Source organism: Lampetra planeri, chromosome 47 (genome assembly GCF_965212315.1).
Source record: "Lampetra planeri chromosome 47, kcLamPlan1.2.h2, whole genome shotgun sequence".
Classification (NCBI taxonomy): Eukaryota; Metazoa; Chordata; class Hyperoartia; order Petromyzontiformes; family Petromyzontidae; genus Lampetra; species Lampetra planeri.
The window spans coordinates 4,039,543-4,183,721 of record NC_136153.1 but is presented as its reverse complement, the minus strand read 5'-3'; the positions used below and the strand labels follow the sequence as shown (position 1 = coordinate 4,183,721).

The 144,179-nt window shown below is 51.2% G+C and overlaps 1 protein-coding gene across 1 annotated transcript; it reads right to left on the bottom strand.

The window, feature by feature from the left end:
- Positions 1 to 85,103: 85,103 nt before the first annotated feature.
- LOC144733520 (terminal nucleotidyltransferase 5C-like) lies at positions 85,104 to 131,277 on the bottom strand. Its single transcript, XM_078615453.1, has 5 exons — positions 130,387 to 131,277; positions 108,732 to 108,871; positions 98,051 to 98,242; positions 96,829 to 97,222; positions 85,104 to 91,511 (listed from the first exon to the last, which is right to left on the bottom strand). Exons 2-5 carry the CDS (start codon positions 108,858 to 108,860, stop codon positions 90,976 to 90,978), a joined length of 1,251 nt encoding a protein of 416 aa, XP_078471579.1. The 5' UTR covers positions 108,861 to 108,871; positions 130,387 to 131,277; the 3' UTR covers positions 85,104 to 90,975.
- Positions 131,278 to 144,179: the final 12,902 nt, after the last annotated feature.

Below are 144,179 nucleotides of genomic sequence, written 5' to 3'. Positions count from 1 at the left end.
GCACCTTCACATATCCCTCAAGCCCCTTTCCCGAAGGTTTCCTTGACCTTTCGCTTTCCCTACAGCCAATCGCCTTCCCACTTTTCCTAACGGATTCCAACCGTCCTCCCCGTCAATCATCCTCCGTGTCCCGCTCTTTCCAATTTGTTGTTGTATGTCTCGCTCCAATCCCCTTCAATACCCCTTCTTCAAACCAATCACCTTTTGGGCCCCGTTAAGTACCAATCAGAGGGCTTGTTTTGGTTCCTGACTGCCCCGTGTCCATAACGTCGGGCGAGTATTTTCGGTTGCGATCGAATCACTGCACTCGTAACAGAGGTACCTCGTGCTCACGGGGCAGGCGTCGGTGGTGGTGGTGATGAGGTTGCCACCCGTCCCTGATTCCGCACAGGAATCGCGTCTGGGCCATGTGGCTCTGCGGTGGAGCGAAATTACTCGCGATCCTTGAGGTTGCGAGATCAAATCGACTCGTTCAACCCGTCATCGATAACTCCCGAGATCCACGCCTTTGTGGGGTAATCAAAATTATAGCGCTTCGCGCGGAGACTCGCTACCCCATTCCCGCCATCGGATTGTGGAATATTCCAGCGCTGGCTCAGAGATATGAACGGGAGCCCCATCTCAATCACTCATTTTGTCCTCGGAGGAAGCATCGTAGCCGCGAGAAATGAAGCTCGATGGTCGAGACTGGAGACGGAATGGCAGCCAAAGGTGGGGGAACGCACCTGTGAGGACGGTCTCCATGGAGGTGGAGAGACGGGATTAGCTCGCGCGCTCACGAGGCAAATTTTAAGTTTTTTCAAGTTTCATTTATTAGGTGTAGCCCTGTGAGCCATTCGGCTCTTGAATCGGGTGCAACCGCAACAAACAAAAAACAAAAACATGAACAAGAAAACATCTTAAAGTGACTATGTGCAAACAGAAAATCCAAGAAAAGACTGCAAAATATTGCAGAAAAAGCACCGTACACCAACACTGCGTGCAAAAATACGAGTGGGATGCAAGTCAAACAACAACAACCACAAGCCAACTTAGATTAAGGCCATCAGTCTAACTCTGTACTACAACAAACAAACATGGCCAAACCGAAAAACTTTTCAAAAATCACCAAAATAAAGCCATAAAAGCAATGAATCAGTGATCAAAGGATATCGGCAAACCACAATACCTTGGTGGTCTCATCAAGGAGCTTAACCCACCATCACACGAACTCGGTTCATCCGCGCTGCAGAAGTGGATGTCGGCTCGCCGTCGCACAAAGACGGCGGTCGACGCATCGCGGCGCTTTCAGATGCGCTTCTGTGGCCGTCTGGAACGCTCTTCCTTCCGATGTTCAGAAGCCACTGGAGCTTTGCACTTTTAAATCAACATCTTGGTTGAAATCTCATTTTTTTAGAACTGCTTCTTTGTGTGTTCGTTTGTTGTCCTTCCCCCCACACACCTCCGATTAGCGGGGTTGGCTATGTATGATGCGAACGAAGTTCAACAGACATACATGTACATTATGGCTTTGCCGTGTGGGGAGGCCAAGAAATATTATGAATATTTACAAAACAACTCAATTACAAATGCGTGTATACATGAATACGAAGATGTTTATTTTCTGCTTTCAAGTAACAAATTTTATTCCGAATGGAGCCACAATCGGAGATGCCTCCCACCGTTTGGCATTTGAGCAAGATATATTGCCTGGATACTACCACAGCGGTGCAATGACCAGCACCAAGACATGCAATTACCCGGCCAAAGCAACAGTTAAAATAATCATATGCATGTACGTCCGTTGAACTTCTTTCGCACCGTACGTAGCCATCCGTGCTTATCGGAGGCGCGGGTGCAGGTTTCCTAAAACCCTCCCACCCCCCCCCCACCACCTTTGTCCACCCGGCAGCATGATTGGGTACAACACAGCGAACCAATCAGCAGGACCGCGTTCGGTGGTGTAAAGTGTGGGTGCTTCAGCCTCTTTCAAAGACGGCTGGCCGGCATGGAAGAGTAGGCCAAAGCACCCTCTCTCTGGCTTTTCTCCAGTGGAGGCCTCTTCCGCCAGCAGCGGCGCGAACGAGAAATTGCAGGGGCTGCACCTTAACCCCCTATTTTTTATCCCCGTCGTAAATTTTTGTGAACATTGGCCATGACGCCCAAATTGCTTCGGGCTTGTGCGGTACAAAAGGGAGGTTGGGGGGGGGCATTTACACACCGCGGGTGACGCACGCGAACGCGGCGCTCAACGACGTGTCACGGAGTGTGTGGCCTCGCGCGCCGCAGATGAATTTGTCGAGCAAAATGCCAGCGTCGGTGCAATTCGCGAGCTCGAGCGAGGGACATTAAATATATTTTGTTACGTCGCAATCATCATGATAATAGCAATGTTACGTGGACTGTGAATTACTTATGACAGGAATTTGGGCAACTTTCCAGAAATGTCAATCTAATTGTGAACATGAATGAAAAAGTATAACTATATTTGAAATAAATGATTTTCTATTTCGAATGAACCTTTTCTCTCATTTCCATCAAACTCCCTCCTGCATAATCTGCAGTTAATCCTGGAATATATTTACATATTTGTTTTAATGCATGCCTCCCCGTACGTAATAATACAACTTACAGTGAAAATAGTTTTTGCAGGAAAGCGTCACTGAGTCTCTAGGCTTCTTTGAGAGGATGGTGTTCTCTGCTGCTACTGCTGCTACATTTGGGATGTCTGAATTTGGCTCCTTGTTGGAGGAAACCGGAGAACCCGGGAGACATCCCAGCACCGTGCTGCTCTACAGGAGAGGGGAGACACTCACGAAACCAAAGAACCCGGGAGACAACCCAGCACCGTGCTGCTCTACAGGAGAGGGAGACACTCACGAAACCAAAGAACCCGGGAGACAACCCAGCACCGAGCCGCTCTACACGAGAGGGAGACACTCACGAAACCAAAGAACCCGGGAGACAACCCAGCACCTTGTCGCTCTACACGAGAGGGAGACGCTCACGAAGTCAGAAAACCCGGGAGACAACCCAGCACCGACCCGCTCTACACGAGAGGGAGACGCTCACGAAGTCAGAAAACCCGGGAGACAACCCAGCACCGAGCCGCTCTACACGAGAGGGAGACGCTCACGAAGTCAGAAAACCCGGGAGACAACCCAGCACCGTGTTGCTCGACACGAGAAGGAGAAATAAATAATAATAAATAATAATAATAATAAAAATAAAAAATAGAAATATTATTATTTTCATTATTAATATTATTTTTATTATTATTTATTTTTCCCTACGTGACTTTACCGAAAATAACCTAAGAGTAGGAATCCTTGCAGTCACGAAAGCTACAAATCTAGAAGGAGAGGGAGACACTCACGAAGCCAGAGAACCTGGGAGACAACCCAGCACCACGCTGTTGCATACGAGGGGCAGGGAAGGGGGGTCGAGGGGGCACTCAGCACTGTCACCTCCAGTTTGGAACGAATGATGGTGATCGTTCCGATCAAAAACTGAGTCCAATTCCAATGAGATGAAACGCGTTGCTGTACTACTGCATTGGCAGTGGTGGCGCACATATAATACATGTAGAAAAACAACTCAACACGTTCCGTCAATAATTATTCTCAATGAGGAATACGCCAACATATAATAGGTTACGTTTCGGTGGCAATGTCGCTTCTTCATAGCATAGTTCACCGATTCTCTCTCGCCAATTCTCTCCCCTCCCCTTGCCCCTCCACTCCTCCCGGTCCCTCCCCTGCCCTTTTGTAATCCCAAGGTCAACTCTCTATCGCTGTAAACTCATTTCTCAATACCCCGTAGCACACCCCGACCAAACTACATAATACTATTATATCACCGTTCATCTTCTTGGCTCTTTCGGTAAAGTCACGTAGAAGGGAAATGATAAAATAATAAAAACAAAACATAATTTAAAAAATACAATTCTCACGACGTTTCGGCCACAACACAAGCAGCCGTCCTCAGGTAAAGACAGATATATCTGAAAGACAGCGCTCCAATGAACACTGTTAAGCTTGGCAGCGTATTTGAAGCTTGGTGAGATGAGAAGAGTGCCTTAAAATACGCTACCAAGCTTAGCAGTGTTCAATTGGAGCGATGTCTTTCAGACAGCTCTGTCTTCACCTGAGGACGGCTGCTTGTGTTGTGGCCGAAACGTCGTGAGAATTTTATTTTATTATGTTTTTTTTTTATTTTATTATTTCCCTTCTACGTGACTTTACCGAAAGAACCAAGAAGATGAATCCCTGCAGTCACGAAAGCTTTACATCGAAATCTATCACCGTCGTTTTCATATCTGAAGTGCCTTCAGCGAAGGCGCTGTGTAAATGTAAAATTAAATTCTATTAGACTAGAGAGGATTATAGAGATTAAGTCACAGTTAGAGACTGCACAAATACACCTATGGGCCCTGGTAGAAATGTAATTTGAAGCATGTTCCAGATGAACGGTTTTAAATTGGCAAACGAACAATTACCCCTTAGTAGATACCGAGTAACAGACAACACTTTCAAAATCAATCCATGCGTATTGTTTTTGGAGTTTTGCAATGTGTGTGCGTGTTACTTCCACTCGCGGAAAACACTGGTGACGATTATCTAAACTGGTTATGGGCCTCTCCTGGGTCGACTCAGCCTGAAATGAGTACATGGTGCGGTGTGGAGTAAACATCGCGAATGGGGAGACAAAGGCGGCCGGGTGTGGTGCTGGCCACCCACCCCCTCGTGTGCTGTTCCGGCCTTCATAGATGCTCGCTAACAGCACTTGCCCCGGCAGTCTGTCCCAGGTTATATAGGGGGTCTTTGTCATTGTTACTCAACATATATTCATGCGTAACTGTTTGTAATGCGGGCGAAAGCGACCTTCCGGATGTGACGTCACGAGGAGGCGGAGCCAGGTGACGTGGTGAAAGGTAGGGGGTCCTTAAGCGGGTAAACCGGAAGGAGAAGGCAGTCGGGGTGTGAATGGAAAGGTGTGGGGCCACGCGGGCGTACGAGCCGAGGGGGCACCGTCAGAAGCGGGAGCCAACCCTGGGAACAGTAGGGAGCTACTGGGAGGTGTAAGCTGCAGATAGAGATAGGAGTAAGGCTGTGTGTGAGGAGCAGCGGGGTGGCTGCCAGGAGTCGCAGGGGCGACGAGAAGGCGAGACAGCACGAGGCCGTCAGAGCTGCAGCAGGAACAGCCAAGGGAGCTGTGTGAGAGTACAGCAGCGGAGCTGCTGTGGGGCTGCAAGAGCGACAAGAACAGCAGCGGGGCTGCTGATGTGGACTGGAGTGACATCGGAACCAGCACAGAGAGAATAAGAGAGACAGCCGTGTGGGGACGCAGTACGGACCGAATAAAGGACACTGAGCCAGATATCGTGGTCAAGTCTTTTATTACACTGGGGTCAGAAGTGAAACGGCATGTCTAAGCAAGTAAGGAAGAAAATTCCCCCGGCGCCAGCATCGGCTTCTTCGTCCGACGACGACGAATTCCCTCCGACCACGGATTTTGCTGGGGTGGTGGAGGAGAGCCCTGCTGAGGCGAGCACGGGGACGGGCGTGGAAGATGTCGGCGCGATGGCGGGTCCGTCAACAACATCGGACGCTGAGCAAAGATGGCAACAGGTGGCAGAACAACTGGAGACACTCAAGGACGTCCTGGCGCATCTGTGTCACCTCGTTACGCCAAGGACGACGATGGAACGAGAAGGTGCTCCACGGGCCGCCACGTTGCCTGCCCTGCCGCCGCCATTGGCCACGCGGCAAGAAGACACCATCTTGCGCGCTCCGCGGCGCCAAACCGCCATCTTGGCCACGCCGCGGGCCGACGCCATTTTGAATTTACCTCCACAACAACCATCATTGGAAGACGGCGTGAAGAGGAGTCGGAGTCGCCACCTTACTACAGTTAAGGAATTCTCTATCGGGGGCGATTGGAGCGCTTTCGCCTGCCGATTTTTGGCGGCGGTTCGTTCAGCAAGATGGACCGATGCGGAGGCCTTGGAAGTGTTGCCGACTCTACTGGACGACGAATCTGTGCGATTTTTCCGTTCCATAACGGCCGATAAGAAGAAGACGTTATGTGGAGTTTTTGAGGAAATGGCCGACGCCTATGAGCCACCTGACGACGCGCATCGGCGATTCGCTCAACGACAACGAGCACCCGAAGAATCGCCCGTGGCGTTCAGGGGTGCGGTGTTGGAGCTGGCCATGGCGGAGTATCCTGACACGCCACAGGATCTGCTCGAGCCCCTCATATTGGGAAAAATGCTGGAGCTGTCTCGGGATCTGGGGATCCCCATGCCTGTGTGTGGGCATGAGAAGCTCACGTCCCGGGCGGCAGCAAAGTGTCTGGACGCGCAGTTTAATCTCCGTCGCTGGAAGCAAGTGGCGGCATGGACGGGTGGGCCCGTCAAGGAAGGAGGCGCGATGGGGTGGGACCCCACAAAGGCGATCTATGTGCCGGATGAGCGGGGTCCACAGGAGCTGACGGCTGCCTCCTCTCCATGGCCGGGACGCGGAAGGCCGGGGCCGCGCGCTACGCCATCGGGACGGGGCCGCCGGGACGCAGGACCTGCGCTTCGGCGCAACGAGGCCGATTGCTTCCGCTGCGGCCGTAGGGGCCATTACGCCAGAGATTGCTGGGCCCGCTTCCCGGGTCCGCCGCAGCAGGAGCCCACAACACCGGACAAGCCGACCAAGGAACCTCCGAAACAGGCATGTCGGCACGCACCAGACACTCGGCAAGGCTTTACACCTCACCCACCACCTGTGTTGCGCGATCCTATTGTTGTTGTTAAAGAAAGGCCATCGACGGGGCCTTGTCATTCAGTTACGCAGTGGCGCAAATTGGCACGGAGAGTTGTCACGGCCGCTACGGGTTCGTCCACTGTACCGGGGTCCATACAAGGTGTGGACGTGCGCATTTTGGTCGACTCGGGAGCGTCTGCGACTATTATATCGGATGTCATTTTCCATCTGTTGGGCATTCCGCCGGGGGCTGTGCGTCCGGTTTATGGGTCTTGCGTCGCTGCAAACGGGGGTAGTATGGGGATTGTGGGCCAGGTGGATGCTAAGATATCTATAGGGGATGTGTCGGCTTCGGGCGTTGTGTTAATATCGAGATCTTTGGCGGTTCCTTGCTTACTAGGCACGGATTTTTTGGCTAAGATGCCCATTTTGATTAAAATCAATGAGAATTGTATTGAATTGCCGGGGGGCCGTCGAATCTCGTTTCTGCCGTCGCCCTGGGGGCGACCTGCTTCGGCCGTACAGGTGCAGGCGCTGTCCGTCGCATCTGTGGACATCCCACCTGGTTCACAGATGCTCATACCCTTGCGGTATCGGAAGCCCCTGCCCAATCGGCTAGGAGCATTAGGGGTCTTGTTGTCACCATCCGCCACGATAACAACGGGATTGGCGTTAGTTGGGGCACAGACCATCGTCCGGCCGGATCAATTACCGGTTTTACAGGTGCTTAATGCGGGGGTGGAAAACATCCGTGTTCCGGCCGGTACGGTTGTGGCACATGCCACTACGACGTTTGCGACGCACGATTGTCCGCATCGCCGAGGAGTGGTCGCTGGTGTTTCCGAGCCAAGGAGTTCGGACAATCGTTGGATCGCTACCTTATGTGACGAAAATTCTTCCCTGTCCGTGGGGCAACGTGATGCGCTGCGTAAATTGTTGCTGACGTATTCGGATGTATTCAGCTCCGACGATTTGGATTTGGGACGCACATCGTTGCTTTCCCATCACATTGAGACGGGCGACGCTGCCCCTATTCGGTTAAATTCGCATCGGATGAGTCCAGCGGAGCGAGAACACGTTCGGGGGGCGGTGGAAGACATGTTGGCTGCGGACATTATATCGCCATCTAACAGCCCATGGGGCGCTCCTGTGGTCTTGGTTAAGAAAAAGGATGGCAACTTGAGATTTTGTGTCGATTTCCGGAAATTGAATAAGATATCGGTGGCAGATGCGTACCCCCTGCCGCGTATGGACGACTCCCTTGACGCATTGTCGGGGGCTAAGTTCTTTTCCACACTGGACCTCTCTTCGGGATTTTGGCAGCTTCCCCTTGACGAGTCCTCACGGGAGAAAACCGCATTCCGTACGCCGCAGGGGTTATTTCAATTCAACTGCCTCCCGATGGGATTGAATGCGGCCCCTGCTACGTTTCAAAGATTGATGGAGCTCGTTTTGACGGGGTTGCAGTGGGAGACGTGTCTTATATATTTGGACGATATTATTGTGTTCAGCCGCACATTTGAGGAACATTTAACGCGGCTGGAGACAGTGTTCACGAGGATGCGCTCTGCCAATTTGAAATTCAAACCAAAGAAATGCCACCTACTGCAACGGTCCGTCCGTTATTTGGGGCACATTGTGAGTGCCGAGGGGGTGTCCACGGATCCGGAAAAGACGGCGTGTGTCCGGGATTGGCCGACTCCGGCCTCTGTGGGGGATGTTCGACGGTTTTTGGGATTTGCCTCGTATTACCGAAGATTTGTGCCGGGGTTTGCGACGATTGCGAGGCCCTTGCATCTCCTTACGGGTAAAGGACGGAAATTTGTTTGGGGAGAGCCGGAAGAGGCGGCCTTTCGGAGTCTGCGCGATCTATTGGCTACGGCCCCGACATTGGATTATCCCGATTTTGATCGCCCTTTCATTCTAGATACGGACGCGAGTGACACAGGTATTGGGGCGGTATTATCACAGTCTAAAGGGGGCGTAGAGCGCGTCGTGGCGTATGGTAGCCGAGTCTTGTCGCCTGCAGAAACACGCTACTGTGTCACTCGTAGAGAACTTTTGGCGGTTGTTTTTTTCCTACGGCAATTTCGACCGTACCTTTACGGTCGTTCTTTTATTGTGCGTACGGATCATGCGGCCTTGCAATATGCACTTAAAATGGACCAGCCATCGGGACAGTGGGCACGTTGGTTGGACACGCTGCAGGAGTTTTCCTTCCAAATTCAACATCGGAAGGGAGTGCGCCATGCGAACGCTGACGCACTTTCCAGATTACCAGGGCGCGCCCCTTGTAAATGTGCGTCGGGGACGCATAGGTGTTCGCCGATTCTCAACCCCTCTCAGCCGCTCACGTTGGCCGTCGGGATGTCGGATACTCCGATGGAACCGGGACCGACTGATGGGGTTTTGAATCTGCCGCGGTCTGTCTGGATTCGGGAACAGATGATGGACGAGTCGTTGTTGTCCATGCGGAAGCGGTCTATGAGGGACAAGGGGAGTCCGAGTTCGGCTGTGGGGCCGCGAACCGCTCTCCGAGATGGTCTGCTTATGTGGCAAGAAAGGTTCCAGGAAAGCTGGCGTGTGGTGGTACCAACGTCCTTGCGATTTGAGTTGATTAGAACTCTCCATTGTGACACACTATTGCATTTAGGGGTGCAGAAGACCTTGTTGACGTTACAACGTCATTATTTTTGGCACGGCATGGCGACAGATGTCGTAGGGCACGTGCGCGCGTGCCCTGAATGCGCCCGGCGTAAGCCGCCTAAACATCCTTACGTGCCGCCTCTCCAGTCGATTCAGGTGTCTCGAGTCAATGAATTGGTGGCACTGGACATATTGGGACCCTTCCCACCATCGGCGAGGGGAAATAAATATTTGCTGGTAGGGGTCGAGTATCTCTCCCGTTGGCCGATGGCCTGGCCGTTGCCCGATCAGTCGGCCGCGGCCATCACCGACGCCTTTTTGTTTGGGTACATTATGGACAAGGGGGCGCCGGAGAGACTCCTCACGGACCAGGGCCGAAATTTCTCTTCTAAATTGTTGGCTGAAGTGTGCGCAGGCCTTGGGACTAAGAAGATACGGACATCTCCATACCATCCGCAGACGGATGGTATGGTTGAGCGGCTGAACAGGACATTGTCTGCCATGCTTTGCCATACTGTGAGTGAGCAGCAATCGGATTGGGATCTGCACATCCCCGGAGTGCTTTCGGCGTACAGGATGACGCCCCATGCGGCTACAGGGTATTCGCCGTTTTACCTTATGTATGGTCGGGAAAACGTGCCTCCGGTGGATGTGCAATTGGGTACTGGGGTGAAGGGACCTCGTAAACCACTCCCTGAATACATTCAGGACACGGTTCGCCGGGTTACGGAGGCGCGGGAAAACGCCCGCGTGGCTACGGCCAAAGCCCAGGCCCGGAACGAGCGGTATGCTCGGCGGTCTGAGGGGGAGTGCCCCTGGAAGGTGGGAGACCTGGCCTGGCTCCATTGCCCGCAGGTGCGGCCGGGGACCTCTCCTAAATTGCACAAACCTTGGCATGGTCCTGTGCGCCTCATTGAGGTTCCCAATCCACAGTCGGCGCGTGTTCAGTTTGGTTCTCGCCGTTGGTTTGTTCATACGTCGCGGTTGAAACCATATGTTGCTCCCCTACGTGATGCGTCATCTCCCAATGTTGCCTTGCCGGGGTCTGTTGCTGCTGACTCTGACTCTTCCCCGCCTGCGTCCATTGATCTTGCTAGAGCGCCTGTCGTACCTGTTCCAGACAGGCCGACCGTGACACCGCGGGGGAGGAGTGGGCCTGCTCGGAGGGCGCCTGCCAAGGCTGCGGGACCTTCAAGCCCGGCGACCCTTCCGACCCCGCTGCAGGCGCATTCGCCGAATATGACCAAGACTGATTCGTCAGGGACACGAGATGTCGGTGGACTTCCAATCGCAGCAGGGGAATTACCCCCTGTCATTTCTCGTGTTCCATCGCGTCCCCGTTCTACAAGTGGGCCGCCGACCGTCCGGGACGGGCCGGCGACCCGCACTCGTTCCAAATCGCTTACGTTTCGTTGATTGTATGTTGTTATTGTTCTTGTTCTTGCCGTCGTATTTATCGCATGCTTTCGTACGTTCGTCGATGTTACTTGTGTGTTGTTCTTGTTGTTATATTGCATGCTTAGTGTCCTTTAAGGGGGAAGGTCGGTTCACCGCATTACGCTTTGGTGTTGTTCAGCCGAGGTCGGCTGGGTTTTTTTTCTATGGGGGAGGGTGGTGTAATGCGGGCGAAAGCGACCTTCCGGATGTGACGTCACGAGGAGGCGGAGCCAGGTGACGTGGGTGAAAGGTAGGGGGTCCTTAAGCGGGTAAACCGGAAGGAGAAGGCAGTCGGGGTGTGAATGGAAAGGTGTGGGGCCACGCGGGCGTACGAGCCGAGGGGGCACCGTCAGAAGCGGGAGCCAACCCTGGGAACAGTAGGGAGCTACTGGGAGGTGTAAGCTGCAGATAGAGATAGGAGTAAGGCTGTGTGTGAGGAGCAGCGGGGTGGCTGCCAGGAGTCGCAGGGGCGACGAGAAGGCGAGACAGCACGAGGCCGTCAGAGCTGCAGCAGGAACAGCCAAGGGAGCTGTGTGAGAGTACAGCAGCGGAGCTGCTGTGGGGCTGCAAGAGCGACAAGAACAGCAGCGGGGCTGCTGATGTGGACTGGAGTGACATCGGAACCAGCACAGAGAGAATAAGAGAGACAGCCGTGTGGGGACGCAGTACGGACCGAATAAAGGACACTGAGCCAGATATCGTGGTCAAGTCTTTTATTACATGTTTATATGCCAATTCATGATAATTCATCCTGGAAATATTCTTAAAATAACACCGTGGTGTATAGTTACGAATCATTATGACACACGCTCAAGTAAAGGAAACACATTTTTTTTATTTTACCAGGTAAGGCCCACTGAGCTCCACAGCTCTTTTTTTTTTATCAGATGTGACCTGGCCACAAATGATAACTCAACAAAGTGGCTTATCGTGCAGAAATGTTTAGCGGCCACGTACTCTAAACGCGTGTTGTTGATTCGAAAAGTGGATGGGGAAAAAAAGAAAACGGAGGACCCGGAGAAAAATCGACGTGACTACGGGGAGAGCGAGAGAGAGAGAGAACATGCAAACTCTAAACACACAGCAGGTCGTCACGCTCGGGGACAATTACAGAAACGTCTCATTCGGCCTCGAGTCGGAGACAAGCTGTCCTAACCGCAGTGCCTGATTATCCTCGTAGCAAAAGTAGCTACATATGTGTAGCTACTACATATGTAGCTACACACGTGTAGTAGCTACAAATGCTACGGGCCCCGCACTTTCAAGGGCCCCCGCGCTAAATGCTTTCAAGCTATCAATTCCGGTTCAGTGATTCTGCACTTGCTCTATTACTATAGTACTATACCGCCTTCAACTTTTATGAACAACTGGGAAGAACGTAATCAACCAGGTAGGGTGCTGACTGTTATGTTAGCCGACTCTTTGTGTTGTATTGCATTATATTTCTAAGTTTGCGAGGTTTGTTTTCTCTTTCATTTGTACCTGATGATGATTGCCTGTGTTGCAATCGAAACGTCGTATGCTATTATTTTATTGATTTTTCTTTCTTTCTCCGTGACTTTACCGAAAGAACCAAAGAGTAATTCCTGCAGTCACGAAAGCTCCAAATCAAGTTTTGGTGTTTAAGGTTAGCGAGTTTTCGTATTATCTGTCTGTATAGCAAATGAAAAAATACAATTACTTTACTATGCAAGTTAAAAATGTGTGTTTTAACATGTATGTTTTTTTTTTATTGTGGGCCCCTTAATAGCATATGCTACAGGCCCCGCACTAACTTAATCCGGCACTGCCTAACCCATACGCCATTGTACAACATTGTGGAGGTTAATCGAACACGGTCAACGCTTCTCCCATTTTTCGATTTAAAGCTTTCGTGACTGCAGGGATTCATCTTATTGGTTCTGTCGGTAAAGTCACGTAGAAGGGAAATAATAAAATAATAAAAATAAAACATAATAATATATTTTTATTTTAAAACATAATAATATATATAATTATTTTATTATGTTTTATTATTTAATTTTTTCCCTTCTACGTGACTTTACCGAAAGAACCAAGAAGAGGCTTCTCCCATTGTTGGGGACGTCCTTATTTTTCCAGATTTTCGTTTGGACGATTCCCAAACCGCCTGAGAAGCATAAACAACCGTGGGACCCTGGGGGGTAAAGCGTCAAGGCTTGTTCAGCTGAAACCTATCAGCGGCGGTCAATGGTGCTTCCAACAAAGGGGAAGCCGTGGCAGTTCGTAAATGCTCTTGGGCCGTTGCCCCTGGCAACCAGGTGTCCGCCTGGAATCTCTTCTTGACAAAGGGGGAGCGCAGGGAGCAGGCGAACACATGCTAATGAGTGCTGAGTGCAACGCAAACCGCGCGAGCCCCTCTCTGCGTGCTGTGGGGGAGCGGCGGTGGAGCGGTTAGCGCCACGCTGCGCTCCGAACCCGGCGCCCCGAGTTCGATTAACGCTCACGGGCAACGCTGGTGATGATTATTTGAACTGGTCCTGGGCCTCCCCTAGGTCGACTCGGCCTCGAATGAGTACCTGGTGCGGTGTGTAGGCATCGCCACTGGGGGAGACATAGGCGGCCGGGCGTGGTGATGGTCACCCACCCCCCTCGTGTGCCGTACCGGCCTTCACAGGTGCTACCCGCTCACAGCACTTGCTACAACAGTCTGTCCAGGCTACACGGGGGGTCTTTGTCTTTGCTGTGGGAGCAGCGACGCTACTGCGCCACGAACTTCGCTCTCGCCGGTTCGATTCCCGCTCGCGAACCGATAACGACCCCCGTCCAGGGCCCCCTCCGACTTAAGTGAGCACCTGCTGCGGTGTCGTAAACATTGCCGGCACTTGGGGAGACAAAGGCGGTCGTGCGTGGTGTTAGCCACATCACCCCCACCTGTGCCATTCTGGTCTTAATAGGTGCTCGCTAACAGCGCTTGCTCCAACAGTCCGTTAAGGCTATACGGGGGATCTTTGTCCGTGTCAGTCGTGCGGAGGAGTGTTCACGAACAATCTGACAACGAGCTCGCGGTTAACATCAGTGGCAAGGTAACATCTGAACCGGCCCTCTGCCTCCCTTTGATGCACTGAGCGTTAAAGAATTCCATGGATCGGTGTGAGAAATGATGAGCGGTGAAGAGACAAAGTTGGCCTGGGATGTCTTTCTCTTGGTGTGTGTCTGTCTGACTGTCAAGTGCGCTGCATGCTTGGCTGACCGTGTCTGTTGCTGTTCTAGATTTGAAGCTTTCGTGACTGCAAGGCTTCATATTCTTAAGTTTTTTCGGTAAAGTCACGAAGAGAAGAATATAAATCTGTTGCTGTTGTTGTGCATCTCAGAATTCACATTCACAGCCTCGCTCGAATTTTCCAATTTTTTAAATTTCTCACTTAAACACGGAACAAAAAAATGCATAGATCTGTACCCACGTCATTTCAGTTTCATATTCCATTCATTTGGTATTGCCCTGTGAGCCATTCGGCTTTTGAAATCGGGTGCGACCGCAACAACCAAAAAACAAAAACATGAACAAGAAAACATCTTAAAGTGACTATGCGCAAACATAAAAATCCAGGACTGCCCGTAAATCAGTCAGGGTGATTGATGATCCATCGACTCATTGATTAATTCCAATCACTCGCTCAACGGCAATCAGTCGCTTCCTTACCACTCTTATTTCGCTACTACCGTGGTTACAGTTCCCGTGAACGTTACTCATCGATTCCGCCACCCGTGTTGAGGACTCGAGTCCACCAGTCACTGGCTGTCTCGTCCCATCAACCATCCATGCTGTTCAACCACCACCACCACACTGCAGGTCACAGGAACACACTCACCCACAAACTGTGCTTTTGTGTCCAGGACTTTATGTGAACGAAAGACGCACATGCCCACCACGTTTTCTCACTGAAAATAGGCACATTTCAAAATATCACTGTCCTGGTCACAAAGGCAACGTTTGTGGGGAATAATAGCAATTTTCTGTACTTTTGAGGCATAAGCAATTAGGGAATAACACTTACTACCCAGGAACAATTTTTGTTGTTGTTACATAGTGTTATGCATGCGCATTATGCGAGCCGGTTGACCTTGTACTTCCTGCCCATTGTGCGGACTAAAATAGCCGTTCCAACGGTAATCCCTGTTGAAGTATGATGGCCTGTGCTTCATCTTCTTGGTTCTTTCGGTAAAGTCACGTAGAAGGGAAATAATAAAATAATAAAAATAAAACATAATAAAATACAATTCTCACGACGTTTCGGCCACAACGCAAGCAGCCGTCGCTGTCTTTCCGACAGACCTGTTCTTCACCTGAGAACGGCTGCTTGCGTTGTGGCCGAAACGTCGTGAGAATTGTATTCTATTATGTTGAATTTAGATTATTTTATTATTTCCCTTCTACATGACTTTACCGAAAGAACCAAGAAGATGAATCCCTGCAGTCACGAAAGCTTTAAATCGAAATTTGGCCTGTGCTTCGTTTTCATAGTTTAGTTTGATGCAGAACAACAACTGTCGTGGGAATATCTCCGTGTCACGAGTGCGCGCGCGTAACACCGGGACGAGACGAACGTTGACCGAGCGACTTTAAAATCCATCGCGCGCGTCTCTCGCGATTTTGCTCCGTGAGATGACTACGAACACCAGCCACGTGGCACCGAATGCAACCCGCGTCACTCGGGACCTCTCCATTGTTGGCGAGATTTTGAAAAAAAATAAGTGAGAACCCCCACCCAACCCCACCACACACACACCGCCCAAATCGTTCTGTAATCGCAGCGTCGTTTTATTTTGCCACTCCGGGCAGCTGGAAAAACACGTTCACGACACCTGAGCTTCTGCGACATTGTCTCGCGCGGAGGGCGGATGGGGTGGTGGTGGTGGTTGGGGGTGGTGGTGGTGGTTGGGGGTGGTGGTGGTGGTGGTTGGGGGTGGTGGTGGTGGTTGGGGGTGGTGGTGGTGGTTGGGGGTGGTGGAGTGGACATTATAGTTAAACGTGCTCGAGTAGGGCTCGTGCGAGCGTTGAGTCTCGCCGAGGCTTTCGCCACGCAACGTTACTGTGGAGGGCATCTTCGGGAGTTTGAATTGGCGGCGTTGTTTGTAAAAACAAAAAAAATCCCTTAACATTTTAAGGGCCGCAATGCGCTATGGTGAATAGTCGAGAGCACATGTTATTCTTCTGCACCTGGGGTGCACGCATCCCCTGGGGCTGCGAGATGCCCTTCATGGAGGTAGCTGGACATGGTCAGCTTTGTTTTAGGGGGGTTGATTTGGGGGTGGTGGATGGGGGGGGGGGCTGGGGGGGGTGGCTGGGGGGGTGGATGGTGGCGGTGGATGGGGGGGGTGGCTGGTGGGGTGGATGGTGAGGTGGCTGGGGGGGGTGGATGGGGGGGGGTGGATGGGGGGGGTGGCTGAGGGGGGTGGATGGGTGGGGGGGGCTGGGGGGGTGGGTGGCTGGGGGGGGTGGATGGGGGGTGGATGGGGGGGGTGGATGGGGGGGGGTGGATGGGGGGGGTGGCTGGTGGGGTGGATGGGGGGTGGATGGGGGGGGTGGATGGGGGGGGGGGTGGATGGGGGGGGGTGGATGGGTGGGGGGGCTGGGGGGGTGGGTGGCTGGGGGGGGTGGATGGGGGGGGGTGGATGGGGGGGGTGGATGGGGGGGGGTGGCTGGGGGGGGTGGATGGGGGGGGTGGATGGGGGGGGTGGATGGGGGGGGTGGCTGGGGGGGGGGGGTGGATGGGTGGGGGGGGCTGGGGGGGTGGGTGGATGGGGGGGGGTGGATGGGGGGGGTGGCTGGGGGGGGGTGGATGGGTGGGGGGGGCTCGGGGGGTGGGTGGATGGGGGGGGGTGGATGGGGGGGGTGGCTGGGGGGGGGTGGATGGGTGGGGGGGGCTGGGGGGGTGGGTGGATGGGGGGGGTGGATGGGGGGGGTGGCTGGGGGGGGTGGATGGGTGGGGGGGGCTCGGGGGGTGGGTGGATGGGGGGGGGTGGATGGGGGGGGTGGCTGGGGGGGGGGTGGATGGGTGGGGGGGGCTGGGGGGGTGGGTGGATGGGGGGGGGTGGATGGGGGGGGTGGCTGGGGGGGGGCGGATGGGTGGGGGGAATGGGGGGGGGGGCTGGACCGGTGCGCAAGGTAAGCAGCGCGGGGTCACTTCAGGTCACCGCCGAGTGACGCGGGCACCTCGCTCGTTCTCAACAACAGCAGCAGCAACAGCAGCCGCATTGTTTCCCACGATTATTACTGCCTCGTCGTGTGTCACCCTCTCTTCGTCTCAACTTCGTCATTATAATAATAATGATCGTCAGCCATGCTCTCTCCACTGCAGGGCGACGGACTGCCCGACAGAGTCGCCATCGTTCACGATCACGCCACGCGAACAACCCACGTGGTCGACTGCACAACGTGATGAATTAAACGCTCCATCTCTGCCTTGGCTGTCACTCCACCGTTCGTTTGTTCCACCGTGTTAGTTTCATTAGCTAAAGCTATATTGCAATGTACTTTGCATATCATACTTGTTGAATGTATATATCAATGTCACCACCCCCCCCCCCCCCCCATACATTTATTCGGAGGTTTTCTTTTCGTTTAATGTCACAAGATGAAGCAATGTACTCCACTTGGATGCGATCACACTGAGGCCACCTCGTTCACACTGAGGCCACCTCGTCCACACAAGTTCTAAAGCGCAAATACTCAACGTAATGCACTGCACTGTCTGTGCTGATGAGGCACTGAATGTTGAAATCGGTCCACAGTTGTTTCCAGTACTAAATCAATGCTGATGAAAGAGAAGAATAATACACTCCCAGGGGTCCACGCGGATGACAAACTGTATGAAAGTATTTAAAATAAAATATGTAAAGTGCCAGATGGGAAGGAGGCATGTTGTTGATTTATTTTGTTCATTATATTCAACACACAGACGCCCAGTTTATGGTATAATTTAACCATAGCTCACAAGATGCACAGATGTAAGTGCAATGAGTTCACGCCACCCGGGAGTAATACTCTCAACGCTGGTTGAGAAAATGCTGAATAAAATAAAATAAATATAAGCAAATGACCAGCTTTAAAACTGACGTACGTCAGAATGGTTTCTTTTTTTTTGGCATATAAACACCGGAGCGTTTCTCCACTGCCGAAAGGAAAAGCCACACACACAAAAAAAACACCCAAAACCAAAGCTCAACGCGTGGTTATTAACTTAATTTTAATTAACTTAAGAACCGTTCAGGGGTGCTCGGGTCATCATAGATGTCACACGAACGGGGGGCATTGTGGGAAGACGTGAAAATTATTATGAGAATTGTAAGAATTCACTACCCCCAAGATTGTTTCTGGTTTTGTTCGCTTATTACATTAGTTTCACTGATATTTAAAAATATATAAATATATATGGGTTATGTTTTTTTTCTTCACGTTTAAAGCATCAAGCTCACGTGCGTAGACTCACGAGGGTTTACGGGAATTGGGGGTAACGAGATAGCCGGCGATTAACGTGTCCGCAGGGAGGGGGGGGGTAGATATTGTTTTCACCCTACGACTGCACAGCCGTCTTCGTTACAAAGTTTTTTTTCGTACAAATAGCTCAACGCTGAGTCGGAGACAATTAATTTGCAACTTAATTTATTTCCTACATTTTCCCAGGGGACAATCTTTGCCGAGTATAAAGACTCGTGTTGGTTTTTTTCTCTCTCTCTGGAGAGTCCCAGCAATGTTTTGTGAAAGTGAGCGTCTTTTTTTCGCGTTGTTTGGAGGAAACCCGCAGTGGCTTGAGAAAATGTCCACACGGACGGGTTCACGATCCCGTCTGCTGCGTTCTGCCGTCTCACTGGGAACGGCACACAAGCCTGGACATTTCAAAAACATCTCTGCTTGATCCAGCCAACTAGTTTCGCCCCCTTTTAGGTACAAACAAAAAAACTCTGGATATATCACAGGAAGACGAAGAATACCTCGGAATACCAGAAGGCAGGAGAACTACATGTAAGAGCATCAACTTGAGTGGTGTAAATCTTCACTTAAAGCCTTCGTGACTGCATGAATTAATACTCTTTGCGTCTTTCGGTAAAGTCATGTAGATAGAAAAATAAAATAAAAAAGCACGACGTTTCGATCGCAACACAAGCAATCGTCCTCAGGTGAAAAAATTCACCTGTTTTTTTTACCTGAGGACGACTGTTTTAGTTGCGATGGAAACGTCGTGATTTTTTAAATTATTTTTCTATCGACGTAACTTTACCGAAAGACCCAAAGAGCTGAGTGGTGTAATGTTGTTATTATTATGCAACTGATTTAAAAAAAAACGGGACCGGACTGAGATATTTCTCGCAGGAGCCACTGCCCCGTCAAAGACAAGAGGGCGATCCTGGGAAAACCCGGACAGGTGGCAACCCCAGCGCCCACCCTTCAGAATCAGAATATGTATTGATACTGGAGGAATCCGATAAGCTATGAAGCTCTTTTTCAACAGATGTCCAGTAGGGGCAGGGTCAGAGGCGGGCAACCACCACAGACGGCTTTTGACACGGAGCCTATGGTTAATTTACACGTTCAGGTATAGAACTGCATCTTCAATATGTGTTGGAATACTTTACTGGGAGGGGTTGGGGGAGGACTGAAGTTGTGTGAATTATAGTAAATCTCGTGGCCACATCTTGTCACGAAAGGTTTCTGCATCATCATCATCATAATGTGCAATTTTATTGCGGGATTGTGCGCTGAGGTCTGGGACTATTCTTGCCGTTGTTTTTCTGCCTTGCCAAAGCGTGTGAATTGGTGTACTTATGCAATTTGATCTAATATACTTGAGCTATTTCACGTATTCATTTTTAGTGATTTGCGTTCCTTACCTACACTTTGCACTCCGATGATTTTGTGTTATACATTTACGCATTGTTTGTTGTTATACGTTTCTGACCCCGTGCCCCTGCTGGACATCTGTGAAAAAGAGCTTCTTAGCTCATCGGATTTTTCCAGGATAAATAAAGATTATGATTCTGATCAATCGAAGGGGTTTACCCTGATTAAAAAAACAACATCAAACGCAATGACTTAAGACAAAAAAATTATATTATAATAATAAAAACGTACGGCCCTTTGTCTATCGACTGGTGGATGGTCTCTCCTCCCCTTCACCGTGACTGCCATGGAGGATGCTGGGTCATATTTCACCACGCAAGGGGCAGTGCGAGGCTGGTGAAGAGGGAGCGGCACCACCTACCGCTGACGGCCACCAGGAATTGAACTCAGGTGGATGGGAAGTTAACTCGGGTCGCTGGGTTCATCGCCCAAGTGCGCTCACCACCGCGGTGCCGCATGCAAATTCTCCACTCGAAAATAAATGATGCAGCCGCCGTCTCGTGACGCGTGCGTGTTGTATGTTCTATGCATGTTCCATGTCTGTTACTTCTTTTGTACTACAGATAGCCAACCACGGGGGGGGGGGAAGAACGGCAAACTTAACACAAAAAAAGTTCTAACGAAATTCGTTTTCAACCTGGACGATGATTTTAAAGTGCAAATGGCTCCCGGCAGAGGTCGCAACTGGGTACCCGATACCCGTACCCTACCCGATACCCGGCTACCCGTACCCGGCCGGGTACGGTTACGGGTAGCCGTTTGCGACCCTGGTGCGGCCGGGTACGAGTACGGGTAGGCCGTGAGTCACTGGTGAGTAACCGTGTGTCACTCATTTCGGGTAGGGTAAGGGTACGGGTAGGGAACGTGTACCCGTACCCGGCCGGGTACGGGTATGGGTACCCATTTGCGACCCTGGTGCGGCCGGGTACGGGTACGGGTAAGGAATCAAAACCCGTTTGCGACCTCTGGCTCCCGGTGGCTTCCTTACATCGGAAGGAAGAGCGTTCCAGACGGCCGCAGGAGCTCATCCGAACGCGAGCGAGCGCACGACAGCGAGCCCAAAAGCCGTCGCTGCGAAGACGACCGGAGTCGACGAGGTGATGGTTCACGAGGCTCCTTGATGGATCACGAGAGAGTTCCAGCGCGCTGCCGTGCGATGTCGTCACCCCCTTAGCGGTTTAATTATGACGTCACTGCGTGCGGTGACATCGGTAGATTGCTTGTGACGCTACTCACTAAAATGTGTGAGTGTGTGTTGTGTGTGTGTGTGGGGGGGGGGGGAGTGTTAGTACCTGGTGCGGTGTGTAAACATTGCCACTAGGGAGACAAAGGCGGTCGGGCGTGGTGCTGGCCACCCACCCCCTCGTGTACCGTTCGCTAACAGCACTTGCCCCTACAGTCTGTTAAGGCTATACGGGGGATCTTTGTCTTTGTTATTCACAAAGTTTCGCGTCGTGCAATCTTGCACACAGCCAAGGTGCACGGGCGTGCGGGGAGAAAGAAAACCAGTAATGTTAGGAGGGCTAAAATAAACAACGAATTTTCATCGACGACATAAGAAGCGTGAGAGCGCAAGGTCGCCACGAGCCGAGCGCTGACTACAAGGCGCACGGCTTAGCCCGGGCCGCGTCAGTCGTGATTTTGTTTCTCTCTCTCTCAAAAGAAAGGGAGAAAATCAAACGACAAAGCTGCTGAATGGAGCCGGTGAGAAATCACCCCCGCCCCCCTTCCCCCCCCCCAGTGAGGAGTTCGCGTCTGACTCCAATTCCAAATGGCTCACATGTCGGAACCTAAACAGACTAAAGAGAGTGCATCTCGGGCAGATGCAATTCTCTCGGGAAATCATGGAGGGGAGGGGAGGGGAGGCGGGGAGTGAGCTTCTACACAAGCGAACAATGTGCTTGTATAACCCATGGATCATATTCTGAGATACCCTGCAGCACCACACACGCTGCACCTCAAGACTTGGCAATGCCAACGCCAGAAACGGTTGCCTGTGCAGAATATTGGGGGGGGAAGGAGCCGAATAGGCTGGACAGGAGACACGACTAAGAAGAAGATGCTGCTAATCCTGCATAATGCACGGGCATAATATGGCTTTGAAAACCCCCCGCCCACCTCCTACGCATTTCACAAGTAGTACTAATCACATACCTGCATTTCCCATAAATATGCAAAATTCCTCTTGATATGCAAATTCTTTTGTCAAGGCGCCCTTCCCCCCTTCCAACCCAGCTTAAATAGACGCTCCAAGCGTGGTGGTGTTTCATTCAGACGCTGTCTCCCCAACAGACCTGGTCCTCACCTGAGGACGGCTGCTTGCGTTGTGGCCGAAACGTCGTGAGAATAATTTTATTATGTTATATTTTTATTATTTTATTATTTCCCTTCTACGTGACTTTACCGAAAGAAGCAAGAAGATGAATCCCTGCAGTCACGAAAGCTTTAAATCGAAATTTAGGAAGTTCATAATAAAGGCTTTTGTGTTAGATCGCGTAAGTAAGAAATGTCTCACAACCCTCCACCACCTGACACGGCCAATAAGTAAAAAATGTGTCACGTTGACAAAACGCCAATAAGTTACTTCTTCAGCCCACCGATGTTTGTAGAGTGAATCCACAACATTTAGAATTTGAGTACCGTGACGTTTCGCTGGTAATTACATCCAGCATCTTCGGGCGATTTGCAGGAATATTGTTTTAATCACCGGCGAAATGATTCCAAGAACACAGGATGAGATGTTACTATCCTTTGTGCAAGCACTTCCAAGAGTTCATGAACAGTGAGCCTGGTGAAATTTGGGGAGCGCATCGTCAGTAGTGAACCTTTGGTTCCTAGGGTGTTTCGGCCTCGAATCGTAAATGTTGCGGGTTTATCTTCATCTTGGTTCTTTTGTAAAGTCACGTAGAAGGGAAATAATAATTTTAAAAAATGGTGCGGGTTTACTCTCCAGCACACCGGTGTGCTGAAGCAGTAACTTATTTAGCACGTCTGTGGGATGGTGGTGGGTTCACGACACATTTATATTGACGTGATCTAATCCAAAAGAACCCTCTCTATCATGGATAATATTGGTCGCGAAAGCCTACTGCTACTACGTGTTAAACTAAAGGAGGTTTGTTATGATTGCTTCACCGACCAGGGGTGGGGAACCTTTTTTCCGCCAAGGGCCATTTGGATATTTATAGCATCCTTCGCGGGCCATACAAAATTATCAATTTAGAAATTTGCCAGTGATATTTGGTCAAACATTTAATTAACTCACCCATAATGTGATGGCTGGAACTGCTTCTCTTTGGTGAGGCGTGTGCTATTAGCTGGTATTGATGATGTTGCTACTCGCAACTGCTTTTCCAGGTTTTCTCCGAGATTTGTTGAATTTCGAGTCCCGCCTGCGTTTGCCTTGGCAGGGCCAGACCAAATGATTTTGCGGGCCTCATACGGCCCGCGGGCCGGACATTCCTGTTCCTTTGCATTTTGCTTTTGTTATTTTTGGTGACTTTGTTGCGGGTTTGTAGTGGCTGAGCCCCCCGTTAGCCACGAGCCACCCGCCTCTTGTTACCAAATATCACTGTGTGCTATAAACACAAATAGTTCTGCAACGGATTCGCCGCTTTGCATGTACGGCCACTTTGCCTATACAACCAAATCACCCGTTCGTGCGCCCAAATACGTCAGTTGCATCTCATGCTCAGCAAGGTTGAGATTGGTTGGTGCTTGGATGGGAGACCGTCTGGGGATGCAAGGTGTAGCGAGATAGGAGAGGCTATGAGATGGGAGAGAGATGTATTCAGAAGGGATTATTGAATGTTGCCTTAATCTTGTATTTACCACAAAAAAAGAAGAGTTTGCTTTTAAGAGTTGACAAACCCATCAGCCTCCACTCGGTAAACGTGTTGGTTGATCGTGTTCTCAGGGCCATCGCCCAGAATATTATTCTCAAAGATCAACGTTTCACTCCACGTGCGTTGACGATTACATGAACCGGTACTGGGCCTACCCTAGGTCGTCTCAGTCTCAAACGAGTACCTGGTTCGGTGTGTAAACATCGCCACTGGGGAGACAAAGGCGTGGTGCTGGCCACCTCACCCCTTCGTGTGCCGTGTTGGGCCTTCATTAGGCGTTACTCGCTAACATCACTTGCCCCAACAGTCTGTGAGTGAAGGCTACACGGGGGGTCGTTGTTGTCTCTGTCTCTGTCCTCGGAGTCTGCGAGTGAAACGAAGCACGTGTGGCTGCACTGGCGACGCGTCTGGGAGGGTTCGCCGAAAGCTTTTACGAAGCTTCGGGTGTCGGTGTTTCTAAACGTGAGATCCAGTGGCGTAGTAACTACATTCTATCAGCTCAGGGGTGCGGCAATAGACCAGGTGGGGCCCCCAGCATTTGATTTGTCTCGCACGGTCGCACATAGAGGCTGTGATACTGCATATCGTGGCCCCTCTCGCCCTAATCACGTCGTCGTTACGTTCACGGTCTCGAACATTTAACGCTGTCGGGGCGCTTCGTCGTCGCAAAATAAGTTGTTGTTGTTCTTTTACACTTTAGGAAACATGTCTCACGGTGGTTTGCCAAGGGGGCCCCAACTCGTAGCTTTGGCTACTGGGGGCAGAGGGGGGGGAGGTTTTCCACCACGTGAGTTACGCTGCTTGTGAGACCTGTAGAAAAAAATCCACGCGACCACGGGGAGAGAGACCACACAAACTCCCCGGCAACTCCGATCAGCACGGTTGGCTACGTACGGTACAAAAGAACTGCATCATACATGCACACTCTAAACGCGTGACGTTGATTCTAAATTGTGGAGGGAAAAACCGGAGGACCCGGAGAAAAATACACACGACCACGGGGAGAGAGACACGCAAACTCCAAATATACAACAGGCGTCAGGGTCGCGGTCGAACCCACGACCTCCTGTATACCAGGCGAGGTAGTTAACATCTCCTAGCCACCATGGCGCCCATTGAGTGCTACCCACATGTGCCCATCGTGTGTCCATTGTCTGATTCCGTTTAATCTCGACAAATCCACGCGACCATCACGGAGAGCGAAAGAAAGAGAGAAGAAATAGAGAACATTCAAACTCCAAAATACGACCTGTTATTTTCGCTTCACCCGTCGTGCCTCCCGCATGCAAAATCGCGCAGCCAAAGAGCAGCCAGAAAGACAGCGACATTTACATCGCCTGGGGCTCGATGGGTGCATTTGCGTGTCCTCGTTCAAGGAAAAGCCACTCTCAAAGCGGGTTTCCAACACAACCCTTGCGCGAGATGGGGGTGCTTCATCTCTCATCTCACAGTTCTCGGCCAGTGATGGAAATTCCACGTTCCCATGTGTTCGCCCTGGCGGAATGACGCGCCGAGTCGTAATGGAAATCCTCGCCCAGCGATCGGATCGAATCGCTTGCAGATTTTATTTTTATTTCACATTCATTTAACCAGGTAAAAAAATAAACGTTGAGATAAAAATCCTCTTTTGCGCGGGGGACCTAGCAAGAATTCAGCACGAAGAAGTCACCACACACACATACACAACAACCGCCATTCGCCACTAAGTGGCGGTGGCGTCACCACGACGCTTGTGCCAGGCTATGTGCACCTTGAGGCCACGTGAAGTGTCGAACGCCCGCTGCCAGGAGGTCACGGGGCAGACCCAGGTGCCACGGGTCGACTGACTGAGATGACTGGCTGATGCACCACCTGTACCCCCAACTACACAAAGATAAAGACAAAGATTCCCCGTATAGCCTTAACATACTGTAGGGGCAAGTGCTGTTAGCGAGCACCTATGAAGGCCGGAACGGTACACGAGGGGGTGGGTGGCCAGCACCACGCCCGACGCCAGGTTCATAGCGCAGCACGCTAACCGCTACACCACCGCTCCCCACACATACACACACACACAAAAAAAACAATTACAAAGGTCAATGACATTTTCTTCCGTGAGAGCTTTGAAATCAGACAGTGATGCCCTCATCTCCAGTTTTAAATCGTTCGTTATTCATTCCAGGACGAAGGAGCGTGATAGGGACATGTTTGTTGCCCAATGTTAGTCCTTGCCCTAGGAACTGTTAAAGAGAGCACCGGCTGAGAACGAAGGCTGTAGGCTCGTCATGTTTCTGGTCGCTGTGAACAAAGATATACAAGTACTGCCTTATACACAAATATGTACCGGTGTTTCAGCCTTCTGGTGTGAAGGGAAGACCAATTCACCATGTTATATCATTCGCAATGGTTGAGTGAGTAACCTGTTAAACAGATTAAATTGCGGAGTGCGACTGACTTCGACTCTGCCCCGCTGTGCAAACTTTTTGCCATCAAACAAACCACGAGCGACATGGCCTCGCTGTGTTTGACAAAACCTTGACCAGGTCAGCGAACACCACCATGGGATGGACCCATGGGTCCACACACACACATTGGACCAAAATCCCCCCTATAGCCTTAGCAGGTTGAAGAAGCAAGTGTTCTTAGCGAGCACCTATGAAGGCCGGCACGGCACACGAGGGGGTGGGTGGCCAGCACCACGCCCGGCCGCCTTTGTCTCCCCAGTGGCGATGTTTACTACACACCGCACCAGGTACTCATTTAAGACTTTGTGGACATAATCAAGGCCCAGGACCGGATATTTGAGACGTCTGCTGGTGCCGGTGTTGGCCGTGATCAGGAATCGAACGCGGGTCGCCGGGTTCGTAGCGCAGCGTAGCGCTAACCGTTGTACCACGGCTCCCCTACTAACACACGCACGTGGACTCTACTAAACACAACGCAGAGCAACCAGTTGCCTGACAAAGCACCCCTCCACCACTCCCCGTTTTATCTCTATGATGTCATAGAGCGATAGCCTCGGGGGGTCACTCGTCTCCGGGAAACCACTGTTGAGCAACGCTCAATTTGTTTTTGTTTTTAGACGGATGCCCACTCACACAGACAGCGAAACGAAGACAAATATCCCCTGGATTGCCACGTGCAAACCGTCGGGGCAAGCCCTCGTTAGCAAGCAACCTTTACGGTGCTGACAGTGCTTTAAGGCCGAGTCGACCTAGGGGGGGGGGGAGAGAGCGACAATGTGTCCCGGTTGCCACGTGCTACTGATGTGAGCCGTGGCCAGGACTCGAACCGAGGTGGCTGCGTCGGTGTGGCGGTGCCAACCCCAACGCAACGACAAACACCATTACCAGCGAACAGCGGCACTTGTGCACAAGCTAGGCGCATATACACAAAGGCAAAGATCCCCCCTGTAGCCTTTAACATATTGTTGGGGCAAGTGCTGTTAGCGAGCACCTATGATGGCCGGAACGGTACACGAGGGGATGGGTGGCCAGCAACCACACCCGCCCGCCTTTGTCTCCCCAGTGGCGATGTTTAGACATTGCACAAGGTACTCATTTAAGGCTGAGTTGACCTAGGGGAGGCCAAGGCCCGGTAAGATAATCATCACTGATGTTGGCCGTGAGCCGGAATCGCCGGGTTCATAGCGGAGCAAGCTAACCGCTACATTACACACACATACACACAAAAACACACACACACATCCATACACACACATATAAATGTATACACACACACATACACGTTGCATACTGCACACCGATGTTTGGGAGCAACTGTAGTATAGTTTGATGATAGATGTTTCAGGAGGGCTATTAAACTGGCATCTCGGACGAATATGATTCAGTCCGTGGGGCTACGTGATGGACGGCAGCGTTTTATTTTTTGACTTTCAAGTTTATTTCGATGAACCAGGTGAGGCAGCAGAATAGACCAGGGCGAGTCTTCCTTGCAGGCGTGATCTGGGTCGCCAAACTGACAAGTCACGGGACTGAGTTATATGTACGTATGAAGGTATGCGGAAGGTAAGTGAGCAAAAACAAAAACATTATACTGGTAGGAACCTCCTGGTTACACCAGCCCACAGGGGATTATTGTGTCCGTCCGTCCGTCGTGCAGGGAGGGGCTGGGTCGGGAGGGAGGGGCTGGGTTGGTAGGGGAGGGTGGGGAGGGGCTGGGTGGGGAGGGTGGGGCTGGGTGGGGAGGGAGGGGCTGGATGAGGAGGGGAGGGTGGGGAGGGGCTAGGTGGGGAGGGTGGGGCTGGGTGGGGAGGGAGGGGCTGGATGAGGAGGGGAGGGTGGGGAGGGGCTAGGTGGGGAGGGTTGGCCTGGGTGGGGGGTGGGATGAATGGGGCTGGGTGGGGAGGGGCTGGTCACCCCGTGGTGCTCTTATAAAACTCAACGTTTAACCTACTCACGCCGGCTTGTGCCCGCCCTCACAGTCGGGCATATTTGCGGCATACACCACGCCGCCGTTGACCCTGGCCATTGACCGAGCAACCCAACGTTCCTACCAGCTCCCTCCGCAGGAATGTGTTTCTACGATTATTCTGTGCTCCTACATTGAATCTGCCTGCCTTCACCAACCCGCACTGCTCCAATCACCCCCATGCCCCCGGTACGCGTGCGGGGAGGCCCTCATCCATCAGTGAATTAACACATGGGCTGTGATATTTGCACGAAAATTTGCATTGCGGAGACAGCAATTCCCCCGTGTTGCCTTTAACGGGCCGTTGGAGCGAGTGCTGTTGACCAGGACGTTTGAATGGCGGTGACATCACCACCGCGCATGTGGCAGGCTAGGTGCATACCTCGAAGCCGTCACGGGAAGTGAGGAAGGCTCGCTGCTGGCAGGAGGAGGAGGAGGCCACGGGACAGACCCAGGGGTCATGGGGTCGACTGAGTGAGATGGCCCGCAGATGCGCGACGTGGAAATACACACGCGGACATATTTCGAGTGATTCGTGATTGATTAACGGGTCTGGCCAAATGTATGTCGTAAGACCCTCCACCACCCAACATGGGCAAAACGAATTCCGATTTGCACGCGGTGTGCGAGCGTTTAACGCATCAATTGTTGTTGTTGTTGTAGTTGTTTCAGCTCACTCACCGCAGAGTTAAACAACAATTCAAGCGACGAGAGAATAATGGCGAACAAATTAACTCGGCCCAACCCGAACTTAATCGCTAATGTCAATTTTTGTCATTGCGTAGAAAAACTACGCGTTAACACATGTCCAGCTACATACTTAAGGCAACTATCAAAGATCAAGGTCCCCCGTATAGTCTATACCACGCTGATGGAGCAAGTGCTGTTCGTGTGCGCCATGGGGTGGTTGGCCACCACCACGCACGGCCGCGTTTGTCTCCACAGCGCTGGTGATTACACACCGCAACGCCAGATGCTCAATCGATGGCGAGGTATCGGTGCTGATATCGATCACCGAAATCGTCCGCGAGCGCTGGAATCAAACTCGGTCTGCGCAGGTTTGTGGCGCAAAAGGAGTTCACCATGCCTACAGACAGCCACTCTGTGATCTCGACAAGTGATAATAATATTTATAATAATTATTATACAAAGACAAAGATACCCCCGTATAGCTTCAACAGACTGTTAGGGCAATTGCTATTACACACACTGCTCTCACCCCCCCCCTCCTTGCCCCGAATCCACACGCATGCGCACGCGTGGACGTGATCCTCTGTGTGCGGTGTGTAGTCTAGAGTTCACAGACAGCCGTGAGTAATGTTTGCACCCCTCCGCTCGCCCCCTTTGCTCCGGTGTACCCTGGTCAAAGTGTGGTGCTCCCATCCCTTTGAAATATTCCCTTCCGCCTCCTTTCCGATAAACTCAACATGAAAGCTCCCCGCGCTGTTTGCTTGCAACCCAGGGTCTCTTGCAGCATCAAAAACTATCACCCGCGGGCGGCGAGCCGAGACACGACAGCGGCATGGAGATTGTGAATGCGGGCATGCATCGCGCGGAGCTTTCAGATGCGCTTCTGCGGCCGTCTGGAACGCTCTTCCTTCCGATATTCGGAAGCCGCTGGAGGCTATGCACTTTTAAATACAATCTAGATTTCGATTTAAAGCTTTCGTGACTGCAGGGATTCATCTTCTTGGTTCTTTCGGTAAAGTCACGTAGAAGAGAAGTAATAAAATAATTTTATTATGTTTTATTTTTATTATTTTATTACTTCCCTTCTACGTGACTTTACCGAAAGAACCAAGAAGATGAATCCCTGCAGTCACGAAAGCTTTAAATCGAAGAATTGTTTTATTATGTTTTTTTATTTTATTACTTCCCTTCTACGTGACTTTACCGAAAGAACCAAGAAGATAATCTAGATTGACGAACTAATTTTCTTTAAAACTGCTTTTTGTTATTAGTTTGGTGTGCTTCCCGCGCACCTCCGGTTAGCGCAGCGGGATGCGTAAATTGATTTACCGTGGTGATGGTTAACATTGATCACAATCATCACCACCATCATAATCATTCAAATTAAATGCACTGCTGAGCGAAGGTCTTGCAAAGATGTTGCAATCCCTCTTGCTCTCACAATGCAACAATCCATCTTTCTACATCTCTCTCGATCCCTTCTATATCCAAATACTCAATCCGCATACAGATGGTATACAAATGTAAATCAACCCACTTGCTGTACTGCCATCATGCTCTTGGCCATAAGCCAGGATGATGGCGACGAGTAGGGAGGAGGGAGGGGAGTTGCACGACATTTGCGTGATCCACCAACCCTCATTGCCTCCCCGGTGCCGGAGGATTGCAGCCGTGCAGCAAAGCCACCGACCAATCCTGCTGTTTGTCAACGTGCAGGGGGGAGACCGCTCGTCAATCCTGACAGCTCCCGGCAGATCGTGGACCAATCGTGCGACGCCCAGTGCTTCGGCAACAACCTCCGCGTGTTTGAGGTTCCAATTGCAGATTCTTAGGTTTTTTCGGTAAAGTCGCGTAGGTGAAAAATAAAAATTAATAAAAGTAAAATAAAAATAAAATAAAAATCACGACGTTTCGGAGGCAACGCAAGCTTCCGTCTTCAGGTTCCAATTGAAGTTTCGGCTCGCCGTGTTGCGATGCCTCACGGCTCGCTGTGAGCCGTTCAATTCACGAAAGGCGCGTTCGCGCAGAGCTCCCGATTTACAATCCATCGCGTCAATTTCGACAACTCATTTCGTGATGTTCAGCTCGGTGCGATGCACAATTAGCTTCAAGCGAATTCATATCCTGTCTAAGACATCTTCACGATTGATGGTGGAAAATCATGTTTAGATTATTTGGTACTTTCTGTAAAATCAGGTAGTATTAGTAGTAGTAGGTTTTTACCCTTTAAACTGGTACAAAAACTGACACCTTTATACAAGGCATCATGTTTGCAATAATCACAACACAAGCAGTCAAAATGCAAACAAAAAGAAACAACTCTGATAATGATAATGATATGCACTGTCCTTGAAGTTGATTGGTCCACACCCGAGACAGCTTTTCTTAGAGCCTAGTCTCCATTGGTGTTGGACCAGATGACGCCTACTACTATATTTTGCCACTGGTAAAGGAGGTCTCATAGAGTATTAGTAGTAGTCTCTATCTACGTGACTTTACCGAAAGAATCAAAGAATACGAATTGCTGCGGTCACGAATGTTTCAAGTCAAAATTTAACAGCATGTTGATTCAGTAAATATTTACATCGCTTTTTCAATCCATTGCCGCATGAAGGCATCCCGATGCGGTGTCACTCGTGATGGTTGTTTGCCCATACCTCACTCCACTAACAGCCACAGATGTTAGGCCTGGCCTGGAATTGAACTCGGGTAACCGGGTTAGACAGTGCAGTGCGATAACCTCTGTCACAGCTGGCCTAGCTCATAGGGTTATCTAACACCCTGCTAGGCCAGCACACGCGGGGACGCTGGGAGGATGGAGGGTGAGGGTGGTGGTCTCCAAACCGACCCACAATCGGAATAAGCCGCCGTTTTGTGGAGAAATGAAGCAGCCTCTAGTGGCTGCAGGGGTCACACAGAACGCTCTTCCCCAGATCATTCGGGAGGTTTCACTGGGTCGAGTTATTTTAGGCCCCGTCTTAAAACGTGTTTGTTACCACTTGGATATTTACTTGTGTTTTTTTTACTTTTAGCAGGTAAGGCCCACTGAACTCTTTGCTAGAAGCAGCCTCGCCACAAATGTATCTATGTCGAAATTATTTCCCAGCGTATGTAGCCAAGCGTGCTCATCGGAGGTGTGGGAGAAGGACAACAAACGAATGATATCTCAACGAAGTGGCTTATCACGTGAACATTTATAGCAGCCAAATAGTCTTAAAGCGTGTCTTTAAATGTGGTATTGGGGGTGGAGGACCCGGAGAAAAACCCACGCGACTACGGAGAGAGAGAGAGAACATGCAAACACTAAAAATACAGCAGCAGGGCGTCAGGGTCGTGATCGTATCCCACGACCTCCTGAATACCAGGCGAGGTAGTTAACATCTCGTAACCGTGACGCCCATCGCGTGCGAGCCGTCTGTGTAGTTCGTATTTCTATGACGCTGTGTTTATCTTCTGCGGTAGTATTCATTTTCATCTGTTAAAGGGTTGTATTCAGTGCTGTTCATTCAGGGTCTTGTTATTTCGTGTAAACCGGCTGCGAGGCCTTGTGTGAATGGCGCTGCATGAAATCTGGTTTGAATTAATTACATACACGATATGCAAATTGACAAAATTTTATTAGTTACGCAATGCATGCATTTTTGTAAGCATATGAAGCAATCTTAATATTTGAATAGATATAAACACATTCCTGCGGAGGGAGCTGTTAGGAACGTTGGGTTGCTCGGTCAATGGTCAGGGTCAACGGCGGCGTGGTGTATTCCGCAAATATGCCCGACTGTGCGGGCGGGCACAAGCCGGCGTGAGTAGGTTAAACGTTGAGTTTTATAAGGGCACCACGGGGTGACCAGCTCCTCCCCACCCAGCCCCACCCCTCCCACCCCCCCACCCAGCCCCACCCTCCCCACCCAGCCCCTCACCACCCTCCCCACCCAGCCCCTCCCTCCCCACCCAGCCCCTCCCCACCCTCCCCTCCCCACCCAGCCCCTCCCTCCCCACCCAGCCCCTCCCTGCACGACGGACGGAATAATCCCCTGTGGGGTGATGTAGCAAGGAGGTTCCTACCAGTACCATTCCACCTCTATCAACGATCACAGGAATCAGTACGTAGTAGACACAGGTATTAGGTGACCTATGACAGTGCTTGAGATACCTGGGTGTAAAGGGAGCTATATATCAAAAACAAATCATTGTTATTTATTATCGCAGGACAGGGAGAGACAGCGATGGCTTGAGGAGGCCTTGATCCAGCAATGGATTATCCATTCCCAAAGACAACAGCAATAACAATAATGATGACGAAGACGAGGATGACAGCAACAACGATAAATAACGCAGATGACAAGTAACAAAACACAGAGCCAAGAGATCGAGCGCATCACATACAGGCGCGGCTAAAACCGAACATCCCGAATTAGCCGGGACAGTCCCTGGTCTTTTTTGGTGTGTGTCCCCCCCTAACCCTACCCTCTCTGCCAAGATTTTTGGTGAAAATCGGTACCTTGTCCCGGTATAAAAAAAAAATATACAACAAATGTCTAGCCGAATGCACGAGTCGTGATACGGTGGACAGAGGGACAGGCGGGTTTAGTGAAGATGATTTGTTTCCCAAAATTGAGTTTTTTTTTTATTTTGGGTAAGAACACGTGAATATAAATGCGTCGTTAAATCCGCCACCACCCGACACAGACAATCAGTAAGATGTGTCACGTAAATAAATAAATTCGTTACTAGTTCAGCACACCGGTGTGTTGGAAGGTAAATCCACAATTGTAAATGTTGAGGGTTCACTGTCCAACACACCCGTTAGTACTGAACTAGGGACGAATTGGCGTGTTTTGTTTCGGTGACAATCCTAAACTAATTGGGTGTGTCGGGTGGTGGCGGGTTTAACGATACATGTACGCGCTATAACCCCCAAAAAACCACCAATATGTATACAATTGCATGCGAAAGCCTACCACCACTACTACTACTCCGTGTTAAACCATTTGTTTTCGAGTTGCATTTATTTACACGCCACGGCGGCGGCAGCGGAGGCACGCAAGACGCGTCGCGAAATTTTGCGTGGGGAACGCAAGCGGCGAAAGAGTGCGCGACGTTGTCAATCGCGTGCGGACGGGTGCGGAGGTGACATCACGGTTGGGTCGGGGTCACGCACGGAGAGCGTTGCGCTCGGAAGACGCGAACCACACACAAAGATAAAGGTCCCCCGTATAGCCTTAACAGACTGTAGGGGCAAGTGCTGTTAGCGAGCGCCTATAAAGGCCGGCACAGCACACGAGGGGGTGGGTGGCCAACACCACGCTCGGCCGCCTTTGTCTCCCTAGTGGTGATGTTTACACACCGCACCAGGTACTCATGTGAGGTTGAGTCGACCTAGGGGAGGCCCAGGACCGGTTCAGATAATCGTCACTGGTGTTTGCCGTGAGCGGGAATCGAACTCGAGTCGGCAGGTTCGTAGTGCAGCGCGCTAACCGCTACACTACCGCTCCCCACTCACGCACGCATGCACACACACACGCGCACACGTACGCACACACACACGCACACGCGCGCACACGTACACACACACGCACACGCACGCACACAACATCAACAAGAGAGAAGATCTTGATTTGAAGCTTTCGTGACTGCAGGAATCCATACTTTTTGGTTCTATCGGTAAAGTCACGTGGGTAGAAAAATATTATTTTTTGTTTTATTTTATTTTTCTACCTACGTGACATTACCGAAATGACCAAAAAGTAAAATAGAGAAGGAAAAGATGCACGCACGCGGTACGCTGGCTTCTACAAAGCCACCTGCTCGGTCACATTGGAGGGAGATGCCACGGGCAAATTGTGACCGTCACAACCTAGGCCCGCGCGTAAGTGGTTCACATCAGATGAGCGATGGTTCACGACCTTTAAACTATAATATAGGTTGTTGGTTTTTTTTGGGTTGGGTTAGATCGCGTAAATATAAATGTGTCGTTAACCCCGCCACCACCCGACACGGTGGGTCTAACGACACATGCATGTTGACGCGGGTACTTTATCCGCAAAGATCAGCACAAGCGAAATCTATCATTCTAGGCTCCGTCCGGCCAACACGTTGAAGTATGGTTAAAACGACGACCCCCGCGGCTTGCACACCGTGGAGAGCTTCTCATCCATGGCTGTTGTGCCTAATTACAATATGAACGATGAAAAATAATATTCGTATTATAATAATTCTATAATGTCTCGTCCATCGATGGTCTCGAAGCGCCGTGCCAGAACACAGCAGCAGCAATCACGCGGTCTGAAGGAAATAACTCGTGTAGCCCACAGCCACGTGTACACACGTCGGCAATGAACGCAGCACGCACACAGACACACGCACGGTTGATGGATTAGCTATACGACAGGAGATCTATTGTCTTCTTGGTTCTTTCGGTAAAGTCACGTAGAAGGGAAGTAATAAAATAATACAAATAAAACATAATAAAATAATTCTCACGACGTTACGGCTACAACGCAAGCAGCCGTCCTCAGGTGAAGAATGAGACACTGCCAAGCTTGGAGCTTATATATATGCAGTGTCTCATTCTTCACCTGAAGACGGCTGCTTGCGTTGTAGCCGAAACGTCGTGAGAATTATTTTATTATGTTTTATTTGTATTATTTTATTACTTCCCTTCTACGTGACTTTACCGAAAGAACCAAGAAGATGAATCCCTGCAGTCACGAAAGCTTTAAGTTGAAAAGAGATCTATTGATCAGGATTAGCCTGTGTATGCATGCTGAACTTCTGTCGCACTGTGCGTAGCCAACCAGAGGCTCATCGGAGGTGCGGGCGAAGAGTTTACATCATCATCGAATCCCCGAGAAATTCAAACACCACACATGTAACACTCCACAGCCTTCCCGACAAAGCGGCGTAAACGATGATAATAATAATAATATAACAATGTGTCCGCCAGGGTGTTAACTGGTCCACAGCCTTTTAAGGATCACATCACACCTGTGGTTATCTCCCTTCACTGGCTTCCTGTCCGTACCCGTATTGATTTAAAGATTCTCTTGCTGGTATTCAAGGCTTCAAATGGGCTTGCTGCTCCCTACATTCATGACTTCCTTCAGCCACGAATATTCCACCGAGCTTATGAAGAGCCTCAGCTTATGCATTGCTCGCTGTCCCCATGGTCTCCAGGCTTCACACTCGGGGGTGATCGTTGCCTTTGCAATTGTGGCACCTAAAGCCCGCAACTCGTTGCCCCCTTCGAGGTCAGGGAACTTTCCGAGACACAAATCTCGACGAAAAACGCATCTACATCATTAGACCTCCTTTGCCAGTACCAAAATATAATAATAGGGTTTTCCCCCTTTTTCTGGCAACAAAACTGAAACTTTTTTACGAGGATTCATGTCTGCATTAACCACAATACTTGCAGTCAAAATGCAAACAAAAAACATACTTTGATAATATATGCATTGTCCTTGAAACTGATTGGTCCACACCAAGGGACGGCTTTCTTTTGAGCCTCGACCCAATTGGTGTTCGACCAGAGGACGCCAAAAGGCGTACAGCTCAAGAAAAACGCATCTGTTTAAGAGAGCTTTTCTCCCTCTTTAGTTATTTTCAAACCGCCTTTCTCACTGCTTCTCCCCCCATGGTTAAACGTTAAACTATTGCCGCCGTTCCATGCACAGCACCCCGAGAACGATTCTTCCAGGGCGCTTTCTACATTCACATTGTCATTAGAACTCCTTGCCGTCGAGAGCAGTCCATGATTTACGTGTCCCGGGGGTGGATCAGCATCCCCTGTGGACAAATGCTCCCCCTCTCTTGGTCTTGAATAGAGCGGGGGGAGGGGGGGGTAAATGTGATGTTGTCACTTGTGAGCCTATCAGGTGCGGGGGGCGGGGCAGTGGTAATGTAATCATATCAGTTACAATGGACACAAATTCTTAGTTGGGTTATTCACAGTTAAATCTTCACTGAAAGCTTTCGTGACTGCAGGAATTCATATCGTTTGGGTCTTTCGGTAAAGTCACGTAGATATGTTCAAATTAATTAAAAATAAAATAAACAAAAACCACGACGTTTCGATCACAACGCAAGCTATCGTCATCAGGGGGAAAAGATATGGAGAGCAAGGCACTCGCAAGAGGCTCAGGTCCCCAAAAGGATCAAGTGGACACCTGATTAATAAATACAATGTAGGGGGACAGACCAAAATATCTGCTCGAACTCAGATCCTTGTGAGAATTAAAAGAGTCCGTCATTCTCACGACACTCTGAATGTTTTTGTCATTACGTTTAGTCTATGAGGATCCTTATTTTCATCATTGTTTCTTGCAGCTGAGATAGAGTCAACGTAGTTTGTTCAGCAAATATTGTTCGTGGTCACGTGACACCACCCAAAATGAACTTCTAGTTTAGGGTCCCCATTGGCCTTGCACCGACCACTGCCCTGAGGTAACAGAGGCCAGCCCGAGGCCCCGCGAGGCATCTGCGGCAAATTTACATTTCCTTGCGTCGATAAAATATCTCACCTGAAACAATTCCCAGGAGGTGGAGACATTTTATTTGCCAGGGCGTCGAGAGGTGTCACGTGTCAGCATCCATAGCCAATCGCTCCTCCGTATTCCTTGAGCCCAGCAGTGCACGAGAGGGAATGGTCATGATCTTCTTGGTTCTTTCGGTAAAGTCACGTAGAAGGGAAATAATAAAATAATAAAAATTAAACATAATAAAATAATATTATATAATATTTTTATTATTTTATTATTTCCCTTCTACGTGACTTTACCGAAAGAACCAATAAAGATGAATCCCTGCAGTCACGAAAGCTTTAAATCGAAATTTAATGGTCATGATGTTGTCGATAATATTGGTCGCGAAGGCCTACGTGTTAAACGGAGAGAGGATGACGTTCGCAAGTTTCCCTCTCTGGTTTTGTGAAGGGGAAAACTTCGCAATGGACACGAACAAAAAAAGTGCTGGAGCAACGGAGGCGCTCCAGAGATAATTTACTGCCCTTGGAATCGAAAGACCGAATTTTATATAAAAAAAAAGGGAAATAATTACTGCGTAAAAAGTACCGCAGCTGCCATGGACTCCGACCGAGTCAGGCATCATCCAACGCCATAAAAAAAACCGTTAATAACTCGGATTGGCGAAGGAGTCATAAAAAATCTCCCTGAGCGGTCTTAATAAAGTTTAATTCACCGAGCAGGCAGCCAAGAGAAATATAAAACAGGCATTGAGTCCAAGACGTCCCGGATGCCCGTGGCAGACGGAGAGCCACGGCCGATGATGTACTCGCCGTTGCAACGCAACGCACCGCTGGAATCATCGAAGAGGCGGTGACATTTCGCGCAGGCCGATTGACGTGCTGGGCCTTTAGCCCTCTGCTAAAGCTAATAAACAGAAGATAATGAGGAGGGAGGGGGTGCAGTAGGGGGGGGAGAAATCGTTTGGTGGACAGGATCTAAAACTAAAATGAAGTCAGATGAAATGTCGGTCCTTTTGTAGGCATTGACATTTTGGCACGGGTGTGCAAGACGGGTGATACGAGGAATCTCGTGACAACGCAGGTGGAGCATAAGTCGAGGTCTGGCATGGCGAGCGTTGTAGATATCACTGGGCACGGATGGAGATGGGGAGATCGCCACGTCAGGCATTGGCGTGGCCTCCACGAATTCCGGGGAACAGTGGCAAGACCAAAGGCCAGACAGCGGGTAAAGTCACGTAGAAAGAGAAAATGATCGATTTAAATAAATCACGACGTTTCGGGCCTCACCTCGACGCGGATAACTCAAACCTCCCGTAAATCACGTGACACGCGTGGACACCCCTCCGCGTCACCCTGCCCCGCCCCTCTGTGATGCTCCTTCTGTCTGTCTCTCTCTTACCTCCCCGCTTAACGTCATCATCATCATGAAAAGACAAAGATCCCCCTTATAGCCTTAACAGATTGTCGGAGCAAGTGCTCGTAGAAAACACCTATGAAGGCCGGAACGGCACACGAGGGGATGAGTGGCCAGCAGCACTCCCGGCCGCCTTTGTCTCCCTAGTGGCGATGTTTACTACACACCGCACCAGGTACTCATTTAAGGCTGTGTGGACATAGTCGAGTTTCGACATCCGCTGTTGCCGGTGTTGACCGTGAACGAACGACAACCACATTGACCCTTTGGCTGAAAGACAATGAAATGTGAAATTTAATTCAATGAAATCTAAAATGCAATGCTATGATATTTGAAATGCAATGCCATTAAATCGGAAATGCAATGCGATCTGAAATTCAATGCAGTGACATGTGAAATGCAATGCGAGACGTACACGGTTGGGCTGGGCTGCTCGGTATTGTGCTCAGTTCCTCTGCGATTGTTGTCCGGCTGCTTTAGCAACAATTTGTCGAGCGAGCGATTGAGCGAGCGTGCGAGCATTGCACAAGACTGGCGCTCAGGTGTGCGTGCCTCCTGCGTTGTGCGGTGTGTAACCTGGCCCCTTGGAACTTTTGTCAATTTGATTCTCTCTCCTCCAAAACACCCCCCCCCCCTTACTAATTATCTTACCCTTAACTCTCACCCAGCAGCGGTGGGTTCACGAGGAGGCCGTACATCTGAACGTACGTGCAACGTTCAGATTACACCAAGACGCCAAAGGTTCTCAATCGATGATGCACGCGTTGGCAAACGGTGCCGTGCCAGCCTGATGATGAATAGGTGCTCGCTAATGGCACCCAATTCAGTTCGTGTGCGAGGATGATGAGCATTGCAGGATCGTGATGATGAGAGGTGGCTGTGGATTTGGGATGCCTTCATCCAACAGTGGATTTACCGTGGCTGATGATGATGATGAACAGCGCTGGCCCCAATAGTCTACGGAAAGTCTATAGATGTTTTTACCCGAGGGATCTTTGCCTTTACATGTGTGTATTTATAGATAGATTGTTGCTATTGCTCTCTCAAGCATACCAGACAATTATGTACGAGAGATGACTCACTGGACGATGCTGCATCACCGCACATGTTCAGTAAATACGGTACATGCACACTCACCCGCCCCCCACTCGCACACACACCCTATCAATTTGCATTTCTATTCATAGGCAAGACACAGATTCTCCCGGACATCCTTTACTCGACATGGTAGTGCACTGCGCTACGAATCCGATGACCCCATTTCGATGCCTGCTCACGGACAATATTGGTGGCGAATATCTGAATCGGTCCTGGGCCTCCACCCTTCTCGGTTGACTCAGCCGTAATGAGTACCTAGAACTGTGTGTCGCAAACATAAAGCACTGACGAGAGCAAAGGGCCTGGTGTTGAATAACCACCAGCTCTATGTGTGCCGTGCAGGCCTTCATAGGTGCAACTCGCGGGCAACACGTGCATTTCTTTCTTCTTGGTTCTTTCGGTAAAGTCACGTAGAAGGGAAATAATAAAATAATACCAATAAAACATAATAAAATAATTCTCACCACGTTTCGGCCACAACGCAAGCAGCCGTCCTCAGGTGAAGAATAGGTCTGTCAGAAAGACAGCGTCTGCGTTGTGGCCGAAACGTCGTGAGAATTATTTTATTATGTTTTATTTTTATTATTTATTACTTCCCTTCTACGTCACTTTACCGAAAGAACCAAGAAGATGAATCGCTGCAGTCACGAAAGCTTTACATCGAAATTTAACATGTGCATTGCCAAACAGCGCGCAAATTAGAAGGATTTGTGTGTATTTATTCTGATCGTTTACCCAGGAAAGCCTCACTGAGTCTCAGTTTTTTTTCAGGAGGGTCATGCTCCCGTTTTCGCAGTAGGGGAGTGCTTGATGTTGCTGTGTGCAATCTCAATTGAGTAATTCGCAGGCCATTTTTCAGCGTTGGGGGATCTTTGGCCAGCACCGGTCCCATTGTGTGAGTGTGTGTGGTTTTTGTAGCTGAATGTGTTCCAAACCTCGTTAGGATCTCAGAATTGAACAGAATATTTGGTGATGCTGCGGTTTGGCATTGGAACACACGCACAATACCCAGCAGGTAAACTAAACTTTTGGTACTATGAGACCTCCCCTTTACCAGTGGCAAAATATAGTAATAGGTTTTTACCCTTTCAACTGGTACAAAAACTGAAAACTTTTATATAAGGCATCATGTTTGCAATAACCACAACATAAGCAGTCAAAATGCAAACAAAAATAAAATGCTTACCCCGAGCTCTCAATACTCTGATAGTGCGCTGTCTTTGAGTTGTACGCCTTTTGGCGTCATCTGGTCCAACACCAATGGAGACTAGGCTCTAAGAAAAGCCGTCTCGGGTGTGGACCAATCAACTTCAAGGACAGTGCATATCATTATCATCATCAGAGTTGTTTCTTTATGTTTGCATTTTGACTGCTTGTGTTGTGGTTATTGCAAACATGATGCCTTATATAAAGGTGTCAGTTTTTGTACCAGTCGAAAGGGTAAAAACCTATTACTAAACTTTTGGTTTTAACCGGCTAAGGCCCATTGAGCTAGATAGCTCTATTTCAGAAGCGACCTGGTCACAATTGGATAGCTCATAATCACGCGGAAATTTATAGCAGCCGAATACTTTTAACGCGGTGAAGTTCATTGTGAGGGGCGGGGGCGGGGAAGTGAGAGGGGGGGCGTGAGGGGGAGGGTTACGAAAAAAACTTTCCATTATTTGAACTGCCACACCTGGAGATTAAATCGAAATGGCAATCTCTGGATTTCCAGTCTGAAACCTTTACGCAACGGCAACGTCCAAGCTGCGGTTGTTACCTTTGTTATTGTTGTAAATAATCATTCGGTTGTTATGCTTCGAGGGCTTCGTGATTTACCCAGGAAAATAGATGGGTTGTTGAATAATTCATTTCGTGACACATGCGCAGTGCAATCAGTAAACCCGAGCAGAAGGCCAGACGCAGTGCTCAGGGCAATGCATCTAATTTAATATCAAGCCCACCTCCAGTCCATATCTCCACTTAAACACGTAATGTTTTCGTCGATTCTCCATTTGGCCCATTTAAAATGATATGTTAACACGCCGCATTTATTTCGTCAAACAAACTCTGCGCTGGCTTTGACCTTTGTGATCTCATCAGCAGTCGGAGTCGTGAAGCAAATACTGCCCATTTGGCAGATGTAATTGGTGAGTGCACTACCTCTCCTCTCGATGATGGGATCATGTCAGCACGTGCACAAAAACAAATAGGGTCCGCAATTGTGGAGCATTGTCTGCAATCAAATCAATTAAACCACCTCTGTTGTGTCGTCGTCGTCATCAACATCATCAGCCATGATGATCGTTGACCTAAGCCCGCACCTCCGATTAGCACGGTTGAGCACGTATGGTGCGAAAGAAGTTCAACATTCATACGTGTTCAATCAAACTGCTGGATGAAGGCCCCTCCAAGACGTGTCCACCTATCACAGTTGTGCGATGCCACAATCTAGCCAGGAGCTGCACACATGCCTATTTCATTACCTCCACATACAAAAAAACATATATTGTATTTTTATTCTACCGGTTTGGCGGCCTGCAAAAATGCCAACTTGCCCAATAATAACAGGCGCAAGCCGTGCTCCACAACACTATATAATTAGCTTTTATACCAGAAATATAATGGCTGAGTTATACCCATGGCAAAATAAATAAATAAAATTCCCTTTGTCGTAAACATTTCAGAAAAGTTCTTGCACTGTTTTCGAGTGTTTAATAATACGACTTTGGTGCCATCCAGTTCTGTCTTACTTTTATATTTATTTTCCTCCTTCACCCACACACACACTACCATTATATATCTGGTATGTGTTTTTGTTATCGCATTATATAAATATTTAATGCATTTATTTTTTTTGCCGGGTGATAAAAGGGCGACCCGAGAGAATCAACAAAGTCTCGTAATTTACAAAGCAAATACCGCATAATTCAACTTCACATCAACGCTGCTCTCATCAAATCTGCCGCTGGGAATTAAATATTTTAGTTGTTATATATTTTTTTTCATGTGTATTATATCTTCTTGGGTCTTTCGTTAAAGGCACGTAGATAGGTTCAAATAAAATTATCAGAAATAACAGAACCTATCTACAGTACGTGACTTTACCGAAAGACCCAACAATATGAATCCCTGCAGTCACGAAAGCTTTAAGTCAAGATGTACATTATATGTACAGTGCTGTGCTGTAGAGGCGATCACGTGGATTTCGCATTAACCGTACCACGCACATTTGTTCGGTTTCAGCACGTAACTTGCAATGAACAAATCCAAGAATATCAGTACACAACTGATTTTTTGTTAGATTATCAATCTGCCCTCAAGGAAACATCCACGGCAACATCTCAGGTGCGCGGTTAATTGGCACATCGGACAAGCCGCACACGCGGATAATTGAGATTCGACCGTATTTATTTATATTATTATCGCGGGAGGCAGCAGCAGCAGCAGAAGCATCGTGTTGTCTGAAACTGTCAGGCACGTGCTTCCACCTCAAGCCACTGGTGAGTTTCACCACTCCCCCCTCTCTCACTCTCCCTCGCCTGCCTCAGCCTTTGTTTTATTTACGAGATTTATTTGCACGGGGAACAGGAGAGGCTCTTGCCCGTCCACACATCTGCCTGGCGAGTGAAACAAACAGCCCTTGGCCGTCTACGACGCGCCAGGGTCACAACGTGGTCTCGAATTAAGACGAAGACCACGGGTCAGGCACACGCCGTGGCACACGCCGTGGCACACGCCGTGGCACACGCCGTGGCACACGCCGTGGCACACGCCGTGGCACACGCCGTGGCACACGCCATGGCACACGCCATGGCACACGCCACACCGTGACAACCCAGAATCCTGGGGGGCGATTGGGGTGTTGGTGGTGTTGGTGTTGCAGGAGCGAGGGATGAGTGGAGTTTAAATTTCCATTTAAAACTTTCGTGCCTGCAGTGATTAATCTTCTTGGTTCTTTCGGTAAAGTCACGTAGAAGGGAAACAATAAAATAATAAAAATAAAACATAATAAAATACAATTCTCACGACGTTTCGGCCACAACGCAAGCAGCCGTCCTCAGGTGAAGAACAGGTCAGACGCTGTCTTTCGAACAGACCTGGTCTTCACCTGAGGACGGCTGCTTGCGTTGTGGCCGAAACGTCGTGAGAATTGTATTTTATTATGTTTTATTATTTCCCTTCTACGTGACTTTACCGACAGAACCAAGAAGAAGGATGAGTGGAGGTTAGGGTGGGCGTTAATTGTCGAGGGGGTACTAAGTCGGACCACACACGGTGCTGTAAAGGCACCGATTGTAAACATCTGACGTTTTTTTCTCAGGAAAAATTGAGTCAGAATTCATTTCGTTTTTAGTCACTCTTTCTTAGTCTGATTGATTTTAGTCAAACGCGCTTCGTAATTAGACATTGGGTGTAAGGGACCACCCACGCCCACACACATTATCAGCTCAGTCTTACAACATTACTGCATTATCCCAGTGTGAGTCTTCATTCAGGCTAGTTAATTGCATCTCGTCATAATCAGCGATGCTTTGATCTTCCCTTTGATCGCTCGCTGAACCGAGGAGACAGAGAGAGAGAGAGAGAAAGAAAACACCCACACACCCTTCCTTGCTGAGTAGATACACGTCGAGAAAGTCGTGCACGGAATCAACAGTTGATTGGAACTTTCCTGCTCGCAGGCCCCGGCAGAACCCCCGCTAAAGCGGGCTTTCGTTTGTCCTCGCTTATTTAAATACATCGTTTTGTTTTTTGTTTTATTTTTTGCTTTTGCGGACGTTGGGTTTTTAAGGCGGTTTTGACGGTCCGTATCGGTAAGGGGCCGTCCATAAATGACGTCACGCGATTTAGGACGATTTTTGACCCCTCCCCCCTCGTCACACGGCGTCACAAAAAGTTAGACCCCCACCTCAAATATGATGTCACAAAGCTCTGCCCCCCCAAAAAAAAGAAAACATGCTTCAAATCGCTTTAAACTATTGTCATTGCAGTGCGTATTTAATGCGGCTGCTGCACTCTGATGTAGGAGAAAACATTTATTAAAACGTCTATTTAATTAAGTAGAACGTGTTGTCTATATTTATTTAAAGTTGCGCATTTTTATGTGACGTCACATTTCTCAACCCCCCCCCCCCCTCGTCACACATCGTCACAAATGTCTGACCCCCCCCCCCCCCACCGCCTAGGTGCGTGACGTCATTTATGGACAGCCCCTAATTGTCGATCGGGTGGTGCAACGAAATGCCCCAAAAAGCGGCACCCTCCACGTTGACATAAAAAAATATCAACGCTCGCCTTTCCTCGTATTTTTTTCCACCGAATATTTTCCACGGGTCTCTGGTAGATTTTGAGCGCAGGTCGGGGGGGCAGGGGCACGTGACTGGTAGCAGCTGCAGCGGCCCCGTAGCGAGGTGGGTATACTTGATGTGGTGTTGCCGGGAAAAGATAATTGTCCAGGTCACAAAACAAAACTCTGAACAGACACCGGCTGAAATGAATCCGTGCCTCAAATAATGCGTGCCCACAAACGCACGTTTGAGTTTGAATGTTTATTTTAAAGTGTACTCTTGTGTGTGTATATATATTTAAATGGCTATGCTGCCTGGTTAAGAAATATGGGCACGTCCAAAGAGAATAAAAATAAAACTGGTGCATGCTGGGAACTCCTCTGCAGGACGCTTATGATAACAAGCCTTGAGACTCAGTGAGGGCATCAGTAACAGCTAGGCATGGCATGTATGCATCAATTATTTAGCTAAAATGTATTCTGCAACTTAATATATGCAGAGAGCATACCCGCAACATTAATTGCAAACATTACGTGCAAATCATCCAATCAACTTTAATGTAGGCTAAACGGGACAAACGAGATGGGGAAAAAATCGGGACAAAAAATTCATATTTTCGTGACTGTAATCAAAAACCCCAGATCTGTTGACTCAACAACGGGCGGCTGATTTAATTATGAATAACAATTAAATAATCATACTAATACATTCCTTCCATTCTCAATCCACAAATGGTTGAAGTCCTCATCACACCACGTCGATCATGGGGATTTATTCTGCCATACTTCACCACTTTGGTCAGTCTGGCTTGGTGACGAAGGCAGGTTTTACATCCTTAGACCTCCTTTACCAGTACCAAAATATAATAATAATAGGGTTTTCCCCCTTTTTTCTGGCCACAAAACTGAAACCTCTGTACAAGGATTCATATCTGCATTAACCACAATACTTGCAGTCAAAATGCTAACAAAAAACACACTATGATAATATATAATAAATTGTCCTTCAAACTGATTGGTCTACACCAAGGGGCGGCTTTCTTTGAGCCTCGACCCAATTGCAGACATGTAGCCTTGAAAAAAGGTTTAAGTTTTGTTGCCAGAAAAAAGGGGAAAAACCCCTATTATTATAAGGCAGGTTTTGCTATAGCCTGCCACTGATGTGAACGGTGGCTGGGATCGAACTCGGCTCCACGGGTTGGTCGCTTGGCAGTCACCCCTAATGACCAGTCAACCTTCACGCTCCGACAATCTCTCTCAGACGCTACGTCGCAATCCGAGTCAAATTAATAGCTTCTAAATTTACGATAAAAACCTCAACGTTGAAACGTGACTCTTTAAAAAAACAAAATCAGTAAAAAATTGAAATAAATCTACATTTTCTTGCGGGTGAGTTCCGTCTATTTTGTATTATTATTAATATTAATTCCAGGCGTCTAGATTATTACAGCGACCAAATGTTTTACTTTTATTTTCCATGCCTGCAGCGGGGATAACTACACCCCGCAAGGACATGGAGTTGGGTTTTTTTCACTCCCGAACGTAAAAAAAGAGAGAGAAAGAAAAAAAAATACGACTCCAAAGAAATGAGAAAAAGAAGATGATGATGATGACTGAGAATAAGAAGAATGTACAGGAAGCCGTAGATCATGAAGCGGTGGAAAATGCTCAGTTAGTGTATGAGGTGTTTGATGAGACAGGCCAATGCCGGTTGCCATTTGCAGTAAACCTGCCGTCATTTCAGGCAGGTGAAATAAGGCAACGCGAACTTTATTATTATTATTTTGGTGATTTTTTTGGGGGGGGGAGGGGCGGACGGGGGTTTATTATTTAAGAAGTTAAGAGTTGAGCAGGAAACCGGAGTACCTGGGGAAAACCTACCGAGCGTATTAACTCCAGTAGGCCTGCATGGATGGATTCAACAATGAATTGCTGTGCTGGAAGGCCATATATGCCACGTATGGATAACTTTACTCCAAAGTGACTTCAAGATTATAATAAGCAATTCATTATCTGAGTGATAGGAGGTAATACGCATCGATATTGTTTAGACTCCATACCAGGGATGTTCACCCCCTCAACTCCAACTCCTCACCACCTCAACTCCCACTCCTCACCCCTCAACTCCCACTCCTCACCACCTCAACTCCCACTCCTCACCCCTCAACTCCCACTCCTCACCACCTCAACTCCCACTCCTCACCACCTCAACTCCCACTCCTCACCCCTCAACTCCCACTCCTCACCACCTCAACTCCCACTCCTCACCCCTCAACTCCCACTCCTCACCACCTCAACTCCCACTCCTCACCCCTCAACTCCCACTCCTCACCACCTCAACTCCCACTCCTCACCCCTCAACTCCCACTCCTCACCCCTCAACTCCCACTCCTCACCCCCTCAACTCCCTCTCCTCACCACCTCAACTCCCACTCCTCACCCCTCAACTCCCACTCCTCACCACCTCAACTCCCACTCCTCACCCCTCAACTCCCACTCCTCACCACCTCAACTCCCACTCCTCACCCCCTCAACTCCCTCTCCTCACCACCTCAACTCCCACTCCTCACCCCTCAACTCCCACTCCTCACCACTCAACTCCCACTCCTCACCCCCTCAACTCCCACTCCTCACCACCTCAACTCCCTCCCCTCACCACTCAACTCCCACTCCTCACCCCTCAACTCCCACTCCTCACCACCTCAACTCCCACTCCTCACCCCCTCAACTCCCACTCCTCACCACCTCAACTCCCACTCCTCACCACCTCAACTCCCACTCCTCACCCCTCAACTCCCACTCCTCACCACCTCAACTCCCACTCCTCACAACCTCAACTCCCACTCCTCACCACCTCAACTCCCACTCCTCACCACCTCAACTCCCACTCCTCACCACCTCAACTCCCACTCCTCACCCCTCAACTCCCACTCCTCACCACCTCAACTCCCACTCCTCACCACCTCAACTCCCACTCCTCACAACCTCAACTCCCACTCCTCACCCCCTCAACTCCCACTCCTCACCACCTCAACTCCCACTCCTCACCACCTCAACTCCCACTCCTCACCCCTCAACTCCCACTCCTCACCACCTCAACTCCCACTCCTCACCACCTCAACTCCCACTCCTCACCCCTCAACTCCCACTCCTCACCACCTCAACTCCCACTCCTCACCACCTCAACTCCCACTCCTCACCACCTCAACTCCCACTCCTCACCACCTCAACTCCCACTCCTCACCCCTCAACTCCCACTCCTCACCCCTCAACTCCCACTCCTCACCACCTCAACTCCCACTCCTCACCACCTCAACTCCCACTCCTCACCACCTCAACTCCCACTCCTCACCACCTCAACTCCCACTCCTCACCCCTCAACTCCCACTACTCACCACCTCAACTCCCACTCCTCACCACCTCAACTCCCACTCCTCACCACCTCAACTCCCACTCCTCACCACCTCAACTCCCACTCCTCACTCCTCAACTCCCACTCCTCACCCCTCAACTCCCACTCCTCACCACCTCAACACCCAATCTTCTCTCCCCTCTACCTTTATGTCGTTTATTTCACTCATATATGTAAAACGATCTTACTAAATGTATACGCCATGTCATTTGGACGTCATATACATTCAGATTGGCGTGTGCAGGAGGTCGTGGGTCCGATCCCAACCCTAACACGTGTATATTTGGAGTTGTCATGCTCTCTCCGTGGCTACGTGCATTTGCTGTATTTTGGGAGTTTGTCGGGTCCCCCCGGGTTATCCCTCCACATTTATAATCACCGTGCGCTTAGAGTATCTGGCTGCTATACGTTTCCACTTGAAACCGCAAAGTCGCTTCTGAAAAATATCTACATAGCTCAGTGGGCTAAATTTATTTTAATCTAAAGAATTGTTTCGTTTTTTTGTCTTGATTACGTCCACGAATAGACTGGACGTGAAATCCTCACAAATCGCTTTGTCCTCTGTGCCACCCCGACCCTTTAACCCCTCCTTGCCCTCTCCCCTCCGATACTCCGGCTGGAAAACCCATTCCAGTCTGGAACGTCAGTACGGGAGCTGTGTTTGTTTTCCCAGATTATTTTGACAGAGGTAGCTGAGGGTTGGGACGGTCCGGATATATTTAACTTCATCTCCTGGCTTCCGTCAAGCATCGTAGAAGTGCTGAAAGAAAACCGGAGGCTCTCTTCTTACTCATCACTATCGCCATCGGCCAGGATCGATCCGCTGCTGGATGAGGGCCTCCCCAAGCCGCTCGCGACCCTGCGATGCGACGGTTAACCCAGAACTAATCCCATCACTCCATCTCTTCAGTCGGCGTCCTATAATGTAATGCTGTTATGCTATGGGGTGGGGAATTATTCAAACACGGAGTCCCAAGAGTGATTTTCAGGAGGGTACTGCATAGGTATGTTTGTCCGATTCACGTTTGTTTAATGAGTTAATCAATTGCTGTACTCGAAAACCACATCGCATATAATACAAAAAAAGTTAATGCGAACTTTCATTAATACAAATAATAAACGATTCGTCACATTAGTGATGGAAATAAATCACTGTCGAGACATTTATAAATATACATACATCACGCACTCAAACTTTCCATCAGACAGAGTGCTTTGCAGGTGGAAGAGATTTGCTGGAGTTTTCCCCACGTGGCATAGCGGTGGAGCGAGCGGCTCGCAAATGGAAAGTCGCGAGTTCACATCCTGGTTGGGTGGGTGGGGAGGGGGGGGGGGAGTTGACTCGGCCCATCATCCCTCCGGGGTCGATAAAATAGGTATCACTTTATTGGGAGGATCAACGGTGGATGTCCTGGACAGAGCTAATTTGAGCGAATGTGTTCCTCTGAAGAAAGGTCCGTTACCATAAACATCGCAGATTAAATAAATAAATAACCACGTCCCTTTAAAGTCATACGGTGGTATAGACGAATGTGTTGAGTCTATTTGTACTGTATGTTACAAACAACTTGCACGATGGACTCGAGGGGCAATGCACATCGCCCATGGATGGGAAGCCGGCATGGGCCCCGGTATGAGCTCCACATTGGACCCAGAATTAGCCCTGGGATGCGTCCCCGGGATCGGCCCTGGGATGGGCCCTGGGATGGGCCCTGGGATGGGCCCTGAGATCGGCCCTGGGATGGGCCCTGAGATGGACCCTGGGATGGGCCCTGAGATGGACCCTGGGATGGGCTCTGGGTTGGGCCCTGAGATGGACCCTGGGATGGGCTCTGGGTTGGGCCCTGAGATGGACCCTGGGATGGGCACTGGGATGGGCCCTGGGATGGGCCCTGAGATGGACCCTGGGATGGGCCCTGGGATGGGCCCAGGGATGGGCCCTGGGATGGGCCCTGGGATGGGCCCTGGGATGGGCCCTGGGATGAGTCACCAGAATGGGCCCTGAGATTGGCCCCGGGATGGGCCCTGGGATGGGCCCTGGGATGGGCACTGGGATGGGCCCTGGGATGAGTCACCAGAATGGGCCCAGGAATGGGCCCCAGAATGTGCCCCTGGCTAGCATGCGAAACGCATTTACGCGGCACAAACGGCACGCGTCTGCAAAAGCGCTTGGCAGAAAATGAAGCAGCCTTACCGCCCACTGTGGCACGCAGAGAAAAACACACAAGTCAGAAAATTTAATCCCCGAGAGTTTGAGGTGGAGGCAGGGAGCGAAAAAAGGACGTTTTGTCAACAGTGCAAGGGCTTGATTCATTAGGTTTCATTATGAATGGCCTTAAAGACATTTTAATACACCTAACAAGCCACCCGTGTCCTTCTCTCACCACCTGTCAATCAGCGTACCTGCATACCTTCTTAAGTAGCCGTGCAATTACCCGCGCGCCCCGATCCTCGTGAACCCCACTGCCTTGTGGCAGACAACACACGGGGGTGGGAGGGGCGGGGCTGAAGAACGGTGGTGCAGGGGTTAGCGCGCTGCTGCACGATAAACCGACCCACCTGGCAAGTTCGATGAACGGGCAGGGCTCACATCAGTAGCGAGTGATTTCTGAACAAGATCCTGCGTGTATGTGAGCGACCTGGGGAGGTAATATATAAATACTGTATACTCAGACCGACGCGCATAGTCTATGCGTTTAGTCCGCTGGAATGTATCGACCTGGGGTCGGCATCCAAAATAATAACAAGAGGAGAATTTTTTTTCAAATTCGGTAGAAAAAAAAGACTCAATATTTCAAGAGACGCACTGGCACGTGGTAAATACGAGACCGTGGGGGTCCTTCATAAATATCGTCTCGAAAGCAGTCGTCAAAGAGCCGCATGCGGCTCCAGAGCCACAGATTTGCGACCCGTGGGTTAAACCATCAAGTCACGGCAGCATAAAGGTTCTTGTAGACCAGAGGGACTTTTGTTTCAGTGATAACTTTCTCGAGTTGCTACTGCTGCTGCCCCGCGTCGCTACCACTGGCCGCTGTCACTCCACTTGTTTCACGCGGTACTTCCTCCAGCCGCTGGACAGATGCCGTTCCTGCTGATACCGTTCATTACACTGGTCAAAAAAAAAAATTCTGCCCTGGACTTTTGCAGCTGTTTTAGACTAATTTCAGGGTGCTGATTCCAAATATGATCTCAGATTTGCTCTATCACAGCTCATTTTTATGCTATCGGCATACCCCATTTTCAATGATTTTACCCGAAATTAACTCTGTAACTTATGATTGCAAGTTGTTGCGAGTCAGTGACTGCTTTAGTGTCAAAATATGGTGCTGTATATTTAGGATAGTGTGTTTATAATATCATTGTATGTAGATATCCACATTTATTTAATATTTTTCTTCTGCAGTTTTTATTGAAAATGCAATATTTGATATCTCAAAAATCTGATGTGATAGACAAAAACTGATTCCAGATTTGGAATCAGCACCCCACAATCACCTTAAAACCAGTGTTATTTAGTCCGTGCCCTCGTTCGATGGGAGCGCGCTCCGTGCCGCAAATAGGCACATTTCATTTGAAATGATTGAGGAGAAAAAAAAGTAAGCCTAAAAATATTAAAAGCGAAAAAATATATATACATTTTGTTACTATGATCATAATTTCGGATGATGCAGCTTTAAAGGAATGCCGTTCATTTTCATCGATAAAAAAAAATTATTAGGCCCTTTGGAATTATCCAATACGGCCCTGCAACATGTTCATCGCCAGGCCGCATTGCTTCGGTGGTACGCAATGGGTTTGTGTGACCCCTGCAGCCACTAGAGATGCTACCATCCACCACGACATAAAACTAAATAATCTATTTTTGAATCGTGACAATGAATTAACTCATCATTACATGCCTATCCGATTACAGTATACACAAGTTTTGTACTATATATATTCTTAGGTTTTTTCGGTAAAGTCACGTAGGTAAAACATCAAAATTACTATATGTAGGGAGTGGAGCAATCGAGCAGTGGTTAGCGCACTGTGCTATGATGGGGTGTCACAGTGACGAGATGTTAACGACCTCGCAGGGTATACGGAAAGTCGTGGGTTCGATCCTGACCCTGACGCCTGCTGTATATGCGTAGTTTATCGGGTCCCCCGGGTTTTCCCTCCACATTTAGAATCAACGCGCATTTACAGTATTTGGAGGCTTCCCACGTGATGAGCCAATACGTTTCGCTATCATTTGTGTGTCAGGTCGCTTCTGAAAAAGAGCTATAGAGCTAACTGGGCCTTACCTGGTAAGCAGTTCTCCTGCTGTGTTTGTCTCACCTGATGACGGTTGCTTGTGTCGCGATCGAAACGTCGTGATCTATTAATTTTCTACCTACGTGACTTTACCGAAAGAACCAAAGAGTATGGATTTTTTCTTCTAGTTTACGATCCCAGTGGCCCAAGTTCGATTCACGACCACGGCTTACATCAGCGGCGAGTGATATCGGACAGATCACACGTGCGTAAATGTGAGTGACCTGGAGATAAGAAGGCTTTCAACATGTACATCAAACGGCCCTGAGAGGCTTCTAAAAGCCCCGAGGCAGCATATGTGTTTCCTCTCCATCGCACACCGTGCACATGCTACTTTGTACTTTTTTATGTCTACCAGGTAAGGCTCGCTGAGCTGGAGAGCTCATTTTCAGCTCAGCGAAGTGACTTACCACCACGCGCGAATTTATAGCAAAAGCCAAAATACTGTGAACGCACGTTGCTTCCAAATCTGGAGGGAAAACCCGGACAACGCGGAGAAAAATCCACGCGACCACAGGGAGTGGGACATGCAAACTCCAAATATAAAACGGAACTATTAACATTTTTATTTTATTTTACCAGATAAGGCCAACTTAGCGATTTAGCTCTTTTTCAGAAGCGAGCTGGCCACAACTGATAGCCAAATTAAGTGGCTTACCATGTGGAAATGTATAGCAGCCAAATAATCTAAATATATACAACATATAGCAGGCGTTAGGGTCGGGATCGAACCCCCGACCTCCTGTATACGAGGAGACAAAGTAGTTAACATCTCGCCTCATTATCTCAAGCCATTGGCCGGCACTTGATAGCAGCAATACCTGGGGCGGTAGGCGGCTTACTCGGCCTCATATTTACTCGCGGCAATGGCAACATCAATCACGGGAGATGGGGGGGGGTGCAGGGTTCTAATAAGAAAGTATGCGAGATAATTGCATTCGAGAACACCGAGAATAATATTTCGATTTAAAGCTTTCGTGACTGCAGGGATTCATCTTCTTGGTTCTTTCGGTAAAGTCACATAGAAGGGAAATAATAAAATAATAAAAATAATAAATAATAAAATAATTCTCACGACGCTGTCTTTCCGACAGACCTGTTCTTCACCTGAGGACGGCTGCTTGCGTTGTGGCCGAAACGTCGTGAGAATTATTTTATTATGTTTTATTTTTATTATTTTATTATTTCCCTTCTACGTGACTTTACCGAAAGAACCAAGAAAACGAGAATAATACTTCAGTCCATTCGGTGTTGGCGCGCAAGGCTATCGCGGAGGCGCTCGCTGCGTTGCCCGATCCTCAAGTTGGTGGGGGCGGCGGGGGGGGGGGGAGAAGAATTTCAGCGTAAATATTAAAATGTTGGCGCCATGGCGCCGGCACACAATGGCCGACTGTCGTCGAATGACGTCACGCGGATCTTTAACCTCAAACTGTGACGCGGAGGTTAATGTCATCCCCATCGCCTGGTACGCAGAAGGCTTCGTGGGTTCGATTCCGGACCCTGGCGATGCCTCAATAATTGATTCCTAACAGCTCAATATACAGGGTGGTTAAAGAAATGTTTACATTGATATGGGACTATAATTTTTAATGGAAAAAAAACGGATAACAAATGTAATGTTAATAGCTTAATTGTCAACACATGCCTGAGAATCTTCTCCAGGTGGTCTCCAGAGGCCGGAGACACATTTCTCGTGGTGTTGTTGCAACTTATCAGAAGTGTTAACATGTTTTTGAAGCACCCTGTATATAAAGGACCGCAGAGTTTGGGCAATTGTTGGACGCGCCGACTCTCGTCGAGATTTGACGACTGACCACTTCGCGGTGGCAGCGCGGTGACGAGGAGATATTATCTCCATCGCCTAGTTACACAGGAGGTCGTCGGTTCGATCCTGGACCCTGGCGGTGACATCTTGTTGTTGTATGTTTGGAGTCGGTGTGTTCTCTCTCTTTCCGTGGTGGTCGCGTGGATTGCTCTCCGGGTTCCTCCTCCCGTCCTCCTCCACATTTAGACGCAACTCGCGCTCAGATGATTTGGCTGCTGCTCTAAATTCCCACGTGTGATGATGACGACGACGACAACGATGATTACCCACTGCAATGGTGAGCTATCACGTGTGAATAGGTCGCCTCTGCAAAGAACGAAAGTAACCAAATATCTCGAGTGGGCTCCACCTTTGGCGAAAAAAATTGTTGAGTTGTGCACGATTAAAATCGCGAACCTACTTCGGGAGCGAGGCACACGTGACCGACCCACGTCACAGCTGGGGCTGCGTGACGTATGTGACGTCACGTCCACGTGCTTGCCATAGGCGGAGTTCGAATTCTCTATTTTTGGGGGGCGGAGGGGGCACGCAGGGGTTCTCTTTATCCTTGCATTAAGAATCGCGGGCGCGTATAATTAATAATTCATTACATTTTCATTGTAAACTCCTGAAAATAAACTCATAAATGTGCCCAGTTTGGGGGAGCCTTGCCCCTCCCTCCCACCCCCAAAGCTTGCCCATGACAGTACATGCGTTCGTTGGCAGCGGTTGCGCAATCACTCAAAAGAAATACAAATACACAAACTCAACACACCCCCTCAACAACCCTGGCGTCAACGGAATGAAGCTAAATAGTCGGTGACGTTTAAGGAAATGGCCCTTCTTCGTGAAGAAGGTGGAAAAAAGAAAACGAGCCTTTGTTAATGTTGTTTGGCTCTCTTTGGCAGCTTGATTGACGAACGTGCTGAGCTTTTGCCAAGTCAAGTGACGAGTGGCCAGCCCCTTTCCACTGCCACTCAATACGCTTTCAGCAGCGATCCGTCATCCTTTCACGAGTATCTTGAGGAAAGAGACTCAAACAAGTGCAGGCTAACCTGAAGCCACCCTTGTTGCGTGCCGGCTCGCTGTGTCACGAGACGCAACGCCCCGTCGGATAACAACGCCGTTAATTAGCTTGGAAATGCCATTTCACTCAACCAAAAGCCCCCTTCATATCCGCATCTCCAGTTTCTTCCTCCTCCCACTCCCAGCCCCGCCCACTCCCCCCCCCTTCCTCTATCTCTCCTCCCTGGCTCCTCCCCCGTCTCTTACCTATATAGCCTCTTGCAGAGGTGTGGACTCGAGTCATGCGACTTGGACTCGAGTCAGACTCGAGTCATGATTTTGATGACTTCAGACTCGACTTGGACTTGCCTCATCTTTGACTCGACTTGACTCGGGACTCGAGAGCAAAGACTTGAGACTTACTTGTGACTTGCATAACAATGACTTTGTCCCACCTCTGGCCTCTTGTTACAGCAGCTCTTTTACCCACTTCAGCAATTTGTTTCTTGCTGTGGTTGTCCCACCTGATGACGGACGCTTGTGTTGCGCCCGAAACGTCGTGATTTATAAAAAATATTTATATTATTATTTATATAATTTTGTTAATTACTTATTTTATTTATCTTTTACCTACGTGACTCCACCGAAAAAAACCTGAAAGTATGAATCCTTGCAGTCACGAAAGCTTCAGATCTAGAATCGTAGTGAATCTCCGGTGACAGCTAGCGACACGTGAGCTTCTCCATGACCAACTGCTCCCCCACCCAATGCCAAATTGCACTCGCTACCAGGACTCCTGCCCTGCGCGTGCCGGTAAATGGGACAAAGTCTCCCCGATACTCTCATCCCTGCATTGGCCCCCGATCTAATCCCAGATCAATGTCCAGATTACCCTCGATGTCTTCAAGATCCTCCATGGACTCGCCCCGTTCGATTTCTCATCTCACTCCACTCCCCTCCACGCACTCCCCTACCTCTCCCCTCTCATCTCACTCTACTCCTTTCCACCCACTCCCCTACCTCTCCTCTCTCATCTCACTCTACTCCCCTCCACGCACTCTCCTACCTCTCCCCTCTCATCTCACTCTACTCCCCTCCACGCACTCCCCTACCTCTCCCCTCGCATCTCACTCTACTCCTCTCCACGCACTCTCCGCTCCATTAACCAAGGCTCTCTGTAGAACGACCCAGTCAACCGTCGCTCGGTGGGAGGTCGCCCGTTCTCCTCTGCTGACCCAAAGTCTGAAACTCTATCCAGCCATCTGTGCTGTCGACTCACCGTTCGGGGCCAGACTGGACATCTTCATATCTCTCCTCTGCCCTTGACTCACTACCTCTCTGTAATATAACTGTGCCCACTGCGTGCGCATGTTCTTGTCCAGCCTCCTCCAACTTTCCCAGTTTATTTCGGGGCGGCTGTGTGGGGGGCGGGGGGGTTGTGGGGGTTATGGGGGGCTCAACCACCTGGAGACCCCCCCCCCGCACCCCTGATTCAACGTGGCCGATTCAATCACAACCTGTTCCACAATGCCTGGCGGGTGAGTCAACACGTGACATCCTCGACACCGAGATAGCCGTTCCGTTCCGTGACAGTGCTTGGGGTCATTGCCCAGAGGTTTCTCGACAAAGGCAAAACCGCGTGAAACGTCAGAGCTGCTCTACAACAACAACAACAGTAACAAAAACTAATCACCGTGGAGGAAATGCGAAGGTCGCGTGAAAGCGATGCATCCTTGAGCCATTTGGGTCCCTAAGCTTTTGCTTATGTTTTTTTTTCAGAGCCCCTGCCAACGCTGCTGATGAATGCAATTGTAAATGCTGGCGCCTGGTCGTTTAATTTGGCTGGAGGAGGCCAAGTCGAGGAAGGTCAGAACTGTGCTTGGAAAGCGAAAATGCTGATTCGCTTCCACCTTACCACGATTGAATTTCACGGAATTTTAAATCGATGAATCGACCAGTGATTGCGTGGCTTTCCTGGAGCATCACGGGACGGATAAATTGACGGATGATATTCATGGCAAGCAATCCGCAAGAGAGCAGGGCGTGGTGGCTATGCGTGCCTGCGACCGTCCAGCCGCATTGGAGGTAAGGGTTGGTGGATCACGTCGAGATGTGTGTATAATTGACTCTTCAAAAACAATTGAGTACATTTGGTATTCGCGCCATCCTCATAGCGCAAGGCTATCGCGAAGTAAGGCGCTGCTGCGTTGCACAGACACAGGCTGCCGTAGCCTCACGGTGGAGGGCGATCTCGCTGCGTCTTATCCCAATCTTTAATTGGTGGTGGCATTTTTTTTCCCATTTTTAATTCATGCAATTGAAGTCGACCGCAAGGGCAGGCGCGTGCGCATATTTGAACACAATGTTATATTCGCAGCAATGACCAGAGTGGTCTGCCAGATTCGAACCGGGAACCCCGACACGTGAGAAACACTCTCGCAGCCCCCTTCCCTCTCTATCTCTCCCCCGTTACTCCTCCCCCCTGTCTTACATATATAGCCTCTTGTCACGGCAGCCCTCTCGCCCACTTAAGCAATTGTTTCTTGCTGTGGTTGTCGCACCTGATGACGGACGCTTGTGTTGTGCCCGAAACGTCGTGGTTTATTTTTATTTTATACCTACGTGACTTTTCCTAAAGAACCGATGAGTACGTGAGAAAGTAGCTAACGCCATAGCGCCGAGCCACGTCACCGCCCCTTGCCATAGGGATGTGTGAAAACGAACCAAACCCTATGAGCTGCGAGGTGGGCATGAGATTGCAGTACAGCAAAGAGGTTAGTTCGTGAACCGGGCACTTTTTTTCCTTGAGTGGATATCCGCTTGTGTTTTTTTTCCTTTCCTCCGGGTTTCATCCTCTACATATATATGAAGGTGGTATCAGCAAACTGATGGTGTTCATACGTGGAGTGAAGCCGGTGAACCCGGAGAAGAAGAAGAAAACCCCACGCTTGCGTGGGGAACAACACAGCCCAATAAATATGGAATAGATGGAGATTGGGTATAGCACCGCCAACCCTCGCTGCTGCCTCCGGGCGCACAACCAGAACAAAAACACCACCAGTCTGGTGGCATCCCAGCAGCAAACCCTCCCGACGCGCACAGCGCCGCATCTGCATTGCGTGTTGCCGTAATGAATTGCATCGATTTGACCGCACGACTCAATTCATCACCGGCTCACGCCACCCGCAGTTGGGTCCCACCGAGAGCGCGTGCTCTCTCTGTGTCTCTCTCTCAATGCCTGGCTGGTCTCGGAGTCAGCGCACGTGGTCCGCCCCCCCCCCCCCCCTGGGAGTGACGACGCCTCTGATTGAAGCCTCGAGTCACATCGGGGCGGGGCGGGGGAGCTAAAGGCGCAGCCCTGCAAGTTGCTTGCTCACGCCGCCGATCGGGCGAGCATCTCGCCACCATGAGGGTGAGCGCCAGACGGAGGCTACCTTCCAGGAGGTCTTTTTGGCACGACGCTTCCGTGGCTTGGCCTCAACTCTCGCAGGCGACGGGGTCGTACCCGCGCCTTAGGGGCCGTCCATAAATGACGTCACGCCATTTTGGACGATTTTGACCCCCCCCCCCCCATCGTCACACGGCGTCACAAAAAGTCAGACCCCCCCCCTCAAATATGACGTCACAAAGCTCTGCTCCCCCTCCCCCCCCCAAAAAAAAACATGCTTCAAATCGCTTTAAACTATTGTCATTGTAGTGCGTAATTGATGTGCCGCTGCACTCTTATGTTGTAGGAGAAAACATGTATTTAAAAGTCTATTTGAATAAGTAGAACGTGTTGTCTATATTTATTTCAAGTTGCGCATTTTGATGTGGCGTCACATTTCTCAACCCCCCCCCACCCCTCGTCACACATCGTCACAAATGTCTGACCCCCCCCCCCCCTAGGTGCGTGACGTCATTTATAGACGGCCCCTTACAACACCGCACGTAACTCACCCGCCGAACAAAATAGCCGCGCCGCGCTCGTTCGCACCGCGGGATGAGTGGGTGGGTGCCGGTGGGTGGGTGGGTGGGTGCCGGTGGGTGGATGGGTAGGTGCCGGTGGGTGCCGGTGGGTGCACGGCGGGTGGGTGGGTGGGTGCCGGTGGGTGGGTGGGTAGGTGTCGGTGGGTGGGTGGGTAGGTGCCGGTGGGTGCCGGTGGGTGCACGGCGGGTGGGTGGGTGGGTGGGTGCCGGTGGGTGGGTGGGTAGGTGTCGGTGGGTGGGTGGGTAGGTGCCGGTGGGTGCCGGTGGGTGCCGGTGGGTGGGTGGGTGGGTGCCGGTGGGTGGGTGGGTGGGTGCCGGTGGGTGGGTGGGTGCCGGTGGGTGGGTGGGTGGGTGCCGGTGGGTGGGTGGGTGGGTGCCGGTGGGTGGGTGGGTAGGTGTCGGTGGGTGGGTGGGTAGGTGCCGGTGGGTGCCGGTGGGTGCACGGCGGGTGGGTGGGTGGGTGCCGGTGGGTGGGTGGGTAGGTGTCGGTGGGTGGGTGGGTAGGTGCCGGTGGGTGCCGGTGGGTGCCGGTGGGTGGGTGGGTGGGTGCCGGTGGGTGGGTGGGTGGGTGCCGGTGGGTGGGTGGGTGCCGGTGGGTGGGTGGGTGGGTGCCGGTGGGTGCCGGTGGGTGCCGGCGGGTGGGAGATCGTCAGCAAATTGCCCTTCCTTGCAAACGTCGCGCAGGGAGATGGATTCGAACCGTCGAACCTCGTGGAGGATCGCACGTCCAGCGGCGCTGGCCATTAGCGCCGCGAAGATTGGACATCGCTCGTAATTTAAAAAAAGAAGAGCGAGATAGATAGATAGAGGAGAAATAAGAGAGAGGAGGAGGGGGCATTGGGCTGAGATTGAACGTTGAACAACGGCGCATTTGCACGCTCCGTCATTTGATGGCGGCGGGCGGGGAGGGGGCTTTGAGCGACAGATTGAAGTTGAGGCTGAGGTTCAGAGGGCCTTGATTGGTCCGGGGAAGCGTGCATCAGTGGTGACACGTTTCAGGGACCACGACTGACGTGGTCTAAATGGGAAAAGCTTTGTCTGTGTGTGTTGGGGTGTGCGGGGGGATTTGGGGAGCAGCGCTGCAGCTGCGCTACGAACCCGGGTCACCAGAGTTCGATTCTCGCTCACGGCCAATAACAGTGACGTTCAAACGAACCGGTCCTGGGCCTCCCCTAGGCCAACTTAGCCTCAAATGAGTACCTGGTGCGGTAGGGCGTCACGGTCGTGAGAAGATCGCCGCGGTGATGAGATGTTAACGACCTCGCCTGGTCTACCGGAGGTTGTGGGTTCGATCCCGACGCTGACGCCTGCTGTATATTTGAAGATTACATGATTTCCTTTCTCCCCATGGTCAAGTAAATTTTTCTCCGGGTCCTCCGGATTTTCCCTCCACATTTCAAAAGCATGCGCTTCAAGCGTTTGGCTGATATCATCTGTGGCCAGGTCGCTTCTGAAAAAGAGCTATATAGCTCAATGGGTCTTACCTGGTGAAATAAAAAAAATAGTTTATAATTTAGAATGCAAAAACATCGCAACTTGGGAGGCAAAGGCGGTCGGGCGTGGTCTTGGCCACCCACCCCCTCGTGTACCGCGGCGGGTTTCGCAGTCGCTCGCTAACAACACTTGCCCCAACAGTCCACTCAGGCTATACGGGGGAGCTTTGTCTTGCGTCTCTGCGTGTACCACCCTTGTTGATTTATTTTTTTTAAAATTCAAGACGCCCAAAAGAAATGGCAAGTGGATTGCAGAGCAGCGAGAGGTGTGTGCGGTGTTTGCACGATATCGGCGTACGGCTCGGGCTGAGGACGCCCAGGCTGATGAGACTGGGAATTAAGAGTGAATTAGCGATTCTAGATTTGAAGCTTCCGTGACTGCAAGGATTCATACTCTTAGGTTTTTTCGGTAAAGTCACGTAGGTAAAAATTAAAATTAATAAAAGTAAAATAAAAATCACGACGTTTCGGAGGCAACACAAGCTTCCGTCTTCAGGTGGAACCGTCACAGCACGATTGCTGTATAAATTTTTACCTACGTGACTTTACCGAAAAAACCTAAGAGTATGAATAAGCGATGCCTGAACGATTGCTCGTCGCAGGCAAGGCATCTGGGAATCGCTGTCCACCATTGGACTCTCTCTAGCCCAGCGCGTGGAGGGGGGGGGAGGAAGGGGCAACGCAGTTGCACCGCCTGCACGCACATGCTGTAATATTATTGTTTGTATTACTAATTGGTGGAGCGGTGGCGCAGTGGTTTGCGCATTGAATTTCGGAAACCTGCGTTTAATTCCCAGCCAGGGACAGTGACGGATTTAAAGTGGGAGGAGCATGGAGGTACGGTACAACAATGACTTCCCCTGCCCTCTGCAGGCTACCAAGTAGCACAGCCCCGCAGAGGCCTCTAACAACCTGGCGTGTATGGTGGTGACCCATCCACGCACTACTCTCCAGGCAAAAAACCTGCTTAGCTTTCGAAATCTGAAAACGGTCATAGGTGGGGTTGGTCGTGCAGATTGTCATTTTGTTTTTCATGTCATGGTTTAGTGCAGTGGTTCTTAACCTTTACTGCAGCCTGCATCCCTTTCGCTTCTCAATCGCAAAAAAAATTACATGCATATGTTTAACGCAATTTGTGTTTCGATGATTTACCTGCTAAAAAAATATGCCATGTCTCGCACCCCAAAAAGGGCATCGTCCAACTACTGGACGCACCAAAAAAAACATCGCGGTTAAAATATGTTCCGCGGCTCAAAAGTTCAAGTTTGATTGACACGTGAACAACGGACCATTACAGGGCATGTCAGAAGTAGTTATATGATGTCATCGTTCTGGGCCCATTCTCTGCTGACACATGGTGATGCACTGCTGACTGCGGAGATTCCAATGGGCCGTCAAAGGCGCGCGGCGGCGGCGGACGTAGCGGGCGGCATTTGGCAGAGGGCGCGCACAAATGTCTCGGGGTGAGAGCCGTCTCAGACATAGTTCTGCCACGTCTACTTCCGCGGGCCATTTCCACCGACCGCGCGCGAGAGAGATCCGAATGGACACCAACCCCACACCACCCCCCCCAAACCCACCCCACTCATCCCCACCTCGCGCGCGCCGGGGATAAAATTGAAATGGAAATGTATCCAGCAAACGCTCTTACACGTGACTTCCACGCAGCTAGAGCACCGGATGCACAAGCGCAATGAATGCGTAAAGGATCAACGATATGCGCGTGCGTGCGTGTGCGTGCGCGTGTGTGTGTGTGTCAATGTTCTGCGAGTGGACGTCAGCCCGCCTCCTCGCAGCGGCTTTTCATGCTCGCAACATCGGCGGCTTTTTGGCTCAGCCGTCGAACCAAGACGGCGGGCACAGCGTCGCGCGCTTTCAGATGCGTTGCTTCTGCAGCCGCCTGGAACGCTATTCCATACGATCAAAGGAAGCCACTGGGAGCTGTGCACATTTAAGTCATCGAGATTAAAAACTAATTTCTTTTTAGAACTGCTTTTTGGGTATAGTTTGTTGTCCTTCCCTTGCGCCTCCGATTAGCAGGGTCGGCTACGTACGGCGCGAAAGAAGTTCAACATTCATACAAAGCCGCAGAGTCATGTGACAGCCTCCTTCTCCTCTAGCACGTGCAGGGCAACCAGTCGATGCCCTTAACCTTCCACAATGCGACTTAACCCCGATGAAGCATGGAGAACTGAATGGAGTTCAAATAACTCACGGACAAACATCTTGTGAAAGACGCAAAGCAGAAGATCCCCTTAGGTTTTGATCTTCTACGAAGCTCGTGACCCACCCTAAACCGCATCCGCTGCCAAAACCATGGCAGCAGTAGATGTATTTTACTTTTATTAATTTTAATTTTAATTTTTTACCTACGTGACTTTACCGGAAAAAACCTAAGAATATGAATAAGATGTAAAACTCTCCAGTAGCAGTGTGCCGTGATTGTGGTCATCCAGAAGAGAGACCGTAGTGCAACGCGTAACGACCCAAATGCCTCCAGATCCACAAACTACGAAGGAGGAGACATCGCAGCAACACACGATCCGCTTGCTGCTCCTGCTGCTGCTGACGCGGTTGCCTGGGCTTTGACCACCACGAGTGTGACATTGCAGTCGGTGCTCTGCATCTACATCAGCCATATGAAGAAGTACGACGAGACATACGTGTTGTTGTCTGACACACGTGTTTTCGCTCGGTTTTTTGCAGCGCTACTCTGCCCATTGCATCGTCGTCTCTTTCTTTCTCTCTCTCTCTCGATGATTCTGCTGCGTACTTTGAAATCTCGACCCGGGGGTATTTTCCGGCCGAGCGATGACGGCGTTGTGGACATAATGCATCTGTGTGTCGCAAGCGTTGCCAGTACAGTGCAGCTATTTGCGTAACAAACGAAAAAGGTTCTTACGTAATTTCCAGCTTGACCAGCTGAATGTAAAATTCTAGTCGTGGCTCTCCATCTACATCAGCAGCCATACGGGAGGAGGAGGGGAAGTGAGGAGGGGGCGGAGGGGGGAGGGGGAGGGAGGGAGGAGGTCGAGGGAGGAGGGGAGAGGAGGGGGTGGGAGGGAGGAGGTGGAGGAGGGGGAGGGAGGAGGAGGGAGGAGGCGGGAGGGAGGAGGGGAGAGGAGGGGGGAGGGGAGAGGAGGGGGGAGGGGGTAGGAGGGAGGAGGAGGGAGGAGGCGGGAGGGAGGAGGGGGAAGAGGGGGGAGGAGGGGAAGGGGGGAGGGAGGAGGGGAGAGGAGGGGGGAGGGACATAAGAGGAGGGAGGAGGGGGAAGGAGGGGGTGGGAGGAGGGGGGAGGGGGTAGGAGGGGGGAGGGAGGAGAAGGGGGAGGAGGAGGAGGGAGGAGGAGGGAGGCAACCCAGTCTGCCCCTGCCCGCCCTGACGCAAATCCACAGCCGTGGACGGGGTGCGCCACGCGGCCCTTCCCGCTCGACCCATTCACGACCGCGCGATATATTTTGCTGTCTTCTCTTGGATTTTCTGTTTGCACGTAGTCACTTGAAGATGTTTTCTTGTTCATGTTTTTGTTTTCTGTTCGTTGCGGTTACGGTAAAACAAAGGGAGGCACCCGCTAATAAATGAAACTTGAAAGTGGCTTCAAACGCGGCCCGTGAACGCGCGGGGAAGGGGCCCGAACGCGGTGTCCGCCCGGTGACCCAGCCTCGACTCACTCATCGCGGACGCATTAAATGGACTCCAGGAACAACACATGCGGATTAATTCGGGGGGGGGGTGGGGAGGTTGGAGGTGGGGGGGAGACATTTAGTGGCTGCAGCGAGGGGCTGCCGATATGATTATTTATTTGCGAGGGCGACTCCCGACGAATATTACTGCTTCGTAATTGTTGAAACGCGATATTCGAGCCAGAGGCAAGTTGGTGATCGAGTTGTAGATTCGCGTTGCGCATTGCTGCTGGTTAGTGTCGAATCCAGGCAGGTTCCTTCAATTCTGAGCAAACCCATCGCAGCAGGAAAATGCAAAGCATACTAGAAACAGATTACCGAAATATAACGTCATGTGACAACTACGTTTTCAACAGTTTGGTATTCTAAACAATGTATACTCTTTGGTTTTTCGGTAAAGTCACGTAGGTAAAAATAAATAAATAATAAAAGAATAATAACATAAATAGAAATTGCCTTTTTTATTTCTTTTTCCCTACGTGACTTTACCGAAAAAACATAAGAGTATGAATCCTTGCAGTCACGAAAGCTTCAAATCTAGAATGAGCAGCACACATTCGCGTGTTGGCACGGTCAACTTCGTGCCGACCCTTAAAGTGCAGTTTTCGTTGCTCTAACTTTACGATGTGTACTCTACGCGAACTTTTTTTTTGGTTTAAACCACGGAACTGAAATAACCGCGGTGAATATTTATCAAAGCAGCGTTTGGCGTCGGGCACGGGTTACGGTAAAACAAAGGGAGACAGCAGCGATCACTCGTCAAACGCGCCCGATGCGTTCCTGAGAAGTGCCACGTAAAACCGAAAAAACGCGTTGTGCGAAAAACAAATTCCACTGCGTAAAGTTTGGCGCCAATACGAGGTACTGCTAGACGCGGCGACGTACGCCGCCGCCGCCGCGTTGCCGTATCGCTCCGCTAAGCCGCGCAGCGCAAGAAAGTAGTTCGTCGTCGACAGCTCAGAAACCGCGCTGTAACGGCGCGCGTCCCGCGTTGTGCGAAAAGTGTCAGAAAAGTGAACACGCGCTAAGCGAGGACTGACCGTAGACAAAAAGGTCCCCTGAAAACCAGAACAGCCCCAGGCGCCCGTCAATCCTCACCCGGGCTGACCTCACGAAACCTGACGAGGGGCGGACTCATTCCCACGTGGACGGTCACGTGGTGCTCCGTCTTCAGTTTGACAACAAAACAATACTTATTTGAAATGAAGTCGCACCTTCATATTAGCACGGTTGGCTACGTACGGTGCGAAAGAAGTTCAACGTAAATCTTATCCGTCTATCACGGCACTCGTTTTCGAGTGTTGCTTTTGTTTAAAGGTGTTGTTAATTAGAACAAAAATACAAGATAAACCCCTGGACGTGATAATGGCAAACCGGACGATCCCGGAGCAAAATCCATGCGACCACGGGGAGAGAGAGAGAGAGACGCAAACTCCAAATGTACAGGTGTCAGGTTCAGGATCGAACCCACGGACTTCCAGTATACCAGACGATGCAGTCAACATATCGCCGTCGATACGAGGCCGTAGCCTTGGAGTCAACATTGGGGGGGACCAAATCTTACAGGGGGTCTAGGGGTCCCCCCCCCCAGAAAAAAAAAATCGAAATTTGAAATCTAATTTCCTAAAATATTAACTAAATCACTAACACATGGGATGGACTTTTTTATGTATTTATTACAAGAATGTCTAATAGTGTATATTGTATTACATTGCTCTGGTTTTTTTTTTACCTTTTCTTGTTTCATTGTATGTAATGGCAGAGATTAGGGATTAATAAACTACAACCATAACCACAATCATATAAACAGAAATCTATTTTATAGCAATATATTGGGAGGGACATTTTGAGCATATTTGAATATTGGGGGGGGTGTGTGTCCCCCCCAATATTCAAATAATCTATATTATAATTACGGCCTTGCATCCATCACACATCAACCACGCGTCACTGGAGAATAACAACGACTCGATCGTGTAGCACGTGGTTCTGTACGTTCGCGCGTTCGCATCTGCTATGCATGTGTGTGCAGTGGATGCGGTTTAGGGGCCACTGGGAGCTACGCTGACGATGAACCCCCAGGAGGTCTTCTACGTATTAATTCTAGATTTGAAGCTTTCGTGACTGCAAGGATTCATACTCTTAGGTTTTTTTCCGGTAAAGTCACGTAGGTAAAAACATTTAATTAATAACAGTAAAATTAAAATAAAATAAAAATCACGACGTTTCGGAGGCAACACAAGCTTCCGTCTTCAGGTGGAACCGTCACAGCACGATAGCTGTATCAAGTGTGACGGTTCCACCTGAAGACGGAAGCTTGTGTTGCCTCCGAAACGTCGTGATTTTTATTTTATTTTACTTTTATTAATTTTAATTTTTTACCTACGTGACTTCACCGAAATAAAACCCTAAGAATATAGGGTCTTCTGCGGTTGGCTCTTTCGCAAGGCGGTGTTCGCCCGTGGGCTCTTTTGACCTCCACGGGGCTCTCCAAGCATCATCGGGGCTGCATTTGAATCGGGGAAGGCTAAGGGCCGTAGACCGGTTAGCCACTGCGCGTGCTGGAGGAGGAGGAGGAGTCTGTGGACGTGACTCTGCGGCTGTGTGTGTCTGTGTTGGCTGTGTGTGCGTGTGTGTTGGCTAAACTCGCACGCGCACGGAGCCGAATCGGAGGTGGCAGACTCCGATGAGACGATCTCGAGACCGAGACCTGCGCGGTGTGACTGCAGCGCTGGCAAAACAAAACGAAATGTTGCCGACTAATTGGGATAACCTCCCCCATCAACCCCCGACTGCCACCCTCCCCCCACCCTCCCCCCACCCTCCTCCGACCCTTCCCCCAACCTTCCCCCAACCTTCCCCCACCCTCCCCCAACCCTTTCTCCACCCTCCCCCCACCCCACCCTCCCCCCATCCCCACCCTTCCCCCACTCCCACCCCCACCCTCCCCCCAACCTCCCCCCACCCTCCCCCACCCCACCCTTCCCCCACCCTCCCCCCACCCTCCTCCGACCCTTCCCCCAACCTTCCCCCACCCCACCCTCCCCCCATCCCCACCCTTCCCCCACTCCCACCCTCACCCCAACCTCCCCCCACCCTCCCCCACCCCACCCTTCCCCCACCCTCCCCCCACCCCCACCTTCCCCCCACCCTCACCCTCCCCCCACCCTCCCCCACTTCTCCCCCCTCGAGTGTCGCCCGGCCGGCCGGCCGGGGGGGGGGTCTCGTTATCCTCGAAGCGCGCGCGGAATTCGGTTTGTTTACAAATTTTTGTTTCTGTTTTAAAAGCACGACGACGCTTTGGTGAAACAAAAACAAGAGAGGGAATTGAAAATTGTAAATATGCAAAGCCGAGCTGTTGTCTCCGCAACCAGACCGGTGATCACGACTCGCAGCGCGATTGATTTAAATTCACGCTCGGTTGCCACCCTTCCCCAGTAAAAACAGGAGGATGATCTGGAACAGAAGGTGTATGTGTGTGACGTACGTTGAACTTCTTTCGCGCCGTACGTCGCCAAAGCCGTGATCATTCGGAGGCGCTACGAGGAAGGGGGGGGGCAGCCCGAATCGAGGGCTGGCGCAAGGCCCGCGAGAGGTGGAGGGATGTCACTCGGACCCATCATCACTTCGAGGAGGCGGCGATACGGGGACTGAGAAGATCATCTGGATCCACTCCCCATCCAACTTCTCACTACTCAGTATCTCGATCTCTGGCCCGTGTGCCTTTGTGTGCAGTTAAACTGTAAACTATTTACCAGGCAATGCCGACTTAGCAATGTAGCTATTTTTAAGAAGCGACCTGGGCCACAAAATGATCGCTCAACGAAGTGGCTTATCATGATCATCATCATCATCACGTGAAAATGTATAGCAGCCGAATACTCTTAAACGCGTGACGTTGATTCTAAATGTGGAGGGAGAGAACCGGAGGACCTGGAGAAAAATCCACGCGACCACGGTGAGAGAGAGAGACACACAAACTCTAAATATACAGCAGCAGGCGTCAGGGTCGGGATCGAACCCACGACCTCCTGTATACCAGGCGAGGTAGTTAACATCTCCTAGCCACCGTGGCGCTCCACTGCCTGGACACTCAGTAGCTGCTCCGCTGAATCCGCTGTTGGATGAAGGCATCTCGATGACGTTGACGGTCGTGGGGAGATGTTTTACAATGCCAATGTGCGTGCGAGTGGGTGCGCAGTGTGTTGGCAGGTCGTGTAGAGGTTATTGCGCTGGGCAACGAATTTGGAAATTCGATTTCCACTCGCGGCCAACACCAGTGATTATCTGAACCGCACCTGGGCCTTTCCTATGTTGACTCAGCCTCAAACGAGTACCTGGTGTGGTGTATAAACATCGCCACTCGGGAGACAAAGGCGGCCGGGCGGGTTACTGGCAACCCACCCCCTCGTGTGCCGTGCCGGCCTTCATAGGTGCTCGCTAACCGCACTTGCCCCAACAGTCTGTTCAGGCTATACAAGGGATCTTTGTCTTTGTGCATGTCCATATCCACCCCTCGTGTGCCGTGCCGGCCTTCATAGGTGCTCGCTAACAGCGCTTGCCCCAACAGTCTGTTCAGGCTACACGGGGGATCTTGGTCTTTGTTGTTTTGCCTGCCTGTGTGTGCGTTAAGGTATTGTCGAATTCGGACGTTTCAGAAGCGCCTTGCTCATCATATTGGCTCGGCATTTGAAACGCGCTAAGTAAACGCATTGAGAAGAACTGCCGATACCTGAATAATTTACGGCTGGTAAAAGATTTTGCTCCGTCGGAACGCACTTGGCATCACCCCTCGTCGCGTTTCTGTTGGCATTTACCTTTGTACCAACGTTGAACAACAACCGAGCCGTGCCTTGGAAAATCAAAATAAAAAGTTCAGCAAAAAATATTTTGGGGGCGGATCGATGATTGGATGCGTTGAGTGCACTCGTCGGTAATAACCGAGAGCATTGATCAATGGCATAGGCACGGCGAGGGACGCGAGGCAGAGTGTGGACGTGGTGAACGAATGCATTCAAGTGACGTAATCCTCGTTGAGTCCACTCGGTCGACCAGACTGGCAGCTGTCCAACTCACACCCCAACTATTGTTCACTACCACCACCACCACCAACAACAACGACAACAATGACAACGCCGCCGCATTGCCTGCGGGTCACAACTAGACAGCCACTTACTCACTCACCCACTCAGGCACCCATTCAAAAGACAAAGGTCACCCGTGTAGCCTTAACAGACCGTCGGGGCAAGTGCTGTGAGCGAGCACCTATGAAGGCCGGAACGGTACACGAGTGGGGTGGGTGGCCAGCACCAAGCCCGACCGCCTTTGTCTCCCCAGTGACGATGTTTACACACCGCACCAGGTACTCATTTGAGGCTGAGCCGACCTAGGAGAGGCCCAGTACCGGTTCATATAATCGTCACTGGTGTTGTCCGTGAGCGCGAACCCACACGTCCATCCGCGTACTCAACTGTGCAGTGCTCCTGCTTTCTCCTTAAGGCGACTTGGCCAGCGGGGAAGAATAGAAGAACCGACAGACACAACATACCACGTCAAGAGTGAGGAGAGGCCCTTCCGCCAGCAGCGGCGTGAGAAAGCAATTGCAGGCCTGCGCCTTTATGTATTCGTGTTTATTCACTGAACACAGAGTAACAGGATGGAATGGAGCCCAGCAACAAAAGCCGTCTCTATCGTCACGGCGACTCGGGGCGATCGCCCGGGGCCCCGCACTTTGAGGACAGTGCCAGCGCTTTGACGTCACGGCGTCGGATGTAATCGTTTCGGTTTAGTTCGAAGCAGAGGTCGCAAACGGGGTTTGATTCCTTACCCGTACCCGGCCGCACCAGGGTCGCAAACGGGTACCCGTACCCGGCCGTACCCGTACCCGGCCGGCCGGGTATGGGTAGGGTACGGGATCGGGTACCTGATTGCGACCTCTGGGATGAAGCCGTGTTGCAGGCGCGGGTGGGTTGATTCTAGGAACTTGAATTGTGAGAAGAGACAAGACGTTGGGAAATGAGTGACAAACGGTGACTCACCAGTGACTCACGGCCTACCCGTACCCGGCCGCACCAGGGTCGCAAACGGCTACCCGTACCCGGCCGGGTACGGGTAGCCGGGTATCGGGTAGGGTACGGGTATCGGGTACCCGGTTGCGACCTCTGGTTCGAAGACCCACGCGGTGGGGTTCGCCCCAGGCCCAGCAGCAGCCCCCTCCCCCCACCTACTCCGCCACCCATGGGACCGCCCGGCTAGGAATCCAATTGATTTGTACTTTTTTGAAAATTTCCTTGCACCGCTCAACACCGCTGAGACACATTTGGTTTCACTCCTGCGTCGATGATCACTTCAATATAAAACCGGATCCGACGAAAATCAATTCTTTAAACTCACTCCAGCTGGCAGCAGAGCGGGGGGGGGGTTATCTCGCAATGCCAGCCCAAGACCGCAAAGACGGAGGCAGAGTCGCGTAAGACCTGCGGCGATTTCAATCTTTGGCGATCATCAGCGCATTCGTTAGGGTTTTTCTTCCTATTGCCACAATTGCAGTCGCCTACGAAGGCGGCTTACTCTGGAGGGGCTAACTTCGGTCATCGCCAGAGCGAACGCCTCTTGCCTACTCGCTCATCCCGCAGATCGAAATTCGTAGGGAGCCAATTATCGCCTCTCTTTAGCCCTGCATAACACACCCTGCGAAAAAAAAACCCAACCTCGTGTGGCCCCAAAAGTTTGTTAGGACTACACGGGGGATCTTTATCTTTGTGTGGGCGGGTGGGAGGGCGAGCGGTGGCGCAGTGGTTAGCGCGCTGCGTTACCAACCCCGGGAAGAGCCGAGCTCGAATCCCGCTCGCTGACAAAGGCCAGTGAAGGGAGATTATCTGAACCGGTACTGGGCCTCCCTGAGGTCGACTCAGCCTCGAATGAGTACCTGATGCGGTGTAGAAATATCGCCACTGGGAAGACAAAGGCGGCCGGGCGTGCTGTTTTCCTCCTACCTGCTCGTGTGCTGTGACGGCCTTCATAGCTGCTACTCACGAACACAACTTCGCACAACAGCCTCAAAATGCTATTCTGGGCATCTTTGCCATGTGCTAGCAACCCAGCAACCTGACCTCGATTCAAGGTCATGGGAACTTCTCCCATCGGTGGTGTTTGTCTTGCACCGGTCCTGGGCCTTCCCTAAGTTGACTCAGCCTCAAAATAGCATGTGGGGGGGTGGGGGGGGGAGGCATAGTTGATGACCACATCACGCTCTCGTGCACCTTGCTGACTCTCAGTGCTTGCCCCAATAGTCTGTTAGAGACTACACGGGTGATCTCTCTCTCTCGCTCCCTCTTTCGCGTTGTCCTTGTAATGCGGATGACATGGGGGGTGCCTCACGCACATGCCCCCCCCCCCACCACGTGACTCTGGGGGAGGCACAGAGGGCCCTTGTTTTGTCGCGAGTGAAATCCCATTTTAATTGAACGCCGGGCCCCGTCTGCCTCTTCCGAGGACGGCTCTTGCGACGTGTTCACGTGCTCGGTGGGAGGTTATCCCGTGAGCTGAAGAATCCGTTCGGAAAGCTCCTCGCAAAAAGCAGTGAACGACCCGCAGAAAGCAAATGGTATTAAATAACTACTTCTGAGATCTCTTCAAGTGACCACTCATCCAACGCACTTTCCCACACGCTTTGCTAGAAGCTATGGGTGGCTATATGAGTCTATGGGTGTCCATGTGAGTCTATGGGTGTTTATATGAGTCTATGTGGGTCTATGGGTGTCTATGTGAGTCTTTGGGTGTCTATGTGAGTCTATGTGAGTCTATGGGTGTCCATGTGAGTCTATGGATGTTTATATGAGTCTATGTGAGTTTATGGGTGTCTATGTGAGTCTATGGGTGTCTATGTGAGTCTATGTGAGTCTATGAGTGTCTATGTGAGTCTATGGGTGTCTATGTGAGTCTATGGGTGTCTATGTGAGTCTATGTGAGTCTTTGGGTGTCTATGTGAGTCTACGTGAGTTTCTGGGTGTCTACGTGAGTTTCTGGGTGTCTACGTGAGTCCATGAGTCTCTAGGCGAGTCTATGGATCTCCTGCATGTGGGCCTATACCTCAGACGATGGCCCACGTGGTAACGCCACTCACTGCCCACTGTGACCATTCGCTGGCAGCGCTCCTCACGTTCACCATGAGGCTCCTCCTGAAGCTGTCCAGCGGCTCACTCGCCAACCTCGGCATGAAGACATCGCCCATAGCCCCCCCCCCATCCCTCCACCAAGCCCCCCCCCCCCCTCGAAGGGAACGAGAGGAGGGTGCGGTGGAAGGAGATGACAGAGGCGAGATGACGGAGTGGTCGAGTGGACGCGATGTGGCTCTCAGGGAGAGCCAACAGGGCTCTCTCTCTCAATCTGTCCTTCTCTCTCTCCCTGTTAAGGGCGTCCCGCGGATACTTAAGGACACTCATCAAGAATAATTTGCGCTCGAGACCTGAGCTTTTGAACATGCTGTGTGTCATCTCCAGCGAAACGTCGGACATCTATAAACACAAACTTATATTCTTGGTTCTTTCGGTAAAGTCACGTGACATTACCGAAAGAACCAATAATATGAATCCCTGCAGTCACGAAAGCTTTAAATCGAAATTTAACACACAAACTTGTCAAACTATTTTTCTCGCTTCTCAGCGTTCCTCCTCATAAACCAAACCAGTCGGCACATTTTTTCCCTCAACGTAATAGAATGATTTTCATTGACTCTGTCAGGTGGTGGAGGGTTACAGTCGTAAAACAATGTGATAGTACACCTACAGGACGATTTAACGATTCATGAATAATAATATTGGTCGTGGAAAGCCACCTGTGTAAATTAATCACAATTTCAATCATCGACTCCTGAGCCTCCTTTGTCGTGTTCTGTCATCTCAATAAGTGGGGATGGGAGCGAAGGTGCGGCAAGGGGGGGCGGCGGGGGGGGGGGATTGCGTAACGTCGGTCAGTGTTCACGAACCCATCCGTGTGAACCTTTGAGTGCGTTATCCCCTTTCATCGGCGAGGGGGGGGGACGTTGGTGGAAGCCCCTGCGAGATGACCCCGCTGTGATTTTGCACGCGAGGGAAGTGACTGGCCCACGGGGCACAACGCACGGCGGTGACCTTTTGCATGTCGCTTACTCGAACATTCCCCTTTTGTTGTTTGCGGAGGGCGCGGTTGCTGGCTGCGTGAGAGGAAGATGTGTTTTTATGACGAGCAAACGACCTTGCGTAAAAACAAAACCACACACACACAAGGCGCACCGCCGTCCTTCGTATCGGGGACCAAAACCCACGCGGTGGAGCCACGCGGCCCATCGACGAGGCCCCATCTTCTTGGTTCTTTCGGTAAAGTCACGTAGAAGGGAAGTAATAAAATATTAAAAATAAAACATAATAAACTATTTTTATATTATTTTATATTATTTTATTATGTTTTGTTTTTATTATTTTATTATGTTTTACTTTTATTCTTTTATTTATTCCCTTCTACGTGACTTTACCGAAAGAACCAAGAAGATGAATCCCTGCAGTCACGAAAGCTTTAATTCGAAATTTAGAGGCCCCATCTCTTCACAGCCGCGGATTTTCCACGGCCGTTACCAAACGGAGTCGCGTGCCGCCGTGCCGGTTGCCGTTCTTGGCACGGGCCACGAGGCCGCTCGCACCACGTGGTGCTCGCTGCTCCTCGGCTCTGCGATGACCTTCGCCACCCCCTCTCCACGTGAACCCCGGGGTCACGAACCCGAAATCAAATCCGAAAAATGACGCGCGGTGGGTGCCGGAAATTCCCCATCGCAACACAATCACCTCCATCTCCGTGCCACTGATTCTTCTTCACCTGCTTCTCGCTACGGACGATGTTGATGAAGAGCAACAGCTGTGAGTTTTGACATTGAGGTGGTTGAGTCGGATTACTGCGTCAGAAGTAGCGGAGTGTATCGCGGGTGATGGTTGCCTCGTTTTGTATTTGTGTCTCACAGCTAGAAGGGTTCCCAGGTTCGATTCCCGATCCGTGGCGCCTTTTCTGTGGGGAGTTTGTATGTTTGTCCCCGTGTCCTGCGTGAGTTTACTCTTGAGTTTTTTCTGGTTTTGAAAAAAAAACTAAAGTGTGACTCGTCAGAATCAGAGTCTTCATTTCGCCTGGGAGGAATTCGATGAGCTAGGATGCTCTTTTTCACAAATGTCGTCCACGATGGTGTTGGGCAAAGATCCCAACGCAGAACAATCACCTGCAAACGGCAGCGGTAGCAACATCATCGTTAAACCCTACTTCGAAAACTTGGCAGGACCCTCCTGAAAAGAAGTCTTGAGATTCACTGAAGCTTTCCCAGGTAAAATAAACTTCGTAATAATAATATTCAAAATCGTGCAGTTCCTGAACCATCGCGCCAGCGATCCGCCCAGGTGCTACTCAAATTTCAAATCGCACAGCAACTACGCAAATTCAGACGCGCACAATTCGCGCACGGTCACGCGCTCTGACATTAAAGTTCAAAGTCAGAATCGGAAAGGCGGTACACACATGGCGAGCCAGGGTTTCAACATTGTACCCCGTAAGTTGGGCTCAGTAATTGCACAGGTCTTCGCGAAAGGTCGCGCCGTGATGGAAAATGTGACGGCCACATCGCAGCATCGCAGGGAGGGGGGGTTGCTGTCGGATGTCAGCCCCGGGGGGTGAGTCGACACGATCCGCCTGAGTGCGAACGAGCGAGGCGTGCGAGCGGCTCTTGGCAAAGCAAGGAACGCCGCAGAGGCGAGATGTCAACTCCCTCGCTCGGTACACAGGAGATCGTGGGTTCGATCCCGATCCCGATCCCGACCTTGACACCGGCTGTATATTTGGAGTTTGCGTGTCTCTCTCCACGTGGTCGCGTGCATTATTTTTTGGTTCCTCCGGGCCCTCCGACTTTTCACTCCGTAATCGACACGCGGTTAGAGTATTTGGCTGCTGTCAATTGACACGTGATAAACCACTTCGTTGAGCTATCATTTGTGGCCAGGTCGCATCTCAAACATAACTATATAGCGCAGTGGGCCTTACCTGGTAAAATAAAAAAAATAGTTTAGGTGAAAGAAGGTCACTTACATCGCACGCTTTCAGATGCACTTCTGCGACCGTCTGGAACGCTCTTCCTTCCGATATTAGGAAGCCACTGGAGTCGTGCACTTTTAAATACAGATTGAAAACTAATTTCTTAAGAACTGCCTTTTGTGTTTAGTGTGTTGTCCTTCCCCCGCACCTCTGATTAGCACCGTTGGCTGTGTACTGTGCGAAAGAAGTTCAACATACGTACATCACTTAGGCTGCATTTTAGTGTATTGACTGCCAAGACAACCCCCACCACCACACCTCCTGCCACCCTCCAAGCACCTCTTAATACCGAAATCTAAATAAGTACAATCTAAGTGTTTCATCGTGGACCCCACCTGGAGTTTTTGGGCCGCGATTTAATGCAACCCGAACCGTGGGTGCTGTCACCCGCACGGACTGACAGCAGCCACGCGTTGCTGTCCATGTCAGGCAATCGCCCCGAGCCAAAGGTCTTCCTGCATGAGTCACGAGCCGCACGAGGCTTTGAGTTACATTTCTTCTTACAGCCAGGGCCGCTCTGTTCGCGCGCGTGCGTGTGTGCGCGTACGTGTGTCTAGGGGAGCGGTAGTGTAGTGGTTAGCGCGCTGCACTACGAACCTGGCGACCCGGGTTCGATTCCCGCTCACGGCAAACACCAGTTACGATTACCTGAACCGGTCCTGGGCCTCCCCTAGGTCGACTCAGCCTCAAATGAGTACCTGGTGCGGTGTGTAAACATCGCCGCTAGGGAGACAAAGGCGGTCGGGCATGGTGTTGGCCACCCACCCCCTTGTGTACCGTTCCAGCCTTCATAGGTGCTCGCTAACAGCACTTGCCCCAACAGCCTATTGAAGGCTATATGGGGGATCTTTGCCTTTGTCTCCCGCACCATCCGCTAATGTATTTCCATTCATCCCGCGGAACGACGCCAGCTTCGTGAAATGTGGTGGGGTTGAGAAATGTCGAACGTCGTGAAGTTTACTCCACTTCACGTGGCTTTATATTTCCTTTTGTACGCGAGTAGTGGCCAACCCACAGGCATTTACGGGGTGCTGAGAATTAAAACGCAGGAATTTTTTTTTTTTAAATGTCTCTTCCCTACCCGATCGAAAAAATTCCCGACTGCCCCCCCCCCCTATTCCCCCCTTTTCGCCCCGTCGCGAGACTTTGGATCGAGTAGAAATAAATTCCGGGATGGTGGATTTAGGGGGAGGGGGGTGTGGGTTGTATATTTATGTTTTTGTGTTTAGTTTGTTGTCCTTCCCCCGGCACCACCGATTAGCACGGTTGGCTATGTACTGTGCGAGCTTAGTGGGACTTACCCGGTCATATAAAAACTCATATTCTTAGGTTTTTTCGGTAAAGTCACGTAGGTAAAAAACTGTAATTCATAAAAGTAAAATAAAAATAAAATAAAAATCACGACCTTTCGGAGGCAACACAAGCTTCCGTCTTCAGGTGGAAGCGTCACAGCACGATTGCTGTATCAAGTGGTCCCGATTTAGCAGTCGTGCTGTGACGGTTCCACCTGAATACGGAAGCTTGTGTTGCCTCCGAAACGTCGTGATTTTTATTTTATTTTTATTTTACTTTTATTAATTTTAATTTTTTACCTACGTGACTTTACCGAAAAAAACCTAAAAATATGAATCCTTGCAGTCACGAAAGCTTCAAATCTAGAATATAAAAACTCGTTTAGTTTCAGTTCCCCACACGAACACCGCCGATGGGGCTCTCCTGCTCGCTCGCTCTGCTCCGTCTGGAGCCGTTCGCCCCCTCGGCGCACGCCAGCGACACAAAGTGCCCTGGCGTGGTAGGCCCAAGAGCAACCCCATGTTCGTGGCGCTCTGCTGAAGCCAACTTAGCAAACGCATCGCCTCCCCCCACCCCTACGGCCCACCCCCCACGCTCCTCCCTGCTCCCTCCAGATTCATGACAACACTTTGGGATGATGTACCGACCATCAGCTCGAATTCAGATGCCGATGAATAAAATATAAATTTCGCTCGTCCATCTCGCTACTCATTCTTATAACTCCCAACTGTGACCGGTCTGCAGATGTCTTCTCTCGTCTCATTCGCTCTCCGTCTCTTACCGACATCTCTCTCACTCCCTCTCTCACTTCACGGCATCTCCGTCTCATCTGCAATTGTTCCCGGCCATTTCACGACAGCTTTGTCTCCCTTCTATGCCAGCATCTCTCTCGGTGCACTCCATGGCTGCCTCTTGTCGAAATCTCTCCCGTCATCTCACTCGGAGTTTTATCAATTGAAGAGGATGTGGGGCCGTCCATAAATGACGTCACGCGATTTTGGACGATTTTTGACCCCCCCCCCCCCCGTCGTCACACGGCGTCACAAAAAGTCAGACCCCCCTCAAATATGACGTCACAAAGCTCTGCCCCTCCCCCACCCCCCAAAAAAATAAAACATGCTTCAAATCGCTTTAAACTATTGTCATTGTAGTGTGTATTTAATGTGGCGCTGCACTCTGATGTTGTAGGAGAAAACGTTTATTAAAAAGTATATTTAATTAAGTAGAACGTGTTGTCTATATTTATTTAAAGTTGCGCGTTTTGATGGGTGTTTGGGCTGGGACGACCGTCACAAATGTCTGACCCCCCCCTCCCTAGGTGCGTGACGTCATTTATGGACGGCCCCAATGGGGGGGGGTGGGGGGGGTACATTGAGAATCAGGGCCTCCGCACTGTGCACTGGCACCACCAAATAGGCCACGGATTCATTGCGCAATCGCGCGTCCGCGACTTGAATAAAATAACCGAGGTGGTAAACGGTGCGGGTCGTCTGGCACGGCCCATGGTGAAACAGCCAAGAGGAGTAATTGAGAGTACAAAGAGGGGTGATGCTCCCCCCCCCCACTCCCCTACATATAACAGCGTCAGGGTCCCCAATAAAACGTAATCTGGCCTTACACACTGTGCAACACACAACGACCCAAAAACAGTAAATTCTGGAACGCGGACGATTATGTGTAGCAACTGCCAAAACAGTTTAAAAAGCGTTTAAAGTATTTTTTTTTAAGAAATATGCTCGCGGAGCGCACAAGCCCGGCTCTGTGTCGCGTCGCCCAGGTCCCAACAATCACGAGGAGGTGTTTGGGCAGGGACGACCGCACTCAGTTTCTTGGGCAGCACCCGACCCCATCCGAGTTAAATCAACAAGGGTGCGGGAATAGTAAACGCCTGTGAGACCCGCTCTGAGAGCAGCTCTGGGACGCCCTGAATTGTTTTTGTTAAAACAAAATTATGAATGTATTCTTGTTGTTGTTGCACTGGTTTACCCAGCAAGGCCTCGCTCAGTCTCAATGCAATTTTTTCGCGAGTGTCCTGCTAGGTATATTTTTTTTGTTGCAGTCGGCAGCGATGTTGCAGTAGATGTGTGTAATCCGAATTGAGTAATTTGCAGGTATTTAAAAAAATGCGTTGTTTGGCCAAAACCAGTTACATTGCTGAGTTACATTTCTGATTAGAACGATTAATATCAGTGGCGAGTGATGCTTGAACCTAGCACGTGCCCCCCTCCTACTCCGACTCGCCCCTCCCCACCTTCCCCCTTTTCACCACCAGCGTAGTGAAATATGGTCAAGCAACACCCATGACTAACACTGCGTGGGGAGCCCTTCGTCCAGCAGTGCGTATACATTTTTTTACACTTAGAACATGGGAATATGGATTTTTCCACCATTAGTTCAGGACGGTAGACAGACACCAGATGAGTACCACCCCATGCTCATTTTGAGCAGGAAACCACTTTGACTTTAGATAAAGAGACAGCAGACCACTGGTTTTTATTGTCATTAAGGCAAACTCCTCGGTTCTATGAGGATGAGGATTATATTTTCATTATTTTATCTGATTTCGTACTTTTGAGTCGGTGGCTCCAGATGCAATGATTCGCAGGCTTACGTTCAGAAAGGCACACTAACAAATACAGTCCCAAAATCTATTTACAAAAAAAATCTGGTCTTGTATTCCAACTCGGCGCCTTTCAGTAGCTCGAAATTCAAAGCGCCTGTGGTCGAGGTGCAAATTTAATGTAAAAAAATCGTCGCAACATTTTTTATAAAATTTTTTTTTTTAATTAATGGCTTCCAAAATCCTAAAAGCTGATGTCGTATTTGGATTCAGCACCATGGAAAGCTTCCAGATACCAACTTTAATAGCCCTGGGGTCAAAATCGAATTAACACTTAAATATTTTGGCCCCGGTTACAGTTCAAGCATAGACTCGCGGTGCATCGGTGGCAGAGTGGTTAGGGGCCGTCCATAAATGACGTCACGCGATTTTGGACGATTTTTGACCCCCCCCCTCGTCACACGGCGTCACAAAAAGTCAGACCCCCCCTCAAATATTACGTCACAAAGCTCTGCCCCCCCCCCAAACAAAAATAAAACATGTTTCAAATCCCTTTAAACTATTGTCATTGTAGTGCGTATTTAATATGGCGCTGCACTCTAATGTTGTAGGAGAAAACATTTATTAAAAAGTCTATTTAATTAAGTAGAACGTGTTGTCTATATCTATTTAAAATTGCGCATTTTGATGTGACGTCATATTTATCACCCCCCCCCCCCTCATCACACATCGTCACAAATGTCTGACCTCCCCCCCCCTAGGTGCGTGACGTCATTTATGAACGGCCCCTTAAACGGCGTTGCGCTATGAACCCAACGACACCCGAGTTTGATTCTCGGCGCTGGCGAACGTGAGTGCTGAGCGGTGATATTTGCACCAGGCCTACCCTTCCCAGCACCCCGCACACTTCGCCAAACCACGCAGACCAATGTGGGGAAGTATGGTCAAACAACCCTCATGGCCAAATGGTATGGAGAGGCCTTTGGATGTCAGTGGACTGACAATGAACTGTATTTGTTTCACATTTTTAAGCAGAGACTTCACTTTGTGTCAAATGTCATCTTGTTGCTACAGATGTCCGGTGGATCGCGACTCACGATCGAGCGCCAGCCACCAAAGGAGGGGATCCTGCCCAGACGGTTCATCCACCAATGGAAACGGAGCTACGAAATCAACTCGTGAGTAAGAGCCCCGCGGATGGATCGACGCCTCGCGAGGACCGTGAGAGGGTGGTGGCAGCGGCGGTGGCTTTTTGACGACGCTCTCATCCAGCAGTGGATAGCTCCTCCTGGCTAGTGCTGATTATGATGACGACGATGACGACGGAGTCAGGCGGGCGGGCGAGCGGGCAGGGCGCGTTCGTGAATTAATTCTGCACATTCCAGTGAAGAGAGCCGCGAAGGCCGCCCCGGATGAATGACCCCACGATCGCCGTTAACGGGCACGGGCATCGCTCGCCTCGCGCGATTTTTACAGCTTCGGAGCAAGTTGGGTCGACCCCAAGGCGCGCGCGGCTACAGCGGGGGCGTTTATCGGCAGAGTTTGACGTGCAGCATGGTGAGTCCGATCGCCTGCTTTATCTCTCTCTCTCTCTCCACGACGACTTCGACACAGCAGCTGTGTGCACGGCATCACCGGAGCGCCACCCACGCCAATGCTCAGGCCATCGTGTGGCATTCTAGATTTGAAGCTTTCGTGACTGCAAGGATTCATACTCTTAGGTTTTTTCGGTAAAGTCACGTAGGTAAGAATACATAGTAGTGTGGCAATAATGGCATCGTGTGGCAATAATGAACTCATTCTTCCCTGCTCAACGTCCCACCGCGTCACCCACCGAAGGGTTAATGCCTGGGGTAGTGATAAGGTCATTGCGTGCTTCGCTTGGCATTCATCAGCAAATGGGGATCACAGTGCCGCTATTCGTGGAACGCGCAGACACCACTCACCCACGCACAAAGACAAAGATCCCCCAGTGTAGCCTTAACAGACTTTTGGGGGCAAGTGCTGTTGGCGAGTAGCACCTATGAAGGCCGGCACGGCACACGAGGTGGGGGGAGGGGGGGGGGCAGCACCGCGCACGTGCTGGCGCGTGGCCACACAAACCGCGCTGCCTCCATTCTGACGCTCACGGTCAAATTATTCCACTGCTCTCCTTACCCGGGGTTAACGAGCGCACAGTGGTAGACCCAGGGCTCCATTTACGACGGAATATTTTGGGGAGGGGGCGGGGGGGGGAGAGGCGCTTACCTTCTTAAAATACCTCTAATATTAACATCTTCCGGATTGCTGCCAATAGTCACTGGGAGATCGATGCCACTCTCGGTGGACATTCCCGGCCCATCCGGGACGGTTGGTAACCCTACTACGTGACGCGAACCGGAGCTAAGAGCGCACAGGTTGCACTCGACAGCAAAACGAAACAGGAAAGTTACAGAAGGGCCCGCTGGAGGCTCTCACGCGTATCTCGTTCCATTTGCTCACGCCGAACTGTCGTTGGATGCTCATTAAAGTCGCCGATCTAGTCTCCAACGTGTGCGGACCTGCTCGCTCAGACTGTTTGAATTTGCTCGAGGTGTGTGGGAGGTCCAATGGCCCCACGCCGACGGAGCAACGGACCGCGCGGCTTTGTGGAGGAGGCGTTCTTGTGGCACCCTCCACTCAACATTGAGAAAGCTGCGTAGAAGATTATTCAGCGAATTTTTGCCGCTAGAAATGTGCACACGATGAGCTGCCATTTGCGGCGAGGTCGCTTCTGAAAAAAGAGCTATATAGCTCAGTGAGCCTAACATGGTAAAATAAAAAAATAGTTTAGTTTTATTTGTATATATATATTTTCAAGTGATTTGATTACATTTCCTATATCTTCTTGGTTCTTTCGGTAAAGTCACGTAGAAGGGAAATAACAAAAACATAAAAAATAAAACATAATAAAATACAATTCTCACGACGTTTCGGCCATTTTTATTATTTTATTATTTCCCTTCTACGTGACTTTACCGAAAGAATCAAGAAGATGAATCCCTGCGTCACGAAAGCTTTAAATCGAAACACCACGGCACTCACGGACTAACGCGCGCGGCGGGCCGCACACGCGATGAATGTCCGTGTTGACTCTCACTCATTGTGGGGAAATGGTCGCGACTGCTACAATTACGCCGACGCAGCGGCACCACCGCCAGTTGCCAGCCGCCTTACCAGCCGACGGACGCTGCTACCACGGGTTGGTTGGCACGCGAGGAGCGGTGGATGTGCAGTGGTGATGGGCGGTAGGGGGGGTGGGTGGCCGAAGCCGCGATTATTTATGGAGCGATCCCACGCCCGCCGCCCTCCCCATTAAATTCCCCAAATCACCCAATGAGATGACAACGTTGATAAAGAGATGCGCGGCTTACCGCCTGCCGAGATTCAACATCGAAGCGGCGGTATCTGGCATCGCCCGCTCGTCCCGGTTTTTGTTGCCGACCGACGAGAAACACCGCCCTGGATGTGCACGTGCGTGCATTGGGAACAACCCTGTGGATACCCATTGTAATCGATGCCCATTGTCATTTATATGCCATACATTAAACCCGCACCCACCACTCCCCTTCGCACGTGTCGGGCTCACAAGTGACGCCATCACATCGATCCCTCTATTAAAGGGAACGAAACGGGAGGATTTCTCCACTAATCTTGGCTGTCCGCCTGATGGTGCCGGTTGTAATCACTGGCGAAACGTCGTACTCCGATTGTACATGTTGTGGATTTGCTCTCCCAACGCACAACCGGTGTTGCTGAACTAGCAACGAATTGGCACGTCCTGTTGACGTAACACACCTTACTAATTGGCTGTGTCGGGTACTGGCGGGTTTAACGGCACATTTCCATTTAATCGATCTTACCCAACAACAACAACATACACTATATGATGCTCTTTGGTTCTTTCGGTAAAGTCACGTAGGTATAAAATAAAATAAATTAAATCACTACGTTTCGATTGCAACACAAGCAATCATCATCAGGTGGGAAAACCACAGCAAAAAAGTTTTTTTTTTCCCCACCTTATGATGATTGCTTGTGTTGCAATCGAAACGTCGTGATTTAATTTATTTTATACCCACGTGACTTCACCGAAAGAACCAAGGAGTATGGATCCCTGCAGTCACGAAAACTTCAAATCCAACTCTACGATGAACAAGCCGGATGACCGGCGACTGCACACGAAGCGTCATTACGGCCCCAGCTGTCGAGTCCCACCGGAGCCACGCGCCGCTCGCTCGCTCATTCTGCCTCTGGTCCCTTCTTCTCCAGCAACCTCGAAATCGCGGCTCTGGGCTGTGGCATTCGTTTGGACGCTCTTCGTGTGCGCAGCTGCAGAACGGCACGGCCGAGTCGCAATGTGGTTTTCATTTTATCTGTCCGCCCAGAGATTTCTGCCGTAGAAGGGAATCATACTGGAATTGGAAAAAGTGGAGGCAGACATACGCAACAAAGACAAATATCCCCCGTGTAGCCTTTACAGACTTTAGGGGTTAAGTGCTGTTAGCGAGCACGGTACACGAGGGGGTGGGTGGCCTTTATCTCCCCAATGGCGATGTTTACACACCGCACCGGGTACTCATTTAAGGCTGAGTCGACCTAGGGGAGGCCCAGGACCGGTTCAGATAATAATCGTCACTGGTGTTGGCCGTGAGCGGGAATCAAACCCGTGTCTCGGGGTTCATATCGCAGCAGGCTAACCGCTACACTACCGCTTCCCACATGTATACACACACACGCACACATACAAAAAAGCCTCGAGAAAATCCTGGCACAACTTCGAAGATTTATAAACAGAACAATATTATTTCATCGTCATTAATAGCTTCGTGCTTGTTTACCCAGGAAAGCCTCGCCGAGTCTCAAGACCGGTTTTCGGGAGGTACCTACACAGTTATTTTGCTTTCAGGCCGGTGGGGGTGATGTTGATGTTGTGTGTAATGTTCATCGATTCATTTGCATTGGGCTGCTTGGCCAACACCGGTTCCATCGTGTGGTTTAGATTTTTGTTTCGTTAACCGTGGCAGGGAAAACCCGCACAAGTCATGCAAGAACAGGAGAACACACGTGCAACTTCTTTCGTACCGTACGTAGTAGCCACGGCATCCTTCAATCGCGTCTCCGGAGAGATTGACACCCTCCAGACGGATTCACCACCACATCGGGGCTCTTGAAATAGAGGGGTGTTTTTTGTAAAATATATTTTTTATTTTGACTTAAAACTTTCGTGACTGCAGGGATTCTTTCGGTAAAGTCACGTAGATAGAAAAAATAACGATAAAATTATTTTTAAAAAATATCCTGGAGTTTTGATCACAACACAAGCGGTCGTCATCAGACCGCCTGTGTTGCGATCGAAACGTCGTGATATTTTGATTGACTTTATTTTTATTATTTTATCGTTATTTTTTCGATCTACGTGGCTTTACCGAAAAGAACCATAGAATATTTTTTTATTACAGAATTCAAAATAAACGTGGGTTCTTCTCGCTTTTTGGGGGGGTTGCAGAGCCCTGTGCTCGAGTTAACGCGCGTTTTTTAAAATATACCAATAACAATAAAAGAGACAGGCAATGTTAAAGTGGACCCAAAAGAGGAGTTTAATGAAATGGTCATGTGATCAGGCACTTACAGTATATGTATACAACAAAATTAGACACACATAGGCCCCCGCCCCCAGCCCCCAAACGGCACCCCCCCTCCCAACCCCCCAGACAAAACCCATGCGGGAAACGACACCACCCCCCCCCCTCTCGCGCCGTTTCTTTGGTCCTTAGAATCTTACATTCAGACAACAACATCAATAAACAAAAATAGAGTCACCCCACAAAAAAACAAAAACGTTGAAAGTGTTGTACACTCACACGGACCTGCACAACGTACAAGAGTGGACGTCTCTGTTGACCAATCATGGTGGCGGCTATTCACGGTTTTCAGTGGGGGGCAGACTGGTGGGGGGGGGGGGGGGGGCAGGCTGGTGGGGAGGTGAGGGGCAGGCTGGGAGGGGGGGCCCTGACAGACCGAACCACAGACGGTGGTCACCGCACCGCGCGACGCTTTCAGACGCGCTTCTGCGGCCGTCTGGAACGCTCTTCCCTTCCCGATATTAGGAAGCCACTGGAGCTATACAATGCAATCTTAACTCACCATCTAGATTGCAAATTAAAGAAATGAGTTTTTTCGTGTGTTCACTTTGTTGTCCGTAACCCCCGCACATCCGATTAGCGCGGTACATGTTTTCTTCCACCGGTCTTCAGGAGGAGGAGTGTACGGAGAGGAGGGTGAGGAACGGTGGTGGTGGTGATAATAAATGCTTGGAAGCAAAGCCAGTGCATTGAACTGAGGCAGCGTGGGTTCACGACGTTAACATGTCCTGGTGGCAAATGGAGCGGTTGGGGGGGGGGCAGCCACGCACAAACTCTTGCGGGGAGTGCCTGATCTTTAAAAAAGGGACACTTTTTGTTGTTTTTGCCAGTATCAAAAGTATGAAAAGAAAAAAATAACAAGCGAAGGTTTTTTTTTTACACCCCTTTTTGGCAATAAAAACACGCGTTGAGATGTCGATGCCTTGCAAAGGGGTGGTTTGAACATCTTAACAGCCGTTTAATTGCCAGAAAAGGGTTAAAAAAAAAAAACTCTTCCGATTTTTGTTTTCATACTTTGGAACAGATCCTTCTTCACGTCCTCAACAACTTTTGGATCAACGGGGGGGGGGGGGGGGGGTGAGAACAATGAAACCCGCTACATGTTTCACTAAATGTCTCCGAGGCAAAGTCTTGATATAACAAAATATATTTCTTTTTTTTGTGTGTCTTTACGATCGAACTCGACATCATCCCTCGCCGCGTGTGAACCGGTTTGGGGACGAGGGGCGCTGAGGAGGGGGAGGGCTGGGGGAGGAAGCGGACAGAGCGAGCGGCACGAGGAACGCACCCCGCACAAAAGACAAAGTTCCCCCCCCGTATAGCCTTAACAGACTGTAGGGGCAAGTGCTGTTAGCGAGCACCTATAAAGGGCCGCACGGCACACGAGGCGGTGGATGGCCAACACCACGCGCGGCCGCCTTTGTCTCCCCAGTGGCGATGTTTACGAATCGCACCAGGCACTCATTTGAGGCGCAGTCGACCTAGGGGAGGCCCACGACCGGTTCAGATAATCGTCACCGGTGTTCGCCGTGAGCGGGAATCGAACTCGGGTTGCCAGGTTCGAAGCGCAGCGCGCTAACCGCTACACCACCGCACGCACACGCACAGTGACACACACACAGTAACACACACACACGCAGTCACAGACACAGTCATGTTCATCATCACTTCGCATGCACTGAGAATCGCCGAAAGACTGAGATAAGAAGTGCGGGGGGGGGGGGTGTTGGGGTGTGTGTGGGGGGGGTGTGTGGGGGGGGGGTGTGTGGGGGTGTGTGGGGGGTGTGTGGGTTGCCCCGACGCGATCAGAGCGAGTGTGAAAGCGCGCGCAATCCTTCGCTAGTGGGGACACTTTTTGCTACAAATCGCCGTTTGAAAATAAACGCACGCGCGTGCGGGGGGGGGGGGAGGTGGGGGGTGAGGTCGACCATCGGACGTCACCCATTCCACCCCACCCCCTCACACGCCCTCCCCGCCCCCACCATCGTGAATCATCGCAATCGATGGAAACCTTCGTCATTCGCTATCGCGAGGCGCGCGAGCGAATCGATGGTCCCGTAATATTTTCTTCTCTGCAATCCGTCAACTCAAAAACGAACGCGCTTCGTAGACATTTTTTCCCGGTTTATATATTTATATATATATTTTCCTGTTTGTTTCCCCTCTCTCTCTTCAGTGTCTGGAATATATTCTACCATATATAGCTTATTTGTCGGACCATCGGCAGCACGAATATTATTTTCTGCCCTTCCTCTATAATTTTTTTTCCCCCGTATATATTTTTAAAAAAAGAAAACCCCCACCTTAGGCTAAGTTTAAAATAAAATCTAAAACAACATCAACATCATCATAAACATAATGCCCAAAAGTATTGTAGCACCTCAAGTGCTGCGCATGGCAAGTTTACGAGCCGCACACCACCAGTACCCGCCACCACCAGCGCCACCACCAGCAGTCAGAAACCGCGATTCGATCGTTCGTCGCCATTCGCTCAAGTCCTGAACATCGTGAGTTTTTTAGTGGGCCCCAAGTGGCTGGGCAGGGGGTCACGCAAAGCCCAATTTCGTAGTGGCGACGAGTTTGGGGCGGCGGCTACATCAGGTTCCCACGCACGCACGAATTTGCGAACTCAAAAAAACGTTACGAAAAAACGCGACCAAATCGGTGCATCGTTACATCCCCGACGTTTGACCCCGCGATGGTTTTATTTTATTTTTTTTGACAGCGTTGACAGAACCATCCAGCAGCGGTGCACTACAGCCATCGTCTCTTCCCAAGATGCACTGCGCTCCCGTCAACAATTTCCCAAAGTCCAATTTTTCGTCCCTACTCACAATAAATCATGGGCATCACCACCACCACCATCATTATCGTCGTCATGGTCATCTCTTCGGACCTGTCTTACTCCCGATTGATAGAACCTGGAGGCGATTTGTTTTGTAAACATATATTTATACTGTATCTATGTAGGGCTTTTCTCTTGTCTTAACGCTAAATTGCACGGTAAATATCACTCGCAAAAAAAAGTATAATGGATTGCAATTGATCTTTCCCTCTCAAACATGGAAGGATCTGAACACTTCTGGGGGTGAGCGCGTGAGGGAGTAAGACTTTGTAACTGGATCATTTTGAGGGATTCTGCGATTTTTCCTGCGGTGGAACTCTAGGCGAGGTTTGGCAACGGTTGTCCACTCATTTGACCCAACCACGCGGGGGATTGGAAATACCCGATACAATTCCATGGCCAACTTTGCTGTTCCTTAAAAATTGCCACCTTCATTTTAGGTCTCATTCTCTGCCACACATCTTGATCCCTCTCCCCTCCCCCACCCCCACTGGAACATCAGAGCCAAGCCAGCACGAATGGTTATTGGCCAAGCCGAGCCCGGAAACCAAACTGCGACACGTGCATGCACCGTCGTGATATTTGAATTGGACTCGGGACGCAGGGTCTGGAGCCTCTCCCGAGTGGCGTAAGCCTGGCCCCAGCACGGCTCCGAAATGTGCCAATGGGGGGGGGAAGAGGGCATGGATAAATCCAAACTCGGCCTTCCCCCTCACCCTCCAGTTACAGCTTCGATTCTCTCAGCTACTCAAAAACCAACGGCGTACCGTACACGTTCAACGCAAGCACTTGTGTAAATTACCTAACACAATTACGCAAAAAACAACAACAACAAGCGACAATAACAAATGAAAGGGAAGGTGTGGGGGGGGGGAAACACTATGTTGGGATTCGACCTCCCAACTCAAAAAACAAGTGCAACCTAAAGATTCAAAGAGTTTCAAAATTGCACAGATGAGAGAGTCAATTTGTATGCATCCCTTTAACGGCACTCAAACCGCAGCTACGGGCGGTAGCGGCGTCGGCGCTGCCGGTAGCGCTGGCGAGACGATGGCACCGCTGCAAACGGACGCACCGACACACACGGTCCTGCCCCACCTGCCCCACCGAAGGCGTTGCAAGGAAACGTTGCGGTCGAACGCAACTGGACTTTGCAGAGGACGCCCGTGCCAGGAAAAACGCGACAAAAAGCAGGCTGGAAAACGCGCAGAAATGACGACATCATTCGGTGTCACGGGCCAGAGTAGAAATTTGTACTGGCTAAGGTGGCAGCACTCTAGTTAAGTCCATGGACTTATTCATGTAGGCTAACGAGAGTTAGATGAACTCGATAACCCACTCGCACGCTTGAAATTAAATGGCGAGCGCGTAATTGGCCGTGTAAAGAAAGTGGAACCGCTAAAGTGACACCACCTCAGCTGCTACCGACAAAAGTGAAACTTCTGGTCCGGGCTCTCGGACTAACCCACGCACACGGGTGCTCGCAAACAGCGGGAAGGCACGGACTCTTATCCCACATGTCCCTGCGTGCCCAGCGACCGAACGCACCGCGCGGCGACGCAGAGAGTTGATAAATGCGTCCGTTCCGTCACCGGGCTTGGCATCAGACGAGGCCGAGAAAGCGTCGTACGTGCCGCGGTTGGGTCGGCGGTGGTCACAGGCCAAGCATGGAGGGACACGGGGAAGGGGGTGGGTGGGAGGCGTCCCGTTGTGTGCAGTTGGGGGAGGAATTATTTCGGTTTGCCCCGCGGCGTGAAGGTTGACCATCGCGCGACGTGGGGGGGGGGGGGGTGTTAAAAAAAAATCAGTGGCATCCCCGGGGCGTTCGCTCGTTCTTGCTTTCCCCATTTCACCCCACGCGCGCATGCCCCCACGTAACTCTGGAAGCGTCGGGTGTCCACGTTGGGCTCGTGACGACCTCGTGTTTTAAATGCGGACCCGGCCCCCCACCCCCAAAAAATATAGCGCTTTGTAAATCGGTAATATTTTTTTTGTGGTTAATCAGCTAGACGACGCGTTAGCAGTCAACCTGCGACAGGCAGTCGCGCTCGCCACGCACGGCTGCCTCGCCAATATTTTCCTTTTCAGTCTTTTTCTCTTGGGGTTTTTTTATTTTTTTTTAGCGTTTATTAAAATTTTTATGAAATTTTTTTCCCCCGTTCACAACGCGTGTCCCGGTTTTTTTTGTTGTTGTATTTTTCTTCTTCTTCCTCTTCTTTGCGCGTATAATTTCTTCCCGTCGGGAGAGTTCCCCCGAAGAGAGGTCGCAAAACATCTTGCGTGTAAGTCTCGAGTTCCGTTTTTTTTGTGTGTTTTAGTTTAGTGTGTTTTTTACTTCCACCAGCGCTAAACGGTTAACGTCCGCAACTTGCCCGCGGAAGTTTTTCTGGCACAAGCGTCGCGAGCCTTGGATTACATATGTACACACGTGGAAAGCAGCGCGGCGGGCAAAACCACCCAGTATCTTCTCTTGCTCAACCTCCTCTTCGTCACTCTTCACTCATTTGCGTGTGGTCGTGTGCGTGTGTGTGTGGGCGTGCAAGTCTCGATGCATGCAGTTCTGCAATCTCGGTTCAATGAAGGGGAATGCTGCCAAACGCGCACAGTTCTTAATGCCGCTGCCGCCACTGCTGCTGCTGCTTTGCCCGTCTTACCGAGAGACGTAAAATGGAAGAGAGAAACCAACAGCAACGGCGCGGAGAGACTATGGAGTGGCAGTGGAGGAGGGGGGTTGGGGGGGGGTAGAATCAGGAAATCGGGGGGGGGGGGGAGCGAGGTAGGCAAGGGGAAGGAAAATCGAAAATAAAATAAAAGACCGCATGGTATCACGGCATTGGTCCGGGGGGAGGAAGGGGGGGGGGGGGTAATTGTTGCGGTCCGTCATCAATCAGCGAGGTTGGCGGGGCAGACGGGCGGGCAGGTGGGCGGGCATCACGGTAGGGGGCATCACCGGCTGCGTTAGCTGCAGGGCAGCCACGTCTGCTGGTGGTGGTGGTGCTGGTGCTGCTGGTGCTGGTGGTGCTGCTGCTGGTGGTGGTGGTGCTGGTGGTGGTGGTACGACGGCACGTAGGCGAGCGCGTGCTGCGGCGGCGGCGGCAGGTAGTAGCCGCTGAAGTTAAAGTCGCTGGCGTAGGGCGCCGGCTGGTAGTAGCAGGTGACGTTGGCCGTGTTGGGGATGACGTTCTGCTCGGCGAGGACGCGGAAGGCCATCGACGTGATGAGGCCCAGGGTGAGCCGGCGCTCGTGCCCCATCAGGCAGACGGTGCTCTCGTTCACCACGCCCCACAGCGTGAGCAGGTAGTCGTACTTGCTGCCCTCCTCGCCCAGGAAGTGGTTCTGCAGGTACGACTCGAGCTTGCGCTCCTGCTCCGAGATGTCGGGGAAGTCGATGAAAAAGCGCGAGCACATGTACCTCTCCAGGGTCTTGATCTCCTGCTCGCACGCCGGCTGGAAGTCTCGCACCAGCAGGTTGCAGTACTTGAGGAGGCCGCCGCCTGAACGGGGTGGGGGGGGGGAGCGGAGGGGACAAAGGGCGACGAGTGGGTTTTGTGAGCGGCGGTAGAAAGAAAGAAAAAGGTCGCGATGTAGGACTCCAGGACTAGAGTTTGGAGGAAAATTGTCGGTGCTTCTTGGTTCTGGCTGCCTTAACACCCACCGCCCAACCCCACCCCCCACGCCCAACCCCACCCCCCACGCCAGGAATCCGTAAGCGTTACGAATTCCGGGCGTGCGCGAATGATGATGCCGTATTAACAAAACAAAAAAAGCGTACTTACATAACTGTGATATAAATATTCAAACTGCTCTACGCAATCAACGCGAACGACGTTCGTGCGTGTTTTGTGTTGCGTGCAAAGTGCTTGCCAGAGTAAGCAGGTCGCAACAGCAGCGCCGCCGACTACGCGCAAATAGTTCTTGTTAAAATAAGGCTTGAGTGAACGGTTAAACAACGGACGCCAATGGTCTCATCGCCGACGTAACCGGGCCGATAATTAAAAGCGAGTTTCAAATTAGGGTCGTCAGGGTCACCCGGAGATCACCGTTTGACGACGGGGGGCAAAATATTTTAATTGTTCGTAACTTAACTTCGTCATCAATCCCCAACTTATTCACGGAGCAACTGCGCGACCCTTTCGCGTTCGAGAACGGTCCTCCCCCCCACAGAAGCGGATATGGCAGAACTACCGCTCGGCGAACCCTTCGAGCAACCTCCGGTCCACGCGTACGAGGGAAAAAGAAAAAAACCGATATTTCATTATTTTTATTCATATCTTTTTTTAGAACAAGTGGTTTTTTTTTTCCGCCGATACTCAAAATGCACGTTCCCCCCCTTGCGCTCGCTCGGCCCGCTCGGCACAACCAGCCGCACACGTGCGCGCTCGCTCAGCCCCAACAAAAACATCTCGACCAATTCATCTCCTTCAGACGTTGCCAATAAGAAAATAGCCGGCCTCTCCGCTTCCTGCCGAGCGGCGTCCAGACAGACTCGGTGCTGCGAGCGCGTTTCTGCGACACCCGTGGGGAGGGAAAAGGGGGGTGGGGGGGGGGAAGAGAACATCCACGGTCGTGCAAGGGTCGCGATCCGGATAGTTCCCCCCTCCTCCCGACGCCGGTGTTGTCAAGAATCCCCACCCCGAAGCGGAGTGCCCGACCCGAATCCGCGTCCAGATTTCTAAAACGACCGTTTGGCATCGGACAAACGCCGTCGCTTTGACAAGCGGCCCAAACAGCTAAACGATTCATAAGGCAAAGGAGTGGGGGAGACCTTGAAAACTCCTTAGCCTCGATAAGATAATAACGTTGGGCGGACACAAGCCACCTTGTGAGAACGCGAGCGCTAATGTCGGGCCCAGATGTCTGTCGGCGTCTTCGCCCGCTCCCCTCCCTCACTCCCAACTTGGCGACGACCGCCTTCCCCCCCTACCCCTAACGCCCCCCTCACCCCCCTACCCCTGCCCCGACCCGCCACACATAATTCCGTGGACCCACAGCCGGGACGTTGGGAAGAAGGACGCTTCAGAAATGCCAGAGTTGGTTGGTTCAAGCAACAACCGACTCTGCTGCTGGCGAGACTACAAATGTATCAAACGGCTCCACGGTTTGCTTGCTGATAAGACGCACTGCCAATCAATACTAGTTGGGGGTTAGAGTCAATTGCTTACCCCTATTCAGAAAATTGGGGGTGGCAGGGTGGGGGGTGATAGCTGCAACCTAGCCCCCCACCCACAATGTTCCACCAGTCCACGTTATGTTTACAAGCATGTGCAGCGAAACGTTGGACTTCGAAAACGCATCGTGACCGCAACGGAACAGCGCGACCGTGAAAACCGACGCAGCAGCGACAGACGGATGGGTAAGTCAGCTGCCCACGTGGACTTTTCTGAAATCGAAAATAATTTATTTCCATACGAAATTTCCCAAATACAGGACCCCCACTATTCCAGTGGAACGAACCCAACTTTGAGGCCACAGTCCCCGCAGGCGCTGCTTGCTGGCTCCCCGCTCCCCGCTCCCCGCTCCCCCCACCATGATGAGCGATGTGGATACTCTCAACGTCGCATCCATCAGACGACCACTCGGAGTGAACCGGGGGGAGAGGGGGGGGCTCAGCGCCCGTTCACGCGCTGGTCCTTGGCACCGCACTAACCGCACGGCTCTCCGTTTGCAGTCCGAGCTGCTGGGGCTTTAATATCAGGCGGCCCGTCGGAAGCAGATAGGCGATGTCACGAGGAACGATGTGATCGTCATCATCATCGTCGGGATTCTCATCATCGTCATCATCATCTAACGCCGCAGTCAACACCTGGGCTGCGTTTTTGATTATTACGACATAAAAGTTGATACACCTTGGGACAGCGCAATCCGACCCAAGCGTACTTTGAAACTCGTTAAAAATGTACTACGGTCGATTCCCTCTCGCCGTGGGGGGTTTGAACGCAGGAGCGGAAAGGGGCCGTTCCAGGACTGGCACGGCCCGACTTCCGACGGCCGTGGAAAACGCCGCACACGGTGGGGGCTGCTTGAACTTAGCGCCAATACTGCCGAATCAGAATTTGTATTTGTACTGCAGGAATCCCATGAGCTACAAAGCACTCTTTCCCACAGACGACCAGATCGCGGCAGTGGTGGCGGTGGGGGTTGGAGGGCAGACAGCAGCTCGCCGCTAACAACAATAAAAGATAAGCAACAACAACGAAGGGAGCGAACCGCGCTCCTCTCTTCGCCAGACGTCGTCCGAGGTCAAAATTAGAATCGGAATATTAATTTAGACCGGAGGTATCCGATGAGCTGCATGGCAGGTCACGTCGTGGGCACTGCATCGCCCTCTCAAGTGTCCCCCCCCCCCACCCGGCGGGACAAAGAACACGGGCGGCCTGCGTTGGCCGGAGGAGTGAGGCGCGGACGTCGGCATTCGAAGGGCGGGCAGATTCCCGAAGCGCGGCTTATTTCCCCGACGCCTCGTAGTAACGTCGGCAAGTCTGTTACCGTTAACGCCGAATTTACCCAGCAGGGCCTCGCGGAGCCGCGAGATTTGTTATTCAGGAGGGCCAACTCAATTTGCGCTCCGAACCCGGCACGCCACCCGAGATCGATTCCCGCTCACGGCCGACACCAGTGACGATTAACCGAAGCCGTCCCAGGCCTCCGGCTAGTCAACTCTGCCTCAACAGAGTAACCTCATGCGGTTTGTAAACATCGCGAATGGGGAGACAAAAGGCGGTCGGGCGTGGGTGTCGTTAACCCTCCTCCGACCGACACAGCCGATTAATAAAGTTGAACAAACGTGCCAATCGACTACTGCTTCAGCTGCGCACCAATTTTCGTATGATGTTGAACTTCTGTCGCGCGCGAGAAAGACCTACAAAAAAAATCGCCATCGGACATACAAAAACATCTAACAGCGAATCACCACGACCATCATAACTCAAGACGGTAACGTAGGCGGCACAAACGTGTGCATGTACAGCAAAACCTCGTTATTTCGGTAATTTGATCATTCGTAATTGGGGATAATTCGGCACGGCTGCATTTTCGGCATATACTGTCTATTATTGGTGACAAGCCGAATTTTCCCCGAGCTAACTGTCCAATTTCGGCATACACGCGGAGTAACGCCATGCACCACGGCCAAAACGACGACTCAGTCCAGTGGCAGCGCGCGTGGCGAGCGTTAGTGCAGACCCTGTTGCTATGGACTTTACTTTGCTTATGCACTCTGTGCAAGCCAATCCTCTAAGCCGACATCAAGAATAAATGGAAAGGGTCTGAAGTATAAATCCCTTAGTCTGCGAGACAAATCCAAAGTTTTGGATATAATTGATGCAGGGTGTGTGAAGAGTTTGGAAAACAAATTTGGATTTTTATTTTTTATTAGGGCAGGAGGCACTGGGGGGTACGATTGTAAATAGTTCGGAATATTGGATAATTCGGCAAGGCCATGTGTGTCGAATAAACATGGGTTTATTGTAAATATAAAAATCACGGTGAAAATTCCAACGTGAATTCGTACCGAGTCAACTACGCCCCCCCCCCCAGCACACTCATCCCTCACTAGGCCTAGGACTCGGGCCAACCCGCTCACTCCGATGGGTGGCGTCACTCAGAATCAGACTATTTATTTATTCTGAAGGAATCCGGTTAGCTGCAAAGCTCTCTTTCACAGATGTCCAGTCGGTGCCACGGTGGCGAGATGTTAATTCCCTCGCCTGGTATACAGGAGGTTCAAGGTTCGATCCAAAATATGACTTGTACATTTTTTTCCGGGCCCTCCACATTTAGAATCAATTGGTGTTTTATAGAATTTGGCTTCTATACGTTTCCACATGATAAGCTATCCTTTGTGACCAGGTGGCATCTGAAAAAGAGCTATACAGCTCAGTGGGCCCGATAACCTGGTAAAATAAAAAACAGTTTAAATAGTTGTTCTGGCTGGAAATCTGTGAACCTACAGCCGCCGTTAGCCCCGTTGACTGGACCTTCTGTCCAGCCAAGGTTCACAGATGTCCAGTCAATGATGGGCGGCGGTCGCACGCGCCCCTCAATGTTCCCCGCGGGGCTAACCGCTTCGTTCGTCCAGTTAGAAACCAAAGCGCCGCCGTTGACTCCAACGCGTCGCCGCGTGGACGATGCGTGGACGAACGCGCGCACGTGGGCCAGCGTGACGCAGAGAGCTCGGAGGAAACTAATGGCGTTGTGACGCCTAGGGGGGGAAGGGAACTCCCTCCTCCCCTCGCCCACCAACCCCGTGCGGTTTTCGCTGGCGGTCGGACAAACTCGACGCGGTTTGGTTGGAGCAGGAGCAGGAGCAGCGTTATTAATGACGAGGTCGCGGCCTACATTCTTTATCGCTAGGCTCGGCGCCAGGCAGTTTTCGCGGGCAGGCTTAAAGCGTTTTGGATCGCACGGTGCTCATGCGTGAACGCACGCAGGCACGCGGGCACAGATGTACGCGCGCACAAACAGGAACCCACTCACCCCGCTGTATACACTTCGCAAGCGCGTTCGGGGCAAGTGCCATTAGCAAACAAATATGAAGGCCGGGATGGCACACGGGGTTGGTGGTGCTGCCAAAATGATACCCGGCCGCCTTTGTCTCCCCAGTGGCGATATTCACACACCGCACCAGGTACTCATTTGAGGCCGAGACGACCTAGGGGAGGCCCAGGCCCAGTTCAGATAATCGTCACTGGCGTCAGCCGCGAGCAGAGATTTCCGGGTTCGTAGCGCGACGCGCCAACCGCTACACTACCACAACCCACGCGCGCGCGCGCACACACGCAGACACGAGCGCACGCAGACACGAGCGCGCACCTCGGATCTCCTCGGGGTTGCGCGTGGCGATGAGCCTGCCGCGCAGGTGCTCCAGCGCCTCGCCGAAGTCGCCGTACATGCTCTCGCCGAGCACGCTCGGGTGGAAGCGCTCCGACATGGCGTGCTCGGAGCATTCGTAGAAGAGCAGCAGCGAGTCGAGGACGATCTGGAACGAGTCGACGCTGAACTCGAACTGCCGCCGCAGCGAGTCGACGAACTTGAGCTCCACGTTCTTGCCGCTGTTGTTGGAGAGCGAGATGAGGCTCCAGCGGTCCGTGTCGTTGCACACCTTCACCATCTTCTGGACGTACGCCTCTTTCAGCGTCTGCGGCCCGATCTTCTCCTTGCTCACGCCCTCGGGCAGGAAGTCCAACAGGCAGTCCAGGACCACTTCCTGTGCGCGGCGGAGGCGGCGACGGTAGGCGTGGGGGGGGTAGGCGTTTTGGTGGGGGTGGGGGGTCGGGTTGGTTGCGGTGGTTGATGATGGTGATGAAGGTGGCGGTGGTGGTAGTGATGTTAATAGAGGTGGTGATAATTGACGGCGAATGTTAGAATAATGGTGGTGGACAGGGTTGGCAGGTGGTGGCGATGGTGGTGGTATTGTTAGTGGAGGTGGTGGTTGTGATGATGAAGGTGGTGGTGGTGGTAGTGTATGTGGTGGGGGTAGGGGAGGGTACAGTGGTAGCGTTAGTCTGGCACTCTCTCATCAAAACACGGCAGAGGCAACGGCACTGGAGTGTAACGACGCATAGCGGTCCCATAATGACTGCTGGATTAAATAGACTTGCAACAACGAAAATGTGTTTTTAATTAATCCATTAATTACAAAATAATAACGGGCTGCAGCACATACACAATGGCACACAGACACAGGTGCACACGTGGAGAATGGTCTTAATATCAAGAGTCAACTTGTAACGCACCACTGCTGCACAGTATCCCACCTCGCTCTCGTAACGAGAGAGAGAGAGGGGCTGACACCGATGAGCGGGAAGGCAGCAGCAGCAGCGATGCTGAGCAGGCGCTACCAACAATTGCCCAAGCTCTGCGCTCCTCAACATACTGAGTTGGTATCAGGCCAATTAATCAGCGTTATACGTGTGGGAGCACGTGGGAAGAAAAATGTAATCACATGCGTGCGACGGGGAAACACAACGGATCGCCGCATCGCTGCCGGGGTGGTGGTGGGGGGAGCGTGTGGGTGACGTGGCGTGACGTGCACCTTGACGAGCTGGAACTCGGCTTCCCCCGTGAGGCTCACGCCGAAGATGAGGTCCAGGTCCTTGTAGCTGAGGCCGCTGTCGTGGTGGAGCACGTGGCTGGCAGCGGAGCCGTTGAGGCGCACGTCGCGCACCGCAATGCCCCGCTCCTCCAGCCGCCCGCGCACGATCCGCACGATGTCCCGCGGGCGCACCTACCGCCAGCGAACACGGAACACACCGCTCGCTCGCTCAGTCCCAGCCCGATGCCACGAAGCCTTAACGTATGTATGTATGTACGGTGAACTGCTTTCACACCGTGCCAGCGAACACGGAACACACACGCACCGCTCGCTCAGTCCCAGCCCGATGCCACAAAGCCTTAACGTACGTATGTATGTACGGTGAACTGCTTTCACACCGTGCCAGCGAACACGGAACACACACGCACCGTTCGCTCAGTCCCAGCCCGATGCCACGAAGCCTTAACGTACGTATGTATGTACGGTGAACTGCTTTCACACCGTGCCAGCAAATAAGGAACACACACGCACCGCTTGCTCAGTCCCAACCCGATGCCACAAAGACGAAGTTACCATTCGTATAGCCTTAACATATGTACGTTGAACTTATTTCGCACTGCGTATATGGGATCTGGTCCTTACACATAATTAATGTACAGCGTTGTGGGTTGCTATTGGCATGAATGAGCGCAGGTCTCCTGATGGTCCCATGGGCAGATGGCATTGCTCAGGTAAGTCGGTTGACTGGTTGTATTTGTATGTATGCAAGTCAAACTTATTTTCGCACTGTACGAAGCCAGTCGTGCTAATAGGAGGCGCGGGGGAAGGACAAGAAACGAAAGGCAAAAAGCATTTCTAAAATAAATGAATTTTCAATCTCGATTATTTAAAAGTGCATAGCCCCAGTGGCTTCCTAATATCGGAAGGATGGTTCCAGACGGCCGCAGAAGCGCGCATCTGAAAGCGCGGGATGCGGCGACCATCTTCGTTCGACAGGCTAGCCAAAAGTCGCTGCGAGGGTGACCGCAGTTCGAGTGATGATGGTTTATGCTCCTTGACGACATCAGTAAGGTATTGTGGTTCATTTATGGCAAGCACTTTGTGTGTAATGAGTGCGACCATATAAAGTATTCCATTTGCAACGCCACCCCCCCACCCCCCATAGCAAACACTAACTAAATTATAATAATAACGCCATTTTTTTTTTATTCGGGAAAACATCGCTGAGTCTCAGGACTCTTCGCTATGAGCGTCCTGCATTAATCAGCCAAGTGCCCGTACACGTTCACTCGGTCAATCACCAGGGTCCGCGTCGGCGGTGGGGTGAAATGTGGGTACGTCCACCTCTCCCGAGATCGTATTGGGTCGGTGTGAAAGAGTTGGGCCGAGGTGCCTTTTCTGACGTGGCTCTACAGAGCTCTCAGTAGACTCTCTTACGGTAAGGGGGTCCCCCCCCCTGCCAGTGGGACACGGGTGGGTAGAATGCACCACGAAGATGCCGCCCACGATAAATAAATTGGCTCCGTGCGGGAGAAAAACGGAAATAACCCAACCGCACAAACAGAAACAAATCCGCGCGAACGGGTTCGCAATCGCACTCGCCCATGATCCACCAACTTTTTGCATCTCCCAGGCTCTGGTTTACATACCTGGCAATCACTTATCAGTGCCTCCACTATTACAGACCAATTCAGACCTTATTGGTCACCCAGTTCCCTTATAAATCTGAATGTTCATCCTACAAAGTCCCATCACGAGGGAGAAACACAAAGACGAAAATTATGTTACTAAACAAAAAACATTTTACGTATTCATTTTGACAAGTGGTGTCAACGAGCTAATTATTACGCTACCTTCTGTGACCCTGTATGCTGATGCTGCCACCTGCTTGATGTGAACGCACACACTCATGTTGTAAACGCACACTCATGTTGTAAACGCACACACTCGTGTTGTAAACGCACCACGGCATCGCTAACTTCGCTGCAGGAGGTAACGCTTGTCGCTGTGCTGTAGCGTGGCTTGTTTGGAAAACCGGATTTGGAGATGTAGCTTGTGCGTACAATCTGTACTGAGTCTTAATTTCAGATCAAATTTGTCAGCTGCTACGGGGATCGCTACTCTCCAGAGTGTAAAAAAAAAAATCCGTCCCACAACTTTTTTTATTTGGCCGTATCATTATTTTTTTGTTTTCCGTGTTGACGCGGCTGTTCGCCGTATGGCCCTGAACACTCAATTTCCTTCCTGTACAAGAAAACGGGGTTAAACCGCATGGGTTGACAGCTCTGGGTTTATATAACCTGCAATTATCTTCACAATATATATTACATAACAATATATATTAACATTAAATAACAGGATACACAACCCTCTGCCATATTCTACTGCCGGATAAGGCCTTGCCAACACTGCAATCGATTATGGGGATTAGTTGACCATACTTCACCAGTGCTGGTTTGCTGAATAAGCCGGGTTAATATCCTGTTGTTATTATTATCATAAGCGCTGCTCAGTGAAATGTTTCACCTTGGTCGCCCATCAGTACCACAATGTCAACACAATTTAAAATAATTTCAATAAAGATTTTTGGTATTTTTTATGATTACCATTCCGCTTATTTCCACAGAAGAACCACACCGGGTCTCAAGACTCTCCTTTCAGGAGGGTCCTGCCAAGTGTTCGGAGTAGGTGAGCGACCACCGCTAGATATATAGTGTATATAATCCCAAGCGAGTAATGTGCGGTATCATTTTTCCCAATACGACACAATTTGAACTGTGACCCCCCCCCCCCCCGAGATTACAACTCTCCCCCCTGCAGCCCCCGGCCACCAGCTATACGATGCCCCTTGGGCTTGTGAATGATGTCACAGGAACCTTGAAGAAGACCACAGACCGTATGCGGTATTAACAGGGGCGGCCGCACGAGCCGGACCACCTCTGCGACTCCTCGGCTCAACAATCGGGGGGGGGGGGGGGGGAAATGTGAGCATTGTTTTACGCAATCGGGGGGGGGGGCGGGGATTTCGCAAGTGGCAAAACCAGATTTTCACAAACAGCTTTCTCTGGAAATACTTGACCCTTCAGGGCAAACAAAAAAAATTGAGACACAGAAACTCAAAAGTGGAAAGATCAATAAAGCAACTCCAATTGCATTTAATATATCCCACAGGCAACATTTTTCATTTTCTAAAAACGCAGATGTGGCCAGGACTGGGGGGGGCGGTACAAAATGTATAAATATAAAATGCGGCCAATGAAGGATTTTGCCCAACAAGAACAACAACCGCCATTCACCACGAAGGACCTTCGCTGTTCCCGGGCCTGGCTCGGCAGTCCACCGCGGCCCGGCAGCTCGGTCGCTTGAAAAGGAGGCACGAGGGAGCCAGCGAGCCAGCGAACCAGCGAACCAGTGAGCCAGCCAGCGAGCCAGCAAGCCAGCGAGCCAGCGAGCCAGTGAGCCAGCCAGTGAGCCAGCCAGCCAGTGAGCCAGCCAGTGAGCCAGCCAGTGAGCCAGCGAGCCAGCCAGCGAGCCAGAAAGCCAGCCAACCAGTGAGCCAGTCAGCCAAGTGTTCTCCGCGACAATGCAAACGGCCCACCCCCCCCCCCGTCACATTAAGCATGGGGATTGGTTGCAGGCTTGGGACTGCGTTGCGAGACAGAGAACAAAGTGAGCAGGGCCTCTCTGGCAGGACGCGTCGCGGCACCGGAACAGACGCCGCAGCGGGCGGGCCAGGGAACGCACGGCATCATGACAGCATCCCCCTTGCTTGCAGATGGGGTCAGGGGGAGGGAGGGGGGGGGTTCTGCGGTGGATCGCTGCATCGTGGAATCGCGGTAAGAAAAGCGTGGGCTGGGGATGAAGGCTGTCATCCAGCAGTGGACAAACCACGCTGGAACTCTCGACGCTTGCCGGCACACGAGCACCAACAAATCTGTGCACGCGTGCAATCCGACAAAAAGGCAAGGCGACCTGAATAGGCGGACCGCACTGCGTCGAATAGTTCCTGGCGGTGAAAGGAGAAGCATTGTGCCAGCGCCGAGTTACACAATCACTGCACGTCGTCTATCGGGAAGCCATCCGTCCACGCGTGCACAGAAGAACGGATGTCACACACTACTTTGTGCGCGCGTGCGCAGCCGTGGCGAACGCCGCACGCAGGAAGGAGCGTTCACGTGCAATGCGCCGTGCAGGCGACAATGAACGGAGGATGCAGCGATGCCACCCACCCCCCCACCCCCATTTTTCCTTTGTAGGAAGGATGGGCAGAGCGGTGAAGGTGCCACAGGTGGAAGCAGCTGACGGTCATCTCGGGCGGTCAACTCACAGCTCCTGGGGGGGCGGGTTGGAGGGTCTCTGTCCCGCGACCCTCTTGAAGCTCACGTGACATTCCCCAAAATGCACACCTTAGCCTGGCGCGAGCGCCGCGGTGGCGATGTCACCGCCAGTTAGCAGCGAATGGCGGCTATTGTCGTCGTCGTTGTTGTGAATACGCGTGCCTCGTGTCGGCCTGAATAGGCGTTCACGAACAGCACTTGACCCAACGGCGAGTTAAAGGTTAAACACGTTGGGGGGGTGTGCGGTGGCCCTTTCTTGAGAAGTGCGGGAGGCACGGCCGTCAACGCAGAGGATGAGAACCCCGACTGCTGCCAGAGCTCAACATTCTCACCGCAGCTGACATTAGGGAGCCTTCAAAAAATAAAATAAGGACAGGGCGTGTGAGCCCGAACAGGAGCTCGCTTATACAGCACTCGCCCCAAGGCGATCTTTCTCGATGGCTTTTTCGCCATGCGCGTTTCTTTTGGCTTCCAGTTCAAACGCGATCGTCATCATTGTACAAATTATTGGGGGGGGGCGTGCAGAGGAGCGGGGGGGGGGGCTGAAGACGCAAGAAGCTATGGGGCTCACTTAGAAGTCCATAAACGATTTTAATTATTAATGTCCCCGTGTTACTGCCGTTCAAAGGTGCAAGTCGTTAGTAATTCAAGTGTGAATCACACACACACAAACACCGGGCGTTTATTGCCTTTACCTGCCTAACAACAAGGGCAGGCGGACACAAGCACAAGGCATGACTCGGCATGACCGAGGGGAATAGTTTATGGACAAGCAACTACGCAGCAGAAGTGGCGACCTGCCAAGCGATATATTGTAATATACGTGTGGGCACATTCTTTCAAAAGGCCAATATTTCACCCAGCAAATACTGGGTCAACTATTATATCCACGCCACTGCACTGCCAGGCGGTATCTCCGCGGACCTCCTCTTGAAACCAATATCCAGGATGGTCACGTCTATGCGCCGCTTCTCGGTGGCAGCCCCAACAGTCTGGAACGCCGTCACCACTCTGCACATTCGCAGCATCACCTCAATCGCCTCCTTCAAGAGACACTTAAAAACTCACCTCTATAACCACGTGCTTTCGAGCGACTCCGAGCTTGGCTCCGCGCCTCTGAGTTGCGGCCGTTACGTCCGCAAATTTGCGCGCGTTATAAATTGCATTATTATTATAAGAGATTGAAGATGTGTCACAATTGAAGATGTCGAACCTCCGACTAGTACGGTCGGCTACGTACGGTGCGAAAGAAGTTACACGGGCGCGGACACACACACACACACGTACAATGCCAGGGTCGACAGGCCTGACTAGTGATTTAATGTCCAGAATGCGAGGTGGTCAGGAGGCTGATGGATTATTGAACCCATCTGTATGGAGTTTCTTGCGCTACACCTACCCTCACCCACCCCCATTCGTGTTGGGTTTTCGCCGGGGTTTTCCACAAATTTAGTTTTTTTTTAATCTGTACAGCACTTTGAATGGCATCCTTTGCACGAAATCGTGCTCTAGAAATAAAGACTTGATTGATTTAAACACCCGTTAGCAGGTACCGGCCAAATTGACCAAAATCATCGCCAATGCAGCGGCACCCTCTCGAAAACAAAACGAAATTCTTCTTGAGACTCGGCGAGGCTCTTTATGGGCAAACAAAGCGCATTAAGAAATATTATTATTATTAGAATTTGGCTCTGGATTCCGAGAATGATGCAGCAGCAGCAGCAGCCGCAGCAGGAGCAGAGAGATCGGCATTGACAGGGGAGGCCTGGCGGTTCGGAGTGCGGCTCGGCGTTGGGCAACCAACATGCCAAGCAATGCTTATTGCACACACCAGCACGCACACGTTGGCACACGCGCACGCACACACACACACCAGCACGCACACGTTGGCACACGCGCACACACACACACACACCAGCACGCACACGTTGGCACACGCGCACACACACACACCAGCACGCGCACGTTGGCACACGTGCACACACACACACACACCAGCACGCACACACCAGCACGCACACGTTAGCACACGCGCACACACACACACCAGCACGCACACGTTGGCACACGCGCACACACACACCAGCACGCACACGTTGACACACGCGCACACACACACACACCAGCACGCACACGTTGGCACACGCGCACACACACACACACACCAGCAGGCACACGTTGGCACACGCGCACACACACACACACACCAGCACGCACACGTTGGCACACGCGCACACACACACACACACACCAGCACGCACACGTTGGCACACGCGCACACACACACACACACCAGCACGCACACGTTGGCACACGCGCACACACACACACACCAGCACGCACACGTTGGCACACGCGCACACACACACACACCAGCACGCACACGTTGGCACACGCGCACACACACACACCAGCACGCACACGTTGGCACACGCGCACACACACACACACACCAGCACGCACACGTTGGCACACGCGCACACACACACACACACCAGCACGCACACGTTGGCACACGCGCACACACACACACACCAGCACGCACACGTTGGCACACGCGCACACACACACACCAGCACGCACACGTTGGCACACGCGCACACACACACACCAGCACGCACACGTTGGCACACGCGCACACACACACACACACACTAGCACGCACACGTTGGCACACGCGCACACACACACACACACTAGCACGCACACGTTGGCACACGCGCCACACACACACACACACTAGCACGCACACGTTGGCACACGCGCACACACACACACACCAGCACGCACACGTTGGCACACGCGCACACACACACACACCAGCACGCACACGTTGGCACACGCACAAGTTGGCACACGCACAGCCATTGCAAGCACAGCAGCACTATCTGGCAACCGTGCAAGTCACTGTACGCTGCTGTATGCATTTAAGCCGTTTAGCAATCTTGTAGTTCTTTTACAACACGATTACCGTAGAGAACACCACGTGGCGAGACTTTAAAAGGCCCCGTGGGACACTCAGCGATTGGACGCTGCCACGGTGACGGTGGTGTAGCGGTCAGCAAGATGGACCTGCAATCTAGAGGTCGCTGGTTTGATTCGATCTCCCGGCACGGCGGTTGAAACATCGGTGCATGATTAATAAATCTCCCCCCCCTCCCCTCCAGCACCTCTGTCCACCCAGCAGCCGTATAAATGTGTCCACCCACAGTTAAGTTGACCCGCAGGTCACATGTGGTGGGGTAAAGTGTGGGCACTCCCACCTCTTGCGATACGACTGGCCGGCTCGGAATAGGAGGCCAAATAGCTTCTTAAGAGAGGGGGGGGGGGGGGGGGACGCTTCCCGTTTCCTCTAACAGGACGCCCCTTCCGCCAGCAGTGACGTGAGCAAGCAATTGCAGGACTGCACCTTTAGCCCTTTACCCTGCGATCGGTAAACACCGCCAAGACTTTCCGACCTCAAAAATCTGCTGCTTGCATTGTGCCATGTCACCCCTGGTAAAAAGATACTCGGGGTCTCGACGGGTTCCCACCCTGGACAAATAAAGGAGCAATCGATCAGTGGGTGGGGGGGAGATCGATCATTCTCGTCTGCTGCCCTCCTAACCTGGAACTCCATTTCCCTAGCGATCCGTGCTGTTGAATCCCTGACCCTGCTCAAATCCAGACTCACGACGTCCCATTTTTAAATCCTTCATAATAAGTTTGCTTGCTTGCGCGCTTACGACCGTGCAAATCTTTCGGTCCTTTTTTAACCCACTTCCCGTGATCCAATCGAGCTGACATTTTGCACACAGACTCGTTGTGCGTGACAATTTATTTTCGTGAAAATTTCTTTCCAAAATTTTCCACTTTTTAGGAATTTTTTTTTTATATTTAATTTAAAATACCAATGTGATACAAATGAAACTCTTACTCAAGGAAAACAGAAATGAATAATGCCACGCATATAAAGGATTTATAGTAAAAACGTTGTTTTTACGGGTTAATTTGTTTGTATCTCTCTGCTCGTGGCTGACTGGACCTCTCCCTCGGTTATGAAAATAAACTTGCAGCACTCTTTATGTACAGTGTCTTGAGACGCAGTTGCATTTATATGCTGCGTATAATACACTGTATTTTATATAAACTCACAAAAAGAAGACAGACTCACACTTACACTCACACAACAGATCCATGGACTCACTTAAGACAGCCATAGAATCACATGTAGATCCAGACTCGCACAGGGACCCACATACTCTCATACAGCAGATCCATAAGAGTCGCACAGAGACCCACAGACTCACAGCGAAATAGCTGCCTGGATTATAAAACCTATCAGCAACTGTCCCCCTTCTCTCTCCATAAAAAAACATAGCGTAGGCCCACTGTTTATGTCCAGCATCGAGAGATGTGCTCACATTAAAGTTGCTACACAGTCTACATTGTAATGCATTGAACATGGTGGGGCAGAGGTCTTGTGACCCCCCATTAATTGGTCCCTAGCATTGTTTTTCTTAGTATATTCATTTCTGTTTACTTGAAAAATATATTTCGTTTAACAGAATTAAATGTTGACCAAATTGCCCGGCAGTCAGGAGGCCGTGGGTTCGATCCCGACCCTCAGCCTGTATATTTGGAGTTTGCGTGTCTCTCTCTCTCTGCCCGTGGTCGCGTGGATTTTTCTCCAGGTCCTCCGGTTTTTCCCCTCCACATTGAGAAGACTCAACCACGTGTTCAGAGTATTTGGCTGCTATCAATGTCCGCGCGATTAAGCCACGTCGCTATCAATCTGTGGGCCAGGTCTCTTGTGAAAAAGAGCTAGAAACCTCAGATGGGGCCTTACCTGGAAAAATTAAATTGAATAGTTTGGTTGAGATGCAATGCCGCATGCCTTTGCACTTTCAAAACTTTGCCGCAGGCCTGCCAGCTGATGATAACAGGCGAGTTCCCTCTGCCCGGGTTGCGTGCCCCAACACAACAGCGGATTGCGCCGGTGGTGAAAATGTCAGCAACATCCCCATTGCCCTGCACAATCCATGGTGGATGCGCTAGATGGGATGAAACGAGATTTCGCAACGACGGGGGTGGGAGGGGTGGTGATATCCATCCGTGCCTGTTGCAGGCTAGAGTGTCGTAATGCGTGCGCGTCGAATGCTGCCACCAACACCACGATTAAATGTCTCTCTCTCTCTGCGTGTTGGTACCGAGTAAGCAATTCGCCCCGTGATCAATCGTAAGAATTCGTTTTTAATCATAAAGTTAAACGGCACACAGCAACACCGCTGTAGTTCGAGGCAGGCGCAACAACTCTCTCCTGAAGCCCTCTCTCCTCTCTCGTCGTGGCTGGCAGAGCTCGACATTGGTATTGAAGCTCGTGGCCACAGCGCTGCCCACACGCACGAGACAAAGTCGTAGGGTGCGCTGCAAGCGCCGCTGATGACCCCTTCGCAATTAGCGTCACACGAGTCGGAGGAAGAGATGCAGATTCAGATAGGGAATTGTTTAGGTCACGTAGGGGAAGACAGACACGCATACACACACACGCACGCATGATCACACCGGAACAAAGACAAAGATCCCCCGTGTAGCCTCGACAGACTGTTGGGGCAAGTGCTGTCAGCGAGCACCTATGAAGGCCGGCGCGGCACACGAGGGGGTGGGTGGCCAGCACCACGCCCGACCGCCTTTGTCTCCCCAGCGGCGATGTTTACGCACCGCACCACATGCATCACACACCGCATGCATCAAACACTGCACCACATGCATCACACACTGCACCACATGCATCACACTGCACCACATGCATCACACACCGCATGCATCACACACCGCATGCATCACACACCGCATGCATCACACACTGCACCACATGCATCACACTGCACCACATGCATCACACACCGACGCGTTCTCTAGAGAGTCTAGACCACGTGGGGAAACAAATACAGAGCTCCCCTGTGTAGGCCAACAGAATGTTAGGGCAAGTGCTAGGTTGGTGTACAAGTAACGTGTGTACAGTAGGTAGTGCGTGTGTACAGTAGACAGTGTGCGTGTGTACAGTAGACAGTGTGCGTGTGTACAGTGGGTAGTGTGCGTGTGTACAGTGGGTAGTGTGCGTGTGTACAGTGGGTAGTGTGCGTGTGTACAGTAGGTAGTGTGTGTACAGTAGGTAGTGTGTGTACAGTAGGTAGTGTGTGTACAGTAGGTAGTGCGTGTACAGTAGGTAGTGTGTGTACAGTAGGTAGTGCGTGTACAGTAGGTAGTGTGTGTACAGTAGACAGTGTGTGTACAGTAGACAGTGTGTGTACAGTATACAGTGTGTGTGTACAGTAGGTAGTGTGTGTGTACTGCCGCCATACCTCGAGCGTGGGAAAGTTCCCCCTGCCGTGAATGGGAACCTTCTGGTCCAGCACGGCGTCCAGACGCTCCACCTGCTCCCAGCCCAGCACGCTGAAACGCCGGGACTGCTGCTCACTCGCTGCGGCCATTGGAACTCGACCTGCGGTGACGGCACGGCACGGCACGGATGCGGTTGGTGTGTGGAAAAAGGACAAGCGTAGACGGAGGTGTGAACACGCGCGCCGCTCGGAAGATGCAGCAGCTGCGGCAGCGGCCGTCCCTTTAAATAGCTGCGCGCTCGCTCGCTCGCTCCTCCTCCCTCGTGGTGACGACACTGCGCGGGGTGGAGGGGGCCGATGGTTGCCCCCCAAGATTAAAGGGACAAATTAGGCCACGCCTCCTTCTACCCCTCCCCTTCATCCCCCTACACACCCCGCCCCTCCCTCAGCCCCCTCCTCCTCCTCCCACCCCTCCCCTTCATCCCCCCACCCCTCCCCTTCATCCCCCCCACCCCTCCCCTTCTTCAGTCCCCCCTTCCCCTTCATTGCCCCCACCCCTCCCCCCTTTCCACACCCCCTCCCACCCCTCCCCTTCATCCCCCCACCCCTCCCCTGCATCCCCCTACACCCTCCCCTCCAGCCCCCCCCCACTCTCCCTCCTCCCACCTCCACCCCCCACTATTTACCCGACCCACAGCATACACCTCGTAGCATCAGACTCGAACAACTACCACCGCAGCAAACACGTGTTGTGTACATAGTGCTGTGTATATAATGTGTAGTGTATAGCGTGTGTTGTGTATATTGTGCGTTGTGTATACCGTGCGTTGTGTATATCTGTGTTGTGTACATAGCGCTGTGTATATCTGTGTTGTGTACATAGTGCTGTGTATATCGTGTGTTGTGTACATCAGCGTGTTGTATTCTGATATGCTGCAATTGGGTGCATGAGCCATAAAGCACGAATCACATACACAACAACTCAGCGCATGAAAAAGCACCATTGCCCGAAACGTCGCCCATTATTTATTTACTCGCGTTCATTTTCGGGAAGTGTTGCTCCCTCCCCCCTCTCTCGCCAGTGTTGACACCAAAGCCTGTCTGCAATTGCGCAGTTTATGCTTCATTGAGCAATTGACATTGCGCAGAGCCCGAGCCGGGGGCTCTGGGGGGCTCTGGGGGAGGTCTGGGGTCGTGGTGGGGTAGCGGGTGGTGGAGTTTAGGGGCCGTCCATAAATGACGTCACGCGATTTTTGACGATTTTTGACCCCCCCCCCTCGTCACACGCCGTCACAAAAAGTCAGACCCCCCCTTCAAATATGACGTCACAAAGCTCTGCCCCCTCCTCCCAAAAAAAATAAAACATGCTTCAAATCGCTTTAAACTCTTGTCATTGTAGTGCGTATTTAATGTGGCGCTGCACTCTGATGTTGTCGGCTGCTGTAGGCGACACGTTGTCGTCAGAGTGCGGTGCGGCCAATTCACTTATTGTACCAAACCTCTATGTCCCAACATCCATTCCCCCCCGCCCTCCCCCCGGCTTTCATGAACCCGCTCCGAACCAGCGTGAAGTATGGTCAGTTGAGGCCACCACAACTGGCACGGTGTGAAGGAGGTCCTCTCTTCCATGGCGTCATAGTTTTCTTCATGGAATTGACTCAACAGCCAAAGAGAGCAACTTTAAAATTTGCTCTTTTGATCGTTTGCTCTTGTCGTTGTTGGATTGCGGCACAGGCAGAATCATCCTCACACGATTCCGCTCGCATTGAATGCGTAAATTATTATTTGACGGGGTGAGCATTCCCGTAAGCATTGAAATCAGCTCGTGGGCAGGCACGTCCTGGGTGAGAGGTGGGTGGACAGCGGTTTGGGGGAGGCCTTCATCCAGCAGTGGATTGATCATGGCTGACGACGAAGGTGATGCTGCTGATGATGATGATGAAGTCATAATGACAAAAATATCTACATCGCAAGAATGTTAATTTGTCAGTCCACCAGTCAGAGAAATTACTCGAGCCAATTTCTTACAGAGCTGATCCAGGGCTCACTGTGACCGCAAGGAAAAACCACGAGGCCTATATGGCATTAATGATGACGTGCGTGCAACCTGTGACATTTGATCTCGGTGCAAACAGCCAAAAAAGCACGATCAAAAATGTTCACCATGCTCATCTTATGGGGGTGTAGGAGGGGGTACGGGGGAGGAGGGGCGTGCAGGTTATGGAAATTTCCTCTCGGTTTTCTGTTGAGTTGACAGTTGCAAACAGTTGTGTAAAATGAATGGAATTCCGCGTTAGCACGTGGGAGACAGATGGCCCCGGGGAGTTTACGAGGGAGAGTTCATCCGCGCGAGTGTGCCGGGAAATTCTCCAGCACTTAAACTGTGAAGGCCGGTCGGGCGAGGTGATGGTGGGGGCAATGAATGTCTCTGTAGAGGATTGATGTGAAATGACACAATCCATGATTTGCAACTTGCGTAGCTCCTACGACCGCGGGTTAATCACAGGCCATGGTGGAGCGGTGTTTAGCGCACGGCTCTTAGAATCCAGCAAACGTGAGTTCGATTCCCGGCCATTTCTAACATTGGTGGTGAGTGACGTCAAAAGCTCCCCTAGGTCGAATCAGCCTGAACTGAGTATCCACGACTGCATGTAGCATCAGCGGCGGCGAGTAACGGAGATTCGTCCAAACCACGGGCGATCTGCCGATGCTGACGAATTCACGTTCAACTTCGTTCGCACCGTACGTAGCCAACCGTGCGATTTGGAGGAAGGACAATGCACTATAAAACAAAAAGCTGTTCGAAGGAAATACGTTTTCAATCTAGATATTTCAATGATGTTGATGACGACGACTCATCCATCCAGGGTCACAAAACCCACGTGCAAAATCTGGCGTCCCCCCCCCCCTCCGTTCCAGTGTCGACTTCTGCTTTCGTCGCGAGCGTGACCCTCAATACCAGGCCCAGAGCACGAGCTGCGTTCCCCCCCCCCCCGCGGCGGCGAATTGCAGTCGAGCGGGCGATGTCCCCTCGCTCATCCGCCCCAGCGTCACCTGCCCGAGGCGCCGTGCACAGCTGCCAATGGTGACGATGCTTTAAGCGCCGATGCCGTCCGTGCGTCGGAAGCGGGGGGGGGGCCTGTACCCCCGCCCTACGCAGGCCGTCATCGATCTCGATACGAATGGGTATCCTGCGCGACCGTGCAAACATCGATAAATAGCTAAATCAGCTGAACCCTCCCCGTAAATCACGTGACTCAGGTGTAGCCAACCGCCACTCTGAATCCCTCCACTCCGCCCCCTGTGAAAACAGACGCGGCTCCGTGCAGCAGCTGCAGCGTCGAGGCCCTGATGTATCCTCTTCCTATTCTTTGGGTCTTTCGGTAAAGTCACGTAGATGGGTTCAAATGAATAAAAGTCAAATAAATATCCTCACATAAAATAAACATCCTCACCTCTCCTGACCCTACGCTCCCGCCTCTCCATTCCTTTTCCCAATCCTCCTCTTCTCTCTTCCCTTCCCCATGTCCCTTCTCCGTTCCCATCCATCGTGAGTGGACTGCACACTGACCAACCCCACGGATGTACACGGCGGGGTTAAACACACGCGAACTCATGCGCGACTTTCAAAGCTAAATGTCCTCTTTTTTCACCGGAAGACGATTGTGTTGCGATCGAAACGTCGTGATTTTGATAATTTTTTCTACCCACGTGGCTTCAACGAAAGCCCCAAAGAACATCGAAACGTACCACTTTTATAACATAAAAATAAAACGTTTGTCAGGGCTTCAGTGTTAATAAAGCAGCCTGGCCTTCTTACATCCGTAGGGTTGAAACAGCCTGACGCTGGGGGAGACCAAGGTGGCCGATCAGCCGGCCACACTGCACCACACCGGCCCTGTCGACGCCCTCTTCCTCGTCTCGAAGGACGAGGGCCTCCGTGATGGGTGCTCGCCGATCATGGCCAAAGGTGTGAATTTCGTAAGCGCGCGTTTGCGCCAACGGTGTCGAGGTGTGTGCGTGGAGTGCGGAGGAGCTTTGTGCCGTCACACAAAGCCACAATAGGCAAGCGGGCACGCCCGGTGATTATGCATTGTATTGTGCTGACGCCCGCCAACCGACTCAGCTGCTATTATCACCACCACCACCGCCGCCGCAGCCGCTGACGATGCTGCTGCCTGCGCATTGCTTTATGAACGCGACGACGTTACGCGTCCACGCGAATTATAACTGCACAGCTGCAGAAGGTCAACACGTCAAACCAAGAATTAGAACTTATTAAGTATGTTTTTTTTTGGTATAATGATAGGTGACGTTTCGGACGATGACCGTAGTTGCTGTTCTTATTTTTTCTCGTTGATATATTTTAGTTTGCTTTTTTTTCAACCGTGCATAACAGGGGTCATAGAGGTCACGGCGCTACGTGTTATTGGGGCAATCGGAGAACATCGCCAGAAACATCCATTGTACTCTACTTCTATGCTCCCACGTAGATCCATCATAGCCCTCACCGACCCTACGGTGAGAACCGGCGATGCTGCAACGTATTTCGGGGTCAAATAGCCGCTCACGGAGCGACCCGCGCGGCGTGCGGAGGGGCCCTCCAACTCATCCAGCAGTGGACTGACCGCGCGCTTTTACGCGTCAACGAGAAGTGGCCACGCGTCAAGGCGTCGGCGGAATTGGAGCTCATCGGCGCTAACGCGCCGGCTAATAGCTCTGCCCGCTGGTGAATTTAGAGCAGCCAGGGCCCTATTAGCCAAAACGCGTGAGTCACTGCCACGCACACACACACACAGACCCGGGGCATGCCGAGCAATTAACAATTACGTGCTGGCATTGGAATGTGTTTAATTCCGTGGCCTGTATGCGGCGCAGTTTGCGGTGGAGCGGTGGCGCAGTGGTTAGGCGGTTAGTGCGGGAGCTGAGCCGCTCACCTGAGTTGGATTCCCGGGCCACGCCTAACACGATCGCCATAAATGAGTGGTGGTGAGTGATTTCCGAAGCGAGTCCTGGGTCCCACTAAATTATTCACCAATCCGCACTGAGCAGCGTGGTGAAGTATGGTTAAATGACTTAAATCCCACCTCCCCCTGCCCAGGGAATGATAACACGCAGATACATTTACAAATATCCCACTGATTTCTAATGCTGACCCCCCCCCCACCCTTAGACATCGTTCTCAACAGCATATTGTCAATAACGGGATAGCCTCCGTATCTTGAAGAGAGGAGGGCTTTCAATACATTTTAGATTCATCAATAATTCCTCCATAGTCATTTCGTACGGCATCTCTCCATCTCTCTGTACACGGGCACCTGTAAATATCATCCAGTCATCTCGAGCGGTTCGAGACAGCGTGGTACAGATTAATTATTAAACCATCAAGCTCCGTCCACCCAGCGGAAGTAATGCGTCGATCGGCAGGTTGTGGTACACGTGGTCCAGATGTCTTGTGACCCCCCATTTAATGCTCTAAAAACTTCATATTTTTTCAATCTTCATTTGAAGCTTTCGTCACCACAGGAATCCGTCCTAAAATTTTATACCTACGTGACTTTACCGAAAGAACCAAAGAGTATTCATATTTTTTACAGAAATGTTTACTTTAAACAGAAATGAATGTTCAAAGGAATAAAAACACATATTAGGGGTCAATCAATTGGGGATCACAAGACATCTGGACCACCCTGTGCAGTGGGGTATAGCGTGGGACCGAATCCCACCTTGTCTTAGGGTGCCACGGTGACTGGCAGATGTTAACTACCTCGCCTGGTATACAGGAGGTCGTTGGTTAAATCCCGACCCTGACGCCTGCTGTATATTTGGAGTTTGCGTGTCTCTCATCATCATCACGGTGGCTAGATGTTATCTACCTCGCCTGGTATGCAGTTGGTCGTGGGTTTAATCCCAACCCTGACGCCTGCTGTGTATTTGGAATTTGTGTGTCTCTCTCTCATCATCACGGTGGCTAGGAGATGTTAACTACCTCGCCTGGTATACAGGAGGTCGTGGGTTCGATCCCGACCCTGATACCTGCTGGAAATTTGGAGTTTTCATTTTCGCACGTGCATTTTTCTCCGGGTCCTCCGATATTTCCCTCCACATTTAGAATCAACGTGCTGCTCATTTCCACACCATGACGACAAGCCACTTCGTTGAGCTATGATTCGTGGCCAGGTCGCTTCTGCAAAACGAGTTATGCAACAGCTTAGTGGGCCCTTACCTCATTAACAAAACAGTCTATAAAGTTGTTCCGTGACGTCTAAATCAACGTGATAAAGCAATCCTCAACGAAATAATTCTAGATTTGAAGCTTTCGTGACTGCAATGATTAATACTCTTAGGTTGTTTCGGTAAAGTCACGTAGGTAAAACAATTTAATTAAAAATTAATAAAAGTAATAATAGAAATGAAATTAAAAAAACCACGACGTTTCGGAGGCAACACAAGCTTCCGTCTTCAGGTGGAACAATCACAGCACGATTGCTGTATCAAGTAAAGAGAAATCCCAAGAGACCCGACCTTGTATATACAGTATACTGGTTGAGGGGGGGAGGAGCCAGGGTAGGCCCCTGAAGAGGAGTTTTTTTTGTTAAGGTTGGTACGGCTGTGGCTACTGCTGGGACTGAGCCTTCGTAAGGACAGTACGGGGTGATGCAGGGGCAGTCGTACTCCCCGTGGCCATGGTTACTAATTAACGTGCCGCGAACTGAAGGGGGTCACGTTAGGGCAATGCGGTACCCAATTGGTCGTTAATAATGATTGATGGGACTAAGCGGTTGACAGGGTCACGTGAGGGGAAGCACGCGGACCCAACGGTCGTGAATTGTAATAAGGGCAGAGACAGACACGGGGGCAGGCGTGGGGCTCTGGCAGAGGTCGCAAACGGGTTTTGATTCCTTACCCGTACCCGGCCGCACCAGGGTTGCAAATGGGTACCCGTACCCGTACCCAGCCGGTTGCGGGTACCCGTTCCCTACCCGTATCCTACCCGAAATGAGTGACAAACGGTTACTCACCAGTGACTCACGGCCTACCCGTACCCGTACCCGGCCGCACCAGGGTACGGGTTTCGGGTACCCGGTTGCGACCTCTGGGCTCTGGGCTGCTGTTGTGGGGGAATTGCGGATGGTCTTCATCATCCTGGAGTTGGGCACCTTGCAGCCTTGGAAGGCTAGAATTGTGTTGTCCCAGAATAGAGCTATTTAAGTTAGCCAAGTGTATATAGTCTATCGTGGTTACTCGTTAAGTTATCAGCGAGTCGGCGGACTTTCTTCATCATAAATATACGTGTAACTGAACAAGGCGGTGTTCTCTGATTACACATTTCCACGTCTTTCACCCCCGTATAAAAGATGCCCTTGTCCAGTTCCAGGAACACTGCTCTCTGGACAAAAGCTCCCTTCACTTAGCTGTCCGCATATGGAACTCTGCGATGAAGACATTGTCGGCGAGATCACCGATTCTGGTCTTTGGGCCTTCACAATGCCGAACACACACATACACACACGTGACATCTCCTGACTTCACCCACGCTCCTTCTAGAGGACCGAGTCTTTGAGTTTCAGTGAACCCAATTTAGTAAGCCGACGAGACACGGACTCACGTCTGAGATATGGCTATTGTTTACAATTGTACCCAATTTTAAAAAACAAACAATCATCTTATCGCCAGAGCTCCCTGCAGTTGAAGGCCGTTTCCGCCAGCAGTCACGAGGGGCAAATATTTTTAGTTCCCAGGCAATTGTCGTGCATGCGAATGGCAGTGCGTTGCTGCGAGTTGAGGCTGGTGTGACATTTGTTACAATTAACTTCGTGTTGTCGTTTTACACATCGCGCCACCCTAACATTGCATTCGCCCATTATGAGCGTAGTACACACGCACTTGATGTTATTAAATCGTGCTCCGGAGTTGCCACTTTGGGTCGTGGGCGGGTTACCTATGGGCTAATTAAGTCCAATTCAGGCTCGTTTGCACATTAAGATGTATTGCTTTGCTAAAATAACCCTCAACCATCACGCCCGTGGTAAACATGTCCAGCGATGCACACGTGTGCGCGTGTGCAAATGGGCGGCGAAAACGCAGCGAGTTTGGAGCACAGTTGGTGGTCAGTCATCTCCATCAGTCGACCTGGTGGGTCTGTCCCGTGACCTGCTGCCAGCGGGCCTTCTTCCGACACTTCACGTGGCCTCAAAAGTGCACCTAGCCTGGCACAAGCGCCGTGGCGAAGTGGTGAACAGCGGTCGTTGTTATAAAAAAACTAAAAAAAACAAAGATCCCCATATAGCCTGACCGTACTGTTGGGGCAAGTGCTGTTAGCGAACACCTACGAAGGCCAACACTCCACACGAAGGGGTGGGTGGCCAGCACCACGGCCGGCCGCCTTTGTCTCCCGAGTGGCGATGTTTACGCATCGCACCCAGGTACTCATTTGAGGCCGAGTCGACCTAGGGGAGGCCCAGCGCCGGCGCAGATAATCGTCACCGATGTTGGTGGCCGTGAGCGGGAAATCGAACTCGCGTGGCCGTTGTTCGAAGCGCAGGTCGCTAACCACTGCGCCACCGCTCCCCAATCACATTAAACTCGCACTGACCAGCGTGGTGAAGTATGGTGAAATACCCCCCCCCCCCGACGACTCTAATAGGAGTGGAAGTGGGGGGGGGGCAGCCATCCAGCAGTGGATATACAACAATGGCCGCACGTGCTCTCGCACTCTTAGCAGAGTCCAGCTCTCGCAAATACTCATCGAAACGCAATCATCGAAATATAGAATTCACTGCCACGTGCCGAACGCGCTGGCGATATTAATACCACCTCCTCGTGGGCAGGCACGTGCTGAAAGAGGGGTGGGTGGACAGTGGTTTGGGGGAGGCCTTCATCCAGCAGTGGATTGATCATGGCTGACGACGAAGGTGATGCTGATGATGATGAAGTCATAATGACAAAAATATCTACATCACAAGAATGTGAATTTGTCAGTCCAGTCAGAGAAATTACTCGAGACAATTTCTTACAGCGTGCGCGAGCAATTGCCTCTGCAAGAAAGAGCCAAAAACTTTTTTCTGCACTGCCGCAACGGGAGATCGACCCGTGCGTGCCGACCTCTGCGCTGCAATTTCAGTGCCCCAAATCGACGACGCCGCCGCTGCGGCATGCGCGCGTTGCAGTGGCAATGCGACGAGGTTACATTGGAAGGAACGAGTGGTGGGGGGGGTGGGTGGGGGGCACGTGGGTGGGTGGGGGGCACGTGGGTGGGTGGGGGGGCACGTGGGTGGGTGGGGGGGCACGTGGGTGGGTGGGGGGCACGTGGGTGGGTGGGAGGCGAGGGGGCATGTGGGTGGGTGGGGGGCACGTGGGTGGGTGGGGGGCACGTGGGTGGATGGGGGGCACGTGGGTGGGTGGGGGGCGAGGAAGCACGTGGGTGAGTGGGGGGCACGTGGGTGGGTGGGGGGCACGTGGGTGGGTGGGGGGCACGTGGGTGGGTGGGGGGCGAGGGGGCACGTGGGTGGGTGGGGGGCACGTGGGTGGGTGGGGGGCACGTGGGTGGGTGGGGGGCACGTGGGTGGGTGGGGGGCGAGGGGGCACGTGGGTGGGTGGGGGGCACGTGGGTGGGTGGGGGGGCACGTGGGTGGGTGGAGGGCACGTGGGTGGGTGGGTGGGGGGGCACGTGGGTGGGTGGGGTGCTGGAGAGTTGAATGGCACTGGCTGGGAATTACGTAAGAGCCCCTTTTTCGTCTGTCACGCAAATAGCTGCACTGTACTGGCAACGCTTGCGCACGCAGATGCATTATGTCCACGACAGCGTCATCGCTCGGCCGGATAATACCCCCCGGTCGAGATTTCAAAGTACGCAGCAGAATCATCGAGAGAGAGAGAGAAAGAGACGACGATGCAATGGGCAGAGTAGCGCTGCAAAAACCCGAGAGAAAACACGCGTGTCAGACAACAACACGTATGTCTCGTCGTACTTCTTCATATGGCTGATGTAGATGCAGAGCACCCACTGCAATGTCACACTCGTGGTGGTCAAAGCCCAGACAACCGCGGCAGCAGCAGGAGCAGCAAGCGGAGTAGTGTGGCGCTGCGATGTCTCCTCCTTCGTAGTTTGTGGATCTGGAGGCATTTGGGTCGTTACGCGTTGCACTACGGTCTCTTCTGGATGACCCACTGCTACTGGAGAGTTTTACATCTTACATTAGTGCTGCATCATCATCATCACCAGGGTATCCCGCATCTACTGCTGCCGTGGTTTTGTGCAGCGGATGCGGTTTAGGGTGTACCACGAGCTTTGTAGAAGATCAAAACCCAAGGGGATCGTCTGTGCTGGATCTCTCGCAATTGCAATGGGCTCTGTGACAGGTGCATGGGCTAGGGAAGGACGTGGTCGCTTGGGAGATGAAAGTCGACTCGATGGACAGGGGCAGGGAGCCGATGGCACGGACGGTGAAGGGCGGTAGAAGGGGGTTCCTGATGAGATTGTGCACAACTGTGATGTCGATTATGGTGGCATCATCGCATCCAGCAGTGGATTGCCAACGGGCAGAGTTGTGTTTTGTTACGAATATTATGTTTGCGTCATGTTTGCATTCGAATCAGTATATCAGTGCTGTCGTGGCCATGCAACCCAAACTATGGGCCACATATTGAGCGCACAGAGGCACACAGAGATTCATAGAGACCCGTAGAAATTCACGGAGACGCAGAGTTTCGTAGACGCCCATAGAAATACAGAGACATAGGGATACATGGAGACCCACAGAGGCACAGAGGCCCATAGGGATTATAGAGATGCATTCAAGATAAGCCATCATGCTATTGTGGCCATTCAACCCAAACGATGGACCACATAGTCCGCCCACTGTAGCCTGCGTTGCGTCAACGGCGGAGGAACAGCAACGCCACACGATCTCTCTCTCTGTCTCTCTGCTGAAGCCCTCTCGTCGTGGCACGGGGTCAGAATTCGTTACGAAAGGCGTGGGACAGTACTCACCTAAATTAAAGACGGGTACATCTGACAGTAAAAGTACACGGGGTATTAGTTACGCCGTTTGCGTTCAATGCATTTAACCCCTAAGGCCTACGTTCGGGTAAATATCACACGCAGAGTGCTCGAACATGACGGGCTGCGGAAGCTAAGCTGGGGTTGGGCCTGGCTTAGGTGGACACCGTGCATAACAGGTGTTATGGGCTGCCGCGGGGCTAAGTCGCCAGCAGATATACGCAGATGGCAGCGCAGTACACAGCCCTTGCTGTGCTGTACTCCCATGCTCCCCGCCTTCATCAACCCGCGCTTTTCACCACACTTGGTGGTGCGGGTTGGTGAATGCGGGAACGTATGCGGGGTTCGATCCCGACCCTGACGCCTGCTGCTGTGTATTTTGAGTTTGCGTGTCTCTCTCTCCTGCCCCGTGGTCGCGTGGATATTTCTCCGGGATCCTCCGGTTTTTCACCTCCACGTTTGGAAACATCACGCGTTAAGACAGGGGTCGGCAACCAAAATAACAAGAAGAGCCATTTCTTTCCAATTCGGTACAAAATTCAGTATTTCAAGAGCCGCAATGCATCTGAGTACATACTGTACATACGTACATATCGTCAAGAAGCAGCCCGCAAAGAGCCGCATGCGGCTCCGGAGCCGTAGGTTGCCGACCCCTGCGTTTAGAGCATTTGGCTGCTATACATTTTCACGTGATGATAAGCCACTTCGTTGAGCTATCATTTGTGGCCAGGTCGCTGCTTAATCAGAGTTATATATCTCAGTAGGCCTTACCTGGTAAAGTTAAATAATAGTGTGTATTTTAGTGTCTTGTCAAACACTACCTCCCCATCACCGACACGGCGAGGAGAGGCATTTATTCACCAGAGGTCTCTCTCTCTGCACACGCTCTATAAAATCATCACCTGAACGTGTAGGCGGAGACGTGAGTTGAAATGCTTAGCATCTGCTCTTTTGAAATGCCCATCATCATCATCTTTCCCTGGGGGGTGGGGGGGTGGAGACCGATAAAATTCCTACCGCTTTATGGGGGAAGTCAAACAGTGTCTGTGCTGCAGATAAACTCACCGCTGGCACTGCATGTGGGGAGGAAAGAGGCGGGTGAGCAGCGATGACTCGGTGACCACGTGGGCAGGAATTCACTCGACAGAGTATTTTTTTCGATGTAAAGCTTTCGTGACTGCAGGGATTCATCTTCTTGGTTCTTTCGGTAAAGTCACGTAGAAGGGAAATAATAAAATAATACAAATAAAACATAATAAAATACAATTCTCACGACGTTTCGGCAACAACGCAACCAGCCGTCCTCAGGTAAAGAACAGGTCTGTCGGAAAGACAGCGTCTGAAGTAGTGTATATTTTAGTGTCTTGTCAGACGCTGTCTTTCCGACAGACCTGTTCTTCACCTGAGGACGGCTGGTTGCGTTGTGGCCGAAACGTCGTGAGAATTATTTTATTATGTTTTATTTGTATTATTTTATTATTTCCCTTCTACGTGACTTTACCGAAAGAACCAAGAAGATGAGTATGTTTTGCTTTGAAGGTCGGCCAACCACCAACACCACATTAGCATGACGCAGACACACCCGGCGGCCTTGGCTAGATTTCCCCCCCCCCCCAATCTTCGGCGGTAATTTATCACGGTGTTTCGGCGAATTATTCATTTAACGTATTCACACGGGGCATTTGAGTAATCTTGGCACGCGCGTGATTGCTCGGATATGTGTGCGACGGTCGCTCGAGTGACGCAGATAAGTATTCTAATTGTGATGCATGCGGGTCTTTTGTATTTGTATCGCTGTTACCTTGGATTCATTATTCGGCTGCTATACATGTCCACGCGATAAGCCACTTGGTTTGAGCTATCATTCGTGGCCAGGGTCGTCTCTGGAAAAGAGCTACATAGCTCAGTGGGCCTTACCTGGTCAAATAAAAAAGAGTTTATTTTAGTTGATGAAGACGTGGTTGTTGCATTGACGTTTTTGTTCGATCTCACGGCGTGGCAATTCAAACAATGAGCAACTTCCTTAAAAATTCTTGCCATTATTTACGGGCGCGTAACCACAATCCCATCGGAATTTCGCGTGCGGTGGGGGCAAAGTGTGAGCACTCCCGCCGCTGACCAGCGAGGAAGAGTAGACCAAAAACACCCTCCAGAGTGCCTCTCTGGAGCTCCCTCGAAGTGGAAGCGCCTTCTGCCAGCAGCGGCGTGGAGCAAGATATTGCAGGGCTGCCCCTTTTTATCTTTTTAGGAATTACGATGAAAGCGACGGCGGACGGTCTCTGGGAACGGAAAGCGGCCGAGAGAACGTGCAACCCAGCGGAGATGGAGCGATGAAAAGAAATCGGCTCGTGTGCATTATCGACGGCGCTAGCTAGGATCCTTAGCGAATAGTGAGAAAGCGGAGGATTTGGGGGGAGGCCATCATCCGATACCGATTGCGATGGGCAGGACTAGTCATGGACATGCAAAAACATTTTTTCGTGGTCAGCTGTGAACAGCTGCCCGTCATTGAGATGTGATTAATATATTCGTCCTTGGTGACTTGGCTCTGTTCCAGCGGTCCCAGATAAATGCTGAGCCAGCCTAAAAAACGCACGTGGAGTTGCGTGCAAGATAAACACAGACCAATCGGAGGGGGGTGGGCAAGGGGGGGGAGGAATTGAATTGGGTTGGCCCGAATGTTCACAGCGCAGCGCGCTAACCACTGCGCCACCGCTCAGTGTCCGTGAAAAACCACAGCCGCCCCGTGACTCACACCAAGGTCCACGTGCCATGATTTAGCACGTGGTCATTTTTAATTTGTCCTTCACGTTACTCGACGGTGATCACGATGATGACCTCCTTGTCGATTTGCTTGCGGATGAGAGGCCTCCCTCTACTCGGCGTGGAACACGGGGATTGTTTGACCGTACTTCTCCGCGGGCAGTTGCAGGTGTTCTGCGCACAGACTGTTGCTACACCTACGGCATGTTGAGCACTCGGCTCTAACCAGACTGACAACACACTGACGTACGCACAGGGGCGTCCCGAAGGGTATGGCGAATCGGGGAGACCGCCCCGGGCCCCGCGTTTTGGGGGGTGGGGGAACAGCGCTTCGACATCGCTGTGTCAGATGTAATCGTTTCGGTTTAGTTTGAAGGCGTTGGGGGGCCCACACGGTTGGGTTCGCCCCGAGCCCCACACCCCCCCCCCCTGTATGGACCCACTCACCCGCACACTCAACCATGAACTCACCTACCACTCACCCGCACACTCAACCATGAACTCACCTACCACTCACCCGCACACTCAACCATGAACTCACCTACCACTCACCCGCACACTCAACCATGAACTCACCTACCACTCACCCGCACACTCAACCATGAACTCACCTACCACTCACCCGCCCCCTTACTCATTCACTCGCTCAACCATCCACTCGCCGCGCTGCAGGTCACTTCACTGCTCTCTCTCTCTCTGCCTCTTCCCTCTCACCGCTCCACTGCGGAATCCCCACCTCGCATCATCGTCTCATTTGCCAGGTTCTTAAAATAACCTCGCTCAGTTCAAGGAACATATTGACTCTTTCAATTACACCTTCAATAGTGCTGCTCGTTGCTGGCTGCTTGGCGTTTTGAGTCTGGTGGCCTGGGCGTAGCAATCGTGATTTGACAACAAAACTATCGAAAACTGAGAGCTCAAAGGTTGGTGGATCACACGTAGATTCGTGAAACTCCCAACCACAGCTGGGGCTGTACACACGAGGTGGCCAAGCGGTGGCAGTACAGCAAGTGGGAGCAATAAAATGTAATATTAGTAAAATATATTTACCAGGTAAGGCCCACCGAGCTATATAGCTCTTCTTCAGTAAGCCACGTGGCCACAAATGACATCTGAACAAAGTGGCTCAGCATGCAGAAGTTTATAGAAGCAGCCCAATTCTGAAAACGCGTGTTTCGAAATGTGGAGGGAAAAACCGGAGGACCCCGAGAAAAATCTACGGAGAGAGAGAGAGACACGCAAACTCCAAATATACAGCAGGCGTCAGGGTCGGGATCGAATCCACGACCTCCTGCATACCAGGCGAGGTAGTTAACATCTCGTAGCTACTGTGATGATGAAAAAGAGACACCGCAAACTCCAAATATACAGCAGGCGTCAGGGTCTGGATCAAATCTACGACCTCCTGCATACCAGGCGAGGTAGTTAACATCTCCTAGCCACCGTGATGATGATGATGAGAGAGACGCAAACTCCAAATATACAGCAGCAGGCATCGTCAGGGTCGGGATCGAACCCACGACCTCCTGCATACCAGGCGAGGTAGTTAACATCTCCTAGCCACCGTGATGATGATGATGATGAGAGAGACGCAAACTCCAAATATACAGCAGCAGGCGTCAGGGTCGGGATCAAATCCACGACCTCCTGCATACCAGGCGAGGTAGTTAACATCTCCTAGCCACCGTGATGATGATGATGAGAGAGAGACACGCAAACTCCAAATATACAACAGCAGGCATCGTCAGGGTCGGGATCGAACCCACGACCTCCTGCATACCAGGCGAGGTAGTTAACATCTCGGCAACGTGTGTTCGCCATATCTCGTCAGATCTCGGAAGCGAAGTGGAGTTGACCCTGGCTACGTCATCACGAGCCTTGTGGGCAGCGGTGGTGTAGCAGCTGAATCGGTCCTGCGTCTCCCCTAGGTTGACTCGGCCTCAAATGAGTACCAGGTGCGACGTGTAAACATCGCCACAAGGGAGACAAAGGCGGCTAGGCGTGGTGCTGGCCACCGCTCGTGCCGTGGCAGCCTTCATAAGTTTTCTCATTAACAGCACTTGCCCCAACAGTCCCTTAAGGCTATACGGGGAATCTTTGACTCGTCTGAAGACGCAGGCTTTGCTAGGGCAAAGGGAATGTGCATTCTTGATTTAAAGCTTTCGTGACTGCAGGAATCCATACATTCTCTGGTTCTTTCGGTAAAGTCACGTGAGTATATAAAATAAAATAAATCAAAGTTTTCCCACCTGATGACGGATGCTTGTGTTGCGCCCGAAACGTCGTGGAGCGTGTATTATTAGTCGAGCAGTTGAAACAATGCAACTTTATTTAATCACATCGCGTCTGCCCACCACGGCATGTCGATCGCGCGTGTGTGGTGGGGTAAAGTGTGGGTGACTGCCACCTCTTCCAGCGTTTATTAAAAGTAGGCCAAAACATACCCTAAATTTCGATTTAAAGCTTTCGTGACTGCAGGGATTCATCTTCTTGGTTATTTCGGTAAAGTCACGTAGAAGGGAAATAATAAAATAATATTAATAAAACATAATAAAATAATTCTCACGACGTTTCGGCCACAACGCAAGCAGCCGTCCTCAGGTGAAGACGGCTGCTTGCGTTGTAGCCGAAACGTCGTGAGAATTATTTTATTATGTTTTATTTTTATAATTTTATAATTTTATTATTTCCCTTCTACGTGACTTTACCTAAAGCACCAAGAAGACATAACATACCCCTGTCAACAGTGGCGTAAAGCAAGGAATTGCAGAGCTGCGCTTTTAGCTCTTGCATGTAGGTACGTTGAACTTCACATTTGCACCGTACGTAGCCACCCGTGCGAATATTGCACTGTTGGTTGTCGTGGTCGGTGGTGATTGCTGTTTCGCTGCAAGTACTTGGGCAAAGGGCTCATGAATAAGTATATTTACTGATCTCCGCGGGCTGTTAAAGAGTGATTAACGGCGAAAAAAGGTCGTTTGCCTCGCTCGATCTCCCGTGTGAGATCATCTTGGGCACGTGCTTTGCATTCACAAATTCTTAGTCGGTGGAATATTTATGTAGTTTGTTCTCGCATGAGGTTCGCGTTTATTTCTTTCTTGGGGTAACGCCAGCTTCTGATCATCGTAGAAATAAATAAATAAAAAACTCCTGACTACGTCCTTTCTATAAATCTGTGCGGTTAATGCCCGAAAGATATTTATATGAATATAAAAGCCATATGCTGCTGCGGAAGCAGAGGCAGCTTTTGGAAGTGCGCCTTTAAGGGCGCGCGCGCGGGCGAGCGAGCGTCGCTCGCCGAGTTGCGGTGACCCTCCCGAAATTGGCAGAACTAGAATATTTGTACTGGAGGAATCCCATGAGCTATAACAGATCCTTTTCACAGATGTCCAGTAGGCTCTTCGCCTCCCCCCCACCACCCGCCATCCCCCCCTAAGCAAAAAAAAATAATCTTCCAAATTAAGAAATGCCTATGACAAAGCCCTGCAGTTCTCAAATCGTTGTTCGCCAACCGCCGGGGGCTTGTGTCGGGGGGGGGGGCTCGTTCGGCCGTCACCTTTCGGCGACGAAACACACACGATGCTATGAGTGGGGGGGGGGGCTGGGGAGTCGATTAGGGGGGGGGGCGCAGGAGCAAAAGTGGTCGAGGGCCACTGGACGAGACGCACGGGTTTAAATGGGGTGCCCGGGGTATTGTGGGGATGGTGCGTCGCTTTAGCACGTCGAGATATCAAACACAACACGGAGGCTGGGGCAGGCTGGGCAGCAGAGACGCGAGGGCTGCACAAGTCACGACTCCCGGCCGAGGTCCCGACGCTTCGCAACCGACCCGGACACGGGCCGCTGCCATGTGCGTTGGAGATGTTAACTCCCTCGCCTGGTATACAGGAGGTTTGTGGGCTCGAACCCGAACCCCCGACTTCCTGCTGCTGCTGCTGCTGTGTGTTTGGAGTTTGCGGCGTCTCTCTCCGGGGTCGTCCGCTTTTTGCCCTCCATATTTTTTAGAGATGAACGTCACGCAAAGTTTAGAGTCTTCGACTTGTGTGCTATGAATTCCCACGTGATAAGCCACTTATTCTGGGCTCTCCGTTTGTGACAGCCAGAGAAAAGAGCTATATAGCTCGGTGGGCCTTAGCTTGTAAAATAAAATAAAATTTTAGTTTAGTTTAAGTTGTAAGTATGTTGAACTTTTTTCGCACCGTACGTAGCCCCCCGTGCAGCAAGGCCGCTCCGGAGATAATTCACGTCCCATAACAGCGCGGGGGGACCATTGCTAATACCCCCCCCCCCACCCCTGCCACTCTGTATCATGCCACCCAGATGATCAACGCGTGAACGTGCCTCGAATAAAGTTGTACGGGTGGTGGAAACAACACGCACGCGCACACGCACGCGAAAACAACTTCACCTGCAATTGTACGCAGCGTGAGTTAAATCGCCTGCACGGGGTGGCCAACGATGCATCATCACACTTCCACCACGACCCGAGTCAGTCACTTCACAAGTAAGCCAAGGGGACCCCCCCCCCCACGGCCACAAAAAAGATAAAGATCCCCCGTATAGCATTAACAGACGGTAGGGGCAAGTGCTGTGAGCGAGCACCTATAAAGGCCGGCACGGCACACGAGGGGGTGGGGTGGCCAACACCACGCCCGGCCGCCTTTGTCTCCCCAGTGGCGATGCTCACACGTCGCACCAGGTATCTCATTTGAGGCCGAGTCGACCTAGGGGAGGCCCAGGACCGGTTCAGATAATCGTCACTGGGTGTTGGCCGTGAGCGGGAATCGAACTCGGGTCGCCAGGTTCGTAGCGCAGCGTAGCGCTAACCGCTGCACCACCGCCCCCCCACAGCCCCCCACAGCCTAAGAGCACGTTGAAAACCGCCCCCCCCCCCCCAGAGGTTTGCTTGAACAATACTAAATCACGATTATAAGAAAGCCGGAAGGCAAATAGACCGAGAGGCTGAACAAGAATAATGTATATTTAACGTGAGGATACAAAGGACATATTTATTTATTACATTATCTCACGGTGACCGCTCAGTGTAAACACGCGCTATTGCGCAACAGCCGGACCGCCACCTGAGTTCAATTCCCGGCAGCGGCTGGCGTCAGTGGGTGGGTGAAATTGGCCCCGTTCACAGCGGGCCCCCTCCTCTACCCCCCCCCCCGCCCGCCCGCCCTCCTCAACTAACCGGCACTGACCAGCGTGGTGAAGTATGGTCAAACCCCCCCCCCCCCATGAGACCGACAAGGGCGGGTGGGAGGGGGGAGGGTTTCATCTAGCAGTGGATCGACGAAGGGGGTTTTGCATTTATAATTTTTTTTTTACAGAAGCAAACCTTTTATTATTATTTTTTCACTTTCTTTTTTATGATTTAATTGTTATTTTTTTTTTCTATCCCCGTGACTTTACCGAAAGAACCACAGAATAAGAAGCAAACGTGGCATTGCCATCGGATGGTTTCCAGTGGAATGTCCCATCGACTCTCAAACATCATTTGCTGTACTCCACTTATATGCGTCCACATCCACGCCTCGTACGCCGCCTTCACCGACCAGCGTGGTGAAGTATGGTCAAAAATAACCGCAACGCCCGACAAAGGCGGGGAGTGAATATACCACACCGACAGTGGCTTGGCAATAACGAGCTGTACGTAGCAATCATCATCATGATCAATCCACTGCTGGATTTCAGGCCTCCCGCAACTCTCAACCATCTCTCACCGTTCTGCTACACGCGTGTGCGCGTTCAATGTCCCCCTAGTGGCGATGACATCTAAAATAAAAATCATTCTCCAGCTCTATCGGGAAGGTATTCTTGGTCAATGACCGCATCAGCAATTTGCACTTCAACCGCTATAGCTTGCCCTGCACAGGTGGTGGCGGCGGTGGTGGTGGTCTTAGGGGCAGTCCAAAGTGCGCGCAAGTCGATTTAGTATCGTGTATATCAAGTGGAGGGAGGGGGGAGCGGTGGGCCAAGTGGTTAGCGCATTTGTAGTCACTAACCCGGCCCACAAACGAGTTCAACATTTCCCGGTTGCGGCTATAACGTCAGCAGTAGCGGCGAGTTTATATCAGAGCAGAGCAGGGCACTCACCCCACCCACATGCCCCTTTTGCCAGCATGGTGAAGTATGGTCAACTCTCTCGCCTTCACCGTGAGCGCCAAGGCATGGGGGGAGGTCTAACTTCACCCATCGGTGGATTGAGAATGGCTGGAATTTATATTTCACTTGCTCGTGAAATTGTGAATTCTTTTTTCTTCTTCGTCAACAGCGTGCGTCTTCCCGACAATGCCCACTCGCCACACCTCCCATCGTGTTGCCGGTAACCCGAGTTCTAGTTTGCCGTTTTAAACAAACCCTCCCCCAAAAAAGGTAATAATTCTTTACAGTCTCTTGTCATTCCCATGGCGTTACCGATCGTAGAGGATGTTTGACCATACTTCACCGCGCTGGTACGCGCGTGTGTGTGTGCAAGGGATGGTGTCGGGGCGGGCTGGAGATTGACCAGGTCCTGGTTCATATATCCCGAGCCGCCAATGCAAATAGCTCTGAGCGGGTATTGGATTTCACTCGGTCGGATCGCTGCATGTGCAGGTTCTTAGCGCAGTGCGCTCACCGCTGCTGCCGCAACAAGGCTTCACCAAGTTCGCCGTTACGTGGCGAACAACTGAACAAAAATTGATGTATTTATGATCCTGTCATCAAAAGTCATCGATTTCACATCGCTGTGGGAACATGCGTGATAACGCGCGCAGCTGGCGCTATCGATTTGCTGCGAGCAACACGCGGAAACCTAAGCAGGGTTGCAACCTGGCTAGCACCGCTGTTAAGATTGACGGACTGCCTGGAAATAAAATGTTATCGCATGCAGACCTTCGCGCCGCGAGGTGGCGATGATATATATCGAATGCAGAGCCGTGTTCTTCAATCGGAACTATCTGCGCGGAGAGTTTTCCAATGGGGGTGCCACGGTGGCGAGATGTTAACGATCTCGCCTGGTATGCAAGAGGTCGTGGGTTCGATCATAGACCCTGATGTCTGTATATTTGGAGTTTGCGTGTCTCTCTCTCTCTCTCTCCTGTGGTCGCGTGGATTTTTCTCCGGGTCCTCCGTTTCCCCCCCCCCTCCAACATTTCGAATCAACGTCACGCGTTTAGAACATTTGGCTGCTATAAATGTCCACACGATCAGCCACTTCGTTGAACAATCATTTGTGGCCAAGTCGCTTCTGAAAAAGAGCCACACTATAGCTCAGTGGGCCTCATCTGGTTAAAAAAAATTTGTATTTTAGTTTATAGTGTCAGCCCATATCTCCGTGTCTCTTGCCACGTGAAGCCAAACTCACATCAACGGAACTGACCGAGCATCCCCAATTGCAGCAGGCCTCTCCTGAGTCTTGGCACTCCGTGAGGTTTTCCCCTGGGTAAAATAAAGGGCATTTCTCGCTAGCCTAGTTCTTACTATGCCGATGATCGTCACCGCTCCGGTTACAATACTACAACCTGCCCGCGTCCTACATTGGAGCCGATCACATTACGATCATCACCACCACCACCGTGAAATATAATCAACTAGTTCCTCGAATAAAGTCATCAGTCAGGGTCGCATTGCGACGCAGTCAATGTCCACGTTGGCGTTGGGGGGGGGGGTGAATAACGGAGCGGTGGCGCAGCGGTTAGCACACCCACGTTTTCAAGTCGGATCAGCAGGGCATCTCGAATTCGCGCGCGCACGGATGCGGCTCTACGCTCGCTCGCCTTTGCCAGCCTCGAGCTCGCCGGCCTCGAACGAGACCTCTCCCACGCCAAAACGAGCAGGGCACGGCGCCGTCGGGGTGGCTTTCGTCTGGCGGTGGAGCAAGCGTGCAAGTCGGCGTGGTGGTGCAGTGACGTGGAATGTACTCACCGTGAAGGGGGGGGGGATGGGGGTCCCTCTTTCGCTCCGAAGATCCGACTCAGGAGTTGTTGGGTTTTTTTCGTCTTCGTATGGGGTGGGTTGGAACACTCGATGAAAGGGCTTCTTGGCGATTTCCGTAGCACGCTCCTTCTTGGGCCCCCCTCACCCCCCCACTCCCAACACACACAGAAATCCGGAATCAAAAGTCAAATGTAAGAGGATGGGAGGAGAGAGGGAGAAAGTAAAGTAGCCGCGACGTCCGGGTAACTTCGCTAACGATTGAAGGGGGGGGAGGCAACGGCCAAATAGAAATGCGGATTTAAAAAAAGAAATTAAATCCACACCAACAGTGCAGGACTGCGAATCGGTCTGTCTCGCTTTGCTGCGACTTGGTGCAAAAAACAAAAAAACGCACGAGGTCTACTTTTGAACTAGAAATGCTTGGGCTAGTGGTATATAATGTCGATTATTTTTGCAAAGAAAATAAACAAACGTTGAGTCTTCCGCTCAGCTCTTGAGGCTTCGGAGATAAATCAGAATCAGCAGCCGCTGTTGCTTCTGCGTACGGAGCACGGAACACTCTTCACCGAGAGCTTCCACGGCAACACATCCGTGGGTCTCAGACGCCGGAGGAGTGGTGGATGACGACGACGACTTTGCAAACGGTGGTGCTGCAAGACGACCCAGATGATTCGAGTGCCGATCAAAGCAAAGAAGGTGGCGGTAACGTCCCCTTCGATAACCTCACCACCTCGCTCCAGCCACTGCGCGCGGCTTGGTCTCTCTCTGCTGCTTCTCTCTCTCGCTCTGTCTCTCGCTGTCTCTCTCTCCGTGCCGCGTGATCTCGACTCGCCCACCGACTGCCCAGCTCGTCGCCTCGCTCGCAGCTCAAATAGAATCGCCGCAGCACGAGTGGCGTTGGGCTGCCCCGATAACGTGGTACGCACGTCACGCCCCCCCCCACTCCTCCTCCCCCCAACTCATCTCTCCCCCCCACCACCACCACTCATGCACCAACGCCCGCATGCATTGCTGCTCTACCGTAGCCCAACCTCCCATAGCAAGCCCAGCCCAGTTCATTCCGGCATGCCCGCTCACCCCCACCCCTACGCACACCACCACCACCCACCCACCCCGCCACCCAGCCCGCCCCGGCTGTCCACCCGTGTGTGCGCAGAGTAAGAGAGCGAGTCGAACTCCCCTCCCCTCCCTCTCTCCAGCCACGCACCCCCTTCTATCTCTCTCCAGCCACAATCGCCTCCTCCCGCCGTCCCTTTGCAGCCACAACCTCGTATCCCTGCCTCTCTCCAGCCACAACATCTTTCCTCTCTCGCTATCCACAACCTCCTCCTGTCTCTCTCCAGCCACAACCTCCTCCTCTGCAGGCCACAACCCCATCTTCTCTCTCTCTCTCTCGCTTTCTACCCCCCCCTCCCCTCTGTCCACAGCGACGATCCCCCCCCCCGCCTCTCGACTGGACGCGTGGCTCCCCCTCAATGACGTCACTGAAGCGCTATCGCGCCCCCCCCCCCGCAACCCCTCCCCCACCCGCCCCCAACTCTGTACGCACGGGGTCCGTGCTGCGAGCTCGGGGTAAATATACATCAGCATCATCAGCAGCATCATCAGCATCATCATTATCACCATCAGCATCATCATCATCAGCATCATCATCAGCATCAGCATCGTCACCATCAGCATCATCAGCATCAGCATCGTCACCATCAGCAGCATCATAATCGTCAGCATCATCATCATTGTCACCATCAGCAGCATCGTCACCATCATCATCATCAGTATCGTCGTCACCATCATCAGCATCGTCGTCACCATCATCATCATCGTCACCATCATCATCGTCACCATCAGCATCATCATCATCGTCACCATCATCATCGTCACCATCGTCACCATCATCATGGTCACCATCATCGTCATCATCATCATCATAAAGCATTGTCACCATCAGCATCATCATCATCAATCATCATCGTCATCAGCAGCAGCATCAGCATCGTCACCATCAGCAGCATCATAATCGTCAGCATCATCATCGTGAGCATCGTCACCAGCATCATCATCATCATCGTCACCATCAGCATCATCATCATCGTCGTCGTCGTCATCACTTGGAAACGTTGGTGAATGCCGGTTGCGTATGTGGATCGATGATTGGGTTCGAGTGACCCCCCCCTTCCCAGCAGCCGCTAGAGGCCGCCACATTCACCACAGCGGGAGCACGAAAGGAGGAAAACACACGAAGCACAAACGGCGACTGCATCGAGATGGAGATGGAGCAGGTGGCGGCCCCGACGAATATTCCTGGCTTGGCTCACGTCAGTGGCGAGTGACGCCGTCACCACCACCACTAGCACAACCAGCACAACCAGCACCACTAGCACAACCAGCACTACCAGCACCACCAGCAGCACCACCACCACTAGCACAACCAGCACAACCAGCACCACCACCACTAGCACAACCAGCACTACCAGCACCACCAGCAGCACCACCACCACTAGCACAACCAGCACTACCAGCAGCACCACCAGCACCACCACCACTAGCACAACCAGCACCACCAGCACCACCAGCACCACCACCACTAGCACCACCAGCACCACCAGCACCACCAGCAGCACCACCACTAGCACAACCAGCACTACCAGCAGCACCACCAGCACCACCACCACTAGCACAACCAGCACCACCAGCACCACCAGCACCACCACCACTAGCACCACCAGCACCACCACCACTAGCACAACCAGCACTACCAGCACCACCAGCACCACCACCACCAGCACCACCAGCACCACCACCACTACCACCACCAGCACCACTACCACCACCAGCACCACCACTACCACCACCAGCACCACCACCACCAGCACCACCACCACCACCAGCACCACCACTACCACCACCAGCACCACCACTACCACCACCAGCACCACCACTACCACCACCAGCACCACCACCAGCACCACCAGCACCACCACTACCAGCACAACCAGCACCACCAGCACCAGCACCACCACTACCACCACCACCAGCACCACCACCACCAGCACCACCACCACCAGCACCACCACTACCAGCACAACCAGCACCACCAGCACCAGCACCACCACTACCACCACCACCACCAGCACCACCACTACCAGCACCACCACCACCAGCACCACCACTACCACCACCAGCACCACCACTAGCACCACCAGCACCACCACAGCTGTTGTCCGGCTTCACGTCCGACGTTTCGTTCCACGTGCTGGGAGCTTAATCAGGAATTGTATTAGGGGTTGGTGGGTGGAGGGCGGGGAGGGGGTTGCAGAATTGTAAATGTTCGTCAGTGTTTGTTTTTGTTACATAAACTCTTTGATCCCTCTGATCCTTCCATAAACACCATTACGATGTAAAACAACCGAACAAATAGCAAATGACACACGACGTGTAAACCGGTATTAGTCCAAGCATCACCAATGCCTAACACACACACGAAAAAAATGTACCTGCAAATCACTCAATTGGAATCACGGGCACAGCGGCAAACATCGCCCCCTACCGCTACTCAACTGGGCAGGAACATCCCTGACCAGAAAGAGCCTTGAGACCCAGCGAGACTTACGTGGAAATAGCTGTGAAAAAAAAGCTTCATAGCTCATCGGATTCCTCGAGTATAAATACATTCTGTTTTTTCCTGGATAAACCAGCGTCGTGAGAATATAAATGATAATAATTATCAACAACGTGACCAAACTATCACGCGGGCGCCGTTAGCTGCCTAATTAGCCGCTGTGTGTGTGTGTGTTCACAATTTTCTATTTTGCATCATTGCCGCACGTTTTGTTTCTCCGCTTTGCTATTTTGGAAGAAAAAAAATCCGATTTTATTCCTGGCTTCTCCAAAAAAGTTATCATCTGCCAAAAAATATAAATTTAACTTGATCTATTTTTTTTTCATCTGAAGACGATTGCTTGTGTTGCGATCGAAATGTCGTGATATTGTTATTTTTTTGATTATTTTTTATATCTACGTGGCTTTACCGAAATACCCAAAGAACATCACGTGTATTAAAATGCCCACCACTATTGCCTCTTGTTAAATTCCATGAGTCACGCATATCGTTTACGCCCCCGTGCGCCGGAAAAACAACAACAACAACAGAAACGTCAACCAAAACACACCTCAACAATAGGACGCGTAGCATGCAGCAGCCCGTTTGCTCAGTCCACTGCTGGATGGAGCCAGGACCTTGCCACTGTCGTGTGGATCCATAGAGGGGATCTAATTGACCAGACCACATCTCAGCACGCCGGTTAGTGCTAGTTAGTGCTAGTTAGTGCTGGTTATTGCTGGTTGAAGGAGTGGCACATTTGACTTGGGGGCAGGACCGTCCATAGAAAGGTTGTGGGATCCCCCCCCCCCCCCAAAACACGGGGCCCGGGGCAGTCGCCCACGGTTCGCCGTACCCTAGGCACGGCTCTCCTTGGGGGCATGGAAGTACGGTACAACAATGGATGTTAATGCAAGCCGACATAATTGTGGGCTGTGCATCAAAAAATCCGTTGTTGGACTGTACTTCGATGCTCCTACGTCTATGCTGTTCCGCCTTCACTAACCCGAGCCGACCCACGTGTTGAAGTATGGTCAGATAACGCCCCCACGTGACCAGCGACTGCAATAGGGAGGCCCTCATCCAGCAGTGGATTTACGAATATTCTGACGCATGTAAACAATTATCGCTGTCCATGCAGGGTATTATTAACAGGTGTTATGAATCAACGTTGCAATTTATCATCAGCCATGGTCGGATCACTGTTGGGTGAAGGCCTCCCCAATCCACCGCTGCCACTCAGAGATGGATCTAGAAACTTCCCGAAGGATGGGGGAGAGGGGGGACGGAGGGAGGGGGGACGGAGGGGGGGGTGTTCCTGATTTTGTTTTTAAATAGGGCCCTTACATCCATAAAATATAATCAATACATTATATGTGGTAAATATCAATAAAATACCAATTTTCTGGGTCTCGTGGAGGGTAGAGGGGGCGGTAGGGGCAATCACCCCCTCCCCTTCCCCTCCACTTGCCACCACCACCTCTCACGACCCTGCAATGCAACAACAAAGACAAAGAACCCCCGTATAGCCGTAACAGAACGTTGGGGCAAGTGCTGTGAGCACCACCCAGCACCTGTGACAACGAACGGATTTCATCGCTCCGTCTCTCCGTTGGAGGAAGTTCCATTCCTTGGCAATTTCAATCGAACGTATGTTCACAGGCGTGCGTGTGTTTACTTTTTTTCTATGGAGGGAGCAGCGGTGTAGTGGTTAGCGCTACGATGCGCTACGAACCCGGGTGCCCGACTTCGATCCCCGCTCACGGCCAACACCGGTGACGATTATCCGAACCGGTCCTGCGCCTCCCCTAGGTCGACTCAGCCTCAAATTGGGTACCCGGTGCGGTGGGTATAAAGATCGCCACTGGGGAGACAAAGGCGGTCGGGCGTTGTGGTGGCCACCCACCCCCCTCGCGTGCCGTGGCGGCTTTAATGTTTGTAAACCTGTTGGATCAATTATTGATTCCCACATCTGGTGGGGAAGGGGGGGTCTATAACTTTTTGATTCAAGCCTCCGGAAAGGCTCTCTTCTAATTTAGTTAACAACGGACACACCGAACGCCGACGCTTTTATAATAAAGATGCCATGAGTCACGCATTGCAAACACACTTACACACACACAAAAAGCGCATTTTTTCCCTCTACGCACACATACATTAGCGGGGCGAATGTTTAATGAATGGGAGGCAGTATGTTTAAATAGCAGGGTACAGATGGAGGGCTATGATCTGCGTCAGCGCCGGGGTGGGTACCAACTCCCAAGCACTCGAAGTTAATTGCCTCAAATTGCACCGGGGGGGGTGTGTGGGGTGTTGTGTGTGGAAGAGCGACTGACTCATCACCGTCATCTCGTGGATGCAAAATGTTGACAGCCTCGCCGGAACCCCGCAAAACAGACAACGGCGGAGGGAAATCACAACAATCGTGTCATTATGTGTTCCTGTTTAAGCTTCGTAAGGTGCGCCCTTTAAACACTACACGCACGCACGCACGCGCCACGCAATGTGACACCCGCAACACTGGGATCGCGAACAACGCCGAATTCACTCATCCGTGCCTGGCAGTGACGCGCTTGCGTTGACGGCCGGGTGCGGGAGGTTCTAGGCGCAGCCCTGCAATTTCTCACTCACGCCACTGCTTGCAGGGGCACTATTTCTCGCGCCCGACATTACAAATAATACAATTCACGCGTGATAGATAGTCACGAAGTATCAATAAAATATACCTTTTTGGGGTCTCAACGAGATGATGAGGTGGGGGGGGGGGGCGATCTACCCCACCCACCCACCCCCCTCCCCCTTTGGATCTGCCACTGAACGGGAGCGGGGGGTAAGAGCCAACCCCGCAGGGGCACGGCAAATTGGGACGATGTACACGCGAACTTACAACTCCATCTTCGGCGGGCGGACGAGGGCAGAAGAGGGCGATTTATTTTGTTTCTGGGAGGGGAGAGAATGGTGCAGCTCGTGATTTGGAACGCGTCGGAGAGGGAGTCGAACAACCGAAGGAGATGGAGCGATGAAATTAGATCTGTGGAAAAAAGAGCTTCATAGCTCATCGGATTCCTCTGAATACAGATCGTGATTGTTACATGGCAGGATCGTGCGGGATGGTAAGAGCTTGGGAGAGGCCTTCATCCAGCAGTAGATTCACCAAGGGTGACGGTGGTGGTGGTGGCTTGGAGTCGGGCCTTCATCCAGTCGTGGATTGGCCAAGGCTGACGATGGTAGTGGTGGCTTGGAGTCGGCCTTCATCCAGCAGTAGATCAGCCAAGGCTGACGATGGTGGTGGTGGCTTGGAGTCGGCCTTCATCCAGTCGTGGATTGGCCAAGGCTGACGATGGTGGTGGTGGCTTAGAGATGCCTTCACCCAGCAGTGGATTGGCCAAGGCTGACGATGGTGGTGGCTTGGAGTCGGCCTTCACCCAGTCGTGGACTGACGGTGATAGCGTGAACAATAAGGCGCGACGGAATACCACTCACGTAACACGGGCAAGTCCGACTCGTTTACCCTTCAGCTTTGGGATGCACTTCCCCATATCGAGGGTCGCCGACTCAATGCACGTGGATGGATGGGGTGGTTGGGGTGTGCGTTGGGGTGTGTGCGCGCGTGGGTGGGGAGCGGTGGCGCACGAGTTACCGCACTTGCACTGCGAACCCGGCCACCAGAGTTCGATTCCCGCTCACAGCCAACGAACATTTTAACCGGTCCCGGAGCACTATCCCCTAGGTTTACTCAGCCTGTGTAAACGTCGCAAGCGGGAAGACAAAGGCGGCCGGGCGCGTTACTGGCAACACCACCTCCCCTTCGTGCGGCCTTCATAGGCGCTCGCTAACAGCACTTGCCCCAACAGCCTGCGTCGCCTACACGGGGAGATCTTTTGTCTTTTGTTTCCGAGTGTGTCTGGCAGTCAGCGGAGCGAGCTTGCTCCCAGTTTATGACATCTCATCACAGTACTCGTGTTGACTTCTGAGAATAGAAATCTTATTTTGTTACTGGTAGGAACCTCCTGGTTACACCAGCCCACGGGATTATTCTATCCGTCCGTCCGTCGTGGATCCAAAAATGGGAGGAGTGGGGCTGGGTGGAGAGAGGATCATTTGTTGTTTGAGACACAAGTTAATCAAACCACCACCACACAAAAAATTAGTCGATCGCGATTTGTAGTTTAGATTTCTCGACATCATCGACTCGTTGGTTCCAGCTCTAATGTCGAGGCCCCGAACGTGAAGTGGACAGTTGGATTCCTGCGCGAGTCCTCCCGGGAGCGCGTTGTTTGTTGCGGTGGTGGTGGCGGCGGCGGTGGTGGTGGTGGTGGCGGTGGAACAGCTGTGATCCAGCGCTTTGGAGGCAAGGGTTGACGGATCACGTACAGATTCGTGAGACTCACAAAAATCCGGCAGGCTGTGGGATTTAATCACGATGCGGGCAGAACAGAAAAAACTAAAGAGTGGACCGGTCCATGCTCAGCTTTATCAGAAGTATTTATACCGGAGGAATCCGATGAGCTACAAAGCTTTTATTCACAGATGTCCAGTAGCTTGTCTCCCACACGAAGCCAAGCTCATTCATAATGGACTTGGGTCAAACATCCCAATGTATAACGATGGATTATTGAATCCATCTGTTGGGCTTTGGACGCTACCCCCCCCTCCCTCTCCCTCTCTTGAACGCGTGGCGGGTTTCCTCCTCCAACACGAAGCCAGACTCTTCACTACCCACGGGTTTCATGGTCCAGCATCTCAATGTGACAGCACACGCTTGAAAGAGAGTATTGAGACTCTGCGAGGCTTTTCTGGCTAATTATATGATAAGACTATTAGTATCACGTCATTTATACGTATGCTTTCACAACCTATTTCATTCACAATTGGTTAACTTTGGGTTCGATCTTCGTGTAGTGGGTATTATGTCAATGTTTTAACTCTTAAGCCCTCCACCACTCGACACAGCCAATAAAATCGAGTTGTCACGTCACAGGCAAATATGCCAATTGATGTATTTTTTACCATTTTGTAAAATGTGTCAAATTCTGCTCGCCCTTCAACATTCCTCTGTGGGTTTTCTGAAAAAAATATCAATTTACGTAGATGCCCGCGTGGCAACTTGATTTGATTAGCTCTGTTGGGTGGAGATCTCGAGTTAAGAATTGACATTAAACCTACACGATGATCTCACCCAAAACGTACGAATTAAGAATCGTAATAGTATTATTAGTGATTCTGTGGGGCCTTAAGTAAGGGTAAGAATACATTTGACCTCACTGAAAAGAGGTAACTATTGTTTCGCCCTATCTTCTTGGTTTAACGTTGATTTTTTCTCCCAAAAAAGTTTACAATGATATATATTTCCTATACATCACCGGCGTTTTTTTGTACGATTACGGGTTTAACATTTGATGTCCGACGATCAGACGCTTCTGTAAAAGCGGAGAGGTTCCGGCGCTGTAAGATTACCATGAGTTAATTTCGGGGGCATCAAAGTGACACAGCCGGATAGCGCTCGTCCTTCGTTGCGAAGTTTGCGGTTCTAACCCAGCGAGCCGCCCCCAGTTAATACTGCGGTGTGATGTTGACCGTAAACAATAAAAACAAAAAGTAATTTCTTAAGAATTGCTTTTTGTGCTCAGGTTGTCGTCATTCCCCCGCACCTCCGATTCGCGTGGTTGGCGTACGTACGGTGCGAAAGAAGTTCAACGTGCGTACATGCAGTGGATTATAAAACAATCACGTGACATCATTCGAAAAGAGTAGGCCATTGTGTGCCGGCATCGGCGATGCAAATTTGTCCAATTTGGAAATTGCACCGAAAATTACGCGTTTAGCTCGGCATTACATCGTGACATATGACATCATGTTTCCATGTTGTACCACGTGTTTTTCGACACCGCAATGACACCACGACACGCGTCATCATGCCGAACGTGGCACGCAAAACCAACCAAAGGGTGCAAATAATGTGGACGGGCTGCTCGTCCATACGACGGGAATGTGGAATTTCCGGCAACGGCTCAAGGCTGTTGTCAACAGTGGTTGAGCAACCGTTGTTTGGGCAGCGGATGATAGGCGGTGGGGGGTTGTGGGGGGGGAATCTGTGACTTCTCTTCTCTTTACCCAGGTCATGACGCACTCGCTGCTGCTCGCACGCGTGTGGAGCTTGATAAACGCGTTGCGAGCGTGGCCTCGGCTGGGTGCAAGCAACACGGGAGGAGAGAACGTTCGAGAAGACTTGCCTTGTCGCACACTCCCTGCCTGCCTCCCTCCCTCTTCCTCCACTTCGAGAGCTAGCAATGTTATGATGCGGTGGGGGTGGGGGGTGCGTAAGGAAGCAAAGGAGGTGGAACGCAAACAGGGAGCCCTCACTTAAAGAGAGTGGCCTCGACAAAAAAACAAAACAAATGAACCGGTAGCTTGGGGGGGTGGGGGGTGAAGTCGACTCGTTGTTTGCGCGGTGTCTCTGATGCCCTTGGCCGCAAAGCCCGTCCCAATGCCTCGCTCCGTCCGAAGCTGGACACAGGAAAGGTGAAGCCGACACGACCGCGAGCGAAGCCTACACCCTGAACGTTCGCCAAAAAAGAAACCGATTCAACAGTAAGTGGAGGCCACGCGGCTCACGATGACACAAGAGAGAGGGGGAGGGGGGTGACAAGTGCACGTGGCCGAGTTTTTGGGCTAAGGGTTCTCTGAGCCAGGGTTTTCCCAAACTCCAGTGCTAGCGGCCACACCTACCACCAAAGCCCGTGCCAATTGACTCCTGCCCCCCACCTCTACCCACCCCATTCAGACTCTGTATTGACACTGAAAGGAATCTGATGAGCTATTAAGCTTTGTTTTTAACAGACCTCCAATTACAAATGTTCAAGTTCAAGTTAATTTATTAGGTATAGCACTGTGAGCCATTCGGCTCTTGAATCGGGTGCAACCGCAACAAACAAAAAACATGAACAAAAAACATCTTAAAGTGAATATGTGACTAAGTGCAAACAGAAAATCCAAGAAAAGACAGCAAAATATTGCATAAAAAAACACCGTACACCAACGCTGTGTACAAACATCCCAGTGGGATGCAAGTCAAACAACAACAACAACCATAAGACAACTTAGATTAAGGCCATCAGTCTAACTAAAATGAACTCGTTCCACGCGCGCACGATCATTTGCCGTTAAACACAACACAGTTCCACGTGGCCGCGATAAGCAATTAATTCACAAGATCTCAATTTTACTCCGAATCTCAAACGAATACATTGATTATCTCGGTTGTGCGTCACACGCGCGGTCCCACTCTTGACGCGAGCGAGCGTTCTTCGTTTGCTTCCTTTTGACATTGTTTTAACCACAAAAGTTACGTGGAAATACACACTGTTATAAAACAATTTTCATTGTCACAATTACCTTTATTTTTCAAATGACAATGTAACCAAATATAAGCCACTCGGGCAGACGGGAACAACTCTAAAAACGCAATTCTGCCTTTCATTCAGTCAGATAACATTGAACAAACTGTATAGAATACCTTACATTTCCATGAGTTTTATGATGTATTTATTCTGACAGAGCTAGCGAGCCATTAATAACACGTTATAAGACCGAAGCTGCGGGCCGTATGAAATCTGAGTAAGTTGGTAAAGGCGGAGAGACGTCGTAGCGTGGTGGGTGGATCGCTCGCGAGGACTGGAGTTTGCGAAAGCCTGTTACAGTACTGTACTGGGCGGTCCAAATGTCTTGTGACACCCCTCCCCCCCCCAAATTAATTGATCCCAAACATTTTTGTCATTTTAATATAAATTTTAGTTTTAAATAAAATGTACTTTAAAAATAAATAAATGAAGTTTTACGGAATTATATGGCGGTCACAAGACAATCTGGCCCACCCTGTACTCTAAACCAAACCCAATGGCCGTGACAGCATTGTGTGCGTTACACTGGTCAGGGTCTGTGCTAAATAACAAGACAGATTACTTGGTGATGCTGTTGCGTCGGGTACGGGTGCACGAACACAAATAACTACACCAAATTCGAAACAGATAATAGGCGACGTTTCGAGCAATTGCCCTTCTTCATAGCACACGAAACAAAAGCAATATGAAACTCTGTTCGAGTGCCATGCGATCAACATCGCTCTCGTTCGGGCGTTTTAGGAAAGGTGGAGCCCACTGAGATTGAGGACAAGAGGTCACTGGAAAGCGTCTGAGAAGTCGTTCTGTAGTATCGCCTTCCACGGACCATTCTGCACTGTAAAAAGTAAAATAAATATATAAGACAAAATGAATCAAATTGCACGTGACCAGCAGCAGTGGGTGGCACAGTGGTTCGCGCACTGCGACACGGATATGGCTAACCCGAGTTCGATTTCCGAACACGGCTAATATCAGTGGCGAGCAATACCTGACCCAGTCCTCGTCTGCCTCCGTCCAGAAGCTGCACTGACCGGCGTGGCGAAGTATGGTCAAACAAAGCCCCGTTACTGACACATGGTGGGAAGGCGTTTGATCAGCAGGAGATGGGCAGAGGGCACATTGTGATACTGGTAGGAACCTCCTGGTTACACCAGCCCACAGGGGATTAGTGTCCGTCGTGCAGGGAGGGGCTGGGTGGGGAGGGATGGGCTGGGTGGGGAGGGGAGGATGGGGAGAGGCTGGGTGGGGAGGTTGGGGAGGGGCTGGGTGGGTGGGGAGGGGCTGGGTGGGGCTGGTCACCCCGTGGTGCCCTTATAAACTCAACATTTAACCTACTCACGCCGGCTTGTGCCCGCCCTCACAGTCGGCCATATTTGCGGAATACACCACGCCGCCGTTGACCCTGGCAATTGACCGAGCAACCCAACGTTCCTACCAGCTCCCTCCGCAGGAATGTGTTTCCTGGGCACATTTCTGAACGCGTAACTGACATAACCTAGGTTATCACGTGATCAGTCAACTTGAGGAGATGGAGCGATGGAATCGGTTAGCATGCGGGTGGCTGCGTGGATTATTAAACGCCTACTTAGGTGCGTGAGCCCGGGGTAAATTCAACACCTCGACGGGGTAAATAATGTTGAGTCTGAACAGCGAAACGAACGTTGCTGTTGTTGTTATTAACCGGAAATCTTCGCCGAGTCTCAAAGACTCTTTGTCAAGAGGATCCTGCACCGAAGTTTTCACAGGACAGGAGCGATGTATCTGCTGCAGTGTGAAATCCCAAGAGAGTAATTTTGAGGTTACATTTTTTTTTGAGCATTGAGATGTTTTGGCCAATGCCCGTGACACGTTGCGAGTTTCTTGTTTTGTTTTGAGCTCTGGGAGGAAACCGACGCAGCGAACAGGACAGAAAAAGGCGCTCAAAAAAACTTCACCGCAGAAAGCCAAACCGAGTAGGGGGGAGCGTTACCACTGCGCCACGCTCGCCACCCACATACATTATTAACATGCAGCTACAATATGAAGGTCTCCCGTGGGCAGATTTATTCGGCGCTGCACTGCCGCCAATTCACGGGGCCCACGCTGTAAAGTGCAATCCTCCAGCTGTGTTAATCTCTCTGCCCTCTCCTTTCTCTGACGAGCCCATTGTACAGCGCGCTTCCAAAACAATGTTCACACTTACATGGGGCTATCGTGATTAATGGAAAAATTACGGATAATACACTGCATAACTAATGTAATGTTACAATTCTAACAAATGTAATGTTAATAACTTCAAAAAGTCAGAGTCTCAACTTGTTCGCCATCATTATCAACGCGTGCTTGGACATCTTCTCCAGGTGGTCTTCCAGAGCCCAGAGGGCAGCACATTCCTGGTGGTGTTGTTGCAAATTCTCAGAAGTGTTACATTTTATTTTTCATTTTTGTTGAAGCACCCAGTACACAATTTCCCCGTCGCGAGGCAGCAGCCCGAATGGGCAGGTCGTGCGACGAGACCCAGCGGTTTCGGCGCGTTCGACGTTTCGCGGCTCGAACCCAGCGCTCGCCCCCCGGTTAACAATGTACCCCCCCCCCCCACCCGACTCAAGTGCTCCATACAAACCTTCCGGGATCGTGCCGTGGCAGCCCTCGGGACGAGCGCGCACGTTCCCAAGGAACCATGAAAAATACCGCGGTCCGTACACTTCACGGCGGCCGTTACAAAACAGCGTAACTTCATTCGCAAGAGGCCACGGCAGAGTGCGATTATCTCGATAAAAACATGTACCAACATTTTCAAAGGT

What these genes read in the sequence shown, in the direction of transcription:
- LOC144733520 (XM_078615453.1), bottom strand. Translation starts at nt 108,860, where the DNA reads ATGGCCGCAGCGAGTGAGCAGCAGTCCCGGCGTTTCAGCGTGCTGGGC. An exon ending in GGAACTTTCCCACGCTCGAG is followed by an intron (nt 98,243 to 108,731) that starts GTATGGCGGCAG and finishes CGCTGGCGGTAG; the next exon opens with GTGCGCCCGCGGGACATCGT. An exon ending in CAACCCCGAGGAGATCCGAG is followed by an intron (nt 91,512 to 96,828) that starts GTGCGCGCTCGT and finishes CACCCCGTTCAG; the next exon opens with GCGGCGGCCTCCTCAAGTAC.